Source organism: Nuphar pumila, chromosome 6 (assembly GCF_984573655.1).
Source record: "Nuphar pumila chromosome 6, dmNupPumi1.hap1.1, whole genome shotgun sequence".
Lineage (NCBI taxonomy): Eukaryota > Viridiplantae > Streptophyta > Magnoliopsida > Nymphaeales > Nymphaeaceae > Nuphar > Nuphar pumila.
The window spans coordinates 97223488-97367666 of NC_143254.1; the positions used below are offsets into that span (position 1 = coordinate 97223488).

The 144179-nt window shown below is 37.7% G+C and overlaps 4 protein-coding genes across 7 annotated transcripts; 2 read left to right on the plus strand and 2 right to left on the minus strand.

Moving 5' to 3' along the window:
* The first annotated feature begins 785 nt into the window (after positions 1 to 785).
* On the plus strand, positions 786 to 75461 carry LOC149835318 (uncharacterized). 3 transcript variants are annotated; one of them, XM_090008381.1, is made up of 6 exons: positions 901 to 1106; positions 1759 to 1819; positions 2261 to 3687; positions 38882 to 39002; positions 73375 to 73434; positions 73516 to 75461. In XM_090008381.1, the coding sequence occupies exons 3-6, from the start codon at positions 2276 to 2278 to the stop codon at positions 75184 to 75186; spliced, it is 3264 nt and encodes a 1087-aa protein (XP_089864507.1). In that variant the 5' UTR covers positions 901 to 1106; positions 1759 to 1819; positions 2261 to 2275; the 3' UTR covers positions 75187 to 75461. The 3 variants fall into 3 exon arrangements, with proteins under 3 accessions (XP_089864508.1, XP_089864507.1, XP_089864509.1); XM_090008382.1 differs by lacking the exon at positions 1759 to 1819 and having other exon boundaries at positions 786 to 1106; XM_090008383.1 differs by lacking the exon at positions 1759 to 1819 and having other exon boundaries at positions 2318 to 3687.
* Positions 75462 to 87139: 11678 nt separating this feature from the next.
* On the plus strand, positions 87140 to 104885 carry LOC149835319 (uncharacterized). The gene is made up of 10 exons (XM_090008384.1): positions 87140 to 88590; positions 88928 to 89401; positions 89569 to 89870; positions 90046 to 90777; positions 90866 to 91144; positions 91278 to 91439; positions 91624 to 92547; positions 92645 to 92860; positions 100960 to 101220; positions 104280 to 104885. Exons 1-10 carry the CDS (start codon positions 87285 to 87287, stop codon positions 104601 to 104603), a joined length of 4980 nt encoding a protein of 1659 aa, XP_089864510.1. The 5' UTR covers positions 87140 to 87284; the 3' UTR covers positions 104604 to 104885.
* Positions 104886 to 107131: 2246 nt separating this feature from the next.
* LOC149835320 (uncharacterized) lies at positions 107132 to 109907 on the minus strand. Its single transcript, XM_090009563.1, has 3 exons — positions 109463 to 109907; positions 108209 to 108396; positions 107132 to 107835 (listed from the first exon to the last, which is right to left on the minus strand). The coding sequence occupies exons 1-3, from the start codon at positions 109905 to 109907 to the stop codon at positions 107332 to 107334; spliced, it is 1137 nt and encodes a 378-aa protein (XP_089865689.1). The 3' UTR covers positions 107132 to 107331.
* A 3517-nt stretch (positions 109908 to 113424) lies between these two features.
* LOC149835321 (putative clathrin assembly protein At5g35200) lies at positions 113425 to 132489 on the minus strand. Of its 2 annotated transcripts, XM_090008386.1 has the most exons (15): positions 132222 to 132477; positions 132004 to 132073; positions 131794 to 131891; positions 130362 to 130503; positions 130181 to 130281; positions 128936 to 129019; positions 128749 to 128799; positions 128455 to 128520; positions 128316 to 128381; positions 128135 to 128215; positions 127920 to 128000; positions 126346 to 126510; positions 126173 to 126248; positions 125986 to 126092; positions 113425 to 114049 (listed from the first exon to the last, which is right to left on the minus strand). In XM_090008386.1, exons 1-15 carry the CDS (start codon positions 132318 to 132320, stop codon positions 113696 to 113698), a joined length of 1641 nt encoding a protein of 546 aa, XP_089864512.1. In that variant the 5' UTR covers positions 132321 to 132477; the 3' UTR covers positions 113425 to 113695. The 2 variants fall into 2 exon arrangements, with proteins under 2 accessions (XP_089864512.1, XP_089864511.1); XM_090008385.1 differs by lacking the exon at positions 128455 to 128520 and having other exon boundaries at positions 132222 to 132489.
* Between the last annotated feature and the right edge of the window lie 11690 nt (positions 132490 to 144179).

The following is a 144179-nucleotide window of genomic DNA, read 5'->3' on the forward strand; positions in this document are numbered from 1 at the left end:
AAAAGGTGGATAAGTACAAATCAATTTATTTCAGTATGAAAATAGGTGTTATTTAGCATGAATAGTATAACCAGTTGTAAGATTTAGCATTCAAATTTACATAACGAAAATTAATTTGTTTACATAACAAAACCTTATACAAAACTCATCGAAAGGACACAAGTTTTGCTAATCCGACAATGGAGGAGAAACACCTAGCAGGTAGATGCAGCCGATGGTGGCAACAATGCTCCGATGGCAGTAAACGACGAAAATGGGTGATCCGACGGCAGTAGACGATGAAAAAGGGTACTTCGGCGGCAACAGACGATGATAATGGGTGATCTCGCAGCAACATACGATGTCAAAGGCTGCGTCGTCAAAGGGAGCTTCGGTTACAACAGATAGTGCATCGTCAAAGGGTGAGCCAGAATGTTTAGGGCGACATATTGTGAGGGCTTCCTGTTAAAGCAAGGGAGTTTACTCCTTAAGGCAAAAACGATGATGAGATTAACCTTTTTTGGTGGGAGGACATTTTTGTCCTTTACTCGAAACATCGTTTTGCTAATGACGGAAAATAGTACTTAAGTCTTTGCAAACAAACAGGACTCGGATTCTAAGTGATGCCAACAAACATGGGAAACGAGCCCCGCCTTCCACTGGAAGAAGCGGAAAGGGGGTTCAGAGTTGACTTCGGGTAAAGGGAACCCGGCTTGGGCTCCTGGAAAACGCATCGACGGGCGTGCGTTTCCGCAGAAAGCCTTAAAAGCCGCAGCTTTAAGGCTTTCCGCGGTATACAAACGCGCGTAGTTGTTTTCCCATGCATCGTGTATGGTCTCTTCACTCTTGACAGCCTATCAACCAATATTTCCTGAAAGCGCACCTGACACGTAATATCTCTTTCTTAACGTTCTTCAGTTCAGGATAAGAGCACAGAGACAAGAACCGAGCGATCAGAGAGAGAGAGAGAGAGAGAGAGAGAGAGAGACCCTAACCTTTATCTTTCCTTCCTCCTTTACGAAAGCGATCGATGGGTCGAGAAGGCAGATCTGGAGCGAGGAAGAAGATGGAACGTCGGCAGCCCTCCTAACGTCTCTCTCCTCTTCTCGTCACTTTGACACCATCGGGTAAGAAAGTTTCGCTTCTCTCGATCTTGGGGTTTCTTCAGATCTAATCCGTTTCTCTGCTTCCGGCGACTATTTTCTCTCACTTTTGGGTGTTTAGGGTTTTGTTTTCTTGCTCTGGTTCATCCGGAGAGTCGCCCCCTGCTCTTGTGCTTTCCTTTGTGCTATTTTCTCCTTCCGCACGGGATTTACTCTCTTTATCATCCCCCCTCTCTCTCTCCCTCTCTTTTTTGCTTTTCTACTGGAGCGATTTGGTTATATCTCGGCGTCTCTCCGCTCTCTTGTGTCTTACAAGCACGAGTGAATCGGGTGTTCCTTAATGGAAACTTTAGTGCAGGGTGGACTCGTCGTCTAAGTCTCCCGATCGATCGTAGTCTGTTTTTTTTTTTCATATTTTGATGGCAGTTTGAGTTTGGGCTTTTTTTGACCCCCTTCCTCCTCCATCTTATTCTCTTTCACACGGAAGAAGCACGCTGAAAGCTTTAACGGCTGAGTGCATGTTCAAGGGGAATCGAGTTGTTATTTATGAAATTTAGGCTTATTGTCGGCTTAAAAGGCGTTCGTGTGAGAGCTCTCTTGGTCTCGTTTATGTATCACTTGTCGGGGGAAGTAAGGGTCTGATGTTGTGCCTCTGTTTTTTTTTTTTCCTGGTAAGGTGTTCAATACACAGCTTTGATGAAGGATTCCGAAGAAGATTGCTGTAATTGAGTCGTCACGTATGTTGAAATTTGTGGTTGACACTGCGTATATGTAGAGAATAATTTTCTACCTGATATATTTGATTAAATGTTTGCGGTGCGGTTTTACTTTCTCCGTGATTGCTCTCTGTATCTAGGAAACTGCATTGAATGTTTTGTAGCTACTTTATACTTGCCTCTATCTATTATCGAATGTGGGCAACGAGCTTTTCCAGTTCTTTGAGCGTGGGGATTCATCTGGCCATTTGGTTTTATTTACTTTAGATATGAAATAAGGATGGCAGACAATGTGCATCTCTACTGCTAGAACTGAATTCGTTTGATGCTCTTGCTGCAACTCTTGAAATGGGACTCTTGTGGTTACATGGCCCCACTGTTAGGAATTACTGCGTGGTAGCATATGATAGGATATAAATAACATAGTTTAAGATGATTTATGTTGAATATATAACGTGACAGATACAAAATTTTGTCATGGACGCTATCCCACCGCCTGCTTATGGTATTCCTCAACAGAGTTTTGATGGAGAGTCATCAAATAAAAGGAAAGCGGCATACATGGGGCAACCAAGTGGATTTTATGATGGATTGCCTGGATCATCTAGGAACAAAAGAGGGGATCAGGCACTTGCCGTGCAACGAGATACTGATGAACAATTAATGGGCAGAATCCCTTTTGGGGAAAATATGCTGCTAAGTGCTGCTAGGAGGATGTCAAGTCAGAATGTGCCATTGGCCCAAAATGGAAATATGCATCCTGGATTTGGCAACAGTCAATTTTCTAATCTCAATACTCATACGACTGGCCCTTATTTGAGTATGAAACCTAGCTCCTATGATCCTGTGGAACCATTTTCTTTCTTCAGCTTACCTGTTGAGATTCCTCGTTTCCAGAATAGGCAACAGGCATCATATGATTTATCTCACGAAACTGGAAATAACTTATGCCCATCATATTCTGGTACAAAAGATATTCACATGGAAAGTGCTAGATCTTTTCTTAATTCAAGTGATGGAATAGGTTCTGGTCAGAAGGATTATGTTCCTTCAAGCAATTTCTCTCTCAAGGAATCAGGCGGCATGATTTCTTCTCACTATTTCACATCTATGAAGCCTTCAGAGAAAATGTCACCCGCAGGGTTGCTTTCACCTTTACCAGCCTCACTTGGTAAGGAATTGAACAGTGAGGGTCTTCAGAACTTTAAAAATATAGCATCTTCTGTCAACTTCAACCAGTGCATTCAAGGTGTTGATGGAGAATTAGAGAGTAAGGATCTTATGAACTTTGGAAATGTGTCTTCTGTCAACTTCAACCAGAGAATTGAAGGTCTACATGCTACTGTGACCAACCTTGTTTCGAATGTTCACACTGGATTTTCTCAATCATCCATATTCACTGGTGGAAGTGATGCTGGTATCTTTCAGCCACATTTCATAGCTGCCACTTCTGCTGCTCCTGTGGATAACTGTATAGGTTCAAATTCCATCCATGGCATAGCGGGAACCCAGCATGTCTCAAGACCACTGCATGGTGCAGTTTCTGGTGTCACTTCTGGCAGTTTGGCGGATATAAATGCTGATAACAGTGCTAACATGTCTGGGGACTCTAAGTGCAAAATTTTGGACCAGCAGACTGTCACCGACATTGAAAATGTGAAGCATGCCTTTCCAGGGAAAGTGCAAGGTCAAAATTCTGATAACACAATTATTCAGACGCCTGAAGAGAAGAAAGATGGAGAAGGTTTGCTGCACACTTCACATGATTTGGATGGAATACATAATTTTCATGAAAGAAAAGCAGTTCCATCAGCCCAGGAAACACTTTGGGATGGTTTCTTACAACTGAATGCATCTGTAACCGTTGCAGCAGTGGCTTACTTCAAGAGGTCTTATTTGTCAACTTCTCCTTTTCTGATATATGGATTAATTATTTACATTCAATCTTCCATCAGCATATTGAAATGTTTTATGATTTTGTGCTTTGCAAATGTTTATGAGTTTATTAGGCATACCTGAAGCAATAAGATGTTGGTTTTATGGCAAAAAAGTTTGTCCCATTTCTGGGAGAGATACATCTTAATCAGTATTTTTTTTATCTTAAGTAAAGTGCATATTCTGAGATGTTACTTGCACTTTAACACGATAATGTCAAGACTTTTGGACTTGGAAATTGGGAAGGCCCTGAACAGATAAAAGGGTGTTGCATTTACCCCCTCAATTCATGATCTTCCTCGGTCAAAATTAAAAACCATCCCCTCCAGATCATGAGTTTTATCTTGGGTGTAAAAAAACTTTCTGATTTATGTAATGCAAACCTTATTTATGTGCATGTTAAGTATATCAACACCTTCTGCAGTCACACGCTCATTGTGGCATGACATTACAAAGCTATAATTGAAAGTGTGCTATGGAGTTGTAATGTGTGCACTCTGGTAAAAGTGTGCTTATTGGGTAAATTAAGAGGCACCTAAATATGGTTTTTGTAATGAATTGGGGGTAAATCAAGATTTAAATGTTTAAGCATCGATATTTTGGTATTATTCATAGTTTAAAATTAGAAGATGGACTGGATTTAAGGCTAGTTTTCATCCCCCCCCCCCCCCCCCCCCCGGCATTGCACCCACTTTACCTTTTTTTTTCTGATCGAAAACAAAAGGGGTCCATCACAAATAGACTTGGGCCCATATTTGAAACAAATGGACAGTGTCATCCACACATCCAGAATTAAGTGAAAGAAGGCTTCACTTTCTATCCATAAGTTGCTGTGACCATGTGTTAACTTTAGCCTATATTTACTCGGCATTAAAATGGGTCAGTGTACGAGAGCCAAGACTGAATATACTATCTATGGTTCACCTGGCAGAGCAACCTATTGTTGTTTGGTAAACAAAATGAGAAAGGCTAAAATCATAAACCGGCAATAATGTAATTGAAACAACTTCGTGATACCAGGTATGCAATTGTCATAAAAAACAAAGCTTGGACTTCTGTCCTGAACTTATGTTAGTCTAATTCCATCATCGCTAAGTCACTTGTCTCAACCAAGAAGATTGGTACATAGAAACCTGTTTGCTTCTTTGGATGTATGTCTGGACCCACAGTAATTGATGATGGGCTGTGTACATGTATTTGTCACATGCCAGGGTCTGTCGTATCATCAAAGCTCCTGGTTTTCTACTAGCATGACCAATTCTAAAGCCCTGTAGCTACTAGCTTGCACTGTTTGTTAACTTTTGGCAATAGCTGGATGTTGATACTTAAATAGTAAGCAAATCTAGTTTATCAGTTTATTCCAGAACTGTGTAAGAACTTTCCAACATGTCCAAGTTACTTGAAGGAAAACTACTTCCATCAGGAAAAAATGAATAGAGAAATGTTTTTAGAGGTGGATAATTAGCTAAAAAAAGAATAGAGAAATGTTTTTAGTGGTCAAGTAAGTTGACTAAAAATATTGTATAGTGTTTATCATTCAGGGAGACCAGGGCCAGGACTATTCAAGAAACTCTAAGTAAAATTGCTAATAACAATCACTATCTTACAAATCTTAATTTCATTTGAAAAAAATGATATCATTTCTAACCAAATCTTCGATTCCCTTTTATGTAAGCATTAAATCATTTGACATGCAAAGCCCTTTTTCCTCTATCAATTTCAGATATACCTCTCAAGAAGGCAATGTATCTCTTAAATAATAAATGTGAGTCAGCTTGCTTTTGTATTAAAGATTGTATACCTAAATTTACAAAAATTCAGGTTCCTCTTTACAGCTATACTCACATTAAGTACTAAACCATGTTTTTTTTTTGGTAATTTGCACAATCCTTCAATTTTGTGCTTCAGAAACACTGAGAATCATATATAGATGGGGTAACTGGAACAGTATGGATGTATTTAAGCTTGTGAATCACACAATAACCGTAGCATGGTTTGACCTACGTGGATCTAACATGATCCTATACGGTGTTGTGATGAGCTAGAGCCCCATGTGAGATCCCACCAGATGTTATGTGCATAGTTGGCAAACCCGACGAGTCGACTCGGGAATCACCTGAGTTGACCTGGATCGACCCCAAGGTGGGTTGCCCATTCAGGATCACTGATCCGGATGGCCTTTATGTGTTTTTTGACATGCATCTTATGATTTTAATGCACAATGCTCATGTAAAGTTACTTTTTATAAAGAATTAAATATTGTTAAATCATAAATGTTAACAATTATGTAGAGTTGTATGCTAGTATAGCTTAATCATTGATATCATGTGCTAAATTTAGTGATTATGCAACCTCACGTTTGAATATTTTCATGTCTTATTGTGTAATAACCAAGGTTGTAAGTATTATATTGTTACCCGTATTGGTCGGGCCCAAAATGTGACACGTATCGTAAAAAACATAAATTTTAATACAAAATTTTTAAAAATTCCAAAAAAATCATGAAAAATCAGCAAAAAATCTAAAAAATCATAACACATGAAACAATGATGAATTGCATAAAATACAACTATAAAATTACATATGAAGAATTTATGTTTCTATGAGCTGTATAAGACATCATAAAACGTCAACTATCTCACAAGAACAATGCAAAATATTAAATATCTTGTAATGAAGAACTTGCCACAAGACTCATACTTTCATATTACATAAACAAAAATATTATGGCAATAGTTGCGCTCAAGTTTCACTAATTATTTGAGTGACCCATTTCCATGCCAAATCATCTGATTCCATCTGTGTTGGAGGAGTGTGGAGTTTGATTTCTACCTTGATGTAAATCCTTAAATTTCACGGATCCAACTTCTTTGAGTGAATTTTTTGTAGTTTTATAAATTTACTCATAATAAAGATTTTTTTTACCTTAACCCACTTCCTTTAGTGAAAAAATGATGGAAATGCACTATTACTTGAGCAAACCACAAAAGTTCTCTTCCTCATGAATCGGCTCCCAAATCGCTCTCATGATTCTTAGGGTTCATGGATACTCCTTTAATGACCTTTACACAAATGAGAAAGTCGGCATTCAAGAGGTCTTTAAAACTCAAAAAATAAAAAACAAGTTTTGACACTTTTTTAATGTGCACTAAAGGTGTATCAATACAATACAGATGCAATACACACTCGTATCACGATACGAGTGTGTATTGTATTGCTTTCTCCCATAGTAACGATACGTATTGTATGATACAATATGATACTTACAACATTGGTAATAACACTGAAAATTATAGTCCTAACTCGTTCGAGTCACTAAGTCAACCTGCTGACTCGCGAGTCAAGGGTCGAGCGATTCGAGTCCGAGTCACGAATTTGCCAACTATGGTTATGTGTGGCCTATGGCTGGGACCACTATACCAGTCATGTGCCTTGCACTTCATGCCTTAGCTTCTATCTTGACAACGAACCATTGGATCCCATGCTTTGAGGCTTGAGCCTTTTGGGGGCAGTTGAGGGTCATGATGGTAACCCTAGGCCTGCAAGACCTGATGTGATATATATATATATATATAAGTATATTTCACATGTTTTTTGGTGAATTTTAACTTGTAGATGCGTCCATCATTGCTTATTCACTAAAGCCATTCTTTGGATCAAATTGATTTGGTGAGAATCCTTGTCTTCTATTTCACCAAGTTTTGGTGCAATATGAGTCATTGATTTTTTATTGCTTTAAATACGTATCTAAACATGGAAAATGCCTAATCTAATGCACGTTTTCTACTAAGCAAGCTATAGAGAATACATCTATCAGTTCAGATTATGCGAACACCTGAAACTTTGTCCTTTGAAGCCGTTTATGACAGTTTAGGGGCTACTCATTACTGTCCTTCTCTCTATCTCTCTCTCTATATATGTATGTATGGGAAAACATTTGGTAATATCACCTCTGGAAGTCATAGGTGCAAGTTATTTTGATCCAATAGGACCTCATAGATGTGTTCAACATGTTCCAGCTTCCAAATAGTAGGAACTGGATTTTGAATTGTGTTTTTTCAATGAAGAAACATGAATTTATGACCCGAGAAAGTATCACACATTGTAGGCTGTTGTTTTTAAGTTGTGGTTAGGGGTGAAATGCCACTCGAACCCAGAGCTAGATGGTTCTCCCCGAAATGCGTTGAGGCGCAGCGGTTGACTGGACATCTAGGGGTTTTTGAAGCCTTATAAAAACACACGTACTTGTCCTAATCAGGGGATTCAAAAGTTGACTCCCTTTAAGAAAATCATCATCTAGGGGTTTTTGAAGCCTTATAAAAACACACGTACTTGTCCTAATCAGGGGATTCAAAAGTTGATTCCCTTTAAGAAAATCATGTACATCACATCTGTAAGGTTAGTTTCATAAAAACAACCAAAAAAATGAAAAAAATGGCATTTGCACCTCTCCACGATCAAATGTTTCCCATATATATAAGTATGTATGTACGCATATGTATATGAATGGTCCATGCCTCATTATTTATTAGTCTTGATCAGCTGAACATGATCCATTATTTCATGTGTTTTTCAGCTATCGGTCAGTCTTTCATGCCTGATGCATTGGTGCATATGGCTCAATTGAATTGCCCCTGTTGCGAAAGTTTTTTTACCAGCATTTGTACCTCTCCATGATCAAATGTTTCCCATATATATATGTATGGTCTACGCCTCATTATTTATTAGTCTTGATCAGCTGAACATGATCCATTATTTCATGTGTTTTTCAGCTATCGGTCAGTCTTTCATGCCTGATGCATTGGTGCATATGGCTCAATTGAATTGCCCCTGTTGCCAAAGTTTTTTTACCAGTTGGATTTGATAAAAGTTCCTAAGTCTATAAAATCAAGATTGTTTGAATTAATAGACATAGTAATAGAACTCCCTAAGTGCAGGTATATTCTCTATTCGGTACTTATGATCACCACCTCAAATTTATTATGATTTCATCTTATCTTTCAACATTCTGCTCCTTATTGAATTATGCATTTCTGAACTCAAGCCTGATCCTGTTTAACATGCATGATTCTCCACTTGGTTAACAACTTGAGTGGGTCATGACAATATCAGTTGGGTGCTTCAGTTGCACGTTACAACTGGTCAAATGCGTGCCTTACTGTCTTGGATACCGAAGAATGATGGCCTCTTTCAACTTCCAGGCATTCCAATATGTGTCGTGGCTGGCTCTATTCTGCCATTTATATGAGATCACAAATTTACAAGCCTAACTTATCAAAATAATCAGCATACCCATGTTGTATGAGGCATCCAAATGGGAAAAACACTTTAGGTGGGTTTTCCGCTACATATGAATGAATAAACTGTTTCCTTAATTGCAATTGGATATGAGATAAAAGTTAAAACCATTGCCTCATCATATTTAATCCAATCATATTCAGTGATCTCATAGTAGCGTATTAATGCATATTCATGGTCTACCGGACTATGAAATGAGTAGGTATAGATAATGAATCATTATTAGTTAAATAGTTCATGTTGATGAATTGAATGAAAAGGAATATGCAGGGTGACATTGATCTGTAGATCCTAACTCTTGGTGCAGCTGTCTTTCAACAAGCGATTGGTCTGGTTGCTGATCTACAAAATTCCTAAATGAACATATCTAAATCCAAGTGCATTAATAGGTTTATTGCAGTGTCAAGTGCACTGGTAGATTTGTGCTTTTTGGCTAGTGATGGGTCCTTGTTAGCATCTAAAGCGAATGATGACTCCTTGCAGTTTTGCCCTAAGAAGCTCATTTCTTTTATTAAGAAGTCCAGTGACCACCGACAAGTTGAAGGTCTAGAATTTGACATGTACATGTAGAGTCTGTTCCAGTTGCACTTGCAAGTATGACAAATTATGAAATTTCTGTGATTTTAGTTGGGAAAGTAACCTGGTGGACAAAATGGGGAGAGAGAAGGGCAATTTATCTAATTCACTAACACAAAGAAGGTATAAAAGGATAGGTTCATCCCATAGTCACCCGTATCGTTAAAGGGGGTATTTCTCGGAGAGATTTTCAAAAGTTGATAAATCTCGGGAGTTTAAAAACTTGAAAAAAATATAAATAACAACAAAGAAGCTAAGAAAATAATAAGTTTTGCAGTATTTTTCTTCCAAAAATATAAAGAAACATGTTTGAATGGTTTTAAAATATAAAAAAAACAAAAAAATACAAAATGTAAACTTAAAATAAAAGAGTTTTTCCCAAAAAATATCCCGATATTTTGTCTTCTGGCGATATTCGATATTACCTTTAATATCGGCTACTTTAAAATATCAGTATTTCTTACGATATTTTCAAAATATTGCCGATATCGGTGACAATGGTTCATCCATATTACCCTTTCTTTCTGTTGTTCCTTGTCTGCTGCTGGTTGGGTATCATTCAGCAGTCTTTCATCTGATATCACTGGACTGTTTTACTTTCCTTTTTTTCCATCTTTGTCCATACTATCTTGTTGGTTATTTCTCTTTGAGCATATTAATCATCAATCTAGTGTACATTGAGTTTCCTACATGGACCTTTGCACCATACCATATTGCTGCTTTTGTTCTTGTGGATCCTAGTGAATGATGGTACAATTGTAAAAGTATGGAGTCTTAGGAAATATTGAAATTGGCAATGATAGGAAGTTGGACATGGATTCACATATTAATTATTCCACCATTCTGATTCTCTGTTCTGAATTCTGGCAAGTGTTATTAGTAGATGGGATAGACCCGGCAGATCTACTGCCTTTGCCTCTATTCTTGATCAGATTACTATTCTGGTTTCTGTTTTCAGATTTTGGGATTGGGGTGTCTTCTTTGTCTGTACATTCCTTCTGCTGGTCTGTTTTTGGTCAATGTGGATTCTTAGTTAGCATACATAGAAAGCAAGGGTAAAGATAAATAAAATTGGGGAACATATGAGCAAATATTGTCTTATGGTTGTGATTTGAATTTTAGTCTGCCTGATATTTGTTGAGGAATACTGTTGGCTACCCTTCAGGCTTCAACTAGTTGGGATATCCTTGCTGCAGGCTACTGTCCCATTTGTTGGTCTCATTTTTTCTTGAGGGAGCTTTTTACTTGTCTTACTGTATCATCTGCGGTTCCTACAAATATGTCCAACTGTGACTCTTTAAAACAACTTGGTCAATGTCCTTTTACTGTTTGATCGAAGGTTACACCTATTCTTACTACCATATGGAGAGATTATGTTCACTTATACCATTTGGAATTGGAAGTAAAGCAGCATCATTAGACACATAATGAGTTAATCTTCTTGAGTTGGAAGAGGCTTTTTTTCCCCTGGTAGGCAATCTGGGTCAGTAACCCCTGTGGGATTCAAACACAAGACCCCTCAATTATGAATTTATGATAGTGTGACCTTATCATCCAGCTAACTCATTTGAACCCATCTTTATTGCCGACTTAAAATGTCCATATAGTCTGAAATATTGATTTGCAATATCTTCACAGGTTTTATTGGGATAAAAATATTTAGTTTTTCTCAAAATTTCTTGGAAACTATTTAAAAGTAAAAAAAAAGGAGTTAATTTTTTTTGACAAAAGTGAAAGTCGAGGGTCATATTGCAACAATATCATGATATTGTCATGATGATTTTGTGTCCCTTTATTTAACATGATAGTTAAAGTTTTTTTTTTGCCGTCATATGTGCCGATGGTGCATTTTCAACAGGTTTCTCTTTTTTTTTTTTGAGATCTAACCATGAAATTGTGATCTACATGCTTGGTTTTTTGTACGAACCGGCTCTTGGATCATCCAATTATGACTAATGAACAGGTTTTTAAGAACTTGAAAAAATTCAGTGGCCCATAATTTTTGTTATTTTTCAAGGTTAAAAAAACTTCTTTTGTCTAGAAAGCATGATCTAGGTGCTGGTTCTTAGCAAATGGACCATGCCAAACACATCTACAGGGTCAGATTTACATTTTATTTTATTTTTTCTGCTTTTAGCCTTTTATTTTTTCAAAAAGAAGTATTACTAAATTCTATTTTTTATTGTTGTATATTTTTATAGTTTTCTTTTTTTAATGAGACGATGTTGTTTAGGATTTGCCAAATATAAAAAAAAGATCTCTTGAGATTTTCCTTGATGGGATATAGATGGGACCGATGCATGTAAGTATGATACGTAGACAGTTACACACACATACAAGTACATACATACACCCGTACACACTCACAATTTCCCCATTAGTTTTTTTACTTGTGGCTAGACGATTGAGTTGCTCCATGTACTTTTGTTTGTCATACTTTCTCCAAGTCTTTTTTTGTTCTTCGCCTTCTCATGGTTAATGTGTCTCAAGTGAACTACCCATTCACATAAATGATTGCTTAAATTCCCTAAAGCATGTCCATGCCAATTGTTTGAGACAAACAATTTCAAGTTTTTTTTTCCTGGTAAAGTCTGGCTTGTATTATACACTGTCACATGGGTGCGGGTGCGACACGGGTGCGGCGCAATTTCAAAAATTTTGGACACGGGGACTCGGCTATATATATATATAATTTTTTTAAAATATATATAATTATATATATAACAATAAATTAATAAGATAACACTGGGAACGATCAAAGTAATAAGATAGCACAGTCTGTGACTGACTGTGCACACAGTATGGCTATATATATATATTTTAAAAAAATATAAAAAATTATTTTTTTAGGTTTTTGCCCTAAAAAATGGATGAATATAGACTCTGTCAAAGTTGACCGAGTCTATAAAGTGGACGGACTCGGCCCAGGTGCGTTGACCGAGTTCGACACTTGTTGACCGAGTCCGCCCCGTGTTTGAAGCTGCACCTGTGTCCGGGTGTGTCGACGCGGGTGCGTCGACCCCCTAGCCGAGTCTGTGTGACATAGATTATACATGAGAAAAAAACATAAGTTTCTTGATCTAATATTCCAAGAATTGAGTATATGATTTCCAATTTCATATTTTTCTTTTCATTACTCTAGATGTTCACCGTAGTGTTCATGTCTCAGCTACATAAGCTTTACCTTTTTTCACTCTTTGCGACCTAAGACCTCACATATTTGCATTTCGTAATTATTAGTTACCTTGTCCCTATACGAATTAAATGTCAAATTCATATGCTTTGTTTTGTTCTATTTGAGATTTCTCTTGATTTTTATGGTTCCAAGTTTCAGATTATTATTTTTCTCAACCACCTTGTCATTTGGTCAATTTCTTGAATTCTGATAAGTACGGAGGTCATTTGGTCAATGAATGATCCATAAATACCTTAATCTTCCAGGACACTTCCTGGAGGGGCATTTGTTACATCCAAATGATGGAAAATCCAGTCCCATCTAAAGGGTGACTGCATATAAGTCTTCAAGTTATAGTAGCATTAGAAGCATATATCTCATCATGTATATAGTTATAGTATACTCTATACACTTTATTTTACCCCTTTGCAAACAAGCTGCCTTTACACCTCTTTACAGTTCCGTTTGCTGTTTTTTTCTTAACCCTTGCTTCAGGGCTAATTAACATTCTTTGTGTGCATGTGTGTGAAAGCAAACCAATTCTCCACAGTAGTTTTCTGCAAATTAAGATAGTCGTAAGCTTTTATGTAACTTTAGGATCATGATGAGAATGGATAGGCATATGATATGTGCTTGTAGGTGCAGTAGGATTTTGGCTGGAACATCAAATTACAGGATGCTATTCATAAAAGGAAAAAGAAAATGAATGCAACTCCATATTAGAAAATACAACATACCAATGGTGACGTGGAAGTTGCAACAAGAAATTGCACATCCTCGAATACCAAAGCATTGTCAGTTTGTAGGCCATAATGATTGGAGAGCACTAGGGGAAAGCTTGCCATCTTTGATTTGGCATATTCAGTTAGTGGATCTTAATAATTGAACAACTCCAGGCGAAAGCTTGTCATGACTGAGTCTTGGATATGAGAAAGAACACAACCTAAAATCTGGATACTCTAACAAGAGGACTGATGAGGCATTTTGTTCATTGAATAAGCGGTTTTATATATGGTTTTTGTCTGAAAACATTTGTGCATGTAAAGCAGTCTATAACGATAAGTTCCATTATCAGAAAGAATTCATCTTAGTAGCTTCGCTTTGTTGAATTTTTCAGACAAAAATGCTGATTCAGAAGTTCCATTATTAGAAAGGATTACATGAAGCTGAAAGAGAGAAACTTCATAATGAATCATTTGTATGTTTTAAGAAATTAATTTTAAATTGGGCTTGGAGATGCATCCCCTTTCTGAAATGGGCTTTCCAGGAAGCAATTTCACAATTCTCATTCTTGGAAAAATCATAGTGAGAGAAATCTCTTGATAAGTCAAAACTTGAGAAAATATTGACACAAAAAATAAAAATAGTATGTATATATAATTGCAAAAAAAGAAATTGAAAATATAAAAACAGTTTTGATCGCACTAATATAATCATGATAAAACGCATGCCTATTTTTATATAGGTGATGTTTTGAAAATCTGTTTTTTTCTATGTACCAAAATTTGAGAATATCGCGATAAAATTGTGGTTTTCTGAAAATATTGCTGATATTTTTTACATGACAATCCAACAAGCTTCCTTCTATGCTCGGGCACTTTCTACAACTATGGTAAGAACTGTAACAATCATTAAACGTTAATAAACTGCATTAAATGGGATATTTTCCTTAGGTCTTCATAATCCCCAATTTTGAACCATGTTAGAATAAAACTACCATATAGGAATATCAATCTTTCCATAAGCCACTTGAAAGTTTTGCTTGCGAGCAATGACTAGGGCAAAAATATGCAACCCATATCCATCTATTGATGGAAATGCTGACCTTGATGTGAATTCTTAACTATGCTTAATTTTTTTTTCATTATTTCCATCATCTTAATTTAAACGGTGCTTTAAAGTAATTCACATGAATAAACTTCCCTTCTCAATAGCCTTCCCAATAATAATACTTCTGTGAAGTTGAGTAGATGCCCTTGGAAGATGTGCCTCGATAAAGTGAATAGAAGAGAAAGATAGGAGAGGAGTGAGTCCAACAAATCATCCCTTGGGAATTCCTAGAAGAGGCAACTATCATATATAAAGAATATATGTTTTGGGTTACAAAAATTCCCTTGCTTTATAATGTATTAACTTACACAATGTAACTTGAAAGGCAATATTTCCCCTAATATGCTCAAATACAACACAAACGACATGTTCTCATCGACTCATAGCTTGTGCATGGTTTAGAACTTTGGACAGTTTGCTTTTCAAGAACTAATGTCTAACAACTAACAGAGGTTTATTGAAAAGATTTGCAACTTGATCTTCTCATTGAATAAGGGATGTATTTACATATCTTCAATCTTCTCACAGGAGAAATGCTGGTTTAAGTCAACATGCTTCATCTTTCCATGTTAAACAAGATTAACATATATGGTTATTGCACTCTAATTGTCATGATACCATGGCGACTTTTTAACTTGTTGATACAATTATAAAAGATATCAAATCCATAAGACTTCGATTTGTCACTATTGTCATAGCACAACTTTTGCCTCCACACTAGACTTTGCCACTGTTTGTTATCTTTTACTTGACTAAGAGATTAAATGAGGTCCCAGATACACAACATAACAAGTTATAATTCTTCTTGTATTGGGGTCTCTTCCCCAATCGGCATTTAATGTGCAATAACTGTTGGAGACATATTTGCAGAACCCTTGAGTTCAATAGCTTTATACTTTAATCCATCATTGTTATTGTAGTTAACATATTGCATCCATATGGCTGGTTTTGAGTGAATGCATAAATTGTGATATTTGGTTCATAATATACATGGTATCAAGGAGTGTGAAAGTCATTTATTGGAGTGCACCAACTATACTTTGAAACCTCTCATGCTCAGGAAAGGGCTTATCACCTTTTTTTCTCTTGTTCAAGCGTCTTCATTAGTTTGCAATTAAGCATTCTATTTTGATTGAAGAGATCCAACACATACTTTTGTTGGGTAAAAGTAAAAGAGTCTTTATGTCTATCAACCTGCACTCGTAGGAAGTATTTCAAGGGGCCCAAATCTTTCATATTGATCTTATTGAGGATCTCCTTTAGCTCATTGATTCTGCCCAAGTTGCTTATAATCTGTATGTTATGAACATGAATTAACACCATAGTGATGCTAAAATTAATAAATGAACAAAGAATAGTCACACTAACTTCTTATAAATCCAAGTGATCGCACCTCTATATTAAAGGTCTCGAACCGAACTCCTAGACTTGTTTTGGCCATATACAACTTTCTTTAGTCGGACAATGGTCTTCACATTCCCCTCAGGTATTCAAGAGAATGCTCTATTTAACCTCTTCATGCAAGTCACCATGCAAAAATGTGTCTTGACATCAAGCTAAAATACATCTTGACCAAAAGTAGCAGCCAAAGGATAAAACAACATAAATTGTTGTAATGCGAAGAACATGACTAAATGTATCATCAAAATCCAAGCCATGCTTTTGTGTGTATCTCTTTGCAGTCTGTCCCACTTTGTGGTGGTGTACATTTTCAAATTTATATTTAACTTTGTGTATCCCGACATTCTGCTACACTCATGTGGGACATTGATCTCTTCATTCATTTCATTTGCCCGACTAGGATTTTGCGTGCTTCTCTATAATGCTTAGGTTATGGAATCTACAATAGAAATCTGAAACTCGAAAGAAAAGCCTTCATAACTCACCCATCTATTTGTTGGACAACACATTCTAGTGGAATGGCAAGCTACTAGCTACTCAGTAGGAATCATATCTTCATGCAATGTTTCAGAAATCAAATCTATCTGTGAAGTCACTTTGGGCTGATTTTTAAGGGATGTGGCACATGTCTTGGGACTGAAGTTGTGTATCCTACAGCTCCAACACAACCTACGATGCATTTGAAATGTTTTGCAAATGATCCAATGGGATGTATAAGGGCCACGACTGATCTAAAATGACTCATGGCTGAACTAACACAACTTGTGCCTGATTTGACATAGCATGAGGAATTGAAGAGGACAGTGAAAAGGTCTCTTTGGCGAAGCTTTCATCTATATCATCTTTGTCTCTAGCATGCTGCTTACATACATCTTCAAAAAACACATGCCTAGAAAGGAGTACACACCTTGCCTCTAAATTGTAGCACCTATGGCCCTTGTATTCATTATTATAGCCAACAAACTGAAATTCTTGCCTTGGGACTAAATTCATGTCTATAAAGTGTCAACATGTACAAAGCACTTGCATCCAAAAGCATGAGTAATGATAATTAGGTTGCATACCATAATGCAAGAAGTATCTCCATGCATGGTATTGAATGGCATGTGATTGATTAGGTGTGCTGTAGTGTAAAAAGCCTTTGTCCAAATGCCAAGCTTAAGTTGGCATCTCTCACCATTATGTCTCCATAGTATGCTGATGCTTTCGCTCTGAGACACCATTATGTTCATATGTCTTCAAACACGACATTCCATGCAAATTGTCATCAACATGTAGAAATTTAACGAAGTCATTGAATATGTATTCACTAACTACCTCCATCAATCTGTAGAAACAAGATCTTACGAGAAAATAGAGTTTCCATATAAGATTTGTACCGTCAGAAGGTGGATTACATTTGATTATTCTGACTTCGAAAAATAAATCCAAGTAAATCAAATATGATAATCAATAAAAATAGCATAGTAACATGATTTAAACAAAGGCATTGTTGGCACATGCAAATGGAAATGATGCTCTTTTATTAAACCGATTAAAAATTGGTCTATGGCTTGTACAAGGCCTACAACTTGAGTAAGAAAAAGCAAAATCACTAGTCTCGTTTCTAATTGTAAGAGGAACTTTATTACATAATGACTCTAGAAGACTTGAATTGCGATTACCTAGATGTTTATGACATAATTGGATCTCTTTATTGGATTGCTAGAGATTGGGCACAATCAATGAGCAAACAAATGCAAGAGGATAAAATAAGAAGGGGCTTCATTCACAACATAGACATGTCCCCACCTTTTGCTTTAAATGAGCATCAGCTTCGTGTGGCATTAGAATCAGTTTGATCGATAAGTTGTGAACAGAAATTAAGTTTCTTTGAATATCAGGAACTGAGAGAGTATTAGGCAATTTAAGACACAATGCTTGTAGGAGCAATGTTTATACCTACATGTGTAAAAAAATGTTGCTTTCCATCTTTATTGGCAACTTTATCAAAACCGTGATATGGCAATGCATGAGAAATCCTATTGGATCTCCGGCAATGCGATGCACTGTCCCATAATCTAAGTACCATGAGCCTATTGATGAACTTGAATGAGATGGTCACATGCACATTTGCTCTTGCAGCCCAAGGATTACCAATTGGATTATGGCCAATGTTTAGTTGATGGATGTGCTAAGAGCATCGTAATCCTGAAAGCTTGTCATAGGAGTATAAGAGGAAGCAAAAGGAACCAAAGATTGCACATGATTAATTGGTCAATTCTCTTTGAATGGTGCTGCTATGACACAAAATTGTGTTGGGATAATTACTGCAGAGGTTTGTATGTGTTTACGTAATGCTAATAACAATCATAATTGGTGGACCACATTTCTCATACATCTGGCATGTGACTTCACATCTTTGTCTAGGTGTTGAGGTATGAGCAAGAAACAAGGTCCACATCCAACATTGGTACCATGATATCTCTCCCAACCACATGCATCACCCCTAGTCATGGATGATGTAAGCAAGACATCATGGTATGTCTTTTTTGCATTGAGGAAATCTTGAACATGGCTTCATGCTCGAACAACATAGCATTCAATTGATCCAACGTGGGATGTGGGACTCTACTTGCATACATAGTAGTATACATATTTTATTTTGGTTTGAGTCCATGCACAATCTTGATTCCTCTGCCATCATCAAATGGAGTTGCTCCAATTGCTACAAGTTGATCCATAATAACCCTCGCCTGATTCAACCCCCCCACCCAACCATAGCAAAGTTTCAATATAGGTTGCAACTTACTAAGCTTCCAAGTGACACAATTAGCATTTTCAGTCATTTGTTAGTTGGTCTTTTGGTCTCCCTATGTCACATAGTCCTAACACATAGATACTGATCCATTGAGGTGTCCCATCAAGCCATAGCTGCTAACAAAGACAATGTTTTGTTTCTTTCTAGGTTATGAAATTAGATGAATCAAGTTTCATCACAAGCTAACTAAAAAAGAGGAGCTTATAAGTGAGGGTATAGATTCCGAGGTCATGAGGAATAAGAGTATGAAAAGGAAATATCAAGGAAGGCTCAAAGAATAAAAACAAGGACAAGAACGATCAAACAACCTAAATCTTATCAGGTTTTTTGGTTGGCGACAAAAATGATTTGCTGTTGATATAGAGGTTGGCACATAACTAAAAAGAAAATAACTTGCATTTTTTTAAATAAAATAAGAGGTGATATCTTTTGAGGAAAGGGAAATGAAAGAAAGTGGGCTGATTGATAGAAGGATATTTATAAAAGGGTTTGGTCACGTTATAAAAAGATTTAGAAGAAGAAAAACAAAGAAAAGAGGGAGGAAAACATTGATATTTTGAAACCCAAACAAGGATTCAAGAAACACAAAGAAAGAAAGAAGAAATTAGAGACTGCAGGAAGGAAAATAAGTCAACAATTATTAAAAGACGTTGGACTTACTGTTTGCCTCATTCTGATACCATGTGAAATTTTGTATATGTCCTTGGAGGACATGTCCTGAGAAGGAGAATAGAAGAGAGGAAGGAGGGGAGAAGCGAGGCAGACCAACAAATCCTTTAGGGTTTCCCATAGGGAACAACTCTATTATCTATAAATAACATTTGTGGTGGACTAAAAAATTACCCCTGCTAGGTAAGGATACATCATGGTGGAACGAAGATGTCAAATTAGCTATTAAGGTTAAAAAAGAGTGTTATAAAAATCTAAGTAAGAGTCGTGATAATGAGAATTTGGAGAAGCATATGGTAGCAAAGAAGGAAGCTAAAAAAGTAGTTCGAAACGCGAGGGATAAGGTATATAAGGAGGTCTATGACAAATTGGATACCAAGGAGGGCAAAAAGGATATTTATAGGCTTGCAAAGATGAGAGATATGAAATCGAGGGATCTGGGTATGGTTAGATGTATCAAAGATGAAACACAAAGGGTTTTAGTTAAAGATGAGGAGATTAAGGAGAGATGGAAAGATTATTTTGATAAGCTATTTAATGGAAGACATGCCCAAGATCTTGGAGACTTCTCCATTCCTTTTCATGAGATGAATCGTGACTTCACACGCAAGATTCAAAAGAAAGAAATTGCAGAGGCTTTGAAGAAAATGCAATCCATAAAGGCAGTTGACTCGGATAGTATACCTATCGAGGCTTGAAAATGCTTGGGTGAGAAAGGTTTAATATGGTTGGCAAATCTTTTTAACAAGATTTGACGGTCAAATAAGATGCCTAATGAGTGGAGGAAGAGTACTTTGGTGCCTCTATAAGAATAAGGGTGATATACAAGATTGCACAAACTATCGTGGTATACAACTCATGAGTCATACTATGAAACTTTGGGAGAGGGTGATTGAGTATAGGTTGAGGAAAATTGCTATGATATCGGAGAATCAATTTGGTTTTATGCCTGAAAGATCAACTATGAAAGCTATACATCTTCTTAGACAACTTATTGAGAGATATAGAGAGGGGAACAAAGATTTGCATATTTTTTTTATTGATTTGGAGAAGGCATACGATAGAGTACCTAGGGATGTTCTCTGGTGGACAATGATGAAGAAAGGTATCTCTCTCAAGTACATTAGTATAATTAAAGATATGTACGAAGGAGTAATAACCAATGTCCGCACTTGTGGAGGGGTGACAAACAATTTTCCTATAATGGTTGGGTTACATCAAGGATCTGCATTAAGCCCTTTCCTTTTTGCTATAGTGTTAGATGAACTTACGAGATCAATTCAAGAAAATGTGCCGTGGTGTATGTTGTTTGTTGATGATATTGTTTTGATTGATGAGTCTAGAGCTGGGGTTAATGCTAAGTTAGAATTATGGAGACAAACTTTGGAAGCAAGAGGTTTTACGTTGAGTAAGACTAAGATAGAATATATGGAATGTCGGTTTAGTAAGCAACAAAGTAGTGATGAGAGTGTAGTGAAGCTTGGTGAGCAAGAAATAGCGGTGGATGACTGTTTCAATTATTTGGGATCTATCATTCAAAAGAATGGAGAAATTGATGGAGATGTAAATCATAGGATTAAGGTTGGGTGGATGAAATGGAAAAGTGCAACTGGAGTGTTGTGCGATCGTAGAATGCCATTGCAGTTGAAGGGGAAGTTTTATAGGACGACAATTGGACCTGCTTTACTATATGGTACAGAATGTTGGGCTGCCAAGAGACATCATTTTCAAAAAATGAGTGTAACTGAGATGCGTATGCTTCGATGGATGTGTGGAAAGACACTAAAAGATAAGATTCAGAACGAGGAAATACGTAAGAAGGTAGGCGTTGCACCCATTGAAAATAAGATGAGTGAGAATCGTTTACGATGGTTTGGGCATATTCGACGAAGGCCTAATGATGCTCCAGTTAGAAGGATGGAGAAATGGGAAAATATATTAGTTAAAAGAGGTCGGGGTAGGCCAAAGAAGACTTGGATGAAGATGATAAGAAGGGATATGAAGGCTTTGAACCTCACCGAGGACATGACATTGGATAAAAATGATTGGAGGAGAAGGATTCATGTGGAGGACCCAAAATGATTTTCTTTTTGGTTCATATCGCCGACCCCAATTGTTTGGGATGGAGGCGTTGTTGTTGTTGTTACAATTACAGTGTATTAATGTATCCTAATCTAATTTGAAAGTCAGTATTGCCCTTGATAGAGCATACAAATACAAATACAAATGCAATACAAACAACCTATTCTTAACAACTACATAATGATTGATTATTATGCTCATTTGGACATTCTTCATCAAAGAAGGCCATTTTTGAGGCTTTGCATGGATCATCCCATATCAGACCTAGTTATTATGATGCACCAGATCCTGTCATTTGGCCTGGCCAATGGATAATGATTTGGTTCTAGATATGAGTTCCATGACTTATTAGTTATTTTTACATATAAATATTATTAGACTTTTACAAATATTTGTGCCGCACCAGATCATCAGATTGGGCCATATTTGGGTCCAAATCCAACATGTAAGATCAAAGTTATATCCTGGACCAATCCATTTAAGCCTGTCAATTTGGATCAATTCTGATCTCACTTGAAATCAACTTGATTGGTGCCTAGCAAAATTGTTTGCTATACTGAACATGAACTTTAGCTTCTCAAAGTTGCTCTTTTGGATAGAATGAAGAGAAAGATAAATGAAGCAACAAATAGAAGTTACCAATATAATACTGAATTTAGTATATTTTACAGATTAGCTATAATAACATAAAGTTTAAAAACTGAAAGAAAAAAATGAGGAAATGAGTCAAAAGTGTTCAAGAAGGGGCGGGGCTGTACATGTGAATAGTCAAAATAGACACAACAGGGGGTTCTCTGCTCAAAATAAATAGTTTGAGTGAATCAAAATAAAAATCATGTGTTTATGATAGCCTGCACAAAACAGCATGACATGACACTGATGAATGGATTTTAAGAAAAAAAAAAGCATAAGAATGAGCTGATATGTGCATAAAGTTGCTTTCTGATGGAGTGGAAAATGACAATTGGTTGAAGTGAAGGGGAATGAGAAAAATTAATTGGACAAGAAGAGAAAATATATGCATGACTGATACAAATAATTTTTTTTTTGAAGAGATTTTCTTTAACCTCATTTCATTCTTTAATCATTTTGGCATGGTTGTCTTTATTGCAATTATCTCACCAGTGTGTTGACTGGTTAGATCAAATAAAACAAAACATTGTTGGCTTAGACCCTCTTCACTGCACTTGTAAGAGCTTGAATGGTGGGTAGTGATGGGGGTAAACCTATTCCAAGGAGTTTGGTTATTCAACAGTGTTGCAGCATGGTATTCTTTATTTCACCAATGGGTTGACTGGTTAGATCAAATAAAGCAAAACATTGTTGGCTTAGACCCTCTTCACTGCACTTCTAAGAGCTTGAATGGTGGGTAGTGATGAGGGTAAACCTATTCCGAGGAGTTTGGTTATTCAACTGTGTTGCAGCATGGTATTCTTTAGTCTAGGTTCTCCATTAGCAGAAAAAAGTAAGAGTTAGTGGAAAAAAATGTAGAAATTATGGTGTGCAAGAGAGACTAGTTTAGCAAAAGAATTCAAATGTCACTTATGGAGATACACAATGACCAGTTATGGGTCAATTACATAAACACAAGAACTACACAAATCATCCACTTAAGGGCACACAACACAAAAATGTAGAATTGTATTGAGAAATGCTCTAAGCAAGAAGCCTTACAAGACGTGGGGTTTGAACCCCTTTATATACACAAGGGAACCAAGAGGTAGCTTTTGGGGAGATCCCAACGACTCTATGGTCAAATGACCAATGAGTCCATTTCTATTCTAGGATTTACACAATGACCAGTTATGGGTCAATTACATAAACACAAGAACTACACAAATCACCCACTTAAGGGCACACAACACAAAAATGTAGAATTGTATTGAGAAATGCTCTAAGCAAGAAGCCTTACAAGACGTGGGGTTTGAACCCCTTTATATACACAAGGGAACCAAGAGGTAGCTTTTGGGGAGATCCCAACGACTCTATGGTCAAATGACCAATGAGTCCATTTCTATTCTAGGATTTACAAAAATAAAAATAAAAAGAAAATAAATTTGAAAAAGTGTATAATGACCACAATACCCTTATATGTACAAAATGACTAAAATACCCCTATGTATATATATTGACACTTTCCCTCAAACTTACGGTGTGATCACCAAAAGTTTGCCTAACAAGAAATGAAACCTAGGAGAAGGAAGGGCTTTAGTGAAGTCTGCAAGCTTATATTCGGATATGACGGGGCAACAAAATTGTCTTCTAAAATTCTTCTCTGAAATAATGGTAGTCTATCTCGATATGCTTAGTGTGCTCATAAAAGGTATGATTCCCAATAATGTATATGACACTTTTGTTATCACAATATAACCTGGATGGTGTTGTTGATGGTATTCTCATGTCTGCCAGTAAGTTCCTCAACCAAACAATTTTTGATGTTGTGGTAGCCATAGCCCGATACTTGGCTTCTGTAGATGACAAAGACACTTTTTATTGTTTTTTGCATTTTCAGGACACTAGTGAGTCTCCTACAAAAACATAGAAACCAATGGTTGAGCGTCCATCATTGGGATCTCCTCTCCGGTCAATCAAAATATGCAACTAAAGTTATGTAATCAGTTTCTTAGTATATTTTATTTTTTTTTTGTTAATCTCATATATTTTCCAGTTATGTAATCAATTTTTAGTTACTTTTATATGTTAATCTCATATTTTTTAGTACTTATTTGAGATTTTCTATTTCTTATTGGTTGTTATTTCATCAATAACACATTTCTTTCTTTATTTATATTTTTAGATATTTTTTTATAATTTTTTTAAAGTTTTCAAAAAAAAATATTTGAGGCTTACGCTTTACGCCTTGAGGCTTACGCCTCGCCTCGGTTTTTGGTGGAGCGCCTCGCTACGCCTCAACGCTTTTCACAACACTGAGAGGAAGCAATGATTCTCTGTTTTCTGCCAGACCATGAAATAAGATGATCTCCCATGTAACTACATAGCCAGTAATTGACTTTCTCATAACCGAATCACTTGCCTAGTCTGCATCAGAATATGCTGCTACTACTAATGACATATCGTTGTGATGGTGATTAGATGACCTTTTTGTAAATCAATCCATCACTAACGGTTCCTTTAATGTATCTCAATATTCTTTTGGCAGCGTCCATATGACTTCTCTTGGGTGAGTGCATAAATTGAGAAACTTGATTCACAACATAAATTAAATCTGGTCTAGTAAATGTCAAATATGGAAGGGCTCCCACCCGACTTTTGAACTTTTCAGGTTCTTCATATTTAACTTCTTTAGGCTGGTCTTCACATAATTTAGAATTCAATGCAATAGGAGTCTTGACAGATTTACAATCAAGCATCCCAAAGTGAGTAAGCAGATCAATTGCATATTTGCGCTGTGAGAAGACTAATGCCTTTGGATTTTGATTTACTTCTATACCCAAGAAATACCTTAGCACCCCAAAAACTATCATATGAAATTTACTGCTTAGCATGCTCTTCAACTTGGCAATCCTGCCTCGATCACTTCCTTTTGTAACTATATCATCAACATAAACAAGAGCTATGGTAAACAAGAGCTATATCATTACGATGCATGAAGAGAGTAATCACACTGGCGATGAACAAACCTTAAGGACTGAATATAAGTGTTAAAAGTTTCGAACCATGCACCGTTTCAGTCCATAAATAGCTTTCTTCAAACGCAAGACGGTAAACAATACATCACCTTCTTGATACCCTACAGGGTGTTCCATGTAAACCTCTTCATGCAAATCTCCATGCAAGAATGCATTTTTCACACCCATCTGACTTAGCTCCCAACCATAAATGGCTGCTAAAGACAAAACTATTTTGATTGTCCCCATTTTGATAACCAGACTAATCGTTTCATCAAAATCCAGCCCATATTCTTGCGTGTATCCCTTTGTGACTCAATGCTTCCGTTAGCCTTGAATTTGACTTTGTATACACAACAACATCCAACAATATTTTTACTCAGCACTACTTCCCGCATCGACACTCATGTAAGGATGAAATCTCATTCATGGCATCAACCCATTTGATATTTTGGCTGGCCTCCGCATAAGAGCTGGGTTTCAAGGGCTGCAGCAAATATCTGAAAATCTACTGAGAATGACTCATAACTCACCCAATGTTGCACAAGGTGTTTTATTCGTGAAGATTTTTGCACCTGAACTGCAGAACTTCTTCTGACGTCATGCTGTGCACTAACATCGGCATTCAGCTCAGGATCTGCACCTAAATATGATGGCGATTCTTGCTGCATACTGGGCTGTTCTGGCTGCACTCATGCCTGGGAATCTGGCTGCATGTTGAGCTGCACACTATTTGGTCTCCATCTTACATAAACTTTAGGATAGAAGCTGAATTGCGTGTTATGCTGTAAGTGGATTTTCATCAGCTAATTGACTATGCTGACCAGGCTCATGACATGTGATTCTTTCTCGCACCACTTGAACTGAACCATTCAAAACTGATTGCCTTTGCTTAGGTTGACACGATGTTAAAGGCCAAAAGGTGGGAACGGATCTGTCTGCATCTCTGCAGTGCTGATAAGAAACATGCTGTGAGATTATTATTTTGTTTGTGATTGGATTAAAATACCGATAACCCTTATATTCATCATCATATCCCACAAACTTGCAAACTTGGGCCTTAGGGTTGAATTTATTTCTCCCAAACTCATGCACATGAACAAATCACCGACTCCCAAAAGTTCGTAAAATAGAATAATCAGGATGTTCCCCATATAGTATGAAATGTGGTGAGTGTCTTCCTGAAGCATTAAGAGGCATGTGATTAATCAAGTAAACCGTTGTATGAAAGGCCTCGGTCCATAAATCCATCCTTATCTGAGAATCTATAATGATGGTAAGAGTTGTCTTAGTGACATGACAATGTTTTCTCTCAACAACTCCATTTTGCTGGGAGGTCTTGGGGAAAGATAACTCACACTTTATAACGTTATTGTTTAAGTAGTTGGAAAAGGTTGCAGACTTATTCGCTGCCACCATCACTATGAAAACGGAGAATTTTTCGAGAAATTTGAGTTTCAATGAACGATTTAAACCTTTGAAAAGTAGACAACACCAGATCTTTGGACTTTAAGAAAAAAATTTGGGTGTATCTACTAAAATCATCAACAAAGATCACATAATATTTTGTCTTGGACATGGAAAGAATAAGTGTTGAGCCCCAAACATCAAAATTAATCAACTCACGAGAAAATAAAGCTCTTTTATTAGAAATATCAAACTGGAACACATATAAGATGACTGGGCGACTTTACCCTGTAAAGGAAGAAGCCCTTTATTACAAAGAATTTCAATAAAAGAGGAATTACAATAACTTAAACCTTTGTTTCACAACTCGACATCTTTATTTTGAGAAATAACATCTGACATGAACACTGATGGAAAATTGTTGACACTAGATTGGACTTCATTAATGGCGGACAAACCTCCACATCTTTCCTCAGCGAGGCTCCATTTCGTGTGAACGTCCTTCACAAAAATAGACAACGAAGAAAAGGAAATGTGTGTTAGACTGATCAACAAACTGAAACACTAAAATTAAATTGCGCCGAATATTGGGAACTAAGAAAGTATTAGGAAGACAAAGAGAATCAAAACTATTAGGGATGATGGTCGTGCCAACGTGTATAATGGAATGAAATTTTCCATCACCGGTGACAATCCTACCACTACCACGTTAATGTACAAGGTCAATAATCTTACCTAAGTCTCCCGTAACATGATACACTGCACCCGAGTCAAGGTACCATGTATTCTGAGGTGAAGTTTGCAAGTTAGATAATGCTGTTCATGCCTTAATATTTTGATCAGCCATCCAGGAAACATTTAGGGAACCATGCTGCAATCCGATCTGATTGAAAGAGGCACTCAGGGTTTCCATGTCATGGGGCTGCCCTCCTACTGATGCAGATGGAGGAGGAGGATATGATGGCTGCCCAGGATTAAAACCAGCATTGTAAGCTGCTGGTCGTGGTCCTCTAATGCTGCCAGGAGAAATAAACTGGGGGAAAACTGACAGAAATGAGCTGGGTACGATACCATAGGTGGACGGTAAGTGGGAACATACCGCCAATAGCAATTGGAGCAGGTATGCCCCTTCTTCCCACACATCCGACATATTATATTGGGGCGACCACCACTACTCTGACCAGGAGTTGGCAGGAGACCAGCATTTCTGTTGTCATAGCTCCCAAGCCCTCTTCCGCATGGAGTGTTGGCAGCAACCATAAGTTCATGTGAATGCTGTTGCGGTTTTTCTCTCTTTGGGGCCATGTGAACATAACTTCGTACTCCAGAAGCGTGGAGTGAATTTGATCGAAGTTTGGCCTTGGGTTGTGTCCCTTGTACATGGCAATAAATATATTGTACTCATCCCCTGATCCTTTCAGAATTTTAGTACAAATGTCAACATGTGATACAGGACTCCCTATTGCTGCAAGTTGATCACAACAACCACAACCTTGTTCAAGAACTCAAGTGCACCCAAATCACTTCTCTTCAATGCCCTAAATTCTGATTTGAGATGATACATCTTGGGAGTGGAAATCTGCTTGAACCAGCTGTGCATCCCACAACTCCTTGGCTCCAACTCCAGAAGGAATATGAAATAAACCTGATGCGAAGGATTGGAAGAATTGATGGGATTGGAAGACGCCATATAGAGAAAATAGAGAAACTCGAAGGATAGGAACAAACTAAGGAAAATATATATATATATATATATGAATTCTGAAAGAAGCAGAATAAAAGAGAGGGAACACAGATCAGCCCAGCAGAAAGAAAAGTGCTGACCTTAGCAAGGTTCGACTCTTTTTCTTCTTTTGGTCGAACAGGAATAACAGCACCAAATGGAAGATTGTCTCACTTTCTCCCTTTTTTTTGGGGGGGGGGGACGATGAAGAAAAATAGATCTGAAGAAACCCTCTTTTTTTGTTAGGAACTCAGATTTAAAAGAGCACAAGCAAATCTAGAAGAAAAGAAAATATTTTCTTAGGGCAAGAAAGGGATCTGATATGAATTTGAAATCATATCCGAATAAACAGTTCCTCAGGACACAAACGAGGTTAGATCTGAATTAGGTCCCTTAGGGCATGATATCAATAGCCAAGGAAAAGAGAGAGGAGAAAGGACAAAATAAAGGAAATAAGAAAGAGAGGAGGAAGAAGAAAAGAGAGGAACAAGGACAAAATAAAGGAAATAAGAAAGAGAGGAGGAAGAAGAATAATAGAAATAGAGAAAGAAGAAAGAGAATATCAATAGCCAAGAATCGACAAGGCCTTAGCCTCGACCTGCTCTGATACCATGTGAGGATTCCCTTGGAAGTTGTGCCCCACAACACAATAAGAGAAAAGGGAAGAAAGAGGGAAAAGAGAGATGTGAGAAAGAGGGAATCATGACCTCTTGGGACATCCCTTTGTGTGTGTGTGTGTGTGTGTGTCTATATATATATAATGTGACAATTTACAAAATTTTCCATACAAACAATAATATGAGACAACATAATACACCTCAATGCCAGTGGACTGAAATGTTAAAATATATACATATTCATATATGTATAGATATTATGTTCCTATGATTGTAAATTAGTAATGCCTACCAGGGGCATTTTTGTCTTTTTCTTCCTATGTAATAGGAGCTGCTCCTTAGGGGCAGCATTGTAATCTTTCTTTTTATTTTATTTTTTTTCTGTTTATTGTCCCTTTCACTAATGTGAAAGGGCATTATTGTGAACAGCCAATAGAGTTGTTAGGGCTCCTCAACAGCTAAAGTTATAGCTGTTGGGAGCTGCCTTGTAGCCTATTTAAAGAGGGCTTCAACCCCTCTTTTCAATGCTTTTCTTAAGCATTTTTATGACTAATAAAGATCTTATTTTTTACTTTGATGTGTTTGCCCTTAGTGGCCATTGTAAGCACTTGTTTGTGCTCTTGTTATTTCAATTGTTTGGCTCTTTGTATTGTCCTTTTTGAGGACTTGTGATTGTTCTTTATGCTCTTTGTATTCCCTTAGAGGCTTTTATTATTTCTGCTCAGTTGATTACATGGTATCAGAGCTTTGGGCTCTTAAAGTGTATTGATTCAAGTTTTCTTGGAGTGTGTTGACTCAAGTTCGTGATTTGTCTTAAAGTGAGGAAGCGTGGGATTCAATTTTTTGCTTGGAGGAGGATCGTGTGTTTGTGGACTCTTTTGCGTTGGAAAGCTCACCATCAACTCTCTCTTCTCCAACTATCTTATTCTATCTTCTCTCCCTCATCTATTCTCTTTTCTCTCTCTTTGCTCTTTTCCCCACAAGATGGGTGAAAAAGAATGCATGACGATGGTCACATTCAAACTTAATGATTCCAACTACCTAATGTGGGCCACCGCCATGAAAAACCATCTTAAGAGAAAAAAATTATGGGGGTATTTAAGTGTATCTACATGTGAGTCCCAACTCATACTTACCAAAAAAGATTATGACCAAATTAGAGCTCTTGATAAAGAAGAAAGAGAAAAAGCTTTAAATGAATTTCATATTAAGGTGAAAGATTAGGAGGTCGAGAATGCGCAAATCCTATCTTGGTTCCTAAATAGCATGGAACTTAAGATATCCGCTAATATTGTTAAATTTAAGAAGGCTTGTAATGCATGGGTCTTTTTAAGAAACATGTTTGTTCAAAAAGACTTGGCTAGACAATATTTCCTCCAAGAGAAGCTTCAAACCACAAGACAAGGAGATAAGAGTGTGAAAAATTACTTTGGAACTCTCTCTCCTCTTTGGGATGAAATAGTCGTGCTTTAGCCTCAATGGGAAGGACTTAGTATTGTGATGTGGCACAAACAATTGAAAAAAAAAACTCTTTACGTTCCTATTTGGGTTGAGAGCCGAATTTGAATAAGTAAGGTCTTCTATTTTGCATAGGACCGAAACTACATCACTTAGGAAGTGGGGAAGTCCTTGTCGTGTCAATACTCGGCAATTATGTAAAGTCATATAGACCTCATTTTGAAAGAAATAATTGTGGGAGAAATAACTATGGAAGAGGGAGGAAGATTATATGTTATTTTCGTAATGAACCGAGACATATTAAACCAGATTGTCCCAAGCTCAATAAGAAAGTGGCTACCGTTGAAGAATCATCCAAAAAAGGTGAAGAAGCACATAAGAAATGAGAAGATCTTAAGGATACCATCACTCAATTGACGGAAGCGCTTCAAAAATTCCTTAAAACATCCTCCACTCATACTTTCGGTGCTGCCGTCTCCACATCCTCTCCTTCCGATACGTTTTCTTGGATACTTGATTCTGGGGCCTCTTTTCATATGACTCTTGAATCTCTCTTTTCCGAATGCACTAAGCCTTTTTATAGTTCTAATGTTTCTAAGGCCGATGAAACTAATTTAGAAATCAAAAGCATTGGTATGTTTAAAAGTATTTCAAAAGATTTTCAAGTTCCCAAAGTTGAGTTCCAAGACTCAATTTAAACTTGTTTTTCATATCTCAAATTTTGGATTGTGGGTATGAGGTTTCCTTATCATCTAAAAAGTGTTGGGTGCAGGATCACCGGTCATGAGGAAGAACATAGTTAGAGAGAGCTCCACTACATGAACTTTTTTCATATTCCCAAAGAATCTTTTTATAATTTTGTTAAGGAAAAAGATGTTGATTTATGGCACAAAAGATTAGGTCATACGAATGTATCTAAGTTGTCTCTTTTTCCTTTTTCGAAAAATTCTTGTATAAAAAAAGAAATCATATGTAAGGATTACATTCTTGGGAAAATGAAATCCATTCCATTTGGCTCTAGAACATTTTTTCTCAAAAATCTTTTGAACTTGTGCATTCGGATGTATGGGGACCCACTCTAGTGCTATCTAAAGGAGGACTCTCTTACTATGTTGTGTTTATTGATGACTATACTAGATATACTTGGATTTATTTTCTTAAGCTAAAATTTGAAGTTTTCTCATATTTTAAAGAATTTCACAAAATCGTTCAAAAACAATTTCAAACCAATATTGTTACTTTTCGATCTGACTCAGGGGGAGAATTCTTATTAATGAGTTTAATTTTTTTTAAAAGAAAATGATCTTACATCAAAGATCTTGTCCAAACACTGTGCAACAAAATGGTTTGGCCTAACAAAAATATCATCATATTATTAAAACAACACTAACCTTACTCATTTCAAAAAATGTTCTAAAAAAGTTTTGGGCCAAAGGAACACTTACCGTGATTTATCTTATGAATCGGATGCTCTCATCATCTTTGTAGAATATATCTCCAATTGAAAAGCTTTATCAAACTACAAATTTAATTAAGTTGAGAGTTTTGGATGTAAATGTTTTGTTCTCACTGAAAAGTGAGATAAATTATCTCCTAAAGCTTTTGAGTGTGTTTTTTTTGGGTATGGAGAAACCCAAAAAGGATGTAGATGTTATGATTTGAAAAATGATAAATTGTATATTTCAAAGAATGTAAACTTTCTTGAAAAAGAAAATGGATTTAATATGGATAAGATTCTACAAAAAAATGATCCTTGGTAGAGACCTGCTGACTTTGACGAGGGTTAGATTAATTTGTGCATTGGCTATCTAAGCAAGGTGGTGTAGTGGGAGGTTAGGATCTTGAAGATGAAAGTATCTGTGATTTTTTTATCTGGTACAATGACAAATATTTAGGTCCCATTTGGATGAATTTTTGTCTTTCTTTTTTTTATAAGTTCATTCTTGAAGACAACTTTATTGAAAAGGAATTTTGAAAACTATTTGTAATGAACAATGTTCGGAAGACAAAAAAGTTCTCTACACGTGCTGCACCATGGAATAGAAATCCGTGTGGTTGAAGCTGGACCCTTAGGGCATGGGGTTCAAAGCCGACTGCAGTGAGTAGATTTCAGCAGTGGGGATATTGGTGATCTCAGGTTTGCACAATGGCATAGAGACCGTGACCAGTGCAAGAAGATCGCAGACCTCAATATTCTAACAATCATATGCAACTTCCAACACTATCTGATCTATTCCTTCGTCTGCAAGGTTCGTGCAAGGGGAAAGATCCCCTACTCCAGGTTAAGAGGAGGTCTCCTGATGATGGTGCCAGGTGTGGGATTGGCTTGCTTACTTCAAAGAGAAAAGGTAAAGTGCCAGGCGATGCACAGGAGGTGATGTGGCACAACGGGGTACGCTATGGTGCTGAGGAGGGTATCTGGATATATCTGGTTATAGGCAGGTTGTGGTGCTTGACAGGAGGGGTCAGCAGTGGTGTTGGGAAGATACTGCTGACGGGAGGACGGAAGAATCAATGGGGGTGAGAGCCTATTGTGAGTAAACATTTAAAAAATGAGTTATGGAAACTTCAAAGCTGTTTTTAGGGACTCAAAATTTGAAACCTTTTTTGGGAACCATGTGCACCATGTTCCCAAAATTTGTTGTGTGCCATCCAAACGTGGCCCTGAACTTGCTTCAATAAACTTCTGGACTTCGTGCAAATTGTAAACAAATCACAGATCACAAAATTCAAAGTTCTGACCTCTGATATCCTGCTGATTTCAATGTTTTGGATCCTGGATTTTCAAGTGGATACTCGAGCATTCAGATGGTAGCTATGGTGTACTTGGACACTCCATTTTGCCCTCCGTACCCGTGTCGACACGCATCGGCACCTGGACACCATTTTACCCTCCGTACATACAAGTTTGTATTCAATTTATAATTTATAATTATATTTTCAGTTTATAACTTTATATTTTCAATATATAATATATATTTTAGATATAACATATATATTTAAATTATATTCAGTTTATTTTGAATTTATTTTGTATTTATGTGATATTTAATATATATATAGCTGTGTCCTTGGACTCACATTTTTTGGAATTGCCATGTCGTACCCTCCGTACCCATACCTAGGTGACATAGGATGGTAGCATATTGTTAAGATGTAATAGGTTATGCCCATTAGGGGCATTTTTGTCTTTTACTAATATGTAATAGGTAGTGTCCATTGGGGACACTTTTTCTTTTCTTTTATTTCTTTTGTCTTTTTCTGTTTTTTTTTTTTATGTTCTAGCCATTGGGGACTTGCCCAAGTGCTAGTTGGCTAGCCCTCTATGGTGGCTGTTTGTTCTATTCTATTTAAAGGGAGTCTCTTCCTTGTTAATGCTATGCTTCTCTTATGCATATTTGGTGAATAAAAACATTAATTTTTATATTGTTGTTGTGCCCTCTTGTGTATTTTTGAACCTTTGTATTTGCCATTAATTAGCTTGTGTATTGTCCCTTGTGGACTAGTGCTTGTGCACATTTATTTGTTTCTTGTATGCCCTTAGTGGCCTTATCATTATATTCATCCTTGTTTCTTTACATGGTATTGGGATCATCTGGTGCTTCTCCAAAGATTGTGGTTGCGATAATAGGGAACCTCTTCAAGAATTAGTCTTATCCTCCAAAGATGGCTGAAAAGGAACCCATGACGGTGATCACTTTCAAACTTAATGATTCAAATTATCTTACTTGGGCCGACGCTATGGAAAACCATCTCAAGGGCAAGAAGCTTTTGGGTGTATGTGAGTGACACTACTCATGATGATTCAAATTATCTTATGTGGGCCGCTGCTATGGAAAACCATCTCAAGGGCAAGATGCTTTGGGGGTATGTGAGTGACACTACTCATGAGCCACAACTCATACTCACAAAGAAAGATGGAGATCAAATTAGAGCTCTTGATGATGAAGAAAGAGAGAATGCTCTTAAAGAATATCACATCAAGGTAGAGGACTGGGAAGCCGAGAACACTCAAATTCTATCTTGATTCCTTAATAGCATGACACTAAAAATAGCCGCTAACATTATGAAATTCAAAAAGGCTTTGTGATGCTTCGATCTTTCTCAAAAATATGTTTGTGCAAAGAGACCTAGCATGACAATATTTTCTCCAAGAAAAGATCCGAACCACAAAACAATGAGATAAGAATGTGAGAGACTATTATAGGACTCTCTTCTATGGGATTAATTGGCCTTGCTTGAACCCAAATGGGAAGGTCTGACCATCAAAATGAGGCAAAAACAATTGTAAAAGGAACAACTTTTTACATTCTTCTTTGGGTTAAGACCCGAATTTCAGCAAGTTAGGTTCTCGATATTGCATAGGACCATTGCTACCTCTATTAATGAGGCACTTTCTAAACTATATCAATTGGAAACCCAACTTGACATCTCCAAAGGAGGTGAGAAAGTTCTTGTTGCATCAAGGCTTGACATCAAAACATACAAGCCTCGTCACTTTTTAGAAGAAACTATGGTGGAGGGAGAAATGTGATATATCATTTTTGTAATGAACAGGGACATATCGAACTAAAATGTCCCAAACTAAGAAGGTGTCGACCAATGAAGAATCATCTGAAAAGGGTGATGAGGTGAACAAGAAAGGAGATCTTAAGGATATCATCAATCAATTAACAAAGGCACTTCAACAATTCCTTAAGTCATCCTCAACATGCTTTCAGAGTTGTCATGTCCATGGCTTCTCCTCTCGGTACGTTTTGTTGGATACTTGATTCTAGTTTCTCCTTTCACATGTTACCCTTGGAATCCCCTCTATCCAAATGCACTAAACCTTTTTATAGTTAATCGATGAAACCAATTTGGAAATCAAAAGCATTGAAAGTTTAAAAATATTTTAAAAGATTTTCATGTTCCTAAAGTTGGTCGTTTTCAAACTTAATTTAAACTTATTTTCCGTATATCAAAATTTGGATTGTGGGTATGCGGTCTCTTCATCTAAAAAGTGTTGGGCGTAGGATTTTCAGTCAGGAAAGTTGATTGGGGAATGCCATTAAAGGGGGCGATCTCTACTATATGGATTTTCTTCATATTCTCAAAGAATTATTTTGTAATTTTGTTAAGGAAAAAGATATTGATTTATGACATACAAGATTGGGCCATCCAAATATATCTAAATTGTCTTTTTTTTTGAAATATTCTTGTATTGAAAAAGAATTTGTATGTAATGATTGTGTTATTGAGAAAATGAAAACCATTCTGTTTGGTTCTAGAACCCTTGTCTCTCAAAACACTTTTGAACTTGTTCTTTCAGATGTATGGGGACGGACTCCCGTCATATCAAAAGGAGGACTTTCTTATTATGTTGTGTTTATTGATGATAATACTAGATATACTTGGATTTATTTTCTTAGGCTAAAATCTGAAGTGTTTTCATGTTTTAAAGAATTTCAAAAGTTTGTGAAAAATCAATTTCAAACCAATATTGTCACTTTTCGATCCGACACAAGAGGAGACTATTTATCCAATGACTTCAAAAATTATTATCTCAAAGAATATTCCAAAAAAGTTTAGGCCAAAGGTGCGCTAACTGCAATGTATCTTATAAATTGACTGCCTTCATCTTCTTTGCAAAAATCTCTCTCAAATTGAAAAACTCTACCAAACCACTCTCAATGTAAGTAGATTAAGAGTTTTTTGATGTAAATGTTTTGTACTTGTTGAAAAAAGAAGAATAAACTCTCTTTTAAAGTCATCGAATGGGTGTTCCTTGGTTATGCAGAATACCAAAAAGGATACACATGTTACTATTTGAAAATTGACAAATTATTTATTTCAAGAAATGTAAATTTCCTTTAAAAAGAAAATGGTTTTAATATTGACAAGCCTAAGGATGACTCCAAGTACTTTTTCTTATTTGATTTGTTACCGAAGAAAGATAAATCTAATGATGAATTGAAAAATGAGCATGATGGAATTATGCATATTGATGATTCTAGTCTCTTTAAATGGTGATGTGCCGAATCATGATATTTAAACTTATTCTATAAGAACTGTTAGGAATCCTCCATGTGTATTTGATAGGTATTCACAAAACCAATCATTCGAAGAACCTAGTGTTAGAAAATCCAATCGAACCTCCATGCTTCCCAACAGGTTTGTGTCCTATGAGTCTTTCACCAAGGTATAGAGCATGTTTTATGTCCATTCATTCTTTTCATGAACCTTCAACCTACAATGAGGCCAAAGTTATTCCGGAATGAGGAGATGTCATGAACCTAGACTTGAGAGCCCTAAAAAAAACAAAAACTTGGAAAATTCAATCTTTACCTATAAGAAAAAAAACCATAGGATATAGGTGGGTTTATAAGGTTAAAACTAAGGGGGATGGATCTTTAGAAAGATATAAGGCTAAGTTAGTGACTAAAGGTTACTCTCAAGAGTATGGAATTGACTATGAGAAAACCTTTGCACCTGTAGCTCACATGACTACTGTAAGGACTCTTATCGCCTTAGCATCCATTAGGAAGTGGCCTGCCTGCCAACTAGATGTTAAGAATACGTTCTTGAATGAGGAAGTGTACATGGACCCTCCTGATCTTGTGATCTAGATATAGAAAGTTCTTCGTTTAAAGAAAACTTTATATGGGCTTAAGCAAGCTCCTAAAGCTTGTTATGATAGATTCAACAAAGTTATGTTAAATTTGGGTTATAGATCTTGTTATACTACATTATTTTTTTGTCAAAGATACAAGTTCTAACATTGTTATTCTTCTATTACGTATACGATATGATTATCACTCATGAAATTAAAATAATTCTTAAAAACATTTTGATATGTCGAGTCTTATTTTTTTAAGATAGTTTTTAGGCATAAAAGTGGCTTGCTCTCCCAAAAGATATATTTTATCTCAAGTGAAGCTGACTGTAGATATCATTGCCAAGTCAGAGATTTCAGATGATAAGAAAGTAGATACACCGGAGGTTGTCAATGCGAAACTACTTCTTGAAGATCCAATACCATACTGATAATTGATCATATCTCTGACTTATTTGTTTATTATGAGACCGAACATTGCTTATACTATTCATTCAACAAGTCAGTTTCAGCATGCACCAACCACAGTGTATATGAGTGCCATTTTGAGGATAGTAAGATATATCAGAAATATTATATCCAATGAGATTTTCTTATCCTCTTCTTCTTTATAATTAATTGCTTATACGGATGCAAATTGGGAGGAAGTCCTAATGATAGAGTCTCAACTACTGGATTTTGTGTGTTTTTAGGTGACTCTGATATCTTGGAGGTGCAAGAAGCAGCAAAAGGTCTCTTTATCATCAACGAAAGTTGAATATCGTGCTATGACAACTATAGAGATTATTTGGCTTATGAGTTTTCTCAGATATATGAGAGTTGTTATCTCTAGTCCTTCGAAGATGTGCTACGACAACAAAAGTGTTATTTATATTGTGAACAATCACACTTTCCACGAACGAACCAAGCATATAGAGATGGGCTGCCACTATGTCAAAGAAGAATATTTGACAGGACTGGTGTATTTTTTTACGAAGGCCTTACCTTCACCTCATTTTATTTTTCTTCTTGTTAAACTTGCGGTTATCAAACCGTAAGTTTGAGTGTTAAGATGTTTAGGTATATACGTATGTGTATATATATGTATATAATATATAAATGTGGTTGTTTTGTAAATGTAATAGGTTATTCCTATTAGGGGTATTTTAGTCTTTTACTAATATGTAATAGGTAGTGCCCATTAGGGTCACTTTTTCTTTCTTTTGTCTTTTTCTGTTTTTAATTTTTTTTTTATGTTTTAGCCATTGGGGACTAGCCCAATTGCTAGTTGGGTAGTCCTCTATGGTGGCTGTTTGCTCTATTTAAAGGGAGTCTCTCCATTGTTAATGGGATGCTTCTCTTAAGCATATTTGGTGAATAAAAACATTAGTTTTTATATTGTTGTTGTGTGCTCTTGTGCTTGCCCATTAGTGGCTATTGTGTGTATTTTGGAACCTTTGTATTTGCCATTAATTGGCTTGTGTGTTGTCCCTTGGTGGACTAATGCTTGTGCACATTTCTTTGTTTCTTGTATGCCCTTAGTGGCCTTATCATTGTATTCATCCCTGTTTCATTACACATACCAAGATATTGAAATACCTCTAGGTCTGTAATTCTATTTAGATTGTTAATTGTTGAGAGAATTGTGTCTCTGAATATTCAACTACTGACTGCTTTTTTCATCTTCAAGATTTTCTCATCTACTGTGCTTATTTGTTTGGCTTTTGGTAGTTGTACGGCATCTCTATTTCACTAAATATTCTCAATCTTTATCACTATTATCATTGACTTCTGGACATACGATTTTCTTGAAAGAATGCTGTTTGTACCTTTTTTCTGTGACTTCATAAATTCATAATTAGAGCAATTTTTGGAATTATGTCTTGATACCAACCAAATTGGCATGCAGTGGTGAGCATAACTCAAAAATTAATTGGCCTGAACTTGTAGAAGTCAAGGGAAGAGTGAGGTTGGAGGCTTTTGAAAAGTTCATTCAAGATCTTCCCCGCTCGCGTAATCGTGCACTCATGGTATGCCTTCTGCATGCTTACAATTGCTTTACTTTATTATCAGTTAACAATACTGTCATGCTGAATCAAGTAACTGCATGATGTTGAATCATATTTATAATGGAAGAATGATGTACGAAATTGATATCAAGCCTTCAAATTTGAATGCTTGCTAGTTGTTAAAACATTGATTAAAAATGAAATGAAAATTTTAAACATTTTAAAAAGCTAAGTTGCTGAGTTATTTCTGTAATGAAATAATGTGCATACAATTTCAAATGTGCACAAATACAAGGCCACTAAGGCCAGTACACAATAAGCCACAAAGGCTAAGAACAAGAACTTAAGAGCACAAGTACACAAGCCACTAATGGGCTGAGCAGAAGATAAAAAAAAATATTATTTTATTCACCAAAGAATGCTCATAAAAAGCATGAAATATATGGGTGAGGTTCCCATATATTTATACAAGAAGAAGCGGAAGAAGGGAGGCCTTACCAGTTGGGACAAAAATACCCCTCATGGGCATGCCTATTACAAAAATAATAAAATAATAAGAGAAAATAAAAATTCAAAAGAAATCCTAAAATACAAACTATAGAAAATACATATGTATACTAATATATACTTATATGATGTATATACATATTAATATAAATATATATGTATGAAAAACAAATACTTTTAACACCTCTCAAACTAACGGGGAAATAACTGACTGTTTGTCAAAAGAAAAGAAAAATGCGGCGAAGACAATTCTTTGGTGAAGAAGACAACAACTTGGAACTCTGATGTCACGTATGGAAGCTCTATGATTCCTTTAAGTAATTCTTGAACGTAGCGACAATCCATCACTATGCTTTGTGTGCTAGTGGAAGATGTGGTTGCTCACAATGTAAACGACACTTTTGTTGTTGCAATACATCTTTGATGGAGTAGAGATGTGACACTTATCTTTCAGTAAACTTACTAGCCAAATAATCTCTATAGTGTGGTGGTTGTCATTGCTTGATAATATGCTTCATTTGAAGAAATCAACCCCTTTTGTTGCTTCTTACACCTCTAAGAGATAAGTGAATCGCCAAAAAAGATACAATAACTTGCAGTAGAAATACAATCATTAGGATTACCTCCCAAATATGAATCAATATAGGCAATTAAATTTAAAGATGAATAAGAGGATACAAAAAACTCTTTAGTTATGATGCCCTTAAAATATATGATAATGCTCTTAACAACAACCATGTGAACCATGGTGGGCGTATGTTGAAATTGACTCACACTGTGGACTGCATGTGCTATGGTAGGTCAAGTAATGGATAAGTACATAGGGATACAATCTATTGACGATAAGGAGTAGTGTTTTCTAAAGGAGTGCCATCATTGGCCATCATTTTTTGCATTGATAACCTTAGGAGTATCTATTACCTTTTCATCTGTCAAACCTGATTTAACAATTATTTCGGATGTCAATTTCATTTGGGATAGTACATATCCTCTGAGGGAGTATGCAACCTCAATGATTAAGAAAAATCTCAAGAAACCAAGGTCAGACAAAATTTTTCTTTAGGAACATTTTTAATATCATATATACCCTTCCTATCACTACTTGTCAGTGTTGTTAAAAACGTGCCTCAAGGCACAAAAAACAGGTCTCGCCCCAAGGAGGACACTTGTACCTTGAGGCGAATGTAAATAGCATACACCTCAGGGCAAGGTGTGCCTCTGCTTAAGGCACACACTATTTCAATATAGGTTCAAATGGGGGTCAAAGCTCCCACTTGACCCAAAATAAGGGGAAAAGAGAGGGAGGCCCAACCCTAATTAGGGTCAGAACCTCTCTCTCTCTCCATGCTCTCCCTCTCACTGTCTCTCGTTGTCTTTCTCATCTCTCGTCTCTCGCTCTCCCTCTTTCTCTCTCTCTGTTGAAAGGAAGAAGAAGAAGACGACGAAGACACAAGTACTCTCTCTCTCGTCTCTATGTTTGTTTGTCTCTCATGTCTCTCTCTCTCTCTCTTTGTGTGTCAGTCTCTCGTCTACCTCTCTCTGTCTCTCATCTCTCTCTCGATGTTGATCGGTCTATTACATGTGTGCATGCAAAAATGTGTGTGCTGATCCTTTTGATGAAATATTTGAAGATAAATGTATTTTAGTGCTTTAAATTAGGGACTTTTGTGTGTTTGTTAATATTCTTGTATTCTTTTGCGTGGTTGTTAATTTTTTGGTATTCTATTGCGTATATACTGAAATGAAATGGGGATCTTCGAAACACGAGCTTAGATTAACAAGAGCAAGTGTCAAGAATGACACTAAAGCATAACCCTTAAAAAGGGTATAACTGAAAACAAACAACAACAACAACAACTACGCCTTCATCCCAAAACAATTGGGGTCAGCGATATGAACCAAAAAAGAAATTCATTTTGGGTCTTCCACATGAATCCTTTTCCTCCAATCATTTCTATCCAACGCCATGTCCTCGGTGAGGTTCAAAGCATTCATATCCTTTCCTATCATCTCCATCCAAGTCTTCCTAGGCCTACCCCGACCTCTTTTAACTAATATATTTTCCCATTTCTCCAACCTTCTAACTGGAGCATCATTAGGCCTTCGCCGAATATGTCCAAACCACCGTAAACGATTCTCTCGCATCTTATTTTCAATGGGTGCAACACCTACCTTCTTACGTATCTCTTCGTTCCGAATCTTATCTTTTATTGTATTTCCACACATCCATCTAAGCATCCGCATCTCAGCTACACTCATTTTTTGAATATGATGTCTCTTGGCAGCCCAACATTCCGTACCATATAGTAAAGCGGGTCTAATAGTCGTCCTATAAAACTTTCCCTTCAACCGCAATGGCATTCTACGATCGCACAGCACTCCAGTAGCACTTTTCCATTTCATCCACCCAACCTTTATCCTATGATTTACATCTCCATCAATTTCTCCATACTTTTGAATGATGGATCCCAAATATTTGAAATAATCATTCACCGGTATATCTTGCTCACCAAGCTTCACTACACTCCATCACTACTTCGTTGCTTACTAAACCGACATTCCATATATTCAGTCTTACTCTTACTCAACTTAAAACCTCTAGCTTCCAATGTCTGTCTCCATAATTCTAACTTAGCATTAACCCCAGCTCTAGACTCATCAATCAAAACAATATCATCAGCAAACAACATACACCACGGTACATTTTCTTGAATTGATCTCGTAAGCTCATCCATCACTATTGCAAATAGGAAAGGGCTTAAAGCAGATCCTTGATGTAACCCAACCGTTATCGGGAAATTGGTTGTCACCCCTCCACAAGTGCGGACATTGGTTACTACTCCTTCATACATATCTTTAATTATACTAATGTACTTGAGAGAAACACCTTTCTTCATCATTGTCCACCAGAGAACGTCCCTAGCTACTCTATCGTATGCCTTCTCTAAATCAATAAAAACCATATGCAAATCTTTGTTCCTCTCTCTATATCTTTCAATAAGTTGTCTAAGAAGATGTATAGCTTCCATAGTTGATCTTCCAGGCATAAAACCAAATTGATTCTCCGATATCATGACAACCTTCCTCAACCTAGACTCAATCACCCTCTCCCAAAGTTTCATAGTATGACTCATGAGTTTTATACCACGATAGTTTGTGCAATCTTGTATATCACCCTTATTCTTATATAAAGGCACCAAAGTACTCTTCCTCCACTCATTAGGCATCTTATTTGTTCGCCAAATCAAGTTAAAAAGATTTGTCAACCATTCTAAACCTTTCTCTCCCAAGCATTTCCAAGCCTCGATAGGTATACCATCTGGGCCAACTGCCCTTCTTGATTTCATTTTCTTCAAAGCCTCTGCAATTTCTTTCTTTTGAATCTTGCGCATGAAGTCACGATTTATCTCATGAAAAGGAATGGAGAAGTCTCCAAGATCTTGAGCATGACTATCATTAAATAGCTTATCAAAATAATCTTTCCATCTCTCCTTAATCTCCTCATCTTTGACTAAAACCCTTTGCGTTTCATCTTTGATACATCTAACCATACCCAAATCCTTCGATTTCCTATCTCTCATCTTTGCAAGCCTATAAATATCCTTCTCGCCTTCTTTGGTATCCAACTTGTCATAAACCTCCTTATATACCTTAGCCCTCGCGTTTCGAACAACTTTTTTAGCTTCCTTCTTTGCTATCATATACTTCTCCAAATTCTCATTATCACGACTCTTACTTAGATTTCTATAACACTCTCTTTTAACCTTAATAGCTAATTTGACATCCTCGTTCCACCATGATGTATCCTTACCTAGTGGTGCACCGCCTTTAGACTCACCCAATACCTCCTTAGCTACTTTTCTCATACCACCCGCTATCTTATTCCACATTGATTCTGAATCCTCCTCGAGACACCAATCAACTTCCTTAACTACCTGCTCTACAAACATTCCTTGTTTAGCTCCTTTCAGTGCCCACCACTTAATTCTAGGATCTATCCTATGTCTATCCCTTTTGCGGCATTGTCTAATTCTAAGATCTAAAATTAAGACTCTATGTTGTGTAGCTACACTTTCTCCTGGTATAACCTTACAATCGATGCAACAACCCCTATCTCTCTTTCTAAGTAGGAAAAAATCTATCTGACTCGTATTAACCCCACTTTTAAATGTTACTAGGTGAGACTCCCTCTTCCTAAACCAAGTGTTTGCTAAGATCATATCATAGGACAAACAAAAATCTAAAATCCTTTCTCCACTTTCATTTCTTTCTCCTATACCATAGCCTCCATGGATATTCTCAAATCCATCCCTACTAATGCCTACATGTCCATTAAGGTCACCGCCGATGAAAAGCTTTTCTCCATAAGATGTCTCTTGTACTACTCCATCTAAATCTTCCCAAAATTGATGCTTAATGGAATCATCTAAACCTACTTGAGGTGCATAAACACTAATAATATTAATAATATCCGTACCTAATACTAATTTAATAAGTAAAATTCTATCACCCTTCCTACGGACCTCAACTACATTATCTATAAACTGACGACTCATAACAATCCCTACTCCATTCCTATTCCTATTTATTCCTGTATACCAAATCTTATATCCCCAAGGTTCTATCACTTTAGCTTTCTCACCTACCCATTTGGTCTCTTGAAGACATAAAATATCAATCTTTCTCCTACACATAACATCTACTAACTCTACCAACTTACCATTTAAAGACCCTATGTTCCAAGTGGCTAACCTAATTTTATGGTCTTGGACTAACTTCTTTACCCCCACCCGTCCAACAAAGTGAGGGAACCCTTGCCTATTTGACACCACACCCGGGCGCCGGTGTGACGCGTCGCTTCTGGGCGACGACCTAGCAACCCTTGCACATTTATCACTGCCTCCGGGCCTAGAGAGTACAACGCGTCGCTCAGTAGGGAACGCCCCAACGAAATTCTCATATTGGTTCATTTTCATAGGATATGACAAAGTTTTTATGCTGGCTGTCACAGGCCTACCGCAACCCTCCTCCTTTATCCGGGCTTGGGACCGGCAGTGTATAACTACATAGGCGGAGTTAATAGAAAATAACTGGAAACAAAATAAAAAATAACTGGAAACAAAATAAAAAATAAAAATGTATTCTTTATTGATATGAAAAACCAATTGCTTAAGAAGCATTGGAGTTAAATACAAGAGGGGCTGCACCCCTTTATATACACAGCTGAAAGAGGACTCAATAGAGCTGTTGGGCACAATCCAACAGCTCTATTGCTAGTCAAGTCTGGACAGGACTTGACTAGCAACAGTCATTCTAGTTCAAACTGAACTAGATGACATAAAGACAAAAAATAAAAATAAAGGAAAAAAATTACAGAAAAGAAAGAAATGAAAAATGTATTTATATATATATAATAATATAATATTATTATATATACATATATATACAGTTTTACATTTTAACACCCCCCCTCAAACTTACGGTACAATGAGCGAAAGTTTGTCTAAGAAAAAGTGAAATCGGGGAGCAGCGAGAGGCTTTGTAAAGAAGTCTGCTAATTGATATTCTGAAGTGACATATGGCAGATCAATTATCCCGTGTAGATATTCCTCTCTGACGTAGTGACAATCCATTTCGATGTGTTTGGTGCGTTCGTGTAATGTTCTGTTACTGGCAATGTAGATCGCACTTTTGTTGTCACAACACATTTGTGAAGCCTTTGTTGCTTCAACTCCCATGTCAGCAAGCAGTCGTCGGAGCCAAACTACTTCCATGGTCGTGGTTGCCATGGCTCTGTATTCAGCTTCGGTGGATGAGAGAGATACCTTCTGCTGCTTTTTACACCTCCACGAGATTAATGATTCCCCTAAAAAGACACAAAAGCCAGTGGTTGAGTGTCTGTTATTGGGATCACCTCCCCAATCAGCATCAGTATATGCAATTAAATCAAGAGAAGAGGAGGAAGATAAGAAAAGTCCTCGTGAAAGAGAGGACTTGATGTATCTGATAATACGCATGACTGCTCCCATATGAACAGAAGTAGGAGCATGTTGAAATTGACTTGCTGTATGAATAACATGTGCTATATCTGTTCTGGTAATGGATAGATAGGATAGTGCCCCGACAAGCTGTCTGTAAGGAGTAGGGTCTACAAGAAGTTCTCCATCATCAATCTTCATTTTAACATTAACAATTTCTGGAGTGTCGACTTTCTTATCATCAGTAATACCAGACCTGAAAACAATATCAAAAGCAAATTTAGTCTGAGATAATAATTATCCTCTAGGAGAATAAGCAACTTCAATGCCTAAAAAATATCTCAACAAGCCCAAACCAGTCATTTCAAAATGAGATTTAAGAAGTGTTTTGATTGTTTCAACTCCCTGTTTATCGCTTCCGGTGATGATCATATCATCCACATAGAGAAGAAGCACAATGATCCATGCATCAGAATTCTTAATAAACAAAGCAGTGTCAGTTAAACAGAATTGAAAACCAATATCAATCATAACACGACTAAACCTATCATACCAAGCTTTTGGTGCTTGTTTAAGTCTATAAAGAGCTTTTTCTAAGCGAAGGACTTTACCCTTAGGAATACTTAGACCAGGAGGGGGTTCCATATATACTTCTTCAACTAGCTTTCCATTTAAAAAAGCATTTTTGACATCCATTTGAAAAATAGACCATTTTTTGATAGAAGCTAAGGCAATTAAGGTTCGGACAGTAGTCATACGAGCCACCGGAGCAAAGGTTTCTTCATAATCAATCCCATATTCTTGGGCATAACCTTTGGCTACTAAACGGGCTTTATATCTTTCAAGAGTACCATCACTCTTGGTTTTAATTTTATAAACCCATCGACATCCTATAGTTTTCTTCCCTGGAGGAAGATCTTGAATATTCCATGTAGAAGCCTTTTCAAGTGCATCTAATTCAGCTTTCATGGCTTCTATCCATTTGATATCATTTTTTGCTAGAAAATATGTGGATGGTTCTTCATATGAGTGAATTAATGCAATAACTGTCCTATATGTGGGTGAGAAAGACTCGTATGATACAAACTTTCCTGGAGGCCTCGAGATTCGGGTTGATTGTCTAGTTGGAATGTTAGAATATTTCTCAAGTGCACATGGAGGATTAGACTCTTGTCGCCTGGAATATTGAATACTAGTATCTCTATGAACTTCTTCATTTTCAACATTAAGATCAATAATTCTTTGATCATCATCAAAGTTACAGTCAAGGTCATATTCATCAGATGTTGATGTTAGATCTAGCAAAAAGGAGTACTCAGTGACGTCTTTTAATTTTCTAAAATCAAAGAAGCTCTCCTTTTCAAGAAAGGAAACATTTCTAGATACATATAGTTTATTATTTTTGAAGTCAAAACATCTATAACCTTTCTGGTTTTCAGCATATCCTAAAAAGGCACAGGGAATCGCACGAGGGGAAAGTTTATCATTTTTGTCATTAAATATGAAACATTTGCACCCAAATATTCTTAGTCTAGAGTAGTCTGGAGAAATGTACATAAGTTTTTCAATGGGAGTGATATTTTGTAACGAAGAAGATGGCATCCTATTAATGAGATAGGTGGCAGTTAAGGCAGCTTCTGCCCAAAAGTCTTTCGGGACTTGATTTGCTATTAATAAAGTCCTATTGGTTTCTATAATATGACGATGTTTTCGTTCTGCCAATCCATTTTGTTGAGGTGTATAAGGACAAGATCTTTGATGTGTGATGCCATGCAATTTAAGATAATTTTGAAAATCTGTGGATAAAAACTCTCCCCCTGAATCTGTGCGAAAAATAGTAATATCATTTTGAAACTTGTTTTTAACCATATTATGAAAAGTTTGAAAGTATGAAAATACTTCAGACTTATGTTTGAGAAAGTACATCCACGTATGTCGGGAGAAATCATCGACAAAAATAACATAGTAAACAAATCCTCCTTTAGAAATTACTGGTGCAGGACCCCAAACATCCGAGTGTATTAATTCAAGTGGTATTGAAGAGAAAAAGGTTCTGTTCTGAAATGGTAATCTTTTCATTTTGCCGAGAATACAATCTTTACAATCAAATGATTCAGAGTTACAAAATTTCCCTAGATTTGGAAAATGTTGGATTTTGGCTATATGTGGGTGACCAAGTCTCTTATGCCACAGTTCCAACTCTATTTTTTGAATATTATAACAAAAAGCTTTCTTCGGCATTTCCAAAAAATCCATGTAATAGAGTCCTCCTTCTCTATGGCCTTCCCCAATCAGCTTGCCTGACTGGCGATCCTGTACCCAACAACCATGAGAAGAAAAAGAAATATTACTCCCATAATCAGAAATTTGAGATACAGATAAAAGATTTAAATTTAATTTGGGAACATGTCTAATTTCTGGAATAAAAATTTTTTTTGTTTTATAAATTTTTTCAAAATTTCCTATTCCTTCTATTTCAAGAGAAGTCCCATCAACAGTAAAGACCTTTGACACACTTGTTTTATTTTTAACACATTTGGATAGACTTTGATTATTTGGGGTCATATGAAAAGATGCACCAGAGTCAAGAAGCCAAGAAATTTTACCTAGATCAGAAAAAGATGAGGCTGCTGCGCCGGTTGAAGCTTCAGATGAGGAAGAGACACCTTTGATGAGAGGCTGAAGAATCTCCATTAGTTGGGCTAGGGAAACTGGTGCATCCTGATCTTTAGGCTCCGATCCAGCAATTGCAGCTTTTTTTTCTCTCAGCTCCTTAAGTTTGGGACATTGTGGCCTGTAGTGTCCCGGTTCATGACAGTGATGACAAATAACTTTCTTCTTATCATAGTCACCATTTTGTCGGTTAAATTGAGGAGGCCTATATGATCGAACATGATTCCCTGGTCTAGACACGGCTAAAACGGAATCATCTTCAATTTTTAAAGAACCTTTCCGGAGACGATTTTCTTCCATTGTTAACTCTTCAATAGTTTCAACAATAGAAGGAATTTTTCCCCGGTGAAGTAGGGCCGATTTAGTGGTTTCAAATTCCGGCCTTAATCCAGTGATAAACTGGTAAAAATGTTCAGCATCGAGTTGTTTCTGACGAAGCTCGATGTCGTCGGCACAATGCCACTTTGGTTCTAAAAGGAAAAGTTCTTCCCAAAGTTCGGACAACCCATTGTAATATTCACAAATAGTTTTGTCTCCTTGTGTCATCATTCGAACTTTTTCTTGGAGGTTGCACACGTGTGTAATATCTTTAAGGGAATACATATTCTTAAGGTATTCCCATGCCTTATCGACATGATCAAATTTGGCAAGACTTGAGCATTTTTTAATGTCAACGCTATTGATAAGCCATGACATTATCTTCGCATGAGATATTCTCCATTCTTTCCATTTCTTCTCGTATGAGGCAATAGCCTTGATTTTCTCTTCTTCCGATAGAGGGGCCTCTTTATCTCCCTCCTTTTTAGTAAGAGATAGCTTAGGTTCCGAATCGGAACCATCCACAATCCCCTATAAGCCTTTTCCCCATATATGGTGCTTCATGATTGAAGCCCATGTTACATAGTTCGTATCGCTTAGTTTCATAGGCATGATGGTGACTTTATCATTGTCATCCATCGATTACAAGGAGAGAAAGAATAGGGATAAAAGAGAAACAAGAAGGAAAATGAAAAAGAAAGAAAAAAAAAACAATACAACAAGATGTGAAATCTTCTCCAATGAAGTGATAAAACACTTCTCTTCAAGTGGCGAACACTTTTGCAAACGGGCATGGAAACCCAGGCAACTTTTCCTCAAGATTTAGTACTTCCGCGGCTCTGATACCATGAAATGAAATGGGGATCTTCGAAACACGAGCTTAGATTAACAAGAGCAAGTGTCAAGAATGACACTAAAGCATAACCCTTAAAAAGGGTATAACTGGAAACAAAATAAAAAATAAAAATGTATTCTTTATTGATATGAAAAACCAATTGCTTAAGAAGCATTGGAGTTAAATACAAGAGGGGCTGCACCCCTTTATATACACAGCTGAAAAAGGACTCAATAGAGCTGTTGGGCACAGTCCAACAGCTCTATTTAGAGCTGTTGGAATGTGTCAGTCCAACAACTCTATTGCTAGTCAAGTCTGGACAGGACTTGACTAGCACCAGTCATTCTAGTTCAAACTGAACTAGATGACATAAAGACAAAAAATAAAAATAAAGGAAAAAAATTACAGAAAAGAAAGAAATGAAAAATGTATTTATATATATATAATAATATAATATTATTATATATACATATATGTACAGTTTTACATTTTAACATATACATGCAAAAATGTGTTGGCTGACCCTTTTGATATAGTGTTTTGTGAAGATAAATGGATTTTAGGGATTTAAATTAGGGGCTTTTGCATGTTTGTTAATATTCTTGCATTCTTTTGTGTGTTTGTTAATTTGTGGCATTCTATTGCATATATACATGCAAAAATGTGTTGGCTGACCTTTTTAATATAGTGTTAGGTGAAGATAAATGGATTTTAGGGCTTTATATTAAGGTCTTTTGGGTGTTTATTAATATTCTTGCATTCTTTTGTGTTAATTTTTTGGCATTCTATTGTGTATGTACATGCAAAAATGTGTTGGCTGACCCTTTTGATATAGTATTTGGTGAAGATAAATGGATTGTTGGCATTTCTTTTATTTACTTATATTTTTAGATATTTTTTAAAGTTTTTTTAAAGTTTTCAATTTTTTTAGGCTTATGCTTTACACCTCGAGGCTTATGCATCACCTCAGTTTTTGGAGTGCTATGCTACGCCTCAACGCTTTTCACAACATTGCTACTCGTGATAATCATGTCATCGACATACAATAATAAAATAATTATGCATGTTCTTGTATTTTTAACAAAGTGAGCAATGTCAGTATAACATGAAACAAAACCAATATCTGTCATTACCTTACTAAAATGATCATGCTAGGCCTTAGGGCTTTGTTTGAAACACCATACAAAGCTTTCATAAGTTTAGGCACCTTACCTTTCTCAATATCATACCTTGGAGGAGGATTCATATAAACTTTTTCATTAAGTTCTCAATTAAGAAAATCATTTTTGACATTTAATTGATAAATAAGCCATTTTTTGATAGAAGCTATAACTATTAAGGTTCTAACACTAGTCATCCTAGCCTCCAGTGCGAAAGTTTTCTCATAATCAATCCCATATTCTTGTATCTTTTAGCAAGTAACCTAGCCTTGTATCTTTCAAGAGAACTATCACTCTTAGTTTTCATTTTAGGTACATGCCTACAACCTATGACCTTCTTTATTAAAGTTAGATTTATTATTTTCCATGTGTTGGCTTTACAAAGGGCATCTAGTTCAAGTTTATTGCTTATACCCATTGAGAGTGGTTGTTGGTTTCACTATAGTTAGAAGGTTCATAATAAGAACGAATAGACATTAGGCAAGCCTTAAAATTGGGTGAAAATGATTCATATGACACAAATTGTTAAGATTGTGTATCTAATATATGTATGTAAACTAAAATACCCATCATGGGTATTTTGGTCATTTTACTTTGTAATAGTGGTCAGGGCATTAGGGACTGACTGTTTTTTGTTTTTATCTTTTTTGTTGTACATGATAGGGACAACTCCAACTAGTTGTTGGAGTTGCTCCCAACTGTCACAATTAGGGGTTCTCCCCTTGTATCTCTTTATGCTTTCTCAAGCATTTTGTAATACAAAAGCATCTATGTCACAGGGATTCGGCCAGACAGCGCGGGTGCGGCACCCAGTGCGGTCAACCCGACCCTGGGTGCGGTCAATGCACCTAGGGTCATTTTGGTCCATTTTTCGATTTTTTTTAAAAATTTTGCCCTAAGAAATGGGCTGCAGAATTTAAAATAAAAAATTCTTGGGAGGGGCGCTGCCGCCCTATAACCCCCCGCTAGGGGCGGCTCCCCCTGGATCCCCCGCGTCGGGGGGAACCCTCAGACCCCCCTTATATATATATATTTGCCGCACCCCCGCACCCAAGGTTTTTTAAAGTGCCGCACCCCCGCACCCATGTGACATTGAAAAGCATTTATTTTTTATTCTCTTGGCCCTTGTTTGGGTGATGTGCATTGACCCATAAATGGTTCTTTGTGGGTTGGTTGTGTTCTTGTAAGACCATAAGAGACACTCATTTGCTTTTGCTCTTATTTCATTACATGGTACCAGAGCCTTGGTGCTCTTGGATTATGATTCATTTGGAAAGGCCAAGAGGAGGATCACGAGATTGGTAGAGCATCAGTTCGTGGGATCATTGCATTGAGAAGCGCACCATCAAAGTTCGCTTTCACAAAATTCTTGCTACCTTCTCTTTTCTCTCTATCTCCCTCTCTTTCTCTCATTATTGTAAAAAATAGAGGATTAAAGAAATGTGGTCATCTCCATTCTCGTGAGACTTAATGATACTGTGACGTGGGTATTCATAGAAAAACATAAAATATGAGAAAAGGGTTTATGGGGTTTGGTTGATGATACCGAAAGAGAGCTTAAACTTATACTCACCAAGATGAAAAATGAAAAAAAGTAGCTCTTCAAGGAGAAAAGATATCTAAGGCCATCATCGAATACGCGAAAAAATGGAAATAATAGAGGATGAGTCATTCCAGGATAATTGGATGACTCATCAATAGTGTTACATCAAAAAATGCTCTAGCTTAGCAAGATTTGATTTTGCTATTGATGCATGGAAGTATCTTGAAGATATGTATAGTCTCAATGATATAACTTACCTTAGTTGTCAAAGGCACTAGGCGGAGCCTAGGCGGTGAGCTCCTAAAAAGACTAGGCGAGGCCTAAGCAGACTAGGCGGTACCCCAAATAAAAAATAAAAATAAAAATAAAAAAAACATACAAAATATGTAAACAAGCTACTAAAATTAATAACAAACATGTATACAACATAAAATCAATCAACAATAAGCAATAAACAAATAATATGTTGTCGAACACTGTAAAGCAATTATATTACATAAAAACAGTCAAATAGATAACTCCTACGCTTATAGATTATATGTGAATTAGGTACACAGATATGTATATATATAATTATATATATAATATAAACATATAATATTATAAATTTATAATATATGTTTATGATATGTTAATATATATAATTATATACAATTACATAGAAAACATATATATGTGTGCAACTGCGCATCAGACCAAAAGACTACCTAGGCGGCGCCTTGGCTCTGCCTTTGACAACTAAGTGGATGGGTGAAAGGAGGAGGAAGAAGAAAAAAATAAGGTAAGAAAGAAAAACAAAAGAAGAAAATGAGAGAATAAAAAAAGAAAGCTTTTAGGGCGGGAGGAAGAAGAAAAGGAAAAAAAGAAAAGAAAGAAAAGAAAGAAAAGAAATTTAAAAAAACATGACAACAATGTCGCATTAGCGTAGGCACAACTTTTGACAACTAATTAACTCACATATATAATGTGCAAAATAAGGTGAAAATTATGACCTAATGAGATATGAGCATTAGGGAATATTACAATGCCCTCTCTCTTCTTTGGGATGAATTGACTCTTCTAGAGCCAAAGTGGCATTGCCTTCAAGATGTAGAACTCCGTGAAAAACAAATTAGAACGGTTACATTTCTACCAATTTGTTAATGGGCTTAGACCTGAATTTGAAGGGACCAAATTGACCCTTCATCATAGAGGTGTACCTACCATTGTTGAAATACTTAAAGAATTAACTGTGGAGGAAAATAGGTTGAAAAAACCATCATCTTCAAAAGGGAATAATTCATGCTTGCTATGTTAAGGCCTGAAAATTACACAAGGGCTTATAAGCCCCCTCACTTTAGAAGAAGTAACGAGAATGGTAGAAATTTCAATGATTATGGAAGGAGTCAAAACGATAAAAGAAGCAATCATGAATACAAGAAGAGTGGCAAACTAATATGTTATCATTGCTATGAGCCGGGTCATATCAAGCTCTTTTGTCCTAAAAGAAGGGAAGAAAATCAAAGCGATAATAAAAAGGTGGTTTCGTTTGGACTATCTCTTGAAAGAAATGGTGTAGATGACTCCAAATTCATCCGCTCATTATCTTTGGCAAAACTTATGGAGGCACTACAACCAATGTTCAAGAATGAAGCTTCTTCCCTCTAGGGTGCGGTCGTATCCACATGCATTGACCCCGGTAAGACTTCTTGGATTTTTTATTGTGTTGCTTCTTTTTATATGACCCCAAATGAGTCCACATTATTCGAATGCCATACTAACGCAAATGATTCTTATGTTTCAACCGCTGATGAAACTTCTTTAAAAATCAAAGGTTTTGGGTTTTTACAAAAACATCAAACCTTTTTTGTATAAAATATTAAAATAGTACCAAAATTAAATTTAAACCTCTTATCCGTTTCCTAAATTGCATATCATGGATGCAAAATCTTGTTTTCATCTTATTAAAAGTAATATTCATAAATCTGGGGATGGGGTCATACATAATTTAACATAATTACGTATGCCTACTTGTAATCATGTTCCACCTAATCACCTATTTAAATAAGTGATTAGGGTTAATTAATGGGAATCAAACTTTCTCTCTCCCCCTCTCTCTCTCTCGTCTCTCTAAAATAGAATCTAGGGCTGACAGATTCAACATGGTATTAGAGCAGGTCTCTCTTCTGGGATGACGCTGCTGCCGCTGATCATGAAAGACTGGATGTCATGGATCGGATGACGCTACTGCTGCAAATTGAAAAAAAAGTTGTGCTGCCGTGAGCAGTGTTGTTTGTGTGTTGCAACCGTGATCGTGTTTCTCCCTGTGGTATCACTTGCCGTGAAAAAAAATCTGATCGTGTCCGATCATAGTGACGTATAAACAAAAGATGCTGATCTGAAAACAACGATTGGACCTGAAGCTGTTGATCGTGGTGATGAGGCTGCTGCTGATCAGAAAGTGTGAAGAAGGTTTGGATGCTATGGATCGTGATCTGCTTGTGGGTCCGTGTCTGATCATCGTGTCGCATAAGAAAAATACGTTGATCTGAAGTCACAGCTCAGATCAGATTGGTGTCGTCCTAGGTGGAGGCTGTTAAACTATGTTGCAGTCAGTGATTTGACAAAAAAAATTATTATTAGATTGTTATCGAACGTCGGCGATCAGATCATTATCGTGAAGATTAACTGGTAGGTGTTCCAGTCTTGAAGTTGGTCGTCTTTGCTGAAAAAAAAAATCCAGTCTTGAAGTCGATAGTCATTGCTAAAGAAAATTTTCAGTTTGTGGTTGGGGTGATGATCTGATCGATCTGGAAGTAGATTACACAGGAGACTCTTGTTGCCCAGAAATAGTGGAGAAAAAAGAAATTGGTAGTGTCTTGTTGGTGTCCTGGGTGAGCAAATATTTTTTTATGGCTGATTCACGTTCTCTAAATAACAACCAAAAAACAGAGGCCATTGGTGAATATAAGGCCTTTGTGAACCCCTTTTCATATGGATCCTCAGTTAAGCTAGATGATACTAATTATGCAAGGTGGTCTCACACCTTCATGATGTTTGTTTCTGGTCATCAGAAAAAGCACATACTGTTGGAATTGGAGCCCACTGAAAGAACAGGAAAATATGTCTCCTGGGACGAAGACAATGACATTGTGATGTCATGGATAATGAACAGTGTACAACCTCATATAGCTGATGGACTGATTTATTACACCTCAGCTAAACAAATGTGCGACAATCTCCATGATACATATTCTCATGAACCAATGCGAGCCGTATTCTACAAGTTGAGCAGGAGATTTATCAGTTGCAGCAAGGAGATCAGACTTTGACCCAATACTATGCCTCTGTTAAATATGCTTTTGAGAGGCTAAATGCACACAGACCCTTATGCTGCACCAAACAAAAGACCCATCAGGAGCAGACTATGGTTGCTCGGTTTCTTACAGGATTATCATCTGATTTTTCAGTTGCCAAAGTTCAAATGCTAACTAGTTCTGATGTTCCTACTCTTGCAGAAGCCTATAATCGTCTGAGTAGGCTTGCCGTCACTCTTCCTCAAACTCAATCTGAATCACAGGCATCAACCTTAGCAATCACCTCAAGTCGTGGAAGAGGTACTTTCTTGAATTTTCGAGGAAGAGGTCGCGGTTGCAGTATTGGAGGAAGAGGAAGGCTTCAATGTACATATTGTGGTAAACTTGGACATCTTGAAGATAGGTGTTGGGATAAGACTGGTCGACCTCCTATCCCATCACCTAAACCGAATGTGTCCAAGGCTCAAGTTGCTAAACTCGAGGCAGAGAACCCCACTACCTCCTCCAGCGATTCAGTTATTCTCAGTCGTGCAGAGTACGATGAATTGGTGTCTCACCGACTTCCTAGTTTGAGTGCTCCTATGCCTGTTGCTGATGTGGCATACTCTACAAGTGATAACCTGAGTTATCAAGGTAGCAGATGAATTATTGATTCGGGTGCCTCTAGACACTTGTGTGGGACTTCCCATAAATTTTCTAAGCTACATCCTATTGCTGAACCTCGCAATATTATACTTGCTGATGGGAGATCCTCTCCTGTTGTAGGCCAGGGAAACATTCCTATATCCCCCACACTTCAATTGACTAATGTCCTTCATGCTCCTTTATTTTCTCAGAACTTACTATCTGTTAGTCGTATTGCTAAGGAGAATAACTGTAGGGTGATATTTGATCCTGTGTGTTGTATTTTTCAGGACTTGCTGACAGGGAAGAGGATTGGTGGAGGCCATGAGGAGGGTGGTGTCTATTATCTACATCATCCGGTTGGATCCATGAATTTTGTGTCTGAGCCATCTTCCAGTACCTATCAGTGGCATCTCCGTCTTCTTGGTCATGTTCCTTTGCCAAAGCTTCGTAGACTTATTCCTCAGATTTCTCCATCTGACTCATTTCAGTGTGACGCCTGTCAATTGGGCAAACATCACAAAAGCTCCTTTCCTCCTCGTCAGAGTTCATCGAGTCAAGCAATGTTTGAGATTTTGCATGTTGATGTATGGGGACCTAGTAGAGTACCTAGTCGATCTCAATGTCGTTATTACTTAGTTATTATTGATGATTTTTCCAGATTGTCATGGGTTTTCTTAATAAAAGAAAGGTCGGAGGTTGCCTCCATTCTTATGTATTTTGTCATTGAAATAAAGACTCAGTTTCATTCTCTTGTCAAGATTATCCACACTGATAATGCTCTCGAGTTCAAGTCCAATGAATTGTTACAATTTTATCGAAATCGTGGCATCCGTCCTCAAACTACTTGTGCCCATACATCTCAGCAAAATGGTGTTGCTGAGAGAAAAATAGGCATCTTCTAGATGTAGCTCACACTCTTATGTTGCAATCAAATATGCCACCCTCATACTGGGGGGATGCTATTCTCACTGCTTGTTATCTCATTAATTGTATGCCATCTTTATCCTTGGAAGAACAAATCCCTTTTCAAATTCTCTATCCTAATGCTCCACTGTTCCCGATTTCTCTCAAAGTATTTGGATGTGTTTCCTTTGTTCATAAACTTGGACCTAACCGTGATAAATTATCTACCCAAGCCATCAAGTGTGTCTTCCTTGGATATCCAAAAAATAAAAAAGGCTACCGGTGTTATGATCCCATCTCCTGTCGAGAATTTGTTAGTGCAGATGTATCTTTCTTAGAATTTGTTCCTTATTTTTCTACCACAACATCCAGACTACATGTTGAACATGGTGAGGCCCTGCCTCTTCCCATTCCTCCTTTTCCCTTGGAGTCGTTTTCTCAGACTATCTCTCATTCTCAGCCTTTCCCAACCGCTTGGTATCATGATCCTCCTCTGGTGTACACTCGCAGGTGGTGTTAGCACCTAAATCACCACCTTCTTCAGAAGTAAGTTCTCCTGAAAATATTGAGATGTCTAATGTTGATGATGATAGACCTATCGCTTTTAGGAAAAGTAAAAGACAATGCACATTACATCCTATTTCCAAGTTTGTTACTGAGGCACGACTTGGGGTTCACATGAATTTTATCTCTGCTTTATCTGCCACTTCTGTCCCACTTAATCATCATCAAGCGTTATTAGATCCTAAGTGGAAGCAAGCGATGCAGGTTGAGATGGATGCCTTGCTCTCATGCGACACATGGGATTTAGTTGTTCCTCCCACTGATGCAGATATCATTAGATGTAAGTGAGTCTACACCATTAAGTATAACTTTGATGGCTCAATCGAAAGGTACAAGGCCCGATTGGTCGCTAAAGGGTATACTCAAACATATGGAGTTGACTTCTTTGAGACTTTTTCTACATTAGCCCGTCTTGGGACTATTCGGTTGGTCATATCTTTAGCTGTTCATTATGGATGGAGTTTATGTCAGGTAGATGTGAAAAACACCTTCTTATATTGGGATCTGTCTGAGACTGTGCAACCTCCCGGGTTTGAGGTTCAAGGGGAGTGTAGCAAGGTGTGCAAACTAAAGAAGGCTATATATGGTCTTAAACAAAGTCCATGTGCATGGTTTTAGAAGTTATTTGAAATTATGTTTGCATTTGGCTTCAACAGGTCATCTTCAGATCACTCCTTGTTTATCAAGAAAACCTTCACTGATATTGTGGTTATGGTTGAATATGTAGATGATATTATTCTTACAGGGAGTAGTGCAAAGGACATCTCGACACAAAGATTCATCTTCAGAAGCACTTTGTCACAAAAGATCTCGGTTCTCTTAGATATTTCTTGGGCATAGAGGTGGCCAGAGATAGTGAGAGGTTAGTTCTATCACAGAGAAAGTATGTACTTGACCTACTGTAGGAAACCGGGATGTTAGGTGCCAAACCAGCCAATATACCAATGGATCCTAAACTGCATATGTATGATGAAAAAGCAGAACCTATTGATAATAGAAGTTTTAGATCCTTGGTTGATAAACTTTTATATGTCACTGTAACAAGGCCAGATATCTCCTTAACCGTGAGCAAGATAAGCCAATTCATGGACAAACCTACTCGAGTGCATTGGTAGGCAGCTATGACGATTCTTAGGTATTTGAAATCCTCTCCTGGAAAGGGATTGCTATATAAACAAAGCTCCAACCTTGATATAATTGCATACTCAGATGCAGACTATGCAGGGGCCATCGATGATAGAAAGTCCACCACAGGGTTCTGCGTGTTTGTCAGAGGAAACTTAATTACTTGGAGAAGTAAAAAACAAATTGTGGTAGCTCGTTCCAATGCTGAATTAGAATATAGAGCTATGGCTCAAACAACTGCTGAAATGATGTGGGTTAGGTCAATTCTCAAAGATCTACAAGTGATGATTCCATCCCCAATGTTGATGATGTGTGATAATCGAGCAGCCACCTATATAGCTAACAATCCAGTTTTTCATGAGAGAACGAAACACATTGAAGTTGATTGTCACTATATACGTGACTTAGTGCAGGCGGGGCATATTTCTACTAGTCATGTGATTTCTGAAGACCAAGTTGCAGACGTCTTCACCAAGCCTCTCGCAAGTGCAGGTTTCTCAAGATGTTGCAGCAAGCTGAGCATGATAGATATATATGCTCCAGCTTGAGGGGGAGTGTTAAAAGTAATATTCATAAATCTGGGGGTGGTCATACATAATTTAGCATAATTACGTATGCCTACTTGTAATCACGTTCCACCTAATCACCTATTTAAATAGGTGATTAAGGTTAATGAATGGGAATCGAACTCTCTCTCTCTCTCGTCTCTCTAAAATAGAATCTAGGGCTGACATATTCAGCACATCTAATGATTGTTTGATACAGGATCTCCAGTTCGGGAAGCCGATTGGGCGAGGCTATAGAAGAGATCTCTATGTTATGAACAATCTTGAATTATCAAAACATACTTTTTGTAACTTTGTGAAAAAGAAATATATAGAAAATTGGCACAAGAGACTAGGACACCCTAGTGTGTCAAAATTACATTTGTTTTCATTTCTCACAAATTATAAAGAAAGGGATTTTGTTCGTGAAGATTGCACACAAATCTGAAGTATTTGATTGCTTCTAAATATTTCATTGTTATGCAAAGACTCAATTTGAAACCAATATTAAAATCTTTAGAACCGATTCCAGAGGAGAATTTGTATCAAAGGATTTCAAAAACTATCTTGACTTACATGGGATTATTTATAAAAAAATCATGTCCTTATACTCAACAAAATGGACTAGCCAAAAGGTATCCTAGACATATTGTTGAGACTACTAGAACACTTCTTATATCAAGAAATGTTCAAAAAAAAAATTGGGCCAAAGCCTCTCTTAAAACTATCGAAAACATTTCTTCCATTGAAAAATTATTTAAAACATCTCCCGATTTCAAAAGGTTGAGAGTCTTTGGTTGTAAATGCTTTGTCCTTATCGAGAAAAATAACAATCTTTTTCTAAAAGCCATCCCTTGTGTTTTCTTAGGCTATGTCGAAAATAAAAAAGGGTATAAATGTTATTAAATTAAAATGAACAAGCTATATGTTTCAAGAAATGTCACTTTTCTTGAAAACGAAAATGGATTTGGCAAATATAAAATCCAAGAGCATTGTGACTATTCATTTCGTTTTTACCTTGCCAATGAGCATGCGAGTTGTGATGACATTTATGATGTGCATGAGTGTGACAATGAGGACACCCATGATGCACATGGGAATGGGAATGAAGATCTTGATAATATAGACCAATTTCATAGTGAAATTCAAATCTATACTCGACGTACCAAAGACCATCCTCCATGTGCTGTAGAAAGATATTCTCAAAATCAAGATATTAATTCCTCTCGTGTTAGAAGATCCATGAGAATTTCAAAAGATCCTAGTCGATTTTGTATCCTATGATCCTTTGAACCCAAATATAGAGCATGTCTAATGGCTATACACCCATATGTAGAACCATTGTCTTACCATGATGGTAAAAATCATCAAGAATGGATTAGGGCAATAAATGATGAATTAAAAGCTTTAGAAAAGGCAAAAACTTAGAAAAATCAAATATTACCTAAAGAGAAAAAAACTATACGACGTAGATGGGTCTATAAGATTAAAACCTGTCACGTGGGTGCGGGTATGGGTACGGGTGCGACACGGGTGCAGGACACGGGGACATGACTATATATATATGTATATATATATATATATATTTTTAAAATATATATATAACAATAATAAGACTCAATCAAAGTTGTGCCTATTAGGGGACACAACTATATATATATAACAATAATAAGACTCGGCTATATATATATATATTTTAAAAAAATATATAAAAAAATTTGTTTTTTTTAGTTTTTTGCCCTAAAAATGGATAAAAATAGACTCGGTCAAAGTTAATCGAGTCCAAAATGTGGACAGACTCGGTCCTGGTGCGTTGACCGAGTCTAACACTTGGTTGACCATGTCCAAAACCGCACCCGTGTCGGGGCGTGTCGACGCGGGTGCGTCGATCCCCTAGCCGAGTCCGTGCGACATAGATTAAAACTAAAAGTAACGAGACATTAAAAAGATATAAAGTCAGACTAGTAGCCAAAGGATATAATCAAGAATACGAAATAGACTATGATCAGTCATTTGCTCTAGTTGCTCGAATAACTATTGTTAAAACTCTTATTTCTATAACATCAATTAAAAAATGACTCATTTTTCAAATGGATGTAAAAAATGTCTTATTGAATGGTAATCTCAATGAAGAAGTTTACATGGATTCCCCACAAGGATTAAGTTTAGCACATGGAAAAAAATTTCAGTTACGAAAAACGTTGTCTGGGCTAAAACAAGCTTCCAAGGCTTGGTTTGATCGATTCAGTAGAGTGATGACACAAATTGTTTTTAAATCTTGTTGTTACTGACACTGCATTGTTTGTTAAGTCTTCTAATGCAGACATGATGATATTACTTCTTTACGTTGATGATATGATTATTAAAGGAGGTGATAAGCAGCGAGTTAGTTATATCAAAGTTGTGCTTAAAGTCAACTTTGATATGATAAACCTTGGTTTTTTGCGGTACTTTCTTGGAATAGAATTAGCTTACTCACCTCGTAGTTACTTGTTATCGCAGACTAATTATACTACAGAGATCATCGAACGGTCAAGACTCTCAAATGAAAAATGAGTTAATACTCCAGAGGTCATCAATGCAAAGATGAAGATGATGGAGAACCTCTGAAGGATCCTACTCCATGTAGACAAATAATTAGAGCTTTATCTTATCTCTCTATTACTCGTCTTGATATTTCCCATGTTGTTCATTTTATTAGTCAATTTCAGCATGCTCTCACTGCAGTACATATATGAGTGTTGTAATGAGAATTATTAGATATATTAGAAATTCTATTAATTATGGGTTATTTCTTTCATCCTCTTCCCCGTTAGAGGTTATTTCATTATATGATTCTGATTGGGGAAGGGATGCAAATGATAGACGCTCAACTACTGGTTCTTGTGTGTTTTTAGGTGATTCTCTAATATCATGGAGATGCAAGAAGCAACAAAAGGTATCCGCTTCTGCTGAAGCAGAGTACCGTACCATGATGACAACTGCGTCTGAATTGATATGGTTGAGACAATTGTTAGTAGACTTGAGATTTCACATTGCAGAACCCTTGAGATTATGATGTGACAACTGAAACGCAATTTACATTGCAAGCAATCATACATTGCAAGCAATCATACATTTCATGAAAGGACCAGACATATTGAAATGGATTGTCACTACGTTCGTGAAGAATTTCTGAAGAAGACCATCACGTTGCCATATGTACCATTTGAGTATCAACTGACGGAGTTCTTCACTAAGGCTTTCTCGTCACCTAGATTTCATGTCCTACTTGGCAAGCTCTTGGTTGTTACACCGTGAGTTTGAGGTAGGTGTTAAGATTGTGTATCTAATACATGTATTTGTATGTATATATAAGTATATATCTATATGTATATATTAATATATATTTGTATGTAAACTCAAATACCCATCAGGGGTATTTCGGTTGTTTTACTTTGTAATAGTGGTCAGTTCATTAGGGGCTGACTGTATTTTTTTATTTTTTGTTTTTTGTTTTTATCTTTTTTGCTGGACATGATAGGGACATCTCCAACTAGCCATTGGTGCTGATAGTTAGTTGGGTTGGCCCCCTTCTCCCTCTCTTGTTATAAATGGGGGTTCGTCCCTTTATCTCTTCATGCTTTCTCAAGCATTTTGTAATACAAAACATTTATTTTTTACTCTCTTGGCCCTTGTGTGGGTGATTGCATTAACCCATAAGTGATTGTTTGTAGGTTCGTTGTGTTCTTGTAAGCCCATAAGAGACACTCATTTGCTTTTGCTCTTATTTCATTACACAAATCAGTTTGGTGGTTTTGAAAGCCGTTGAAATCTCCTAAGACTAGGTTCTTCCAAAGGTAGGTTAGGTTCATCTACGAGTTCATTTTGAGAATATTTTTCTAAGGCACATGGTTGATCCTTACTTTTACGATGAGTGTAAACACACATTTTTATGCAATAATTGATTATTATGGTTTTCAAGTGGATCATTGCCATCCATATCATTAGACATATCATTATCCACACTTTCAACATCATCATCATTCAGATTAGATACTTCCTTGGGCAAGAGATCAAACAAGAAGAGTAATCTACTTCCTCTTTAGGTTTCTCTTTATCAAAGCCATTTTCTTTCAAAAAAATAACATTTCTAGAAACATAATTTATTATTTTTAAAGTCATAACACCTTTATCCTTTTTGGTTCTCTCCATATCCAAGAAAAACACATTCAATAGCCTTTCAGCATGGTTTATCACTTTCATGTGTAAGGACAAAGCACTTACATTAAAAAATTCACAATCTTTTGAAATCGGGAGTCACATTAAATAACTTTTCCATAGGAGAAACATTCTTTAAAGACGAAGATGGCATTCTATTAATCAAATGTATAGATGTAAGAACGACTTCAACCCAAAGGTTTTTAGGGACATTTTTTAAAATAAGGAGTCCAGAGCAGAGTTACCGGAAGTGTCTAGGTAAGTGGGGAAGCGCGCTTCGGAAGCGCAGAACGTCGCGCTTCCGAAACGCGCGGGGAAGCGCCCTTTTTAAATGGGAAGTGTGCTTCCCTTTTATGGAAAGCGCACTTCCCTTTAATGGGAAGCGTGCTTCCCTTTTATGGAAAGCGTGCTTCCCTTTAATGGGAAGCACACTTCCCAACATGCTTCCTCCATTTTTTTTGTATTTTTTTTACTTTTGATTTTTTTTCGCTTCCCCCTCACTTCCTAGGTCGCTTCCGTGACTATTCCTGATTCGCTCCTAAGTGGTTCCACGTTTCCCGCTTCCTAAAATTTTGAAAGTACCTTGCTTTCCGCTCCCGCTTCCCGTATCGCTTCCCGCTCCCGCTTCCTCAACTGACAACCATGGTCCAGAGTCCTAGAGGTTTCAATAACATGCCTATGTTTTCATTCTGCAAGACTATTTTGTTGTGGGTCTTAAGATCTTTGATGTGAAAACCCATTTTGTTTTAGGTAATCTTGAAATTCTTTGGACATGAATTCAGCCCTCGAATCAGATCTAAAAATGGAAAATTACTTTGAAATTGTTTTTTAAGAAGTGTAAATTTTTTTGAAATGTGAAAATACGTCCGATTTAAATTTAAGTAGATTCACACATATCTAGTGAAGTTATCAATAATAATAACATAATATGAGTAGCCTCCTTTGGACATGACAGGAGTAGGTCCTCATACATCCGAATGCACCAACTCGAATGGTGTTTTAGAAATAAAAGATTTATTTGTTAAAATTAGAGATTTCATTTTTCCAAGTATGCAATCCTTACATATAGTCTTTTTCATTACAATTTTTTTCCAAAAAAAGAAAAAGATATAACTTGGATAAACTAGGATGCCCAAGTCTCTTATGCCAAGTTACAATATTCTTTATCTTGGACATATTATAAAAAGATTTAGTTGGAATAGTAAAAAAATCCATGTCGAAGAGATCTCCTCGTATAGTCGCGCCAAATCAGCTTTCCTGCACAGAGCAACCCTTAGATGAGGAGATTTCACAACCGCAATTGAAAATTTGATAGACAGAGAAAAGATTTAAATTCAATTTTGGAATAATTCTAACATTTGGAATAATTTTTTTTGAATTTTTCAAAAACATTTTTCCAATTCCCAATTCCCAATTCCTTGAACTTCTAAAGAGGTTTCATCAACGATAAAAACACAAGATGGATAAGAATTGGTTCATGCATCAGATAAGAGAGAAGCATTGAAAGTCATGTGAAAGAAAGCTCCAGAGTCAAGTATGCAAGATGCCATACCCAAAGGAGAGGAGGATGAGAGCGACCCGAAGTAGAAGTATATGTCTTCAAAAAATATTGTAGATCCTCTTTCAATTGTGCAATAAATAGGTCTTTAAGTTTACCTTTTTTGTTGGCATCATGCTTGTTTTGTTTGAGGTGTCTCCAACCAAAGCCACCTTTCTCTTTAATTTTGGGCAAGTCGGCTTGATGTGCCTCGGCTCATCGCAAAAATGACATAATTTTCTTTGATACTCCATTGTTTTGTTTTACAAAGTGTGGAGATGTATAGGTCTTGGTGGTGGCACCGGGTTTGGAGGCGGCAAGAACGATGTCATTTGTTTTGTCTTCCTTGTCCTCCTTCAATCTTCTTCCATATTCAACTCGGTAAGAGTCTCATAGAGAAGAAATTTTAGGTTTATGAAGTGGCATCATCTTTACTCTTTAAACTTGGGCCTTAGGCCATTAAGAAACATGAAGAATTGTTCCCTTTTAAGTTGTTCTTGTCTAAGGCAAAGTTCTCTAGGAGTCTCCCACTTAGGCTCCAAGATGACAAGATCTCTCCATAGGAGGATCATCTCGTTGGAATAGTCCCAGATGGTTTTGTCACCTTTCTTCAATGACATCATTTTTTGTGTATATTTCACCAATGAGTAATGTCCTTCATAGTATACGTCTCTTAATAACTCTCATGCTTCCTTGGCAATTTTGAATTGGGCCACACTATCAAGGATGGAGGCGTCGGGCATCCACACTACTCACAATCCATGCTAAGATTTTTGCATTGTCTATTCACCATTCTATGTGTCTTTTCTCGAACTCAATGGTGGCGGAGATCTTTTCATCTTCATTGAGAAACTTAATGTTCCCATCCACAATTTTTGTGAATGAGAATTGAGGCTCCGAACAATCACCCTCAATGTATTTGATGAGGCCTTTGGACAATATATGATTCTTCATAATAGAAGCCCAAGTTCGGTAGTTGGAGTCATTCAACTTGATGAGCATGACAAACAAAGACTCCTTCATAATGACCAATTGAGAGTTGATGAAGATGGATGGTCACTTGAAGCTTTGCCATGTTTTCTAAGAAGAGGCATTACCCCCAGGATGGTCCACCACTAAGATCAAGAGCCTATTGGCTCTGATGCCATGTAATGAAATAATGAGCATAAATACCAAGGTTGTAAGTATCATATCGTTACCTATATCGGTCGGGCCCAAAGTAACACCGTATCGTATCGTATCGTAAATGTATCATAAATTTTTAATAAAAAGTTTTCAAAAATCCAAAAAAATCAAGAAAAATTAGAAAAAATTAGCAAAATTCTAAAAAAAATCACAAAACATGAAACAATGATGAATTACACAAAATACAACCATAAAATCACATGTATGTCTCTAGGAGTTGCATAAGACATCATCAAACATCAACTAATATAGAATCATGGATAATATTGCATGCATATCTCACAAGAACAATGCCACAAGACTCATACTTTCATATTACATAAACATAAACAAAATAACCAAGTTTATGAAATATACAACAAACAACAACAACAACAACTACGCCTTCATCCTAAAACAATTAGGGTCGGCGATATGAACCAAAAAAGAAAATCATTCTAGGTCTTCCACATGAATCCTTCTCCTCCAATCATTTCTATCCAATGCCATGTCCTCGGTGAGGTTCAAAGCATTCATATCCTTTCCTATCATCTCCATCCAAGTCTTCTTAGGCCTACCCCAACCTCTTTTACTAATATATTTTCCCATTTCTCCATCCTTCTAACTGGAGCATCATTAGGCCTTCGCCGAATATGTCCAAACCACCGTAAACGATTCTCTCTCATCTTATTTTCAATGGATGCAACGCCTACCTTCTTATGTATCTCCTCGTTTTGAATCTTATCTTTTATTGTATTTCCACACATCCATCTAAGCATACACATCTCAGCTACACTCATTTTTTTGAATATGATGTCTCTTGGCAGCCCAACATTCCGTACCATATAGTAAAGCGGGCCTAATTGTCGTCCTATAAAACTTTCTCTTCAACCGTAATAGCATTCTACGATCACACAACACTCCAGTTGCACTTTTCCATTTCATCCACCCAACCTTTATCCTATGATTTACATCTCCATCAATTTCTCCATACTTTTGAATTATAGATCCCAAATATTTGAAACAGTCATCCACCGGTATTTCTTGCTCACCAAGCTTCACTACACTCCCATCACTACTTCGTTGCTTACTAAACTGACATTCCATTTATTCTGTCTTACTCTTACTCAACTTAAAACCTCTTGCTTCCAATGCCTGTCTTCATAATTCTAACTTAGCATTAACCCCAGCTCTAGACTCATCAATCAAAACAATATCATCAGCAAACAACATACACCACGCTACATTTTCTTGAATTGATCTCGTAAGCTCATCCATCACTATAGCAAATAGGAAAGGGCTTAATGCAGATCCTTGATGTAACCCATGGTTGCCAGTTAAGGAAGCGGGAGCGGGAAGTGTCTCGGAAGTGACCTAGGAAGCGTCTCAGAAGCGAGGGGGAAACAAAAAAAAATAAAAAATACAAAAAAATTGGAAAAACAGGGGAAGCGATGGGGAAGCGTGGGGGAAGTGTGGGGGGAAGCGAGGAGGAAGCGTGATGGGAAGCGCGCTTCCCATTAAAGGGAAGCGCGTCCCCCCATTAAAGGGAAGCGCACTTCCCAAAAAAGGGGAACGCTTCGGAAGCGCGACGTTTCGCGCTTCCGAAGCGCGCTTCGGGGAAGCGCGCTTCCCCTTTTAGCTAGGCGCTTCCGGTAACCCTGATGTAACCCAGCCGTTATAGGAAAATTGGTTGTCACCCCTCCACAAGTGCGGACATTGGTTACTACTCTTTTGTACATATCTTTAATTATACTAATGTACTTGAGAGAAATACATTTCTTCATCATTGTCCACCAAAGAACATCCCTAGGTACTCTATCGTATGCCTTCTCCAAATCAATTAAAACCATGTGCAAATCTTTGTTCCTCTCTCTATATCTCTCAATAAGTTGTCTAAGAAGATGTATAGCTTCCATAGTTGATCTTCCAGGCATAAAACCAAATTGATTCTCCGATATCATGACAACCTTCCTCAACCTATACTCAATCACCCTCTCCCCAAGTTTCATAGTATGACTCATGAGTTTTATACCACGATAGTTTGTGCAATCTTGTATATCACCCTTATTCTTATATAGAGGCACCAAAGTACTCTTCCTCCACTTATTAGGCATCTTATTTGTCCGCCAAATCTTGTTAAAAAGATTTGTCAACCATTCTAAACCTTTCTCACCCAAGCATTTTCAAGCCTCGATAGGTATACCAGATGGGCCAACTGCTCTTCTTGATTTCATTTTCTTCAAAGCCTCTGCAATTTCTTTCTTTTGAATCTTGCGCATGAAGTCACAATTCATCTCATGAAAAGGAATGAAAAAGTCTCCAAGATCCTGAGCATGACTTTCATTAAATAGCTTATCAAAATAATCTTTCCATCTTGTGAGAAATCAGATGTGGGAGTCACCTTACTATCGTAGCAAGAGATAGAGAGAGAGGTAAGAAGGAAGAGAGAAAAAAATGTTGGGCGTAATGTCTTCTCCCCTTTCCATTGATATTTATATGTTGTACGAGTGGTACAATACAGTACAATAGTACAATACAGTACAGTATGCTGTACAATACAGTACAATACAGTACAATAGTACAATACAGTACAGTACAGTATGCTGTACAATACAGTACAATACAGTACAGTAGTACAATACAGTACAGTATGCTGTACAATACGGTACAATACAGTACAGTAGTACAATACAGTACAGTATGCTGTACAAGTGGTACAATACAGTACAGAAATATATTCATTTACATATACATATTTAACAGCCTCCCTCAAGTTGAGGATGATCTTCAATCATGCTCAACTTTCCCTTAAGTAACCAAAATTGATGACTAACCAATCCTTTGGTGAAGATGTCTGCTACTTGGTCTTCTGATCTGACATACGAAGCCTCAATTTCTTCTGTTTCAATCTTTTGTCTAACAAAATGCTGATCAATCTCAATGTGCTTCGTGCGACAATGATGAATAGGGTTAAAAGAAATATTAATGGCACTTTGATTATCACATAAAAGCAGAGAGGAAGAGATAGGTTCATTCAACTCTTGAAGAAGATGCCGTACCCAAGTGACATCAGCTGTCCCTGCTGCCATTGCCCTGTACTCTGCCTCAGTGCTGGATTTAGCAATGGCCTTTTGTTTCTTACTACTCCAAGTGACAATATTTGGGCCAATAAAAACACAATATCCTGAAACCGACCTACGCTCATCAGGGTCCCCACCCCAATCTGCATCACAATATGTAAGTAAACGGTGTCCTGTAGTGAAGCTTTCATCTTTGTGATAGAGCAATCCATCTCCAATAGTCCCTTTCAGATATCTGAGAATACGCTTAATACATTCCATATGACAATCAGTGGGAGCATGCATAAACTGAGATGCTTGATTTACAGCATAAGCAATGTCAGGTCTTGTAAATGTAAGATATTGCAACATACCAACAATGCGGCGATATAAAGTGGAATCATGATATAATTGGCCTTCTTTTGCACTAAACTTATGATTTAAGACAGATGGGGTGCTGAGAGGTTTACAATTAATCATACAATTAAAAGAAATATTAATGGCACTTTGATTATCACATAAAAGCAGAGAGGAAGAGATAAGTTCATTCAACTCTTGAAGAAGATGCCGTACCCAAGTGACATCAGCTGTCCCTGCTGCCATTGCCCTGTACTCTGCCTCAGTGCTGGATTTAGCAATGGCCTTTTGTTTCTTACTACTCCAAGTGACAATATTTGGGCCAATAAAAACACAATATCCTGAAACCGACCTACGCTCATCAGGGTCCCCACCCCAATCTGCATCACAATATGTAAGTAAACGGTGTCCTGTAGTGAAGCTTTCATCTTTGTGATAGAGCAATCCATCTCCAATAGTCCCTTTCAGATATCTGAGAATACGCTTAATACATTCCATATGACAATCAGTGGGAGCATGCATAAACTGAGATGCTTGATTTACAGCATAAGCAATGTCAGGTCTTGTAAATGTAAGATATTGCAACATACCAACAATGCGGCGATATAAAGTGGAATCATGATATAATTGGCCTTCTTTTGCACTAAACTTATGATTTAAGACAGATGGGGTGCTGAGAGGTTTACAATTAATCATACCAGTGGTGTGAAGAATGTCAAGAGTATACTTGTGTTGACTTAGAGTGAGTCGATCATCTTGTCTATCGACTTCAACTCCCAAGAAGTATCGCAATGGGCCTAAGTCCTTCATCTTGAATTTGGCCATGAGTAAAGACTTGACCAAGGCAATATGTGCATCATCACTCCCAGTGATAATGATGTCATCAACATATATAAGAACCCAAGTAGTAACATGATCATTCTTATACATAAATAAAGAATGATCAAGTATACTCTTAGAAAAGCCATGCTGCTGAATTTCCATGGAGAAACTCTCAAACCAAGACCGAGATGCCTGTTTTAAACCATAAAGAGACCTTCTCAATTTACAAACCCATGTAGCCGCATCATGTTCACTATATCCAGGAGGTTGCTCCATAATCAATATACCAAACTCATTACGCCCAACATTTTTTTCTCTCTTCCTTCTTACCTCTCTCTCTATCTCTTGCTACGATAGTAAGGTGACTCCCACATCTGATTTCTCACACATCTCCCTTTAATCTCCTCATCTTTGACTAAAACCCTTTGCGTTTCATCTTTGATACATCTAACCATACCCAGATCCCTCGATTTCCTATCTCTCATCTTTGCAAGCCTATAAATATCTTTTTCGCCCTCTTTGGTATCCAACTTGTCATAAACCTCCTTATATACCTTATCCCTCGCGTTTCGAACTACTTTTTTAGCTTCCTTCTTTGCTATCATATACTTCTCCAAATTCTCATTATCACGACTCTTACTTAGATTTCTATAAACTCTCTTTTAACCTTAATAGCTAATTTGACATCCTCGTTCCACCATGATGTGTCCTTACCTAGCGGTGCACCACCTTTAGACTCACTTAATATCTCCTTAGCCACCTTTCTCATGCCACCCACTATCTTATTCCACATTGATTCTGAATCCTCCTCGAGACACCAATCAACTTCCTTAACTAACATTCCTTGTTTAGCTCCTTTCAGTGCCCACCACTTAATTCTAGGATCTATCCTATGACTATCCCTTTTGCGGCATTTTCTAATTCTAAGATATAAAATTAAGACTCTTATGTTGTGTAGCTACACTTTCTCCCGGTATAACCTTGCAGTCGATGCAACAACCCCTATCTCTCTTTCTAAGTAGGAAAAATCTATCTGACTCGTATTAACCCCACTTTTAAATGTTACTAGGTGAGACTCCCTCTTCCTAAACCAAGTGTTTACTAAGATCATATCATTGGACAAACAAAAATCTAAAATCCTTTCTCCACTTTCGTTTCTTTCTTCTATGCCATAGCCTTCATGGATACTCTCAAATCCATCCCTACTAATGCCTACATGTCCATTAAGGTTACCGCCAATGAAAAGCTTTTCTCCATAAGATATCCCTTGTACTACATCTAAATCTTCTCAAAATTGACGCTTAATGGAATCATCTAAACCTACTTGAGGTGCATAAACACTAATAATATTAATAATATTCGTACCTAATACTAATTTAATAAGTAAAATCCTATCACCCTTCCTACGGACCTCAACTACATTATCTATAAACTCACGACTAATAACAATCCCTACTCCATTCCTATTTATTCCTGTATACCAAATCTTATATCCCCAAAGTTCTATCACTTTTGCTTTCTCACCTACCCATTTGGTCTCTTGTAGACATACAATATCCATCTTTCTCCTACACATAACATCTACTAACTCTACCAACTTACTAGTTAAAGACCCTATGTTCCAAGTGGCTCACCTAATTTTATGGTCTTGAACTATCTTCTTTACCCCCACCCATCCAACAAAGTGAGAAAACCCTTGCCTATTTGACACCATACCTGGGCGCCGGTGTGACGCATCGCTTCTGGGTGACGACCTAGCAACCCTTGCCCATTTATCACTGCCTCCGGGCATATAGAGTACAACGCGTCGCTCAGTAAGGAACGCCCCAACAAAATTCTCATATTGGTTCATATTCATAGGGTGTGACTAAGTTTTTATGCTGGCTGTCACTGGCCTACCGCAACCCTCCTTTATCCGGGCTTGGGACCGGCAGTGTATAACTAAACAATTATACAGAGGCGGAGTTAACCAAGTTTATGAAATATGATTAAAAAAAATGACAAGTATCTTACGATATGGTATGATAGAGGGGGTGTATCGTACGATACATCAGATACAGGTACAATACACACCTGTATCGATATAGAGTGTATATCATATCGTTTTCCCCCAAAGTAACAGTATGATACTTACAACACTGACAAATACAATTTCAAATGTGCACAAATACAAGACCACTAAGGGCAATACACAATAAGCCGCATGCTAAGAACAAGATCTTAAAATCACAAGTACACAAGCCACTAATGGGCTGAACACCAGATAAAAACATATTATTTTATTCACCAAAGAATGCTCATAAAAAACATGAAATATATGGGTGAGGTTCACATATATTTATACAAGAAGCGGAAGAAAGGAGGCCTTACTAGCTGTTGGGCTAGCCCAATGACTAGTCAAACTAGCCATTGGACTATCCCAACTAACAAGAAGAGGAAGAAAGGAGGCCTTACTAGCCGTTGGGCTAGTCCAATGACTAGTCAAACTAGCCATTGGACTAGCCCAACAGCTAGTTGGGCTAGTCCCAACAGCTATAATAGCTGGGACAAAAATGCCCCTAATGGGTATGCCTATTACAAAAATAATAAAATAATAAATGAAAAGAAAATTACAAAAGAAACCCTAAAATACAAACTATATATATATATATATATATATGCATGAAAAACAAATGCATTTAACAATTTTGCTGTGGGCTAATTGGATTTCATTAAAGGAATTGTTGTGTTGTGGGCAGAGTTCTGGAAAGAAGAACAAACCTCGAGAAACCTCATGACCTTCCCTATTTCTTACTAGTCATTTCTCTTTATATTTTTTATTATGTTCATGAGGCAAGGCATATAGAATTATGAAAAAGCAAGAGCATTCACAATACTTCATATGGATAGTCATTTAGATTGGTAATGTTATTCGGCATGACCTTGAGCTGGTCATAGTTCACAAACTAATGAGGAGCCCAATCAAACATTACCATCTAGTCATCCTTGTTAAATGTGTCAGGACTTCATACTTGTTGTGCAGGTCAAAGATTTTTGTACCCTGCCATGTTGAACACACATGATTGGTCAAACTAGGAGGAAAGCGATATAGAGTTTAAGATGCTAATTCTTGCAAATGTTATTTCATTATTGTTGCCATTGAAGCAATTGTCAAACATCAGATTTCCTTTTCTTCATCAGGTGACATCACTTTGTGGGAGTGTCAGGTCCTCGAAGGCTGGGTTGATAGGCATGGAGGAGGTGGGAAAATAAGGAATCTGTTGATATATCAAGTTAATATATGGTCTTCCCTTTCTTATCCTCCAGTCAATTATATTTCAGGTGGCTAAAAGCTATGAAGAAGGGAAGAGGATAGGGTTTGCAGAACTCTCTCAAGGTATTGATCTCTATGTCTGTCCTCGCTCTGAAACTATCATTACAATACTTGCAAAGTATGGTTTCTACAAAGGTATGGCAACAACAAGAGGCAACCACTTGCTAATTGGCTGCATTGTATGGAGAAGAAACCTTAATTCCATGCAAAAATCATCTGAAAAGAGGAAACTTGTGTCCCCAGAGAAGACATTGGATTCTCCTAGTGGCTTGCGAAACATGGATTCAAAATCATCTTTACCCTCACCAGATGTGCAAAGTGGTCATTCTAACCTGCTTGTATCATCTCCTGGGGCAGTACCTGCCCAGCATGTGAATGCGCCCATAAAGAAGAATGTTCAGGGACAGTTGGCCACTCCAGTGGGTGCAATGGTACCAGACCCCGTCATTGATAAAGAGAATAAATCCATATCCAACAGTGATCTTCCAGAAGTTAGCATTCCTCTGCCCAGTATAATTCCAAAGGGGGCTAAGTCGGTGCCAGATGTGCATTCCGTTGCAGCAGTAGGCTTATCCTCAGTTACAGGGCCAGACTTGAGCTATTTGCAAAGCACTAGCAGGAAATTCATTGAAGTTGAGAATTCAAACTTGCCGGCAGTGATGCAGAGACCTGTTACAGAATCTGAACAAGTGAAAGGTGTTGAGCCCAATTTATCTAAAAATCGTTCAAATCAACAGTTGTTGGATTCATCTGACGATGATGACCTTCCAGAGTTTGATTTCAGCACTACGTGCAGCCTTAAAAAATGCACGATGAGTGTGCCTCTGAAAATCCAAAGTGAGTACCAAACCTTTGATGTTCATCCATCTGACAATCTTGGGATCAGGAAATCTGATGACCCTGTATTTCCTGCATTGCTTAATATGAAGCAAAAGCCCCCATTGGTTCCGCAAGATTCAGAGCTTCCCAGGCTTCCCAAGCCTCTACTAAACAACATTCAAGGAAGTTCCCTCTCAAATGTGTTTGGAAAATCTGACTTTGAAGCGTCACGTCTGCTCCCCCCTCAGGCAAAGCCTCCAGCCGAGCAGTTGAGCAGAGCCAGTTTAGCAGATACATCCATGACTATGACTGCGGCAACCCCATCATCTGCCTCACATCTTAGAAGGTTGTGGGATGATGATGATGATAGTATGCCTGAATGGTGCCCACCATATCTGGAGCAGCAGAATCCGGAAGAGTTACCAGCACCACCTGCAACCAGACCGCCACCTCCAGTGCCAGTACCTCAACCAACAATTCAAAAGATACCATCTGCATCTCCTTTGCTTCCACTGCCACTAACACAACCAACAATTGAAAAGCTACCATCTGAACCTCCTTTACTTCCATTGCCAGTACCTCGACCAACAATTGAAAAGATACAATCTGGATCTGCAAGGGCGTTTCAGTCTACGCCGCATTCGCATATTCATCCCTATGGTCATCCTCCACCTGGTATAAGTCCTGCCAGAAACACACCATTTCCATCGCTGAAGAGAGGCGCACCTGAGTATGCTGGCCCAAGGAATCTGGGCCCGAATCATGCTTCAAATCCTGCTTCAAGCAAAATTTTCAGGCCAAGTTCCAAATCCAAATTAGGGTCCAAGCCTCCTGTTAACAGAAGAGGATGGAGGCAATGAAATTTGAAATATGCTACGCCTGCTTACATGTTAAACATGGATGAAGAAGGTAGGTCTGGCCACTCAATTCCCAATTATACTTGGAGTCCTAAAGGTATGCTCGGACAAAATGTAGACAGTGCTTCTCTTTGTACAGAGGTTCTACTTAGGAAGCTACTGTAGTTTGTTTCTTTATTATGCAAAAGTTTTTAGAAGCTCATGCCTCCTTTGAGGTGCCTGGTTCAAATTTTTGAATGTTGTCTGCTTGGACAAAGCTATTAGTTCATATTTCATGGGATGTTTGATTGCCTCTGATCACCAATCTCGGATCCCTGGATCTCTGGTCCAAAACCCAAACCCCTGCCAGGTTCTAATACCCCAACCCAGACCTGGATTAAGCTGGACTGCAACGGCTTGGCCCAGTGGGCTGCCTCCTGTTGCCCACTCCTATATAGGGCTGTAAATGTGGACCTAGATGGATACAGGTTCAGATTCATTAATTAAAGCTGGATTTTGATCAATAATTGATCCTTGAAGTTCGATCCAAATGTGGGCCCAGTGTTAGCATGATACATTTTGTAATCGTACAAAATTTGTCTTCTAAAATATGGGTCTAAATGTATTAAGATTTGAAGTTTCTACATTTGAATGTGGACGTAGGTCAGGGCTGGTCCACGTCCAGTTCAGATCCTATCCCACATCCAAACAAGCCTATGGGTGACCCCGATTCCATTCTTGCCAGGTCAAATCCTGGTTGGTTTTTGTAGGATTCTGCCTGTTGATTTCAGAATATCTACCAGCCATATAAACCTTTTTCCATTTTTGGATATATGGGGAAGCTCGCTTCTTTGAAAGCATGCCTTGGAAAAGGAAAACTTCTCGCTTCTTTGAATTTGGGGGAAGCTTTGGGAAACCTGCTTCTAAAATATGAGAAACATGCTTCTTCTTCACGAAAAACTTTCTTATCCTCTGGCTTACTGTTTCTCTTTTGTTTCTTGTCACTCCCACTCACTTTTTACGTCTTTCATATTAAAAAATTAACAATGTTTTTATAACAAGTTTATGTGTTGATTATATCGCTTTTTATTAATTTTCATGTCCTTATTAGCTTCTACCCTTGCTTCATATTGCTTCCTCGATATTTCCTTTTTGTTTCACATGCGCTTCCATAATCACTTCACAGGTATCTCCAGGTGTGTAACTGGGTTGGGTATACCCGACTTAACCTGATTTTAGTGGGCCCATGGGTTTGGGTCGGGTTCAAAGTATAGACCCGTAATGAGAATGGATCAGGTCTTGGGTATTGCAAATGAAGACTCAAACCCGCTTCGACCCAACCCATTTTTTACCTAAATGTTTCACTATATTGTGAAACCGAATCGACCTGATTATATACCCGAACTCATTTTATTCTTGAATCAACCCAAACCCAAACCCGCTTTATACCCGAATTGAACCAAACTCGAATCGATCGTGTACCCAAACCGGTTTATAAATATTCTTTTTACATTTAGGTTTTGGCATTAATTAGAATAGTTAATGAACTCTCATTTGTTAGCATATCATCTTTTTGATGAATAGTTGATTCTAGTAATTTACATTTTTGGCAGGTAATTAGATTTAGAATACCAATCATATCAAGACCCGAGCTGAAACCCAAACCCATTAAGACCCTAGCTGATCACACCCAAACTCGTTAACCCATATGGGACTACTTTTTTCAGCCATACCTAGACCTAGGGGTGGGCAACGGGCTGACTCAACCTGCTAATGGATCGGGCTGCCCCGGTCAAAGCCCAACTCGTCAATTAATAGGCTAGGGCAACATCACAATTTGGGACAGCCCATTGGTAAAACCCTGGCCCATAGTCCACCCATTAGGCCCATTTAAAGGAATGAATGTATTGGCAGGATTTTAGGAATGAATGTATTGACAAGATTATAATATATTTTTACAAAAACATGAGATATATAAATAACATATTTTTTATATTGTGTTTGAATATATGAATGTATTAACAGGGTTTGAATAAAATGGCAGTAACTTAACCTCTCAAATGATGATGTTTGCATATTAGTGTGTGTGAATATTAAGACATTTTTAAAGTAATTTAACCTCCCAAATGATGATATTCACACATCAAAGTGTGCAAACATCAAGACATTTGCATAGTAACTTAACCTCTCAAATGATAATATTCACATATTAGAGTGTGAACATCAAGGCATTCACGTAGTTACTTAATATCCCAATTCGATGATGTTCGCACATCATAAGAACATTTATATAGTAATTTAACCTCTCAATTCTATGATGTTCGTATATTAGAGTGTGTGAACATCAGGACATTCATGCAATAACTTAACGTCCTAAATGATGATACTCACATATCAGTGCGTGCAAACATCTAGACATTCACATAATAACTTAACCTCGAATGCTAGAATATTCATGCAATAACTTAATCTCACAAATGATAATGTTTACATATCAGTGTATGCAAACATTGTTTTGCACAATAACTTAACCGCCTAAATGATGATGTTTGCATATCCGTGTGTGTTAACATCAAGTCATTCATGCAGTTACTTAACCTTCTAAATTTAATGATGTTCTCATATTATAGTGTGTAAACATTAGGACATGCACGCAATTACTTAACCTTCTAATTCGATGATGTTCACATATTAGTGTATGCGAACATCAAAACATCCACGTAAATACTTAACCTCATTTGGAAAGTTAAGTTAATATGTGAATGTTCTAATGTTCACACACACTGATCCACAAACATCATCATTTAAGAGGTTTAGTTACTACACGAATGTCCTGATGTTCACATACTCTAATATACGAACATCAACATTTATGAGGTTAAGTTACATGTCATGATGTTTACATACATTAATATATGAATATCATCATTTGGGAGGTTAAGTTACTATCATTATGTCATTCATTCAGACTCTGCTAATATATTCATACATTTAAATACAATATAAAAAAACTTGTTATTTGTATATCTTATGTTTATGTAAAAATACATTAAAATCTTGTCAATACATTCATTCCTTCAAATCCTGCCAACATATTCATAAATTCAAACCATATCAATACATTCATTCATTTAAATTCTGACAATACATTTATTCATTCAAACATAATATAAAAATCCTATTATTTACATAACATATCATGTTTATCTAAAAATACATTAAAACCTTGTCAATACTTTCATTCTTTTAAATTATGCTAATACATTCATACATTCAATCAATACACTCATACATTTAAACACAATATAAAAAAAACCTATTATTTACATAACATCTCATATTTCTGTAAAAAAAATAAAAAATTATAACATTCTAAAATATATGTTATAAGTAACTACCAATACATTTATATATATCAATCATAATATAAAAATATATATTATATACAAAACATTTCATGTTTATTTAAAAATTAAAGCACATATGAATTCATTTCAATGATTTCCACATTTCTTCAAGAGCATCCATTATTAGCAATCATCGTCACTGTCTTGGCTGCCTTTGTATTTTTTTCCTCTTCTTGCTTCACCTTCTTCCTTTTCATATCCTCGCAGTATTTGACCATCAACAACTTTATGTATTTTACATCCTCCTAAAAATGTTATTACCAAACAACTAATTAGCTTACATTTCAAACACATAATAAAACTATTTATGACAGTGTACCTGCATGAAACTAAGTTGCATCCCCTTGCCCGAGTATTTCATATACATTAACACAAATATACCAAATCATATATATAACAATTGATTGTCAAAAATATGTGCATGTACATATTTGAGTTAATAATCATATATGAAAGTAATTACTGATTATTTTATTGAGGAATCCCATGCATTGGACACATTTACCATTTAGTATAAACGTCATAGTCAAACTGTTTTGCAAAATAATATACTTGAAACCTAACATTAATCCTACGTAATATGGGAGCAAGCTAAATACAATATTGAATAAGTTAACAATTTTTACTAGATCCTTGATGTCTTTACCTGCATTCGTTGTGGTCTCAATAAAATGGTACAACCTGAACTCCTTTGTATTCATGTCCATCTCCCAAAAGATCCAATGTTCATTGCTCTAGATGACAAAAATTAAGATCAACAACATAAATTGGGTTGAAAACATAAACACACATCGTATGTACTGTAAATGAATACGTAAGTGTGCACTATAATAAATACCTAATACACTATGACATATATATTGTCACTTTTTGTAAAAGGATACCAAGAAAGCATGAGTCCCAAATCGCCCATTAGGTTTGCTAATAATTTATTGTGAATAATAACATTAAAGAGTTAGTTTATGCAAGTCTGGAGAAAAATTGGACTATCACTTTCGGGACTCACTGAGAACCATAGGTTAAGGTAAATGGTTTTTGGTAACTTATTTTCTATTGATTGCTCTAACTCATGGATGCGTTCAATTCTGTTATGAACATTTCTAGATATTACAAAAACAATATTTGTAATACATTCATATTAGATTTAAATCAATGTATATATACAAACAAATAAACATGTAAACCTAACACTTACATCACTAGTCAACAATGTCTTGATGCCAAATGCATACTCGTGCTTTGATTCTTTTGGTTGTTGTGTTGGTTGATTCTCATTCACATGTTTTCATGGAAATTTGCAATTGAATATAAACACACATATATACTACAAATAAATATATAAACACATAATTTATTTTCTTATACATCTTACCAAAATTGGTTGCATATTTTCAGACGGTTGCTTGATTGCAACCTTTATTCTGCCATGTTTTTCTTTAGATGTTTTAACCATGTCTTGTCTCTTTACTGCAATTTATTAAAAAACTCTCAATAAATACATATAAATAGCTTATTTAATAATTATTAATAAATACACACACAAATACATACATGTTTCACTATAAAAAGTACTCAAACATATTGTTATGCATGCTTCTACCTATTATGACCAACCCCATCATATATCATGCGTTTGTATAACACATCACTTTCGATGGATAGACTCAAATAAGAGCCAATGGAAGATTGTGTAGGACATTATTCACCGTTGGAATAAATGAAAATGTATGATATACAACTATATACGAATCAACTTTGAAGTATTTGTTGCAGTAATTTTATAGTAGTTTGCCCTCATAAAAAATGCATGCAACATGTTTGCATAAAATCTCACTCGCATGCCACTCATTATAAGAGTGTTTGCCCTTCTCAAGATCAACGTTGCAACCGTGACATCGGTCACGGGCCTCATACTGACGTTTGTGGCAATATATGATAACCACATATAGTTGTGCTTTTTTAATGCATCTACCTTTTCTTTTACCTCAAGCACAATGCCTAATATTTTTTGCCTAATATTCGTTATTTTCTTAAATAGTGTCATCAACATGATACAAAGCCTCTCGAGAAGAGCCACTAGGGGCTTGTCACGTATGTTGAGAATCCTTGAATTGAAGTTTTATGCTATATTAGATGTTAAACACCTATATCTTTTTCTTAAAAAATGAGATGTAGTTCAAAACATTGGTTTCATGTCAGTGACAATATAATCATATGTGATGATCTTGTTTTCACAGTTTTTAAAAAAAATATGTATATTATTGTCGTGTGGCTACTCGAGTTGCACTCTATCAAAGTGCATTAAGTGGTGCACCAAATTTTCTAGCAAAATTTTTTGTCAAGTGCTTCATGCAATATCCAACATGACAATTACACCATGTGTAGGAAACCACATACAAGAGCTCTAGGTGCCTATCTGAGATAATTTTCAGTTATCTTTTTCACTAAACTCATTGTAACACATGAGTTCTTATTTTAGAAACTCCAAAAACCATGACCATGACCATGACTTTTTGAACTTTTTATTTATAACTGCAAATGATATATGAAACATCTTATTAGAATGGTCAATATTATGCACTGACAATAATATACCAATATATTTTTCTTTTAAAAATGTGTCATCTATCATGAGAATTGGAGGGCACCCTTTTAAAAAGCATTGATTCATGGATGAAAAGATAAGAAAATGTGCTTAAATCGATCTTTCTTATCTGTCTCAATAACTCTTAGAGTTCTTGGGCTTGACTTTATCAAATAATCCAAATAGGCATGAAGCATCTTGAAGGACTCTTCATATGTACCATATAACACTTCCTTCATGTGTTCCTGTCAACATCATGGTTGTTTGTAACTAATCTCTATATTTTTCTTGTGGTTGATGTCATTGATGATTTCTCTTACAATTATCTTTAGGTTATCATGCAGATGCTTGCGAATAACACTTGCAATCAATGTCGAAGAAATTTTTTTCACTCGAAGGTTGGCCAATAAACTACCATAATATGCTCTCATTTATACATTTTTACTTGGAAGAACATTATTTCGTGCACATTTATGCAATGGATCTTTTAGGAGCTATTGTTCATAGTCTCTGGGTTCTTTCTCGTGCATGCAATAATCACTCTATTACTGCAGCTCTTACAGAATTTTGTTTTATAGTTATGGTTAATTATTTGATCTTTCAAAAATTTATGATAATATTTGAGATCATTAAACCTTTGACCGACAATAATGTCTTCATCATTTGAGTATATTGTTAGCGATTAAAAAGTTTTTTTGTCTTTAAGTTTTTTGTTATTCAACTCGTTAATAATTTTATATGCCTTCGCTTCAATATTTTTTAATTGCTCTTTATTATATGAGAAAAAATCAATTCTATTGACCAATAAATGTTAACGTAGCTTACACAACATGCCAATGGTTCAACTTTTCAATTGTCATTTTTGTATCATTTGCATACATCATTAATTATCGCATATTATATGTGCATTGGTTCCCTTTTATCGTTTGAGTCGCCATCATCCGACACAGTATAATCATCATCATCATTTGATTCTCCATTGTCTACATGATTGTTGCTACCACTAATTGGTTATTCGAATTCAGAAACTAAATCACAAGACATTATATTTATCTCTTTATTTACTTGAATGGATGCATTGTTCCTGCATTTTCAAATTTTATGATTAACCATAAAACTAACAATACCTACATCATAACATATACATGTCAAGCATAAATTACACAATCTCATTATGTCATCCGCCTTAGAAGGTTGGATGTTATCTGTATGATTGTAGTGAACATCAATAACACTAGTTTGCTGATGTAGTTGTACACGTACTTTGATCATGTATAACATTAATTGTTTGTGAAAGTTGTTCATTGCATGCACATACGACATCTATATCCCTAATTAGTTGGGGCAACTGCATGCTCTCTGCATGCATGTTACGAATATCTATATTGCTAACTGTTTGGGAGAGTTAGATATTCACCTCATGATTGCTCTTAATAGAAATTGCCTCATTTATATGCACATTCTTTACATGTTTTCATCATTGTTTGAAGCATTGCTCTTTTGGTGGCTATTTCGTTCATCAATTGCTGCTTAAAGATCACTTTCAACTGCTTCTTGTTTAATTTTGTCATGTAGTACATAGAAACAATTAAGTAAGCATCATTACTGTATAACATAGTCTACATCATCATCATCTATAGCAAGTATAATTATTTTTTGACTTTCAATGTCTGTAAAATAACTATACTGAAAGCTCAGATATTTTTCAGTAAAATTGATTTTATGAGACATCAAAATCATAAATTTTTTAAGGCTATTATTTTTTGACACCATTATAAATATCCAATGAGAGTAGGATTTTTGTAACGTGTCTTGCGGTACTCTTCATGAGTTTCACAAGTGTTTTGAAATTTCACTATCTTTTTTAGAATGTTACAACCTCAAATGTGATTTTGTTGATGAGTTTCGTGGGTCCATCCGCTTTTAGCATTGTGACCCACGAAAATAAAAAAAAATCATAGTTATGAGGGGTAAAAGCATTAAAAAAAAGTAAGAACCTACACAATTGTCCATTTGGCGGATTTGGTAAATTGTGGAGCATTTTTTAAAACACATTTTTTTTACAGAACTATCGTTTTTCATAAAGAAAACCTTAATGTAGTAGAACAATATATAGAACTCACTTTTTATCCTAAGTTTTTGGTAGCCGGAAGACAAAAAAAGTTGACCAAAAAGTTGCTATAACCTCACTAGAATGTTGCATGATGAAATGTTTAGAAATCACCGTAAGGAGAGGGAAAAGGAGTTAGGGTTTTAACAAGAAACAAAAAAATGAAAAAAAAAAAATTACCAATGATTTTATATATGAATAAAAAAGCATGTGAAGGTAAGAATGTTCACAAAATGATATGTGCATGTTAAAATAGATTGGCATTGCATTAACAGGAGGTTTGCATGCTATATTTGCAAAATTCACGTCATTGCATTAACATGAGGTTCACAACACATATTTGCAAAATTGATGTCATACATTTGTATACATCCTAACTTTGTGCAATTTTAGTTAAAGGAGGTTCACATGGTATCTACGTGAAGGTCACCATATCCATAAATGTGTGACATGTATGTCTAGACTTTATGTGAGTTTTTAGTTAAAGGAGGTTCACATGGTATCTGCGCGAAGGTCGTGACATCAACAAATGTATGATAAACCTTCACAAATGTCTGTTGTGAATGACCCTACCTTCACATGTTTTCTAATTCGAGCTCGTGCTAAGGTCATGGTGTTCGCAAATATGTGACATGAACTTGTTGAGCTCGAATAAGAAAATATGTGAAGGTAGGGTCATCTACAACAAACATTTGTGAAGGTCGATCATACATTTTGCAAATATATGCCTTGAGTTTAGGCATGTTTTTAGTTAAAGGAGGTTCAAATGACACCTGCGTGAATGTCATGATTGCCGCAAATGTATAGAGCAAACCTTTCGAGTTGAAACTTTTAAATTTTAGAAGGTTTGCATTGGACTTGCAAATCTCAAAAGATCCACACATTTTAGATGTGAATCGCCTATGTTAGGATTCAAATTGGCCATCTTCGCAAATACTTTATGTGAACTTCATTAGGTCTGCAAAATGTTCACACAAATATCCTTTTTATTGAGATGTTGTGACCTTCAGGCTACATACACATCTTTCACTCAAACATCAGCAAGTTTGCTTTTGCAAAGGGTAAAAATGTAATAAAAAGTCAAGAATCAGAATTTTAGACAAGGAAATGATTTCGGTAAATTCTGAGGCATTTCTGAGATTGCATCATTTTACATGGACAATACAATCATTTTTTGTTAATATTTTTTTATCTTACAATTATGCATAATGCAACCTAATAAAAAATTGTTTAAGCTAAGATTTTAAATTGCTTACACTAAGCTCACTTGTTATACAACTTTGCAATTATTCTACTCATTGTTAGAAATACTATATTAAAGATCCACAATTCACTAATTAGAAAAGTTTCTAAATTGTGTGGCTTCATATTTTGTTGATAGTGCGAAAAGATATTAGTGAAGCACTTAAAACGTATTTTCTATTAGCATATGAAAGCATGAACAATTTGTTCTAGTGTTTTATGGGGATTTTTACTTTAAAAGGAAAAGTCCTTTTTAATTAACTTCATTTAGTATTTTGTATTATATATGTTATGAGTAACTAGAATATGAGAACTAGAAATGAGGGCATTTTCAACACTTGTTTTGCAAATCCAACCATGCGGATGTGCTTGGCATGGTGAATTTGCTAGGAATCAACCATTGGATCATGTATTTTCAATGAAAATATGTGATTTTTGAATGCTTGAATATTTATGAAGATTATAAGCCATTGATTTTAAAACCTTAAAAAAATCACGTTTATGCATCAAAATCAGATTATTCAAGACACAGTTTTTATAAATCCAAGCATGCAGATCACATCTGTACGGTTAGATTCAAGAGAAAAGAACAAAAAATCCATGAAAATAGCAGTTCACACATTAGTTCTCATGTTTCCAGTTCTCATATTGTAGTGATTTCTATATGTTATTACACAATATTCTTTCCACTATTAGAATATATAAATAAAAAATGAATGCTGGTTTCATTTTTCGTATTGGACTAAGGACTAAATACAATAATTGATTTCTTGCCTACACACATACAAAGCTTACAAACTTTGTGTTCAAATACACCTGAGGTTATGTTAAACTTAATCAGATGAATTAGAATTTATACAAATCTTAGTTGGATAAACATATTAATGTATAACAACAAAAATAAATTTGGCCGTTAATTAGAGTCTTCTTTTCTAGGTACGGGTTGGTGACTTAGTAGACCTATACTATGTTATTTATGCAATTGATAACATGAACAAAATCAACTTGAATCATTGATCCTCCAACCAAAAAAAAGTTTTGTTTTGTAATTTGGATCGATAAGAAAGATTAGTCTATAGCATGCAGTTGATACTAAGGGCTAACTAATATGTAGTTTATTATAGCACTTAATAAATGCATTTAACCGCTATCAACAAAGCTATAGCATGATACAAATTTAGTTAGATTGAAATTAATTTAAACTTAGATAGCGTACACCATTCGGGATAGGTATTTCCTCTAGTTGATTGAAAACGGTTTTAGCATGTTAGAGAAAACAATAATTGCCATTTGATTAACCGCAAAAAAGCCACAAAATGACACTTATTCTAGACTGGTTAAATGTTGGTCGAACCGTAATCTGTTATAGCATTTTTAGAGCCATTATTATGGGTTTACGGTATTATCATTATGGGTAGTTTTTTAATCATGGGAAGTGTGGACAGTTTATGATTCCCCATTGTGTAATACCTAACTACAAATCATTTCTATGACTCTGCTACATAATAACACAAAACAGATGAAAATTGAATGAACATTAGCAGAAGTTTCCCAGTGTAGTTCATAGCTTCTATGATGTCATAATTATTTTTAGCATATCAAGTTAAAATCTTATTGGAAAAACATTTCATCATATGACCAAGAGATAGTCCGGTTAGAAGTCCAAATATTTGATCAATTGGACTGCAGTGAAAGACAGTATGTAGTTAATATAAGAACAGTTGTTACGTAAGTTGCAACTTACTCGTGAAAATGACTGATAAGTTGCCACAGTGGGTCCTTGGGCATTCAAATTGATAGCATTCGTTGATGTTGCAAATCATATTGCAACAATTTGAGGAGCTTAAGACACATGAACGTTTGAATGTAACGGGCAACCTATAGTATGAGCTGTTAATGTCATGCAAAAGGATTGCATAGAAAATTTGTGAAGTTGATCTATTCGTGTTTAAAGCATGTTATGTTTACTATCTTAAAGAGAGATGCATCCATGAAATGATGGGAATACTCTATTAAATAGTTTGCATCTGTCATTCCCTGCAGCAAGTTGCATGCCCACCAAAGAATCCTATTGGAGGGCACTTCATGCAGCAAAATGCATGGCCACTCAAGAATCCCAATGAAGAGGATGGAACTGCACATGACACGTACAAAAAACAAGCGATAACCAATTGGGCTTCTGTTACCTCATCCCTTCGCTTGCCAAAATCCAGAAAACAATCATAAGTTCCCAAGATCCATCATTCCTTTGACATCATCATGTGTATTATCACATGCACCACAGAAAGTTCATAAAAAAAGATAGCACAAACTCACTAGGGTTTCTTTCTCTCTCTCTCTCTCTCTCTTAGAAGTCGTCATCTTTGGGGGAGGCTCATGTTTTAAGAAAAGAGAAGAGCCATCCATATTTTAATACCATAATTTTTTATTTTCCAGAAAAATGACAAAACCATTAATCTAACTTTGTCCCAATAGCACAATAGCACGACCTCTTACCGTCTCACCACCCAAACGCAAACCCAAAGCCCAATTTCTACCAAACCCAAACCCAAACTCTCTCTCTCTCCACACTGCGAGAACCCACCCATCGAGCCGGGTGCCTAATCGTCTCTTTCTCTCTCTATAATCAATCAATCCCCTTTCTGGAGACTAGAGATGTTTCCCTCCAATCCGAGTACCATCGTCACGTTTCAACGTCAGAACGATGAAGGAATAGCCGAAGAGGTGGAACTATGAAGTTTGGGCAAGTGGGTGTCGATCAGAAGAAGCGGGAAACGACATGGAGACGAAGATAAAGGAGGGGATGATCAAGTGCGGATTGAAAGAGGTCATGGAAGCGATGGCTTCCTCCTCGGGTGGGATTTCGGAGCAGTCGGTCTCCGGACGTACCGAGAAATCCGTGGCCAGTGGCGGGGAGAATGCGGAGGAGCCGAGGGAGGGCGGGCAAGAATCGGTGGTGGTGGAGAAACGCGGCGACTACGCCGCCGGGTGCCGCTGGACCATCGGCCAGTTTACGAAGACGAAGGCGAGGACGCTATGGAGCCGCTATTTCGAGGTGGGTGGCTACGATTGTCGATTGCTCGTCTACCCGAAAGGTGATTCTCAGGCTCTCCCTGGTTATTTCTCCATCTATCTGCAGATTACCGATCCCCGGGGTTCGTCTTCGTCGAAATGGGATTGTTTTGCTAGCTATAGATTGTGTATTGTAAATCAACACGACGATTCCAAGTCAATCCTGAGGGATTCTTGGCATAGATTCTCAAGCAAGAAAAAATCTCATGGTTGGTGTGATTTCACCCCCTCTTCCACAATCTTGGACCCTAAATCTGGTCTTCTATTGAATGACTCTGTCGTCATTACCGCCGATATCTTGGTGTTGCACGAGTCGGTATCGTTCTCGCGGGATATTGATTTCCAGGGAGTGGCTGGTCCTGTTCCTGATGTTCTTAGTGGCAAATTCACCTGGAAGGTGCACAACTTCTCTCTGTTTAAGGAGATGATCAAAGCCCAGAAAATTATGAGCCCAGTATTCCCGGCTGGAGAGTGCAATCTGCGGATTAGCGTCTATCAATCGTCGGTGAATGGAGTCGAGTATCTTTCGATGTGCTTGGAGAGTAAAGATACCGAGAAGTCGGTTATCCAAGAGAGGAGTTGTTGGTGCCTTTTTAGAATGTCTGTTTTGAACCAGAAAGCTGGTTTGAACCATATGCATCGGGATTCTTATGGTCGGTTTGCAGCAGATAACAAGAGTGGAGATAATACTAGCCTGGGATGGAATGATTATATGAAAATGTCTGATTTTATCTCTACAGACATGGGTTATCTTGTGGACGATAATGCAGTCTTTAGTGCATCATTTCATGTGATCAAAGAATCAAATAGCTTCTCGAAGAACACAGGGCAGCTTGGTGGTCGGGGTAATGCAAGAAAATCTGATGGGCACCTGGGGAAGTTCACGTGGAGGATAGAAAATTTTACAAGATTGAAGGATCTTCTGAAGAAGAGAAAAATTACAGGGCTGTGTGTGAAGAGCAGGAGGTTTCAGATTGGCAATCGAGACTGTCGTCTGATTGTTTATCCAAGAGGTAATGATTTTCACTTTTTCTCGGAATGCCTGGTAAAAGTGAGCTTGAGCTCTTCTTGGAGGCTGAGAATTTTGCAAATTGATCAGGTTGTTGTGTTCAATACTTGCATTGTGCATCTGTAAATTCTTTCTTTGAATTCTTAAGAAGTTTGACTGATCTATTCTACATTCTATCTGTTCATACATGGGAACTTTACATATCAGGACCAACCTGTTACATTGTTTGAGTTTTACGCTTATTCAAGCTTTTCTCATTAGTGGACATGATCTGGTTAGTCTGATTGTTCTTCTTTTGCTTAGAGGGAATCTGTAACTTGTCTCTTTTTGCTTGGCACCAGGGCAGTCTCAACCACCATGCCACCTTTCAGTGTTTTTAGAAGTTACAGATTCTCGTAATACATCCAATGATTGGAGTTGCTTTGTGAGCCACCGCTTATCAGTTGTTAATCAGAAAGCAGAAGAGAAATCTGTTACCAAAGAGTCTCAAAATCGTTATTCTAAGACTGCCAAAGACTGGGGATGGCGCGAATTCGTGACACTCACGAGTCTCTTTGATCAGGACTCAGGGTTTCTTGTGCAAGATACTGTTGTATTCTCTGCTGAGGTTCTTATCTTGAAAGAGACTTCCATGATGCGGGAGTTCCCTAAGCAGGAAACCAATATCAATAATGGAGGCTCCCAGACTGATGTGGTTAGAAGAAGAGGAACTTTCACATGGAAGGTGGAGAACTTCTTGTCTTTCAAGGAGATCATGGAAACCAGGAAGATCTTTAGCAAATTCTTTCAAGCTGGTGGATGTGAGCTGCGAATAGGTTTGTGGTGACACTTGGTTGGCTGTTATTTTATTGCTTTAAAGGATAAACCTGTGTATTTGTTTCCCTCTAATCATTTTTGCATAAGTTTGTTATGTCTGGGTAAATTGTCATGTGGCTGCAGTTTCTCTAGGTTCTTTGTGTTCCAATATTTGATGGCGTTGCAGGTGTTTATGAATCTTTTGATACAATATGCATATATCTAGAAAGTGATCAATCGGGGGCGAGCGATTTTGATAATAACTTTTGGGTCAGATACCGGATGGCCGTGGTTAATCAAAAGAAGTCATCAAAGACAGTATGCAAGGAGTCCTCAATCTGTACAAAGTCATGGAATAATTCCGTGCTCCAATTCATGAAGGTCTCTGATTTGTTGGAGGCTGATACTGGGTTTCTTGTACGTGACACTGTTGTCTTTGCCTGTGAAATTTTGGATTGCTGCCCATGGTTTGAGTTTGCAGATTTGGAGGTATGACCACAAGTTTTACCTATTTATTCTTCTTCCTGCCATTTATTATGATTGGTGGTTTACCACATTTTTATTGGATGGAATTTAATGTGGTTGACCACTATGAACATGCTTTGCTAAAGTATTATCAGGTAAACTGGTTTTATGCTCAAGTGCTTAGTGTTTCTCTTGTCAGGTTTTGGCTTCTGATGATGACCAAGATGCCTTATCTACTGACCCTGATGAACTTATTGACTCAGAAGACAGTGAGGGAATTAGTGGAGATGAAGAAGACATTTTTAGAAATCTGCTTGCAAGGGCTGGTGTCCACCTCACTTATGGAGATAATCCCTCACAGCCTCACGTCACATTGAGAGAGAAGCTTCTTATGGATGCTGGTGCCATAGCTGGTTTTTTGACTGGCCTTCGTGTTTACCTTTATGACCCAGTGAAAGTAAAGCGCTTACTTCTTCCTACCAAGCTACCAGGTAATGCTGGTGGCAAGAACGATGCTGTCAAAAGTGATGCAAGTTCACCCAGCCTCATGAACTTGTTGATGGGGGTTAAAGTGCTGCAGCAAGCCATTATTGACTTGCTCTTAGATATAATGGTTGAATGTTGTCAGCCTTTAGAAGGAATCAAAGGTGATGATGCTTCTGATGAGAGGTCAAAATCTGTTGGTGATAGCGTCTCAGCCGCATGTCTTGTAGAGCCTAATGTAATAAATGAGGTGATAGAGTCTATGCATTATCCTGTTCAGCAACGCTTGGATGCTGGACTAGATGAAATTAGCAATGTGCAAGCTGTGCAGAGCTCTGACATGAAAAGAACGGATTCACATGGAACCATTTCTGGGCATTCTATCTCTCCCCCAGATACGACTGCAGCTGATGCTTTGGCTGATGATGCATCAAATAAAAATTCAAAGGTAATGGCATAAAGTTCAAGTGCTTCTATAAATTGTTGTCTATACCTTTTGCATGAAGACATTAAACTGTTGTAGCACGTATATTCAGACGAAGTGGCCAGAGCAATCTGAGGAGCTTTTAGGGTTGATTGTGAATTCACTAAGAGCGCTAGATGGTGCTGTTCCTCAAGGTTGTCCAGAGCCTAGGCGAAGACCACAATCTGCTCAAAAAATTGCTCTTGTTCTTGATAAGGCACCAAAGCATCTTCAGCCGGATCTAGTTGCCCTGGTGCCTAAGTTGGTTGATTATTCAGAACATCCACTTGCTGCTTGTGCCCTGCTGGATCGCATTCAGAAACCAGATGCTGAGCCTGCACTGTGGCTGCCTGTAAGATATGTGCATATATCAAAGATATTCTCCTGCTACGAAACTGCTTATTTTCTTTTGATGAGAGCACTTGCTAAACACCCTGATGGAAAATCTGATCCTAACTCCTAAGACTGTATTCTTGGGTATTCAGGTTTTAGGTGCTCTTAGCCAGCTGGAGTTTGGTGGCGAGGTGTGGGAGAGAGTGTTATCCCAAGCACTTGAACTGTTACCAGATTCAAATGATGAGCCACTTGCAGCTGCTATTAGTTTTGTTTTTAAAGCTGCCTGCCAATGCCAACATCTGCCTCAAGCTGTACGCACAATCATGGAAATTTGATTATTCTACACACATTTCTGTTTGTGTGTGTGTGTGTGGATTATTCCTTTAGACTCTTTTCATTGCCTCCTCTTCTTCTTCTTCTTCTTCTTCTTCTTCTTCTTCTTCTTCTTCTTCTTCCTCTTGCTGCTGCTGATATATTTGATTGTCTCCGTTGTAGGTTAGAGCAATCCGTGCTAGATTGAAAAGTTTAGGTGCTGAGGTGTCACCCTGTGTCTTGGATGTTGTAAGAAAGACTATTGTTGCTTGGCCAGATGTTGCTGAAGCTATGCTGAGGGATATTGATTCTGACCCTTTTTTGGTTAGTAGTTGCATTACAGAGCCGCAGGGAATTTTTGCTTGTGGTCAACATGGGCTTACTGCTCAGCAGTTGCACATTGCAGAAGAGCAGGTTCTTGCTGCATGCCATCAAATGCCTGATGTTTTTATCTTGTTTGAAACACTATCTATGCCTAGCCTTGCTATAGAAGCATCACGGATATTTGAGAGGGCCGTTGCTCAAGGGGCAATTGGGGAGCAAGCAGTTGTTTTAGTCCTGGAAAGACGACACTCTCAGAGGTTAATAGCAAATTCCCATCCTGTGGTCAGTTGTCAGGATAAGGATATACTTGTGTCTGCCAAAGTGATCCAACCATTGCCTGAAGAGGATGATGATTTTGCCCCAGTTCTTAGCCTAGTTGAAGCTTTGGTGCCCTCTAGGAATTCTCGAGTGCAAGAATTTGTGAGGATGCTATATGCTATCATGTTCAAAATATATGATGACGAGGTTTGTCATGGAAGAATGCTAAAAGGGCTTGTTGAGCGTGCCACCAGTACTGCCGGTGAAGTTGATCTAGATCTGGAAATTCTGGTGTTCCTTGTGCATGAAGAAGGAATTGCAAGACCTGTTCTAAGCATGCTGCGTGAGGTTGCTGAACTTGCAAATGTTGATCGTGCAGCACTGTGGCATCAGTTATGTGCAAGTGAAGAGGAAAACATCCGCACACATGAAGAGAGGCAAGCTGAGATTTCTAATCTTGTTAGAGAGAAAAATATTTTATCTCAAAGGTTAAGTGAATCGGATACAGTAAACCATCGTTTCAAGGTATCATGTTTGAATTGTTGATATGGATGTTATACTACATGTTCTAAGATTGGTTAATTCTTTAATACAACATGTTAATTCTTCTTGATCATTGCAGACTGAAATGAGAGCTGAAATAGATCGCTTTGCTAAAGAAAGGAAGGACATGTCTGAGCAAATTCAGGAAGTAGAAAACCAACTAGAATGGATCAGATCAGAACGAGATGATGAAATTGCAAAGCTCTCTGCTGACAAGAAGGTCTTCCAAGACCGTCTACATGATGCAGAGACACAGCTTTCACAGTTGAAATCTCGTAAGCGGGACGAGTTAAAGGTACTTTTATGATTTTATCTATCTGAATTGTTTAAAACATGTGGATGTTGGCTTAAAAGTTTGGTTCGTCACTTCTATGCATATTTCTTTTTATATTATTAGTTCTATCTTTTCCAAATTAGATAATCCTTATTACTGTGTATGAGCAGGAATAGTAACATGTTGGTTCTCAAAATTATAGGCTTGAAATAGTTTTATTTATTTATTCGAGATTTCAATATTCATTTTTGAGATGAAGAGATGGCTTATATCTTGAAATTGAAGTGAAGGTAGAGAAAAGATTAACCCGAAATTTCAGCAAATTTCCTTGGAAATGTTCATCTGGTACACATGGTCATATCTTGTATTTTGGCCACGGTCGTGAGTGACTTTAGAGTTTAGGGGACTAGGCTTCATATATAGAAATTGATAAATGAGATTTTTCTCTTGAAGTGCTGGTGGCAGCTATACACTTGGTGGACTGCAATAATGAAGGCAAAGTATGGTTTAATGGTCTTCTGAGCAATTGGAACTTTGTGCCTGGAGAAATGGTTCTGGACTGTGGAAGAGTGGTTAGATGTTCTTCATAGGTTTAAAGAAAGCATTCATTGTGGTGGGTAAGGGTTTTATTGTCAAATTCTGGATGGACTCCTGGTTAGACCATACTCCTTTTTTCGGCAACTTTTCTTCATTGTTCAACATTTCTCCAATATAAGAATATGATGATCTCAGATTGCTACTTAGGTATTTAGTATCTGAGACATCAAGTTTAGAAGAAATTTGGCAGATTTTAAGTTTGCTAAATGGTAGGTTGCTGAGTACTCTTGAAAGATGCACTAGGGAAGAACGTGACAACATTAAATGGATTTATGCATGAAATGGTTTATTTTCAGTAAGGTCAGATTATTATTCATTGTGTGAGCCCAGTATTTTTATTTATCTCCAGATGTGATGCAGCAGAATTGATTAGTCCAGGATTGATCACATTGGCTTGGAAGTGGAGGATACTAAAAGCAACCTTTCCTATTTTGTCTTTCTTGACTGTTATTCATCTAATTTCGTTTATTTATGAGAATTTCTTTTTCTTTGCATGGCTGGGCATTTTCAATAACTTTGCTAGATCATCTGAAGGAACAAGGGTGCTCTTCCTTTTTGACACTTGCGAGAAACTTTTGATAAGTTTTAGAACCGGGCAACAAAGTGAAGATGATGAAAATTGAAGATGATTGGAATTCAATAACAACAACAAACAACAACAACTACGCCTTCATCCCAAAACAATTGGGGTCGGCGATATGAACCAAAAAAGAAAATCATTCTAGGTCTTCCACATGAATCCTTCTCCTCCAATCATTTATATCCAATGCCATGTGCTCGGTGAGGTTCAAAGCATTCATATCCTTTCCTATTATCTCCATCCAAGTCTTCTTAGGCCTACCCCGACCTCTTTTAACTAATATATTTTCCCATTTCTCCATCCTTCTAACTGGAGCATCATTAGGCCTTCGCCGAATATGTCCAAACCACCGTAAACGATTCTCTCTCATCTTATTTTCAATGGGTGCAACGCCTACCTTCTTACGTATCTCCTTGTTTTGAATCTTATCTTTTATTGTATTTTCACACATCCATCTAAGCATACACATCTCAGCTACACTCATTTTTTTAATATGATGTCTCTTGGCAGCCCAACATTCCGTACCATATAGTAAAGCGGGCCTAATTGTCGTCCTATAAAACTTTCCCTTCAACCGCAATGGCATTCTACAATCGCACAACACTCCAGTTGCACTTTTTCATTTCATCCACCCAATCTTTATCCTATGATTTACATCTCCATCAATTTCTCCATACTTTTGAATGATAGATCCCAAATATTTGAAACAATCATCCACCGATATTTCTTGTTCACCAAGCTTCACTACACTCCCATCACTACTTCATTACTTACTAAACCGACATTCCATATATTTTGTCTTACTCTTACTCAACTTAAAACCAGAGTTACCGGAAGCGCCTAGGTAAAAGGGGAAGCGCGCTTCCCCGAAGCACGCTTCGGAAGCGCGAAACGTCGTACTTCCGAAGCGTGAGGAGAAGCGTCCCCCTTTTTTGGGAAGCGCACTTCCCTTTTATGGGAAGCACATTTCCCTTTTATGGGAAACGTGTTTCCCATTTATGGGAAGCACGCTTCCCCCGTGCTTCCCCCGCGCTTCCCCCACGCTTCCCCCTCGCTTCTCCATTTTTTTCTTTTTTTTCGCTTTCGGTTCGCTTCCTAGGTCGCTTCCAAGACGGTTCAAAATTTTCTTCTAAGTAGTCCCACGCTTCCCCGCTTCCTAAAATTTTGAAAGTGCCTCGCTTCCCGTATCGTTTCCCGCTCCCGCTTCCTCGACTGGTAACTCTGCTTAAAACCTCTTGCTTCCAATGTCTGTCTCCATAATTATAATTTAGCATTAACCTCAACTCTAGACTCATCAATCAAAACAATATCATCAGCAAACAACATACACTACGGTACATTTTCTTGAATTGATATCGTAAGCTCATCCATCACTATAGCAAATAGGAAAGGGCTTAATGTAGATCCTTGATGTAACATAATCGTTATAGGAAAATTGGTTGTCACCCCTTCACAAGTGTGGACATTGGTTACTACTCCTTCGTACATATCTTTAATTATACTAATGTACTTTAGAGAAACACCTTTCTTCATCATTGTCCACTAGAGAACATCCCTAGGTACTCTATCGTATGCCTTCTCCAAATCAATAAAAACCATATGCAAATCTTTGAAATTCAATAAATTCCTGAAATTTTATATGTTAGGCAAATTATTGAGAAGTTGCAATTTCCCTAAGTTATATATGTTAAATTCAATTGCATCACCTTTACATAAAAATGTATAAATGGCAAATTACAATTTTATTATTGTTGGTATAGATTTGTCATTCTTTACAAATATGCACATGCACCATTTAGGGCTAATAACACTAACATGAAAAAACTTGCAAAAGTGTGTATTCTTTGGCAAATAACTGTTGACACACAATTATTTTTGTATAATATCAGTATTGAAACTTCAGTAAGGTGTTAAAAAGTAATCCCACACGTTGTGATCAAAGACTTGGTTACACTTCAAAAATTTCTTCTTTTTAATCTTTTCATAAATAAAATCTTTTTATATTTTTCATAAAATAATCAATTTCCATATTTTTCATAAATAATCAGTCCTTGTATTATAAAATTTTGGCATGTTATTTTCTTTTTGGACTTGTTATTCTGAAGTTTTAATTTTACAAAATTTCCATTTTATCACACTTTGAGTGCTTTTATTTGTTTTACAGTGTAACGCCCCAAAATTTCGAACTTGTAAAGCTTTCAAAATAATTGAAAGAGACTAGAAAATCTTTTATTCTTTTCAGAGTTTTTGTTTTAGTGAATAAGCGGAAAAGGTTTTTCGAAAATAAAAGACAAGTTGACAACCTTAGGCACGTTAGTGTAAAAACCTTCATTTCACAATAGATTGAATCTTCACAAAGCATTCAGAAAACCATATGCATTAAAAGAAAATAACAAGTTTATACAAAATGAAATTTTCTGAGGAAACCCTTATATAAAATGAAAAACTTCAAAATGTATCCCGAACGCGGAATGCCAATAGAAACAGTGGGATCTTGAAGCCATCTTGCAATCGCGTCATCGCCCGTCTCATAAACCTAATCATCACCTGTACCCATAAGATGGGTCAGTTTCATGAAAAACTGGTAGATGTGCATTTAATTCAATACATGGTACGCAATTCAACAAGTAATACAACAAATATGGTATAAGCAGTTATTTAACACATGATGTGCAATTCAACAATTAATACCACAAAGTTAGCATGAGCAGTTAATTAATACATGATACACAATTCAATAAATAATGTGAGCAAGATAACTTTGTTTCGATATTAACTGGCTTGCGGGTATGCACAGACGCGAAACGTAGAAACAACTGAGACTAATTCGGGGGTTTATTATGTCATGTATTTTCGATACACCCAATAGCTAACTGAGTTCGCTCCTAAGGGAACGACAAATAACCAAGAGAGAATTTCTCAAAGGTCATTCGTTCAAGGGATGCATCCAACTTCTACAGAAGTCCATGGGGTCTACCACCTAGGATAAATTTTGGTAGCCCTGTCCCCTAACTTCGATAACTGGGGACATCGAGTCATTTGTCAGAGGGGTGGTTGTTAACAACCTGTCCATCAGAGTTTTTGTACCATCCAATCTTCTTTCTTAACGGAAAAAAATGGGGCGAATGGGTGCGTCAGGTTTTATTTAACTGAAGACCCATTCTGCATGCTCTGGTCTTTCAAAGCAGCTCGAGCATCTTGCCTCTGAAGGCGATCCATTATGTGATTTCAACAATGTGCCATTTACACGTTTCGAGGTTGCCACAAACCTCTCATCCAATCATCGTAGTACTGACATGTCGTGTCTGTCTAAAAGAACGGCTACGATGAGAGGGGTATTGGTTTCTCAAAAGAAACCCAACATCATTTAGAAATTTCAATGTTTCGTTTATCACTATTTATGTAATTTCCTTTTTATTATTTTGTATTTGCATGCTACGAGTTTACCATAAACCTCTCATCCAAACATCGTAGTATTAATATGTCGTGCTTGTCTAAAAGTACCTCTACAATGAGAGGGGTATTGGTTTCTCAAAAGAAACCCCAACTGTATTGTTTCATAAAAGAAATGATGCAACAAATATTTAGTTTGACATGATCTAGTCTTTTTAAAACACTTGTACATTCTTGTGCAATTTGCATGATATGAGATCGGGGATCTCTCATCCATTTATTGCAGTATCAACATGTTGCACATGTCTTGCGATACTAATTGCGATAAACGGGGGTATGGGTTTCACAGCAGAACCCTACCCAAACACATGCTCATGCCCCGAACCGGGGTTATCTGAGTCATATTGGAAGCTCAAACCGAAGTTGTAAAACATTTCTCCCAAATGCGCCGACTTGGAAAAGTTTAGTTGCGATTTCGCAACTTAAAAGCGAACAAACTTTGCAATGCAAAAATACATATTTGGAAAGTTGGATTCTCGCAAGGAATCCCTTTTCTTTAAAACTCTAGCACCCATGCAAAAAATCCATATCTTTAAAAAAGAGCAAATGGGAAACAGGTAAAAAGAATATGCACTTGCATGTCGTAAGCAGTACATGTATTACATAATATGGCCTATGCTCATTGCAGCGCGATGACAAGAATATAAGCAAATAAGTGCGTAAGTAGTGCACATGGTACGAAACCATACCCCGACTAAATAAATGCGCAAGCAGTGCACAAAGTACGAAACCGTACTCCAGCTAAACAAATGCGAAAACAATAGCCTATGCACTAAAGCACGACGACAAAGTAAATGACAGAAAACAATAAATGCGAAAACAATAGTTTGTGCGCTAAAGCGCGGTGGCAAAGTAAATGACAAAAAACAGTAAATGCAAAAGCAGTAGCCTGTGCACTAAAGCGCGATGTCAAAGTAAATGACATAAAGAAAAGAACAAGAATCACAAAACTGTGTCCTTGAGTTAAAACACACACACACATACATATATATATATATATATATATATATATATATATTATTTTTGTTTAAATGTTAAATGCTTAATTTAGTTCGTCCATTGTCCTTTGCGCAACTTTCCCCTACCTCAAAGATGGCCGGCCTCGCAAACGATTCCGAGTGTAGGTCTTTAAAGGCTTATTCCTTGCTGCGCGTGCCACGTCCATTGCGCCGATGGGGGGCGCTAAAAGATATTTTATGGCTCTGTGAAAGAAATAATGCAACAATTTAAATTAAAAGAATAAGCAACATTTTATGTCGCACGAATCAAACCCAAACCCAGTTCAAGCCGAGCTCATGCCGAGAGTGAACCGAGCTGAGCTCGGTGATAGCCAAGCTCAGCTTGGCTGCGTCTAACCAGCATAAGACGTGGAGGGGCCGAGTTGGGCTCGATAAGGACCGAGCTCAACTCGGTCAAGTGGGCTGGTTAGGCCCCAACAGAGCCGGACTCAGTTGGACCCCTAACCGAGCCGGGCTCGGTTCCAACCAAAACAGGAAACAGGGGAAGGGGGTGGGCTCGACGTCGAGGCTGGCCTGGCCCTCAGGCTTGCGATAGGGTCGAGCTCTCTGCTCGGTTCTTCTGCAAAACAAAAAGGTGGGGGCTGACCCTGTCGAGGACCAGCTCGGCTGAGGGGGCTGTGGCAGGGAGTGGGCTTGGTAGTCAGGTCGAGCTACCTACTACCAGCTTGCCGAGAAAAAAAAATGCGCAGAGAAGAGATAGGGAGCAGCAATTGTTAGTCTGCTGCTGCCGAGAGGGCTCCCTAGTAGCCGAACCAAGACCGGGCCCCATCTTGGAAGGGACCGAGCCTAGGCTCGGTCCTTTAGCCAAGCGAACCGAGCTCAGCTCGGTAGGGTGGCTCAAGCATGACCCAAGATAGGTGGATCTGTCGAAGATCAGAGAGGAAGAAAACGAGGGGGACGAGAGATGAGGGGCTCCGGTGAGAGGAGACAACGGCGTCCGGCTACTGTGTTCACACAGAGGGAAAGGAGGGGAAACAAAGATGGTTGGGGGGTTGGCCCGTCTGGGTCACCTCCAGCTGAGGAGAGGGTGGTTGGGGAGGCAGAGTGACAGGAGAGAAGGGGTTTCAAGTTCTCAGGGAAGAAAACGTAGGGGGAGAGGGGACAAGGAGGTACTTGAGGGAGAAGGCTGCCAGCGGTGGGATTGGGTGAGGGAGGCGTCGCCGGCGCAGGGTGGGCTCCGACGAGGGTCCTGTCGTGCTTGTGAGTTGAGGTCGAGGGAGGGGGGGGGGGGGAATCGGGGAGAGTGAGAGGTCTCCGGCGAGTCGAGAGAGGCGGGAGACGCAGAGGGAGAGGTGGCATCGGGGAGGGGGAGACATGAGCTGAGGGCTATCGGGGAGAGCTCGGAGGTTGCCAGTGCAGGGAGTCCGACGGTCATGCAAAGGGGTTGAGGAGAGAGACTATCAGGGGGGGGTTGAAAAACTCGGATTTTACATATAGCTTTGTGCATTTCGACACATTGGGGCAAAAAATATCTTGTCTTTTATGTGAAACGGATATATCTTATTCTTGGAGATTCTATTGGACTTGAATTTTCCATTTCTGCTGGAAATTTTGTGTTTTGATTGTCCATTAAAGGGAATCCCATTGAAGAAGGGTCAGCCGAGGCTATTGTTGTCAGTTCCTTTGAGGACAAGTGCATTTCTTCTGGTCTTATCCATGTCAACAGGGTTATAGATCTAGTTTCCTTCATCATTAACTAAGCATTCTATGTATATTACTGCAGAAGAGCGGTATGGATGGTGCTTGGCCTTTGGAAGGAATCATGAAAACAATTCCTTCATGGTCGTGTGTTTGCTGAGGTCCTAATCTTTTAATGATGTAAACATATTCCTAAGATTATTGAAGTGAAGACTGCTCTGTCTTAGCAAGCATTGGAGCTGATTTGTTATTCAGTTCAAAATTAGTGAAATTTGATGGATGAAACTTGAGAGCTTGCCATTTGTAACCTTGTTCAAACTGAGATGGATTTTTTCTATGTTTTGTTGTAGCTCTTAGTAAGTTAAAGTTTATTATCTCATAAAAAAAGTTGTGCTTTTATTGTGCTTGTTCATTTAACCACAGTTTGGGGCTCCACATATTTAATCTTTGTTCTTAATCACATCTTCCGTCTTGCATGTTTTTTTCTATGTTGTTGGCTAGATTTGTAGCTCTTAGTAAGTTAAATTTGTAATCTCATAAAAAAATTATAACCCTTTTTCTTGAAATGTCTAAGTTGTGCTCTTATGGTGCTTGTTCGTTTAACCACTGTTTGGGGCTCCACATATTTAATCTTTGTCTTAAGTTAAATTTGTAATCTCATAAAAAAATTATAACCCTTTTTCTTGAAATGTCTAAGTTGTGCTCTTATGGTGCTTGTTCGTTTAACCACTGTTTGGGGCTCCACATATTTAATCTTTGTCTTAATCACATCTTCCATCTTGCATGATTAGTTTATGTTTTAGTTTTCACTAAAACTGAGTTTTATGCTTCAGAGAGTAGTGAAGGAAAAGAATGCACTGGCCGAACGACTGAAGAATGCAGAAGCGGCACGAAAAAGGTTTGATGAGGAGTTGAAGCGCTTTGCTACAGAGACAATCACAGGCGAGGAAGTAAGGCAGTCACTCGAAGATGAAGTCCGGAGGTTGACACAAACTGTTGGACAAACTAAGGGTGAAAAGAGGGAAAAGGAAGAGCAGGTTGCCAGATGTGAAGCCTACATTGATGGACTGGAATCAAAATTGAATGCCTGCCAGGTTTGCTCTCTCTCTCTCAGGTGGCAATATAATTGATTGACTATATTATCTAAGGTAATTATTATAATTTCATAGGCGGTCTTCATTTCTGAGTTAGGGTAAGGGGAATCCTCATTGGTGGAAGACTTTTGTTGATTAAAAATTAAAAATTTCTTGATTAATCCTTCTTGCAGTATGGTATCAGAACAGTTTCCAGATTTTTACCTAAAATAAGGATCAAGTTGGTTCTTTTTGTCTTTCTTCTATACAGCGCTTATCTCTTGCAAAGGCTAGAAGTAGTTAGTAGTATCACTTAGCTTGAGATTTTATATCCAGGTCCAACTGGTAATAACAGTTAGTTAATATCTGTGGAAGAAAAATATTGTTGTGGTTGTGGTGTGTCATCAATATTTGCGTTCTCATGCTAGAGAGGGAAACAGAAAGCCGTCTTTAGAGGATCCAAGTTGCTCCTTGCAAAAACAACTTAATGTTCTGTTATTATAAGCATTTAGTGTGTAATAAGCTTCATAATATCATACATCTTTTAAATCTTTGTCTATGACCGTGATTTAATAACTTGTGTGTTTTGCATACTGCCAGCATCAACATTTTTAAGATTAATGTAGTGCTCCAAACATTATTAATTTATGTAACTCCAAATGGATTTTTACTATTAGCATGCTCCAAGGGGCCACTTCTTACTATCTACGGTGTATTATTTGATGTGCACTCGAGTTCAGTCTTTTTGTACTTGATCCTCGAAATCCATTAGCTGGATTGCATAATGGCACAATATGGTTGATATGAAAACTATTGTGTTTTCAGTGCCTTCTTCAATGTGCCATATAAGAACAAGATTTGTGCCATAATCACAACTATCAATGATATTTTGAATATCATGATTTTCAAGGGACGATATTATTCCAAACAAAAAGGATATTTTCAAAATATTGCCTATTTTAAAATTATTGCATTTTTAAACATGTTGAAAGCACCTTTTGCCTAGTTCTTTTATTTATGTTTTCATTTTTAATTTTATATATTATATATTCTATTTATGCATATACTGATTTTGTCAAAGATTTTCCCAAGAAAAAAACTTGTCTCTTCACAATATCACGAGATTTTCTGTCACTGATTATTATCCATAGAATGAGATTTGTGGCTGTGATTTCTATCCTTGTTTATATAGGCTGGGCCAGTTCATGCTATACAAATTCAAGAAGATAGGGCATACACCATGAAAATAGAGAACTTAGAGAAGAGTAGGAGAGAACAAAGAAACTTCATTGTTTTGAGAACAAAGAGCTCTTCTACATAAAAGGGACGACCCCCTTTTTGGTTAACACTACAAGACAAAAACTGACTGTTGACCCTCTAACCTCCTACACAAATACAAAAGTACTCATTAAATAATACATGTACAACATTGAGAAGGTAGCACAAATAAGCACATACAAGTAGTAATACAAAAGATATATCAATGTATTACACTTCTCAACACATGAAAGCCCCTGTGTGTGTGTGTGTGTGTGTGTGTGGCTCTAATAGAGGATGACACTAAATCTTTCAATTGAGAGGAATGAAATGGGAAAAAGATAAGAGAAAGTTGCAATAGTTTTCAATCAAAGGGGACATTTACAACATCAGATAGATATTTGAGTTTACAGAGACCGATAAAAAGTAAGAACGGATGCCAATGAAGGTGTAGGAACACAGTTAAAGACAATAACACGTGAATGGCCACTTTTGGAACCTGTGATGATGACACGGGTAATGATAGTGAATTGGTGTCACAAGGATATTTCTGTGCTGATTTGTGAAAATTGTATTGGCTGAGTACTCTTTCTTGATAGCCCCTTACAGGTTGGCATCTCACTTCTGAGCCACCTATATTAATCTCATGAATGAGGCTGGTCAAAATATTGACAGCTCGACTTCAACAAACTTCTGTTTCTCGATCTTCATGTTGCCCTAAATGAGGCAATGATCTATTTGCATCATGCTTTCTCGTATTATAGAGGGATATAATCATTCAACTCTTGTAAGTTGCACATTTTTTGTCATGAAAGTATTCCTAATCCATGTAGCATTCAACTTTGCTGGCTGCATAGTTCTATGTTTGACCTCAAAATTGAAAGGTCCTGTCCTTCATATGCCATGAGCTAAGATTAGGTGGTGGATCATCTTGGTAGGATCTCCAATCCCAAGCCACATTTAAAAGGGAAAAAGAAAATGTTCCCCTTGATGTTGAAGAATCTTTTTGTGGCTTCAATATATTTTCTCCTTGTATCATGCAAAAAATTGACCCTCTTCATTAACTGAATGGGTGATTTCAGGTTTGTGAAGGTCATATATTGAATATTGGTAACTATGTATTTTAGAATGCTCACTACCTTTTTTATGGCATTATTATTTTTGAGGATTGAGAAGGAATGATCTAGACATTGGCTAGGATATAGGATTTGATCATAGCAGATATCCATGTTGGATACTATAGGAAATGGTTGTATGGTGACAGGCCAATCATGACAGCTTATGCCACAGGAGAAGATATGGTTGTTGTAGGGTACGGGATTTGATTATACAGACATTCATGTTGGAGACTCTAGGAAATGGTTGTATGTTAACAAGCCAAGCACGTCAGCATATGCTAGAGGTGAAGAGAGTTTTGGGATGTGGACCGAATGGAAAATTGTAACATTGCCTCGTTCATTTTTTTATTCTTTTAATACTCGTTAAACCAAAGTTATTTGAATGTTTCTCTGATATATGGTGTGGATAATTTTGTGATGCTACTTTTCACCTTACCCATTGCAACTTGCAAGGATGGTTCGATCAATAACTTAGTGGTAGTGTTATTTTTATTTGATATTGTCTTTGTCATCTGAATTGTTTGGTTGCCATGTCATGAATGTCATAAACTTCCATTAGGTTTTGATAGTATATGATTCTGGATATAGCTGTGGAGGGGAAGATCGGTTTATGAAATAGTTTAAGAGGCCTCTCTGGAAGTCTTCTATTTTCTTTATTGTTTTCTGTCGTGACTGCTGTGTTGACTGCCTGATTTGCCCCTGCAGCAATATATCCATACACTTGAAGCCTCATTGCACGACGAAATGTCTCGCCATGCCCCTCTTTATGGTGCAGGCTTGGAAGCTCTTTCAATGCAAGAGCTGGAGACATTATCACGCATCCATGAAGAAGGACTCCGGCAGATACATGCAATTCAACAGCGCAAGGGAGGCAGCAGTCCTCTCACAACCAGCCATTCGCTCCCTCCCCCCCTAGGTCTATATGGAACTGCCCCTCCCTTAACTGTTGAACTACCCAATGGAGCTGGAATCCACAGCAATGGGCATGTAAATGGTGGCGTAGTCAGCCCATGGTTTCCCCCCACGTAAACAGCACTGCTGTGCCTGTGCATCTCCATGTAAGTGGAAGCTTTTTCTCATTTGTCTGGCCTCTGTTTTACCAGAAGCTATGATTCATATAATTGATTTTGTGTTATGGGATTATTGTTATCTGGTAGAACTGTTGGTCCCAGCTTTGACTATCATACAGTTGAGGGCTGTCAAATAAATAAGGAAAGGAAATATATAAGTATAAATGATTGAAAAGAAACTCAGTGCTGCTTTTGCAATTGAGCTAGCAGATCATCCTTGTGTGCATTTTTCAAGTTAAAACAACAGTGCCATAATGTTTATCATTAAACAAGATGGTTGTCCTGTCTTCTTTCTGTATTTCGCTAGCTGAGATTGGGATTGATAAGGTGGTCAGAGATGTGTGGGGTTGAGATGCTTTTGGATTGACCAAGCTGGTAAGTTGAAAATGACTTGGTGTTCTAGGGTTAGGGTGTCTGCCCAAAGTACCTGGGACTCCAGGGAATTGGACCACTGTTCCACGTTCATCACCTTCATGGCTGACAGCCTCATCCGACTCCTCGCAGATTTAACAGCATTCATGTGATGCTTGCCGGTGCGTGGAACACTTTCACTGATTTCCCTCCATACTTTGATCCATCAGCTCAGACAGAGATTGTTTTCCCGGAACAGCTGGGTGGCTTCAAAGAGCAGGCCAAATTGGCTGTGGGCACATGGTGCGTGCCGACAATATGTCATACAGTCAAGATTCAGCAAGTTGGCAAATAATTCAAATCGATCACTCTGATGGCTCGTTCACCTTGCTACTCTGTGGTCTATGGGTTTCCTGTGAAAACCTGTTCATTACCCTTTTCTATATTTTTTTTCCTAAAGCAAGTGTGCAGGTTCGTGCCTTTTGTATGAAACCATTTCTTTTCCCATCTCTGAAACAAACGGGCACCTATGAAACTGGAATGTCAATGAATCGAATCTGGTTGGACATTGGATCCACCTGTTTCCATTTATCTGGAGGCAGTAAAAATCCCTTCGACAATCAATTCACCAGATGATCTACTGTTTTTACTGATCCAAAGAAAGGGGAAGAAGAAAAAATCCCTGCGTACTGCATACTGGCGATGCTGCAGACCTTGTCAAATGACTAGCATGGCCTATCCTTACTGACCTTTGAACACCCCTTCTCTTTGCGCCCATAAATTGCTTTGCTTATAATGTTCCAAACTGGGCTACCATTGCGCCAATCCCGGTTGGGTGTGGCCCACCTACTGTGGGCCCACTCAGAGTCCCAGTCCAACAGCATCAGCAAGTGCAGCAAACGATCTGCACATGCAATTGGATAATTGTGAAACATATTCAATCAGACCTGCCTGATACTGGTTCTCTCTTTCCTTGAGCACTGCAGAGAGGTGGCCCTGAACATCTGCCAGCTGACCCGAGTCCTCAGTCCAACCCAAGGTTGACGCATCAATCGTATTGACAATGCAGGCCAATGGGGTATTGTGGATCTACGCATACACGTCCACCATGTTGCACATGAGTTCGTTTGCACGGCCAAGATCTCAGTGGAATGTCCTGGTTGGTCGCTTCAAGCCATCTTGGTAGTGGACTGGTCCAAGGTAAATCCGCCATGCAGCGTGCACGTGCCTGCAAGATTGTCCCGTCAAAGGGGGGCTCCGTGTGGTTGGTAGGAGCTATCAGTGCACGTCTCCCTATGGTGGGACATTGCAGGTTCAAAACCCCAGTGGGATGTTGAAAAATAACTGGGTCTGCCTAACCCCAGCTTGCCTTTCAAAAAAGAAAAAGTTGCCTGCAAGAAGAATAGATGTATGAACTGCCATTCACCTCAGGGGTGTGTGGGATTGTGCAGCCAAAAATATGAACCTATCCTTTAAAGACAGGCCATTGTAGGCAACTATACGTGTAGCCTTGGTTGCTTAAGCACTCAGAATGTGTGGATGTGTTTGCCATGGCATCATCTGATGCTGGATATAGGTCCAATAATAACTCTTGGGAAATCCTGTGATCATCTCAATACACAATCAGGCATGAACTTGTAAAGTAGATCCAAGAAGCTAACGGATTGAGTCTGAATGGTTTGAATACTAGTTGGAGGTGCACCCCGTTTGGGCATTCATAAACCAGAAGTAGGTCCAATTAAGATCCAGGTAATTTGTGTGTGAGATGTACAAAATGTAGGGGGTTGAGCCAATTAGCCTGCATGTTCTTTTGGATCAAGCACTTAAAAATCCATTTCTTGAAATTACATCGTGCAATTTACACCATAAAAAACTTCCATGGGAAGCTGTTTTGACATTAAAATCATCCAATCAGAAACAAGTTTGCACAAATTGAACAATACCAAAAGAATCTACATGCCCAATCCTTTTGAGAAGCATGAATGTGGTGTTTTCATCATTGCGTTGAAGCTTATTTGAAGCTTGGGTGGAAACATGACCATTTTCAGCCTTATCGACGTCCAAAAAGGGAAAAGGAGATGGGCAAAAATAATTGCAAAGGTTTTTGTTAAGTCTTCAAGTTAAAATTAGCATCTCAATATTGTTGTTGTGACCAATAAGCTAGCATGAAGAAAAGCTTGGGAATCACATGACATAATATGAAAGATTAATATAAATTAGGTTCAGTCTACTTCACCATGCTTGTGGAAGTAGAAACTAACTAGACTAGAGAAAATTTACGAGGCAAGAAAGAAAAGATGGCAAGTGAATTTACATATCCTGAAATAAGTGGTAGCCTACGAGTGTGTAGTTCGCCAATCAAAGTCATCAATACAAACCCAGTCATCTAACCCTTCAATAACTGAATTTCTTTTACTATCTTCCCAGCTCAGGTTTGTACCTCTTTGAGCATCAACAGCAGTGAATCCAGCAAGGTGGACTAGTTCCTGCTGTGGATCGTGTGAATTAAATAGGTCAAGCCACGTCTCCTTTAACCTATCATGATCAAAGTCCTCAAGATCACTGAAGGAAACATCAGATCCCATTTCATTCTGCAAACTAAAACACTGAGAAGTTGGTTCATCTTCCTCAGACTTTTGGCTTGATTCATCTTCATTCTCCCAATTTGAGGTAACCACAACAGTGCCCTTCCAAACCTCCTTTTCATCAACTTCAGTTGGCTGCTCATCGGTGCTACTGCAGTTATTGATTCCTTCCACATTTAACAGCCGGCCGCCTGAAACTTGTGAGCCAGACTCGTTCTTTTGCAACTGTTGTAACAGGCCTCTAGCTTCCAGTATCTGCAAATGGAAATTTTAACCTTACTCTAAATATTGAACTAATGAAGGCACCGCATTGTGTTTCAGGCATAGAATAACAGTGCCAAAAATCACCCATTGAATCAGACAAGTTGACATTGTAGAGTACTATATGGTCTAAGGTGTAATAACCAACACAGTGTGTATATATATATATATATATATATATATATATATATATAGAGAGAGAGAGAGAGAGAGAGAGAGAGAGAGAGGTAACATCTTATCTCATGCAACTATTACTTGCAACTAAGTAGATTATGTAGTGCATCAAGTAGACCAATCCTTTACAGGATGACTATATAAGTGGTAAATCAAGACAAAAAACCAATTATAAAGACGTGAAGAAGCTCACCTGTGATGTCGATAGAAGTTCAGCTGCATGATTATCCAATCTAGAATGCAGCAGGACAAAATATATTTTCCAAAAGCATGCCTCATTCATATGCTGCGGACATAACTCCAGCCTCATAGCTGCTAGCTTTGGAACAAACCGTTCAATAGAGGCAACATGATTCTTCTGTGTAACTGTCATTATGAATTCTGCCAAGGTAGTTTATTAACATTAGCGAGAAAATATGTCAAATACCCAACAGTAAATAGCCACTGCAGAAACATATATTCAAAGTTGATGTTTCAATATTCTCCTCGGAGTTTATATTTCTTAAGGATAATGTACTCGCAAGTAGAAAGTCTCGGTTGCAGGTATTATTTAGTAATCAGACCTTGTAAATGTGCTTACCATGGTTTTTTTAGTAAGAAACATACTTTGGATTAATTGTTTTGATGCAGAAATTGTTTCTTTTTCTGTTGTAAAAATTTAGGGCATAGTAGGCTCTTTTTTAGATTCCTTTAACTTGTCTACACACCAAGATTTCTTAGGTCAAAGATAATGATGACATAGGTTGTTTTCTTAAAAGTTAGATGTTTATTTTAATTCCCACAAGAATATTGTTGATTCTGTAAAAGTCCCGAGATAACGAAATTAAAACTTCCGGGATTTATGAATTCTTCCTTTTAACAGTAATATATATGCCTCCTTGGAAGATTTTTAAACTTTTACTTGCTTGGTTGATAACTGATCTAGAAGACTATCCTTGATAGAATTCGAACATGAGACCCCTAAGTCAAGGCATAGTGCTAGTCCAACAATCCAGTTACAGCTGAAGATGCATAAATCATATAGTCACTATTTATGAACCCATGATCAATTTCTCCTCACATAGTCCCTGGCTCACAAAGAAACAGACACATGTGCCTATATAACGAGCTGTTCACTTAATACCAACATACCAACATGCCATATATAGGATGAATAAGAGAATCTGATAACTATTTGCACATACAAAATTTATGTCAAAAGGAATTGCAGAGTCCCATCAAACAATTACTAGCTACAACAGTCTTCGCATCTTAAGTAACCAACAAGCAAGATTTTCAGAAGGGTAAACGTGCAAAGAGTCCCATATTCTACCACGTTGGGCGCTCGAACATTAACATTATGTCCATATACAATTTACCAACAAAAGAACACCTCACAATTGGTGTATCTGAAATTCACTCTATGACTAAAAACACAGACAAAAGGGGGTGAAGAAAACCAACTTGCCTTCAGAATTCTCTTTGTTAGGCAGCAATGGGAACTCCAACCATGTCTCGGGGTGCACAGAAATAATGCGGGCAAACTCCAAAACCTCCTCTGAGATTAAATCCTCCCTCTCTGCTTCTCCCTCTTCCTCGCCGGCTTCCGGCGTCGTCGAAAGGCTCGACGCCAACCAGGAGATTCCGGAGAAGAGCTTCTCCCCAAGTTCCGAGAGATTTTCACGAATACCCACCATCAGATTTCCATCCTCCGCCGATTCTAAGAAGCGAGTGACGCCCCATAGTTTGTTGCCCATGGCGTCAGCGAAGTCTCTGAGGTCTTCTTTCACACCCTTGCCACCACCACTGCTTTCTGAAAGATTTTTCTCATACCCATCTTCCTTTTCTTCTTGTTCTTCCTCCTGAGGATCGAGTGTGAGAGAGTCGGCTAAGGATTTCAGAAGCCAGGCCATTGTGGCAAGAGGGTGGTTCAGGTGATCACTGTGGGAGAGTTGATGCAGCAGCAGAAGGGATAATCCTCTGCTGCTTTATTGATGGGATTTGATAAAATTACAAGTACGTTAGGTGAATCTCCCACCACCATGTGGTAGAGTTGTACAGTGATGCAACTTCTTTTTATTCTGTTGTGTTCTCTGCTTTTTGCTTCTTTCGAGTTTCGACTGGCTTTCCTGTTTTTTTCTGTTTTAGGCTTTTAGCTTGTTTGTTGTGGTTTAGACTTCTAATGGGATTTACTGCTTATCATGTTGTAGAGTTGTACAGTGATGCAACTTCTTTTCATTCTGTTGTGTTCTCTGCTTTTTGCTTCTTTCGAGTTTCGACTGGCTTTCCTGTTTTTTTTCTGTTTTAGCTTGTTTGTTGTGGTTTAGATTTCTAATGGGATTTACTGCTTATCATGTTGTTTAAGTACAAACTTTCAATTGAATGTCTATTTTAAAGATAAAATTACAAAACACCGTCCAAGTTTTTAATTATTGCAATTAGCTGCCTTCTTATAAACACATTTCAAATACTGACTTATATAGTAAGAGAATTTTTCAAATACCCACTAAACTTTCAATCTAGTTCATGTGCATACCAAACTTTTTAGGGCTTCAAGTCTGGCAAACTCGCCGATTAACTTGGTGAATTGGACGGGATCATACTCACACCACAAACGGTTCAAATTCCAAAAGGGCTATCCCTCATTTTTTTTTAAATTTATAGCTAGAAGAAACCACCCCCCTAAGATCTGGTCGTGTTGGCTCAGCCTGTCATACCTATGATCGCCGTGCTTGCAGCGGAAAACTCCGAGGCTAGGACCCTTGCCCCCGGGGACTATGCTATGCAGTAGCTTGCACATAACCCCCCCCCCCCCCCCCGCTTGAATAGTAAAAACAAAATTTATGTGGCAACACACTTTTTCTAAATTCTCCAACTCAGTGTGAGGTTACCGATACCCAAGCTCTTACCGGGCCTACCAAGAAAAGGCATCCACACATCCGGTGAGAGTCGAACTTGAGACAAAGGGGCCAACACCTTCGCCCCAGGCCCGCTACCACTCGGTCAACCCAGAGGGTGTTTATGTGGCAAAGTAGCCGGAGCAATCTGAGGGGCTTTTGAGGTTGATCATGTGGCAACACACAATTGTAACTACTTTTTTCAATACAGGTGGATATTAGGTCAAGAACCCTATGAGTTTCCAGTTAGCCGACTGGAATGAGCTTAAGTTTGAGCTGGGTGTGCACTAGAGAATCCAAGTTTGAGTCAGCCTAACTAATAGAACTAGGCTGGGTAGGTTTGGGTTAAATAGCCTTTTAAAATGACCTAGCCCTACTTTAACCTATTCATGCATTTTCCAGTAGATAGGGCTGTGTTAATCACAGTTTATCATAGTCCATTTATTACAAATCGTATACTACATCCAATAATTTGTATGCTAAAACCCTTATTTCTAAATTATATTAGGGTGCAATCCTCACTTTTTACTGTCATCTTTCCTTAAACTGCATTTCTAATACTGAATAAGCTCAAAGTGTGCTCTAGAGTAAATGAACCATGACAAAGCCATTTCTTTTCTTTTTTTTGGAAAGGCAAGTTGGAGTTAGGCAGACCCATGCCAGCTATACAACTATACCATTGGTTTTGAACCTGCAACGTCCCAATGCAAGGTGACGTGCAGTAGCTGCTCCTACCAGACAAGCAGAACCCCCATTGGTATGATAAGGGCCTGTTTGGAATCTGGGCGCTGGGATGGGTGTTTATGCATTTAGTGTTCCCGAGGAAAAATCTTGGTCAAACGCCCATAGTAGTCCCATGTAGAATCTCGGCGCTAGGATGGGCGTTTATGCATTTGGGATGGGAAGTGAGACCCTTTCTCCTTTGTATTTACACTAAAGGATTTATTTGGCAGCTACAAAGCTGGCAAAGCAGCTGCCACTTTCTCAAATGCATAAACTCCATAAACGCCCATCCCAGCTACCTATCCTAAACAGGCCCTAAAGTCATTTCTTTAGCGAGATTTACTCCAAAATGCACGAGTATTACTCAATAATACTAAATTCGTGGTGCCACTGCACAGATTCATATCACACACACGCACATTGGGTTGGACCTGCAGTCAGCTCAACCCAGTTCTTATGAGGCTTCAGACTGGGTCGTGACCCAATCCCATGGCCATGTGTATGGGTATTAGCAGAGCCGGACCTGTCAAGAGGCCAATGAGGCTTGGGCCAAAAAAATTTTAGGGGCCCATTTTTAAGGCCAGAGCTTCCCATTTGTTTAGAAAAGGTTCGAAGCTTATATTATATTTGTTTAATGTGAATGCAAATTTTATTGTTATTTTGATTCTTTAAAAAAAAATTAGAGGCGCTGCCCCGAACTCCTACTATTAATAGGGGGCCTATTTTTTCCCTCCGCCTCAGGCCCCATAAAACACAAGTACGGCTCTGGGTATTAGAGTAGAAGTGGGACCGGGGCGTGGTTTTTTTTTTTGGCCCCTCGGACTGGAGCTCCAACTTGATTAACTGTTTGGGTCTGGCTGAGCCTATTGTGGATTAGGTACCCGATGGCACATATTCATATATCATCGTCATAATTAATCCTTTTTCTAACTACATAGGGCCGGCTTTACAAGTCCTATTTCTTCATTCCTTCTTTCTTAAAGACTCATGATCATGGGATGTAGCTAGAGTTGCCACTAACGTCAACCCTCTTTTATACAATTAGCAATAGTAAGGAAGCTAAACCTAATTGGAATCTCATGATGCAAGTTATTTCGACTCAATCTAACCTCATACATGCATTCAGCATTGGTCAAATTAATTGGCATCGACCCTTTGATCATATTTTTTCTAAGAAAAATGTGTTTTTTTTTAGTTAGGAAAAATAGATGGATTTGTAGCCATCATTTTTTGTATCTGGAAAAAACTATATATAAGTCGGATTTCAGCAATCCAAAACCAGTCCTTATTAAAAAAACATGTAAATCATATCTATAATGTTAGATGTGACCCAAAAACAAATCAGTCAATCATAAATACAACCAACTATATATATATATAGGGCTACAAGAATACGGAATCGAAAATACGTGAACTGGAGTGTCAACTAAGTATTTCCAATACATTTTTTGCAAATCCGACCCTGCAGGTGTGTTTGGCATGGTCCATTTTTAGGAATTTACTTTTGAATCATGTATTTTCAAACACAAAATACCATTTTTGGATGATTTAATATTTTTACAAAAATTATAAGCTGTTGATTTTCAAGACTTAAAAAATATTGCTCATGAACCAATAGCCAGTTTCTATAAATCCAAGCATACAGATCACATCCATACAGTGAAATTTAAGTAACAAACAAAAAACAAACCATAAAAATCTCGCAGTCCAGTTCACATATTTTTAATTAACATAGTATAGTGGCCTTGGGGATACTGGAAATATGAGAACTAGGCATTTTCAATAATATATATATATATAGAATGTGAGAGAAATCAAATACAGATGGCATATAATTTACCCAACGGAAGGAATACATAGTACAAATATTACCATTGGGGATGAATCCAATTGGTAACCGGCATCCCCTTATTCGCGTTCAATTCAAAGAGTCCTCTCCACAACAAATCAATGCCCTCTCACCACAGGCATTCGTACAACTGAATGATATTATACACCCCTCTCTCTCTCATCCACAGCACCACATTATCCCCATCTTGTAAACTGCATCTCTCTCTCTCTCTCAACCTCCCCCGAGTGGCCTAAATCAGGGTACCATATGAATTATAAGCTGGAACAGGCATGGGTGAGCCATAGGGGTGAACTCCAATGCCACCATATGGATTACCAAATGGATTGAGAGGCTGCTGCTGTTGGCCAAGCATCATCTGCTGCTGAAACATGAGGGCCTGCTGCTGCTGCGCCAAAGCTGCCATCTGGACAGCTTGAGGTGGAGCAACCATATTCGATGCATAAAATGGATCATGAGCAGTACGCTGAATCTCAAAGGGATTTGAAGCCTCCTGCCATGGCTGGTAGCTTCCATTTTGGTTTGCTCTTCTGGAAGTGGCATCATCATATAAGCTATCCAACGTAAGCCTGTCCAATCCTCCAGCCTACTTGCAACTAAAGGGCATTATGATATGCCACAGGAATTGGTCTAGAAGTGGATGATGAATTTAAAGACCAAAAGCAGGAAAAAAAGTGGGGATGCTGAAGTAAAATATATCTGCAGTGTGGAACTTTTCAGGGAAGTTGGTAAAAGGACTGGAAGAAAAAGAGGCACGGAACAAGTGTGGACGTGTGTGTCAGTGTGTGGACATGCACAGGTTTTGTTGGAAACTTGTTCATCGTTTTATATTTCTCTATGCAACACCTTTTTCTTCATTACTCGGGGTAATTTAAGCTAACAGCAACCACTGAACTCAATCTTGATGTTTTACATGATATATGCAACCTATTGTTTGAGATGCTATCCAATTTATCTTTTGGTCCTGTCTGCCGATGGGCCTATAATTTAGTTTTCAAGGCCTTACTTGCAGCTATTGTCGGTAGCAATTAATTACAGCAAAAAACATAACTTGACAAAACCTTACAAAACTTTGATTGTTCACTATTTAAGGGATTTCAAGCTCAGTTTTAACCAAGGTTGCCAAACTAGGAAGCGGAAGCGAGGCATTTTAAAATTCATACAAAGGAAATTTCAATTTAAAAGCGAAATATGAATAAAAAATGAAGCAGTATGGAATCAAACAAGAAACAAATAAAAACTGCAATAAAATTGATCATTCTTATATTTCATGATTTTTCAGTAAAAGAGTTAAATTTTTGTTAAAATCTAACAATGATGGTTACCAATTTAAAGAAAGTACATGAAAAGTGAGTCAAAGCGTGAGAGAAAATACATGAAAAAGGTGAAAAGAAACGTGAGAAGTATATAGTATGCATAGACCATGTCTATGAGAAGCGTAGAAGAAGCGTGGGGAATCGAGCTTCCCATGAAGTTTTGAAAGCGAGGAGTATCGCGCTTCCGAAGCGAGCTTCCCACCTACCTAAGAAGCTTCCGGTAACTCTGGTTTTAACCAAAGTTGATCCATGTCACATGTATATATATATATAACACCTTACAATAATGGATAAAAATAAGCCTTTATGCACCTCAATATGGACGAAAACAAGTAAAAGATTCAGGTCTGGATTGGGGCGAACCCAAAACTTGTTTGACCCATACCCACTCAAGTACCAATACCAGTACCAGTACCAGTACCAGTACCAGTACCTGTGTGGCACCCTTTCAGAAGTAATCCGTGGTTACATAGAAATTGCTAGACATGGGAGTGGAAGTGAGAATGCAGAACTTTTATAGGTCAATGCAAAGTGGAAAGCTAAAAGGAAATAAGAAGCATTTGAGAGGTGAATTAGAAAGTTTTTGTACGTTCAAAAGTAAACAAGGCCAAATTTATCATGCCATATGGTATTGCCATTATCCAAGGTTAACTAAATTTTTATATTAAAAAATTCATGATATCTAAAATAATTTTCTTATTTTCAACTATATGATTATAAAATTAGCCTATTATACATCCATTGAATACAAACAAGGAAACTGGTATTAATGTCTTGAATCCAAAAAAATCAAGTGGTTAGTACCATAATAAGTAACAAAGAATATATGAACTTTAGCATAAAAGTCTATAAATAATATGCATAAGTACACAAGGGGGTACATGTTCTTATAATAAGCAAAAAAATTGAGCATTTTTGCCTGAGTTATTCTTTTCAGTAGAATATTGTTGAATTCTATTAAAACTACAGATTTCTTGCTATAGGAATCACAATTTTTCAGTAATACAAGTCTATTACCTTTTAATGAAACTATGTTTTTGATGTTTAAAAACATGATTCCCATTTCCTTGAAAGCATGCCACCCCATGACATGAGGAAGTGATTTTTCAAAGTACCTAACTTCTAGTTTTGAGAGTAGCTTTGAAGGAAATGGGTTTCCACGAATATGTACCAACTTCTAGTAATAATGGTTGTAACTTGTAACATATTTCACTAGATTTATTCAGTCCCTTACAAACCATGTTTTGCACCTTCATCTTCTACAAGAGGTCTCTAGAACACCAAAGGCAACAGTTCCATTGCTAGATGTTGCAACTCCGTTACTTAAGGTGTTTGGACATCCCAAAAACATCACCTTTGTTTTTCAAGATTTAAGGCTGAAATGATTGTCGTAAGTGCACATGCAACAAATCTAAGGTTGACACTTCTGCTAACAGGACACTCCATTTTAGCTTCCGTGCCCATGTCAAAACATGTAAATTTCACCACTAGCTAAACAAATCCTTTTCCATCCATCAAACATGTATGCCCATATAAATGTGTAAGGAAATCTGCACCAAAAATTTTACCAGCTTTGGCGCACTTGCATAGAGAAATATAAGCCCACATAGACTGGCAAACTTTAGGCACACTAATTTTCAATAACACACTGGCATCTTATCAAAAAAAAAAAACAGACTGGCAAGATCTATGGATCAAATTCATCTAGATTTAATAAATGCCATTCCAAATTCATGAACCGTCACCTATACCCATGTTACTCTATATTTCAATGCCTGTAATGTGAATTGACGTCATATGGGAAATTTTCATAAGGAACATTCACTCCTAAAAACTATAATAAAGCAGGGACTTGGAAGGATATAAAGTCATTTGTAACTTAAAAATTATGTTCTTTTCTATAACACATACTGGCAGGGTATCAGGAAGTTATAGCACTGAATATATGTTTCCTGGATTGAACAATCAATTTAAAAGATTTGAACAAATCTCTTTTTATAGAGCTTTTATCAAACAATATCTTTGCAAATACTTTTAGAGCCCCACAATATTACAAGTGATTGAACTCTTTTAGTGATATTAATGTTGTCTTCCATTTGGTGCAGCAATCTCCCAGCATTGCTTTGACATTTATACAATGTTGTAGAAAAGGATATCAGTGGCTTACATAATGTTTGGCTGTTTAAAATGAACATGAACAAGTGCTCAAAATAAATACATCCAACCACCAGCTAAATCACTCAAGATAGTCCACACAATTCAAAAGCAAACAAAGTGAGCTTCATTCTTCTGTGATATCACAGAAGTAACACCCTAGGTAATTGAAAACACTATAATTCCCTTATAGCTTTAAACAAGGTTGTCTATATCGTACCGTAGTGTATGATCCAGGACGATACACGTATTATTACTATGAAAAAAATCGATACGATATGCACTCAGTATCGCGATACAAGTGTGTATAATATGTATCGTATGATACATGCCCGTATCGTACGATATATACTCGACGCACTTTAAAAAGGGCTAAAACATAATTTTTTTATTTTTGGGTCATAAAGATGTCTTGAGGGCCAACTCCCTCATTTGTGTAGAGGCCATTAGAGCACCTTAGGACTCATGAGAGCGATTTGGGGGCCGATCAATGTACAAGAAAGAGGACTTTTGCGATTTTATCAAGAGTGCATTTCCACCATTTTTCTACTCAAAGGAAATGGGTTAAGGTAAAAAAAAACCTTCTTTTTGCTTCTTATTGAGCTTTTTGGGTGGAAGATGGCATCAAATGATCAGGCATGGCAATGGAGCACTAGAATAAAGAGTGAAAACCGGTTGAAAATCGAGTGCAACTATTGTCGTATTGTTATTTCAGGTGGTATCTTTCAGTTGAAGCATTATTTAGTTGGGATACATCTAAATGTTGTGGTCTGCATGTCAAGGACTTTGTCGAATACCATGAAAATGCTAGCAATTACTTACTGGTTTGAGAGAAAAAGGTATGAGTGAGGCATAACTGAGGTATGTGCAACTTTGGGATGACTAATATAAGCTCCCTATTTTTTATCCTACAACCCATAACGTAGCATCAGAAGTAGGAAGTTTTGTAGCAAAGAGAAAAGGTGTGACCGGTGCTAGTAGTAGTAGTGTTGCGGGCACAAAAAGAAGAGGAGGAGGAGGGAGTTCTTCAAGAAGAGGTAGATCTAGAGGCTCTATTAAGAGTTTTTTTCTTCCTAGGATTGTCCCTGGGGTGCAGCCCAACATTCGTACTGCTATAACTCCTCTACATTTAGATGAGCAGACGAATGTCGTGGTTGAAAAATGGTTTTATGATGCCTACGTTCCTTTTAATGTGGCAAATTCATTTCATTTTCAGGTCATGGCAGATGTCATAACCAATATTAGTCCTAGATATAAGATGCATTTATATCATGCTTTGAGAGGAAAGATTGTAGATGCTAATGTGAATGAAGTGAAGGCTTATTAACATCATGGCAAATGGGTAGACAGAGAGTAAATTTTCTTGTTTATTGCCGAAAAGGAACCATGTTTTTAAAATCAATTAATTTGTCTAATACGCCTATTGCTAAGAGTTTTTGAATAGGTTGTGGAAGAGGTTCAACCTCAAAACATTATACAGTTCATTACTGATAATGCAGCGAATTATAGAGCAATAGCTAAAGACTTGACAAAAAATTAAATGCCATTCTTTTGAACCCCGTGTGCTACCCATTGCATAGACCTCATGCTTGAAGACATTGGCAGCATGGATGAGATACGACATACAATTGAATGCTGCCAAGAAATTACAAAATTTATTTATAATCATGCATGGGTTTTGAGCTTAATGAGAAAGTATACTAATGGTACCGAGTTGATTCGTGGCGTAGATACTAGAATTACTACGAATTTTTTGTCAGGCAGAGTCTTGTAAAGAATAAAAGTGCACTTAAAAATATGCTTTCTTCAGATGAGCTATGTAGTCAAAAGTGCTAGGCGATGCCTAGTCGGTAGAACCCTAAAAAGACAAGTCGAGGCCTAGGCGGGAATAGTCGATACCCTAATTAAAATATAAAAAAGTATGCAAAATATACATAAAAATACGTTTAATTTTTTTACTAATAAGATGTTTTAATTACACAAGTACAAAATTACACATGCTTTCACAAAATATATTAATATACATAGCCAAAATATACATAAGTATAATTGTACACACACACACACATATATATATATATATATATATATATATATATATAAAATACCTGATAGGGGTATTTTTTATCATTTCACAATTGTTTCTAGAAACAACTATGTTATTAAATAAGGTATTTTCTATTTTTTACTTTTTTATTTCTCTCTTTTTAAATTCCCTTTTTTATATCATTAGGGGTCCCACATAGAGCCGTTGGGACCCCCAGCGGTCATAAATATGACTGTTGGGGTCTCCCAACGACACTATAGGGAGCCCTCAATGGCCCCCTCTTCACCTCATTTGTTTTGTATAAATAGGGGTCTCTCCCCCTTGTATTCCTTAAGCTTTAGAGCTCTTCTCTAATAAAAACTCTTCTTATTTTTATTGTGTTGCCTTTTAAAGGCTTGTTGTATTGTCCCATAGTGGACTTCTCTCTTATCTCTCTATCTTGTATTTGTCCATTGTAGGACATTGTGAATGCATTAAGCATTCTTTATATTTTCGCATACTTCCTTACATGGTATCATGAATGTAAAATATTTTTCTCATCTAATAGTTGCTTTGTGCAGGATCTCCAGTCCGGGAAGCGAATTGGACAAAGCCATAAGAAGGGAGACCTCTACTACATGGATCATGACTCTCCCTACAAATTCTTTTGTACTTGTATCCAAGATAAAAGTATTGAAACTTGGCATAAAAGACTTGTACATCCAAGTTACTCTAAAATGTTATCTTTTTCTTTTTGGAAACAAATTTTGTAAAGAAAAAGATATAAATTACAAAGATTGTATTTTTAAAAAAATGAAGTTTATTTCATTTTCAACTAGAACATTTACCTCAATAAGACCTTTTGAATTGGTGCACTCGGATGTTTGGGGTTCATCTCCGATTATATCTAAAGGTGATTATTCATATTACGTAACATTCATCGATGACTTTACTAGATATGTATGGATTTATTTTCTTAATCTTAAATTGAAAGTTTTTTATTTCTTCGAAGAATTTTGCATGAAAAATCAAAATCAATTTCAAAGTAGCATATCCATTCTTAGATCCGATTAGAGAGAGAATACCTATTCAATGATTTTCAATTTGAAGCTACCTATTCAATGATTTTCAAGATTATTTGAAGCAAAATGAAATTTGTCATCAAAGGTCATGTCCTAAAACTCTACAACAAAACGGGCTAGTGAAAATAAAACATAGGCATATTATAGAAACCGCTAGAACATTGCTTATTTCTAAAAATATTCCTAAGAATTTTTGGACCGAAGTCGTTTTAAATTTCACCTATTTAATAAATCGTATGCCTTCATCAAATTTAAAGAATATCTTTTCTTATGAAAAACTTTTTAACATTACACTCGATTTCAATCGCCTTCTTATTTTTTGTTGCAAATACTTTGTTCTTTTGCACAAAAGGGATACGTTGTCTCCAAAGGCGATTGAATGTGTTTTCCTTGGATATGGTGAAAATAAAAAAGGATATAGATGCTTTGATTACAAAAATAATAAACTTTATGCTTCAAAAGATGTGACATTCTTAGAAGATGAACATGTGAAAATTTTGATAAGGATGATGAAATTAACTATATGTTTTTATATGATCTTTCACCAACGGAAGATATGAATGATGATTCTTTGAATCATTTTGAAGTAATGGATGATACACACCATGGAGTATCTAATATTGAAAAATCACCAAGTAGTGATAACATCATTGATAAAAATCTCCAAGTTTATATCTAGCGTGAACAAGATAAACCTATTAGTGCTCTAGAAAAACTTTCTCAAAATACTGAATCTATAGAAAAAACCTCTCTTAGGCGATCCTCTAGAGAATCCATTCCACCCAATAAGTTTGTGTTATATGAATTACTTACACCTAATTATAGGGCTTGTCTAATAACTTTGCATTCATATCATAAGCCCACATATTATAATCAAGCAAAAAATACACTACATTGGATTGAAGTCATGAAAATTGAACTAGATGCTCTAAAAAAGGCTAACACTTGAAAAATAGTTAAACTCCCTCCTAACAAAAAAACCTATTGGGTGCCGGTGGGTTTTTAAAATTAAGACTAAAAGTGATGGTTATTTAGAACAATATAAAGCAAGATTAGTAGCTAAGGGATATTCACAAGAATATAGTATTGACTATGAGGAAACCTTTGCGCCTATAACTATAACGACTAGTGTTAGAACATTAATAGTTGTAGCATCAACTAAAAAATGGCCTATATATCAATTAGATGTTAAAAATGTTTTTCCTAATGAAAGACTAAATGAAGTTTATATTGATCCTCCGTCGGGATTTAACATTGGACAAGGTCAAACTCTTAAACTTTTAAAAGCATTATATGGTCTTAAGCAAGCTCCCAAGGCTTGGTATGATAGATTTAGTGATGTCATGATTAATATGGGCTTTCGTTCATGCTATACTGACACTGCTCTCTTTGTAAAAAAATGCAGGAACTAGTATTATTGTTCTTTTACTTTATATCGATGATATGATTATTACAGAAAATGATCAAGTTGGTATTTGTAATGTTAAAAATATGTTAAAAGATAGCTTTGTATGTCTGACCTAGGATTCTTAAGATATTTCTTAAGAATTGAAGTCGCATATTCTCCCAAAGGATATATATTTTCGCAAATGAAGCTTGCTGCAGATATATGTACTAAATCTGGAATTTCAGATGACAAGAAGGTGAAGACTCCTGAAGTGATCAATGCTAAACTAAGACCGGAGGATGGGGTTGTTCTAGAAGATCTCACACCCTACAGACAACTCATTGGTTCTCTCACTTATCTTTTCATTACCAGACCGGATATTGCGCATGTCGTCCACTCTGCTAGCCAGTTTCAGCATGCTCCTACAATTGTGCATATGAGTGTCATGCTACGGATCGTCAGATACATCAAAAATACCATCACTAAAGGGCTATTTATATATTCATCCTCTTCATTAAATTTACTTGCTTATACTGATGTTGATTGGAGAGGTAATCCTAATGATAGAATCTCAACTACTGATTTTTGTGTCTTTTTAAGAGATTCTTTAATTGCTTGGAGATGCAAGAAGCAACAAAAAGTCTCGTTGTCCTCTACCGAAGTTGTGCTGTGATAACAAAAATGCAATTTATATAGTCAACAATCACACATTCCATGAGCGCACCAAGCATATAAAGATGGACCGTCACTATGTTCGTGATGAATATCTGAGTATCAGTTGGCGGACTTCTTCACTAAAGCTTTTTTGGTTCCCCGATTTTATTTTTCTTTTTAGCAAACTTTCGATCATCTTCCCCTAAAGTTTGAGGGGGGTGTTAAAATACATGTGTATATATATACTCAATAGGGGCATTTTTATCATTTCACATAGTTGTTTCTAAAAACAACTATGTTATTAAATAAGGTCTTTTCTATTTTTTATTTTTCTCATATTAAATTCCCTTTTTTACATCATTAAGGGGTCCCACCTAGAGTCGTTGGGGGCTCCCAATGACACTATGGGGAGTCCCCAATGGCCCCCTCTTCACCTCATTTCTTTTGTATAAATAGGGGTCTCTCCCCCTTTATTCCTTAAGCTTTAAAGCTCTTCTCTAATAAAAACTCTTGCTATTTTTATTGTGCTGCCTTTTAAAGGCTTATTGTATTGTCCCATAGTAGACCTCTCTCTCTCTCTCTCTCTCTCTCTCTCTCTCTCTTGTATTTGTCCATTGTAGTACATTGTGAATGAATTAAGCATTCTTTATATTTCCGCATACTACCTTACAATATATATATATATATATATTCAATTATTCATAAATATTCAGTATAATCAACAAAATATGCTTTTAACCTTTCACATAAGCACAATAACACATACATATATAAATAACATATTACATAATTCATAATACTAACAGGCTTTTATAGAAAAATTCTTCATAAACAAAGTAACACACATATATAAAAAATATAATCAATTAAAATTAACTGGGCATGCTTTAAATGTTTCACAAAAAAAAATCTCAAAAGCAAAGTAGCACACACACACACACACACACACATAATAACTAAGCATGTTTTCATGATTTCACAAAACAAACCACACAAACACACACACACATATATATAATTATATATACAAAAAATAACAAAATATATATAAGAATAATAAATGACTAAACTGCCCTCGTGCCTAGGCGAAGGCAGCTTAGTCGTCGACTAGGCGCCTTAGTCAGTGCTTAGTCGGCAAAATTGGTACATTTTAAGGTACCCACCTAGGAATTGCAAAGCCCAGGCATTTTACTTATGCCTAGACCGACTAGTTGGTGCCTAGTCGAGGCTTTTGACTACATAGAAGATGAGTGAAATGCATATCCCCATTCTCAAAAAAGAAAGTTAAGAGAAATTATAGATATTGTATTTATAAGTGAATTTTGGGATTCGTGTGTTAAGTTGTTGCGAATAAGTATACCTTTGGTGAAGGTGCTTCAATTGATTAACAGTAAAGATAGACGAGCTATGGGTTATCTCTATGAGGCCATGAATAAGGCAAAAGATGTCATTAAAGATAATTTAAATGGAAAGAAAACAATGTATTTGTCTATATGGAACATCATTGACCATAGGTGAACCGAACAACTTCATCAACCTCTTAATGCTGCAACATATTATTTAAATCTTGCATTTAGATATGCTCCTACACTTAAGATGGACAGGGGAGTCAACAAGGGTCTATTGGATTGCATTGAAAGGTTGAATCCTGATTATGTCATTCAAAATTAGATTCATAAGGAAATGAAAATTTACGATAATGCATTGTATGATATGTGGAGACCCGTAACAGTGTAAAATTGTACAACAATGCGCCCAGGTAATTTATTTGTTTATTTCAATTTTAATTTCATATTGTTATTTAGTTATGATGTTTTGTATGATTTGTATCAATTATTGTCTCACTGACTTCTCATTTTCTTGTTTTTTCCAGACGTGTGGTGGACTAAGCTTGAAAGTGATGTTCCAAACTTGAGAGCTTTTGTTATTCGCATCATAAGTCAAACATGCAATGCAAGTGGATGCAAAAAAAATTGGAGTGTCTGAGTAGATTCATACAAAGCAAAGAAACAGATTAAGAGCACAAAAAGCTCAATGACCTCATGTATGTTCGCTACAACCTATGACTGAGGCAAAGGTAATTTTAAAATTATAAAGTTTATTTGTCATATTCATGTGTTATTTAATATTTTTTATGCATATAAAACTCAACTAATTTTAAATGTTTGTGTTATCTTTTTAGGCAAATACAAAAGTTGTTATAAAGGAGGCACAAAGAACAATTTGATCCCAGCAGTTTAGAGAACTTCGATGTATTTGATGAATGGGTTCAAGAAGCAATGATGAGGACATTCAATGGATAAACGTGGAGGGAGCTCAGGACGTAGATGACGACACGTATATTGGAGATGATTTGAATGTCGAAAGAGGAAAAGAACAAGAAGATAATGATGACAATGATGATTGATGGTATACTTCTTAAAACTTAGTTATGTATTGTAATTGTAACTGTTAAGTATTCATAAACTTGGTTTTTTGCCTTTTGATGAATCTTGTAGCATGTTCTTAATTTAAGATATTACTATTTTAATATTTTGCATTGCTCTTATGAAATTTGATGATTGATAATATGTTATGTAGCTCATAGAGACAAATGCTTCACATGTGATTTTATGGTTGCATTTTGTGTATTTCATCATTGTTTTGTGTGTTATGATTTTTTAGAATTTTTGCTAATTTTTTCTGAATTTTTATGGTTTTTTTTAATTTATGATTTTTTACATTACGATATGGATCTTATTTTAGGCCCGAACAATGCGGGTTACGATATACATACAACCTTGGTTTTCCATACTGCCAAAAATAACATTAAGAAGCCACTAAAAACACAACAAAGACTAAGCCATTTGGCATGAACCAGGTCCAAGTACACTGGAGAGGACTGAAGCTTATGAATTTTCCAAAATTGTAACGACATCTAGGATGCACAATGAACTGAGCCAGCTCGGTCTAGCTCAGCTAGGCTCGGTCGTGCTTTAAATGAATCGAGCTTGTACATGGCTATGAGGCTTGGACGAACAAACGAGCCGAGCTTGATCGGCCAAACGAGCTCGATAAGGCTCAGATACAAGTATATATATAATTTGTTTGTAGAAAAAATCAAAAAGTCATTGCTACCGTAATGGGTAGGGTGTTAGTTTTTCCTCAAAAGTTGTCGAATTTGAATCCCATTTTTACCTTTTCCGCTTTACGTTAATCTGTAGGATTTTTAATATGTATATATTTTTTTTGGTCTCAATGAACAAAATACAAGCTTTGGCTTAGTGGTGGGTCACATGTGAAACGTTGAAAGAGGTTGGGGTTTGAATCCCACCTTCTCCAAAAATTTTAAAAGATCATTTTTTTTTGGAATGCTATTGAAGCTCGGCTCGGCTTGAGCTCAAAACCAAGCTGAGTCTAGACAATACCATTCAAGCTCGAGCCGAGCTTGGACAGAGGTATTTTGAACCGAGCCGAATTTGAACAGCCCAGGCTTGGCTCAAACTCGGCTTGTGTGCATCCCTAGTTCTAACCTTAAATTAAATTGTTTGACATGCTTATTTTATGATATAGGAGTATTGATACTATAGATTTACTTGGAAATTATCAGTGTATTTGATTGAAGTTTTCAAAACGTCAAATCCATATGTTGAGAAAAAAATGGCATGTATTTGATAATATTTGTACTTCTGGAACTAATGAATGAACAACTGAAAATACACTCCAGCAATTGAATGATGTGTGGCCGTTTAGGATGAACTTAAAGCAAAGACCAACCTAACCCTAATCCAATTTCTTTTAAAATCAAAATTATTAAAAAAATCTGATTTAACTTCTTTTCTTTCTTCATTTTGGATGATTAACGACATATTCTGTTATGCCCTTTATAGAATGCCACAAATGCTAAAAAGTAGGGGTCATTACCAGCTTGCTTTCTACTAAAGCACCATCATTGGTACTTGGAGTAGTCACAAGTGCCAACTCCCAGCCAGTGGTTGTGGTTGCCAAATCAGGACCAGTTGGTTTCGTGTCTGTTCACAGAAAACAAAGCATATTAACCCTATTTGCATAAAGTGATCATAAATTTCTCTAGGTCCATTGAATAACTAACCAGCAGGAACAATTGCGAGTGCTAAAGCATTTTTCTCATCAAGAGCTGATGTGTCCGGTTTGGAGCCATTCAATCCCTAGAAACCATTTAATTAAACGAGACATTAGGATTCTTCCATCTAAAGTGAAAAGTGTATCAATCTTACAATGTTACATTGACAAAATGAATATTACCAACAAATCAACTTGTTCAGACTTAGGAATCTCTGTTTTCACTGGCTCTTCCACTGGTTGTGGAGATGGAACAGGTGCCTCTTGCACCTGTACTTCCTCAGACTCTGGCAACTTCTTATACTCCAGAGCCAGAACAGCTTTGGGAGCATCCTTTCCATCACTTGCCTGTGGTCCCAAAAAAAGGGAAAAAGACTTGCATTATGATTAAATGACTGTAGCATGAGGTACATGAATGGCTATGAGGAAACATTAAAAACAAATGTAACACTTCATGAAACTTTTAACACAAATCTGAAAACAGTTGAAGAATGCAGCTCAACAGGCATAATGTTTATATCCCGGTACTAGACTATGACGAGATATTGCAGTATATGACCATAACCAGGAAACCAGCTTTATGGCAATCAGAGAATTCTGAAATTTAGCAAATCTACAGTGCAGTTATTATAAACACAATGACAATCCATTTTTCAGTTATTGTTTTTGTGAGAATCCACAAATTTGACACGTAAACTTGATACTGTAGAGAAAGTTTATTTGCAGATTTTGGGAAAAGAATGCACATAATTCCTTAATAAGCCAGAAAGCTGGTTTCCAGGATGTCTTCTAACTTGTATTCTTGTTTTTTCAGTGTAATAATCTCATAAGATTATGGTTAGGCTGGGATCATACTTACGTAACTACTCATTTAGTGCTTTAAGTCTGTGCTATATCTTGCACAGCAGCACTAGGTATCAGTACCAGACCAATTAAGGGGACATTCCTTCAGAAAATGTACTAGACAAAGAAATCCTTATTTAAAAAATGAAAATCAGAAATTCACATTTTGTAAGTTTCCAAGGTTTTTCTCTAGCTATCAAGGGCTCTCTTTCCACTGTGGATTAAGCAAGAAGAAACTGCCTAAGCAACAAACCCATATTCAGCATTGTTGATTGTATGATATGCAACTGCTAATGAATAGAAAAACAAACGAAAATGACTTAAAGGGTCTATCCATAGAGGAAAAGCCTAAAAAGTAATGCCCTTGTCGAGATTTGGACAAGCTTTTTGAATGATTAGAAAAATATACATGCTAACAATGTTATCATTTTTTTAAGATTTCCTCAATGCGCCTCTTATTCATGCCCTTGTTTATTTTATTTCATTTTATTTAATCTTTCACTTGAAGAAGAAGTTTTATATGGGAATGTTTTGGGAGTATCAACCTTTGGGGAAAACCAGCCCAATGTTAGAACAGGAGTGGATCTTATTGGCTCAAGCCCATGGCTGGTGCTAATCAGTTACAAGTAGCATGCGAATCAGACTAGGCAAGATCAGGCCAGGCCATAATGAAAAAAGTTTGCACCCATATCCAAGCAAATTGTGCCAGGGCCTAGGCCAGGCTAGATACTTTACCATACAACTGGTTTTCCTACCAGCAAAAGGCAGTTCATTGGATACTTGCGTCTAACAACTTTAACTTGAAGCAAGCATCAAGATTCAAGATCCACTACTTGAAATCATCATGCAGCATCATGATCCTCACATCAGAAATGCAGATGCATATATAGATGCAAGAGAAATTAAGTCTGTACCAGATCCCTGCGGTGGACTGATGAAGCATGTGGAGCTTCCTTCACATACTCCTCCATTGCTGTGAGGAATGATGCAGGTGGCTGCATTAATAACCAGGAATTAAATGTCAACTATCGGTTGTGACTTGAACAAATGAAAACCCAATTGATGGATTTGTCTTAACAAAAAACAATTCAAGTATCAAAAGAAAGGGCTAGAGAAGAACACAAAGGACCTGTTCAATCTTGATAAACTTTTCTCCACGTCCAACATCAAGGCCCTTACATACTTCATAAAATTTTGACAAACTTTCAGCCTGAAATTAATAAAACAAGGGTTGAGAGAGAGAGAGAGAGATTTTAATCTCACACAAGTAACAATTTAGAAAAATAGTAAAATAATGCTGATAAAAGTACCTGCTGCCCTGCTCTTCGGTAAATATCAAGAGCTCTGACAGCATCATGGTGTTGCATCTCAAAGAACTGAAAGAGTATCAGATGTCAATGTATCCTTCAAGTAACCACAAGACAAGTAAATTACAGACACAAAATTTACCTTATCAACCAAATTGATAGTGCCATCACTAATGGCATTATAAATCTTTATGCTTTCTTGAGCAACCTAAGCCACATTATGTGAACAAGAACATGAGGAGACATGAGATGATTAAATAGTATCACCAAGGAAGAGATCCATCATCCATCACTATTTCCCTTGGCATAAATCCTTTTCTTTTTCACAAATTAATAAAAAAGCTTCAGAAATAAAATAGATGCATTGTTGCAGATGTAACATAATATACAACAAAAGGACAGCATTAAGATACCAAATAATTCAGCAGTTATTTACCATTGAAAGTGCTAACTGGATGACAAAATTATATACAGATGCCCCTTGTGGCTGCAGAAACATCAAATAAAAAAGATTCTTCAGTCAAAGCGACACCAAAGCCTACTGATCCTACTTGCTTTATCGAAACATGCTCTCAGAGTACGAAAGCCAAGTGAAGCAGTTATAAATTTAGTGAAACTCTTACCTGGCAAGCAAGAAGTCGGAAAAGGAGCTGTTGCATTGCAGGCAATTGATCAAATAAATCAACTGTGTCCAAGTCCCTTGTTCTCTGCCAATAAAATTCCAGTTCATATGTATTGTTGTCTATTAGGTTAATGTAACAAAGCTTCATTGAACAACATAAATCAAAACAACAAAAAGCATGCGGACACAAATAGGCTAGCAGCTCAAACCTCCAGGTTCCTATGTTTAACATAAACTATTTGAACAGTCCAAGAAGTAGCTTCAAGTTTATTGACTGAAATTGGAGGGGAAATGGAAAATTTTGACAAAAGAAAAATTCATAAATTAAACCCACTTTTCTGCCTAATCAATTATCCATTTCCCTTAAACAGAGAAATGTCATATCGACAGCCAAAGGATTTAGTTCAATTAAGAGATCAGAATGTCATTGAAATGAAATCTTAAATAGCATTAATAACATGAATGACTAGAAATAAAATTAATTCATAAAGCATTCACATAAGGTTGCTTTTCTTGAGAAAATAATAAACACTTGAGAAGATCAGCAATGCCAGCTGTTAATAGAGTGGAGATGGGACCAAAAGGTGTGCATCACGTACAGCTGGGAAGTGAATTCTGGGAGTCGAAGTGCCTAGAGAGCCAAGTACACCACTCAAGCAAAGTGTGTGTGCATGCACGTCTGTGTCTGCATGTGTGCATGTGTCCAGAGAGAGAGAGAGAGAGAGAGAGAGATGTTTACCAAGTTTTTCTACCCCTAACAATTCTTAAAATACCATGGTGGCAAGTTGCATTAGTTAGCCTAATAATGGCATTTTATCAAGAAGAAACTCAATTTATTCCAAGGTCCAAGAGCATCCACATCTCAAGATAAGTTTCCAAAGAAAGAGAATCGGATAGAGATTTGAACATGAAGCACTTTGCATCATTCAGAAAGAAAATATCAAGTATTATTGCTAACCATAATATATGGAGATGTTGCTTATTACCATATGCAATTAAAAGATAATGCAACATGAGTGACAAAACTTGAATGCTCACAACATATAAATCAACAGAACAGGTACAAAAAAATAGCCTAAGAATACCAAATATCAAATTGTCATTAATTGAAATTATGACAGAAAAATAAAGGCAGTTTGAAAAGACCATCTGACTTTTTATGCTGCAGCTATCTGTATTAGTTTTCATAGACATAAGAGAAGGCATGAAGATATTGGAAAGAAAATGGTTATATGAAAATGTGTACCGGTCGGTCTGTCTCAATGTCATATTTGAGAACACGGAAGCATTCCATTCTCTCTTCTAGAAACAAAGCATAAAGCCTCACCCATGCAGAGTGGTCCCATGCTAATCAAAAGATGACAAAAGGAAAAATCAAAAAAAGCCTTAAATATTGGAATAAGAGAACTGTTCAGAGTGTGGATTACCATTTGGACTTGAATCATCCTTAAAATGAGACAAGTTGAGCATATGACCCTTAATTCGGCTGTAATTTATAAGTTCTTCACGAAATGTGGGATCTACTTCCCTCAAAGCACGATGAATAACAACAAGGGTCTTTAGTGCAACCTGAGGCACAAACACACATTAATTCAATAACGGTGCTGGTTCCCAGATAATTTAAAATCATGACCAGAGTAAGGAGCAGATTCTCGTTCAATTTTGAGGCAAACATTAATAGTGGCCTTTTCAGATAAAAGCAACTCCGTTGATCAGTTATGTTTCACAAAAAACATATTGGACATTAAAGCAGTTGATCAATTAGTCTGGTACTTCAGAGTTCAGATGTCTACTTTGAGAAAAATAATAGCCACAATTAAATTAAGAAGCTCTAAACATGCATAACAAAAATGGTGTAAACTCGTAAAATACGGGCCAAACCATGCAGGCTAACGGGAATCCTTTCCTCTTAAGTTCCCTTATTTTCAGAAAAGGAACTCAATGGATGAAACATTTTTCCATAAGCACATTTGACAGTGGGGAGCACGTCAGCAGCATTGAAGAGCCCTCTGCTGCTTGTTACTAGAATCCTGAGTTCCATTTCATGTCAGCACTAAGCCATCAAAAAATAATTGGACATCTATCAATTTAGCTGTATTGTCCAAAACTGCAAGTGGTTGAACCAATAAAATGACAATGACAAGATTGGCAGGGTACGATAAGATCACAATCGCCAAAAAGTTTATGCATTCAAATGCATGCCATCTGAATCCTACAACTCAATAAAAAATAGGATGCCCACAAAAAAAAACATTTGGGGTGCCAGATCATCTTTCTATATGTAAAATGTAGAGGCCCATTTTTCACTACGCTTTCTAGTTTCAGGAGTTTTGTTAAAGGACATGTTCCACAATTTCTCTCCGAAATCTGAAGTATACATCTAAGTAGGCATCGACTGCATCATCACCATTATCCTCAACTTACACGGAATCAACAAATGGCATCTCATGTCTCATCCATATCTTGCTTACTTTTGCAAAATCTGGGCCTTGATAGACGTAGATCCAATCATATATATCTGAACAGCATTCATCACTATCGATGAGTGAAGCACCAAGTAGAATTCAGTTTTGCAAAAAGCAGGTAATTAGCAAAATGCAGTGACCAAAAATTGAATTGAATTAAGCTGTCGGAGGTCCGCCGATAGGACGCCCAACTGTTTGGTTCCATTGATCGATCTTAGGATCGGAGGTCTTAGGCCCAGTTCACCATTTTTATCCATCAGCAGCAACAATTGGCAGGTAGAGAAAGAAATAAACAGCCAGCCAACCGATTCTCCACACGAAAAACACTACGCAGAAAGAATTACTGCTCAATTCAACAGAACTAGCGCAGGATTGAGAGTGCATGACAGCATACCGCCCAATTATGCGTCTTAGCAAGCCGCCGTGCAAGAGCGTGAATGCAGTACGCGACGTCCGCCCTAGGCCTCGAAGCAGAAATTGCCGAGAAGATAGCTGCCGGAAACGGAAACAATTTCCACAATCAAACTCCATAAAACAAGAAACCCATAACCAAAACCTAACAATCGATTCTTAAAACTAAAAAAAGGAAGGGAAATTTCCTAACCCTGAATGTGCTTCTCTTTGGCCGGCCGCTCCACGTGATTCGTCGCCTTCACGATCGCAACGTCCAGATCCTTTTAACAAAACCACACAATCAAATCCCAAAAGCAAGAGGTAAAGAAAAGGAATCGGTGATAGAAATCAACTGTGTGTGTGTGTGTGCGTGTGTGTGTGTGTGTGTGTGTGTGTGTGAGAGAGAGAGAGAGAGAGAGAAACCCTAACCACGAAGTCGCTGTTGACCTTGGCGAGGCTGACGGTGGTGGAGTCCTTGAGGGCGCCGAGGGCCTTCCTCAGGCTCTGCTGCGTCCCGCCGCTCGACATCCCTTCCCTCCTCTGGTCGACTCCTTCAGCCGGAGACCCCTCGGAACGATCCCCCGACTCGCCGGGAAACTCCTCCTCCAGCAAACTTTCAGGCGTTCCACTGTTCGTCACAGTGTTGGTCGACGCCGGCCTCCTCCTCCTCCTCCCTTTTAGTGGCGTTGAATTGGGGTGTGGTGTGGTGTGGTTGGTTGGCTGGTCCAAATAAATTAAATGAACGTTCAAAATCCCGAGGAGACGACGATTGGGTAGTTCCCGTGTCTAAGGGATGCGACACGACATAATGAAGAAGTAGATCACCCATCACATTTTCAGTAGTTTTTGTATTTTTATTAGTTATTTTTTAGATAATATTTGATTCTGGTATATATATCTTGAACAAAACGACTGTGCAAGCATAATCTGTTTTTTTCTTCGTAAAAAAACTATAATTTTTTTTAATTATAAAATTTTAATACGTTGTGAGCTTCTGATTTTTTAAATTGTGATTTTGTGCCTCAAAACTCATGTTCTAGTTAACAAAAGATGTAAAGCACATTTATAGAGTCAGATCCCAAATAAAAAATATAAAAAATTTGTAAAATGTAGTGTTTCCTTCTAGATTGTATAAACAACCATATTTATTACACGTATAATTGAATATTGATAATTCAGAAATTATATCTCTAAGTGTTATTACTCAAAAAAATGCGTTTTCTCATATCTTGTTTTTTATTAAAAAAAAATCAAGTATTCATTCATGTTTCGTGTCTGAATCACATCCGTGTCGGTAGCTCTTTGTTTTTTACTTTTTGTTGGTGGCGCGCGTGGTGTACAGTCCAGTCCGCTTTCCACCTCTCCGAATGATGATTGGTTGACGTTTTCCTCCTCATCAAATGAGAATCCGACACGTCGACTCGGTGGACTTGGAAAATCGATGTTCTTTGATTGACAGAAATGTCCTTTCCGTGCGTACGAGAGTTGGGGAAGTCGCATTCTTCGCTAGAAGGTCAGCGTCTTTTGCCCTAAATGACCTACATGTCCTCCGCATCGGTCTAGGATCCATTTTATTCGGATCCGAAAGAGTTTCTAATCTTGCTCCGGCCCAAACCCAGCCTTGCCGATTAATTTGGAAACTGGATTGGGTAATATTCATTACCACCATCATCAGTGAACCCAATAATTCACTCTCATATAGATGAGTCAGATTTGGTTTGGATGTAAGTACCATTGAACCCAACGTGATTGATCGCGTATAACCAATGGAATTTAAAGCAGGATATGTAGTTGGATGGATAAAGCTGTAACCGAATAAGGATCCGATTCGCTTATAACAGCTAATCTGATAAACCTTTTTGCATGCAGATGGATCCAAATGTTAATTAAATTGGTTTGAATGTAAAACTTAAGATATGATTTAAGTGTACATTTAGCAAGAAAGTAAAAAAAGAACATAGAAATGCAACAATGACTCCCAATCAAATCTCATGAACCAAACATCAGAAAGTCTGGATCTATTATCCGGATCCAATGGGCTCCACTAAACACTCATCTGCGGAAGCAGATCAGGTCATGCTGAACATGAGCTTTTTGCTCATGCCAACATCGTGGCCGTCTGTTTGCATTTTGGATAAATGCCACGTAGCATATAACTGTTTTGTTGACTTTTTATCTTTTCAAAATACAAAATGGACGGCCACGATGTTGGCATGAGCAAAAAAGCTCATATTCAGCATGACCTGATCTGCTTCCCCAACTGGATACAAGTCCCGCCCAACTCGATACAAGTCCCGTACCACCTGATTCGGGAGCACTCATAACCGGGTCGGACATTTCATCAGCCGACCCGATGTTGGATCCACCGATATGAGGGTATTTTTGTCATTGCGTCAGTTTACCGGTGCTTGAGCGGAGAACAGCAGGAGGGCATTTCTGGCAAATTACCATCAGATTTCCCCAAATTCGTCCTTCGTGACCATTTTCTGTCCACGTGGCTCGATGGGCATTATTAGACGGTGGGCTCCACGGATGAGCTGGTGCGCCGACGCTCTTTGTCATGGTGTGTGACAGCTCAGCTTGGTGAGTTGGCAGAGCCGGTGGGCACAGTTGACGATGAGGATTCTTAGTGCAACCTGGACTCGCATCGGTTCTTAATTTCCACCCGATCCACCATCACAGACATTTTACATATGCCCGGAGAAGACCCAAAAAAAAAGTAAAGGGAAAAGTGATGGACGATCAGTCGTGTCATGTAGGGATGTAAACGGTTCAGATTCGGTGGTGCGGACCAATTAATCGGGTATTGGCTAAACGGTTCAGACAGTGACAAGCTAATACCAGATCCATTTTTTACATGTAAATGTCCATCAAATTCAGTAGCAAAAACTTAAAACCATATTCACATCCCATTATAATGGGACGTGGTTTTGGCTTACCAAATGTAACTAAATGGAATCAAATTGGGTAGGATGCAGCAGATTCATTGACATCCCTAACCTCAAGAGTTCAGTCATAGAAAAATAAGAAAAAAAAGTTCAAAGAGAGGGAAACAAATGGGTTGGATCCAAGTCCAAATTACAAATTACTGGATCCTACACATTCAGATGTGATCTAAATGCATTGAAGACCATCTTCACTCCCTGTAACGCCCCAAAATTTCAAACTTGTCAAACTTTCAGAAAAAACAGACAAGAGACTAAAAAGGAATCTCTTCATTTCAGAGATGGTTTACGAAATCAGCGGAAGACTATATTTTTATTAATTTCAGAAAGGCAAGCTGACAACTTTGGGTGCGTTAGCTAAAAAAACAAAAACGCACAACCCATGCTACTTGCAAATACTCGGAAAAGCCACTTTCATTTAAGAAGTTCTCCAAATAGTACAAAATTCGGATATTCCAAGGAAAATCCGTTACAAAACCCCAAACAACAGGACGCGAGCTAAGAGCAGGAAGAAGAATGTCTTGGAGCCATCTTGTCATCGTGCTATCGCCTGTGGTGTACCTAATCATCACCTGTAACCATAAAATGAGTTAGTTTCGCGAAAAACTAGTAGGTGCACAAGAGAGACTACAAGGAACTGAATTATGTAAATTTAATTCAGTAGGTTACGCAGTTTAAAGCAGATATGCAGTCAAACAGGTAAGCAATGCACGAGGTAAAATAGTGCAAGTGCGTAAGTAGTACAAGCGAATAAGTAGTGCAAGCGAGTCAATAGTGCTAGCGAGTCACACGAACTAACAACCAGTGTAAACAGACCTTATGTTTCGATAATTACTAATCTGCGAGTACGCGCAGGCAAAATATAGAAACAACTGTGACTAGTTCGGGCGTCTGTTATTCTATGTATTTTCAATAACCCGAATAGCTAGTTGAGTCCGCTCCAAAGGGTCGGCTTTAGCCGAGAGAGGATTCCCCAAAGGAGGCAATGTCACGGATGCATCCAACTTCTGCAGAAGTGTTGAGCTAACTATTGTAGCCCCTTTCCCCCAACTCCAATGACTGGGGAGGCCAGATCGTTGCCCGTAGGGTGGTTGTTAACAACTTGTTCATTGGAGTTTGTACCGCTTTGTCATCTCCCTTGACAGACACATAGAAGCGAATAGGTACGTTAGGGGTTGCTTAACTAATGACTCATTCTATGATGTGGTCTTTAAACCACTCGAGCATCTTTCCTGTGAAGGCGAATATGAGGTCATTTATGTGATTACAGCATTGTTCATTTAGCACTATTCAAGGTCACACGACCGTCTCATCCGATCATCGCAGTACTAGACGCGTCGTGCACGACTACAAGTACTCTAGGATGAAGGGGGTATAGCTCATCAATAGAAGCCTCAACAAGAGTGTTTCACCAAGATGTAAAGTTTATCAACTTTACTTTATTTTTTGAAACAGCAGTACCTTGTGCCAACATTACATATGCGATTTCCTAGAACCTCATCTGCTATCGGGGTATCTACATGCCTCGCATGACTCGATACCGGCCTCGATAGACGGGATACAGGTTTCTCAACAAAACCCCTGCTAAGTAGCTCGCTCGAACCCCAACTCGTCTGCAGGACTGCATACTCGAAGAGTCAGGATCCTTGCAAGGTATCCCTCTCCTTAGACGAGGATGTAACACTAGCTCCCAACTCAACTCTCATCGCAAGAGAGAGGGTAGTAAATGCCCCTTGCATCCTCCACGAGGATGCCTTTAAGGCATACGCAAAGAGCAAGAACTTGCACGTCATCTGCAATAGCAAGGCAATACCAACACATATGCAAAAGCAAGAGCCTAGGCGCAGAGCGCGACGTAAGGTAAAGGCGGTAAGCAGAAGTGCAACACTAAACCTCGACGCAATACGTGACGGCAAGTAGAAACTGATAGAAGGTGAAGGGCAAGGATTGCGAAACTGCATCCTTGAGTGAAGTGCATACTCGTATAAATATATATATTTGTATATATATATTCATTTAATAATCGTTTTTAGTTTAATTGAACTTAATTCAATTACCCAAGTCTTTCGTGCAATCTTCCCCTACCTTGGAGAGTTATGAGTTCGCTGGCGTCTGCGGATGTACACGATTGATGGCTCGGGTCGCGGAGCGCGAGTGGGATCCATCGTAGCAGCAAATATGCGATATTAACATGCAACCCAGACAAAAGCAAAAGCAAGGAGAAGGCTCGACTTCTCTTATCGATAGAGCTGGGGCCAACCGTCCCAATTGCCTTGAAAAAAAAGGATGGGGCAGGGCCAAAAGACCCTTGCTGCCAAAAGAGGGACGTAGTCAAAGCGAGATGATGACTTACGCTAACTGAGAATTCTTCGTTGAAGACCAACTCTTACAATGATCCATCCCCATCACGATGTAGTTTCCGAAGATTACCCGGCCTGTCGACCAAGGGTACAGACTCGCGCACAAAGCGCAAGGGGCCATTGGCCCCTGTTGGCAAACAAAAAGGCAAGGGCCGATGGCCTCTGCTCGCACAACAAAAAGGCAGGGGCCGATGGCCCCTGCTGGCACAACAAAAAGGGGCAGGGAGGAGGAGCTCGGCCCCTCCCCTACCATAGCAGAGAACAGAGAGAAGGGGCTTGACCCCTCCCCTACCGTAACGGAAGCAAGGAGGGGGCTCAACCCCTCCCCTGCCGTAACGAGAGAAGGGAGGAGGCTCAACCCCCTCCCCTATCGTAACGAAAGCAAGGAGGGGGTTCAACCCCTCCCCTGCCATAACGAGAGAAGGGAGAAGGCTCAGCCCTCTCCCCTACCGTAACGAAGAGCAGGGAGGGGTGTCGTGCCCCTCCTCTGCTAAAAGGGGGCACAGGGAGGGGGTTTGACCCCTCCTGTGGCCACACAGAGAGATGAGGGAAAGAAAGAGAGAAGAGACTGAGAGGGAAAAGAGGGGAAAAGAGGAAGCGGTGGCGTACCAGGGGGTTTTCGGAGGAAGCTCGCTGAAGAGGAGCTCGCCGGAAGAAAAGGGGGGTCGCTGATGTCGATGGCGGTGGTTGTCGGGGGTCGCCGACGTGGGTGACAGTGGACGAGCGAGAGAGAGAAACAGAGAGACAGAGGGAGACAAGAGGGTCTGTGAGGGAGAGAGAAAAGAGAGCGAGAGGCGGTGAGGGGGGTTTCGTAACCCTCCTCCTGCCTGCCTGCCTCGTTGTCTTTTAATGACAGCGAGGGGCGGTGGCCCGGGTCGGGTCCAGATCCGGCCCAAACCAAAAACCCTTTTTTTTTGTTATTACACTCCCAACTCCATTTCCTTCTTCGTCTCATCTCTCAAATTGAGTCTAATCAGATCAAGAAGGCCTTACCAAGCTCCATTGAATCAGTTTGGGTCTGTTGGATGTCTAACCCAAAGGAGTGTCATTCTTTTTTTTAGTATTTACATAGAGAAACCCTCCTTATAGGGATGGCAGTGAACCGAGGGAAAGCGGGCCTTGCCCCACCTTGCCCCGTTTAGACCGGGGATGAAGGCTATGAAACGGGGATGGAGGCGGGGACGAAGGTTAAAATCCATCCCTGTTCGGGGATGGACTTACACTTTTCCTCGCCCCACCCCCGCCACGATCCCCGCCTAGCCCCATCCCCAATCCTTCTAAAGCATGGCAATAGACTACGGGGAAACGGGCCCCACCCTGCCTCATCCCCATTTGAACAGGGGATGGAGGACATGAAACAACGATGAAGGCGGGGGTGGAGGTTAAAATCCATCCCTGTGCAGGGATGGAGGCGGGAATGGAGGTTCTAATCTTGAGACGAGGCAGAAATGGAGACCCTGTCCCCCGCCCCGGTCCATTGCAATCCCTACATCCCTAAGATAAAAAACTTAGTCATGTTGGCTTTGTTTGTGGTACTTACAGTCGTTGTCTTGGCAACATAAAACATTGTAGGCTTTCCCCTTGCCCCTAGGGAGTCGCCACACTTCTGCTTGCACAAGGAGCTACTCCCATGGGATTTGAACCTTGACCACCTGCCTAGAAGCTTAGGTCTCATCCTACTATACTAGAGGTGTCAGCGAGTCCAGTTTGGTTCAGACCCAGGTGAAACCAAACTTGGCCTTGATTTTCTAGTATGGTATTGGGTTAGGACCCTAGTTTAATCAGGTCCACTATAAGAAAAGCCATACCCGAACCAGATAAGAACTACATGAACCAGACCCAGTAAAACCATAGTTTTTTTATCAGTTTTACATTGAAAATTTGTGAGTCTTAATCGAAACTCGGGTCAGGTCTGGGTCTAGTATACATTTTCACAAACTATACTCTGGTCCATGTATTAATTGAATGTTTGGGGTCAGACCCAGATCTTAATCGGGTCTTCTTATTTATCACCATACCCAGACCCTATAGGGTTTGGTTCAAGTCAGTTCTAGGTAAACCTAACCTGTTGTCACCACCACACTATGCCAAACCCCTTTGGGACAAAGGGGTTCCTTTCACAATCTTAGTTTTTTACAAAAGAAAGATCAACATGCATGTTTAAAAATTTTAAGGTTCTAAATAATTGGTATAGAAATTAAATGCATGTTTGCTTGGCCCCTCCTCACATGCATTGGATTTTTTTTATGACCAACAACACTCACTGATGTGAGGGAAAACCCTGGGTGGGGGCCCACAACCACCCAAGCTTACATGGCTCACTTTTGAAAGCCATAGACACATGCATTGCCCTCATTTGTTTCATGCAACTTACATGGGAAAGTGTTGAGCTAGAAACTTATGTGTGGTTGGATCTAAGATTAAGTTTTATGGGCTTAGGTGAGCTCGGTTAGGTCAAGAGTTTGGTCAAAGTCAAATTCAGGCAGACAAGATTATGTTATTCTAATAGGTTTCAATAGAAAATTTACTATGCCCAAACAGCGCCATAGAAAATCACAAATGTTAAGGGATGGTTCTCAACACCGTAGACTAGGTATGGGTAAAATTTGAGAGCCAAGTGACACAAGGACAGGTGAATAAGACTTGGACAAGTGGTAGATTTTTTAGGGTTTTTTGCAGGTTGACTGGGTTTTGGTTCAAGGAAACCTGAATTAAAAAATTAATTTCCCAGAATTGATAAACGATAAAATCATGATTTTTGAAGGGTTGAAAATAGATATCCTAACATAGACTAAGTCAAAATTTCAAACCCAGAGGCTCTATGGTTTGGATTGGGCAATGTTACGAAGTTTGACAAAAAATTGGTTATGTCAAAAGTCTGGTTTTGGGTAGAATTGGATTTAGGTGCTTCTAAACTTGATTTGGGGTTAAGGAAAGGTCTGGGATGACTTTTTGAGATTTGGCTGAGTGGGTGAGGGTCTACTACAGTCTTAGTTCAGATAGAGAATGTTGGGGTTTCATGGGTTGGGCTTGAGAAGGTAGAGATTGTCGTTGTGTTGGAATTGACTGCACTAGTTCGAGTAGGCCTAGGTTGAAGCCTTGGTCCTTGGAAGAACAGACCCACTAAAGATAAACTCACTTAGTGAGAAAATGGACTATTCCTTAGATAGTGAAAAACTAGTCTACAGAGTAAGGACTAACAATAGAAAGAAAGAATCGAACCAAGAGAGAGAGAGACTCAAGCTAGAGATAGAGAGAGTGAAATGATTTTAAGAGAGGAATCAAATTCAAGTTCTTTCATGCCTTTACATCACAAAATGAGGCCATATATATAAGCCTAAGAAGGGGTTCTTAAAGCCTGCACAAAGTTACAAGCAATAGTAAATTAGAAAAACTTAATTCTAGTTGACACCTTAGAGCTTAGGCTAACTTTGGGTAAGCCGACATGGACTATACCTAAAAATAAAGTCCACCTCCAAAATTAGGTTTAGCCCTTGGACTCCCTTGTGACCATTTTTAGAGAGGGACTTCAAGAGGGCTACACGAGTTTTATGAGGCTTTAAAGGAGGTGGGGGCACTAAGGTGGTGGGTCTGATTGTACCACCACTCTCTAATTCTAGATGGAGTGACCCACAGGTGGGTCCCACATGGTCTTCAATGTTGGGTTGATGAGGTGGCACCCCTAGGGTGGGTCCCATAAGCTTCAATGCTTAGAGTTTGGATATGAATCTACAGGAAATGAGTCTGCATCAAGTACTTGGAACGCTGAATTCAAAGCTAGATCTTCCTCACCTAGGTCTATATCTTCCCCTCCCTCTTGAGAATTTTTTAGTCCACTAGGCAAGGGTCCTTCCTTATAACTAATCTCATTCGTTGGCACTCCCTTGGTTCTTACTTTATTCATTCACTGAGATAGAGCGTCGATGACACAATTCTCTTGGTTTTTATTGTACTGGAGCTCAAAATCGTACCCTATCATTTTGGTGACCCATTTATGCTGCAACAGAGTCAAGATGTGTTGCTCCATGAGGTGTTTAAGGCTTTTGTAGTCAGTGCAAAGCACAAAGTACCTTTCGAGCATGTAGGTCCTCTATTTCTCAAGGGTCAATATAATTGTGAGCATCTCCTTCTCATATGTCAAGAGAGCCTTGGCACGGTTGGCGAGACTCTTGCCGATAAAAGCCAATGAGTGGCATTCTTGCATTAGCACAACTCTAATATTGATAACACACGTATCAGTTTCTATAATGAAGACCTTAGAAAACTTAGGTAAAGGGAGTATTGGGGCTTCACACATGGCTCGTTTGAGCTTTACGAAAGCAAGCTTGACTCCTTCCAACCAAACGAAGGTGTTTTTCTTCAGCATTGCTATTAAGGGGGCAAAAATGACTGTAGTTTTGCATGAACCTTCTATAGTACTCGGTGAGTTTGAGAACCCTCTCAAGGCCTCGATAGAGGTAGGCTTAGGCTCAAAGAGCATCACATTTATTTTCTCAAGGTTTGTGCTAATGCCTTGCTCATCCACGATATGGCCAAGGTAGGATATGCAACGTTGTCTGAAGCTGCACTTGGATCTTTTGGTCACAAATTGATGCTTTTACGAGAACAAACTTTATAAGTATCAGTCGAAAGACACTGTTTGTAATCCTTTGAAAGTTGGCTCATTCGTTAACCTTAAAAGCATTACGAGGAACTCAAATTGGCCATCACGAGTCTTAAATATCATTTTCGGTATGGCATCCTTTGTCATCCTAATTTGGTGATACCCAGTTTTAAGATCAATCTTCATGAACACTCGGGTGCCATACAACTCATCCAATAACTTGTCAATGACAAGGAATGGATGTTTGTCTTTGGAGGTTACTGCATTGAGAGCATGATAGTCAATACAGAATCTCCATGTGTTGCCCTTCTTTCACACCAACAATATCATCGATGAGTAGGAGCTTAAACTTGATCATATTATCCCAATATTGAGCATTTTTCGAATGAGTCTTTCTATCTCACAATTTTAAGAATATGCATACCGATATGGTCTAACGCTAATGGGTCTCGCACTCAAAATGAGAGTGATATGGTGATCTTGGGACCATTGGGGAGGTAAGGATATTGGTTTTGTGAACACATCCTCAAACTCTACTAGCATTTCCTCCATCTTGAGATGGACTTCTTCTACTTCATCGTCCCCTAATTGTTCTGTGGCTTGGACCATGCAAAGCAAGGCTACCTGAGTTGCCCTACAGATTTTAAGTGTCTCGACCAAGCTTATCTTGTCACCACTCTCAAGCCTATGGACCTTGAGGCATATGATCTTCTTTCCTTTCTTGAAGCTCGTATTTATCTTGTCGAATTTCTACTGGACTCTTCGTAGGGATCAAAGCCAACTCATCTCTGATACTACATTGGTACCCTTCATTGACAACATGTAGAGGTCTACCTTGAACTTAGATCATTGGAGATCCAAATTCACTTTGGGGCAGACATTGGCACACTCAGGGTGATTGTCCTCTCTAACCATTACATTGAACATGGGTTGGTCTGTGACACGACATCCAAGGATCATCACAAGATCTTTCTGCACAAAATTGTGGGTCTATCTGGTGTCAACGAGTATCTCAACTTACTGTTGAAAGGGCGTGGAAAGAGATTCCAAGTCTTTAGTCCAATTCCTCATCCATTTCTCCTAAAGTTTGAATTGGTTCGCCCTCATTTTCTTTTTCTTCACTCTCACAAACAATGTACATATTAGGGGCTTTGCATTTATGCCATGGGCTCCACTTCTCATCACAATTATAACACAACCCTTTGTTGCATCAATCTGTCATTTGAGACTCGCTCACAAATTTGATTTTGATGAGGGGTTAAAATTTGGGCATAACTCCCTCTTCCTTGACTTGGGTACACGTTCTCAACCTATTGGGGGGTCGAATAGGCCTCTTTATATAGTCAAAATTTTTCAATCACTCCTCTACTATCTGTGCCTTCGCATAGCACTCTTCCAATGTTTGTCATAAGTTAAACCCTATCTCATTCTTAAGTTCGCCCATGAACACGTAGACCAAGGCGGGTTCAAACCAATCACTGCACATAATGCTTAGATCTTCAAACTTCGCTTGGTACTCTTAAATAGACTCTTTTTGTTTCAATTTTTTTATCTTCACATTATGATTAACATATGGAGAGGGTCCAAACATCATCAAGAGTTCTCTTTTGAAAACTATCCAAGTGGCATTTATGTAGCGTTAATCATGCCAATGGTACCACTTAAGTGCTTTACCTTCAAGGTGAGCAACAATGCAACCTATCCTATTTTTGTGGGGTAGTGTTTGGTTTATATAATATTGCTTCACTTTGTACATCCAGTCATGGGGATCTTTCTCCGAAACAATAGAATTTTTTTTTTTTAAAGAGCGAGAGAAATGCTGGCATGGTGTGCTCTTGAATTGGTTTTGCACTCGTTCAGGTGCGGTCCAAGGATTGACTCGTGCACATCCTCATCCTTCTCTCGATTGTCATGCTCCTCGTGAGAGTCTCTGCCTATGCCTTCGATGTTGGACTGCAGGTGTTCGGTGGAGACTTGAACGGTGGTTTGGAGTTGCTGCAACATTTAAATAATGTTGACTAGGTTGGCCTCGAATGTGGCCATTCAGTTTTTTACACCTCCTATTTTAATGTCGGTGTCTTCTACGAATTGGGTGAAGGTTTTGAGGTTCATTCCAAGATTTTGGTCTTAGTTTTTCTTGAGAGACATAGAAAGTTTGATTTGACAATAGTTGATGTGTGGCTAAGTCTAAGCTTAGGTTTTGTAACTTATGTCGGCTCAGTTAGGTGAAGGGTTGGATCAAAGTCAAATTCGGGTAGAAAGGGTTATGTTATTCTAACAGGTTTTGGTAGAAAATTCATTATGCCCAAACAACGTAACAAAAAAATCTTGAATTTTAAGAAATGGTTCTAGACACTTTGAACTAAGTTTGGGTAAAATTTGAGGGTCAGGTGACGCAAAGACTTTTAGATATCACCTGGACAATTGTTGGATTTTTTTAGGGTTTTTTGCAGTCAAACTGGGTTTTGTTTCAAAGAGA

Excerpts from the sequence above, each read along its gene's own strand:
- LOC149835320 (XM_090009563.1), bottom strand. The coding sequence starts at position 109,907 with ATGGCCTGGCTTCTGAAATCCTTAGCCGACTCTCTCACACTCGATCCT. Across the intron at positions 108,397-109,462 it reads TAACAAAGAGAATTCTGAAG|AATTCATAATGACAGTTACA; the intron begins GCAAGTTGGTTT and ends CTACCTTGGCAG. Across the intron at positions 107,836-108,208 it reads AACTTCTATCGACATCACAG|ATACTGGAAGCTAGAGGCCT; the intron begins GTGAGCTTCTTC and ends TTCCATTTGCAG.
- LOC149835319 (XM_090008384.1), top strand. The coding sequence starts at position 87,285 with ATGGAGACGAAGATAAAGGAGGGGATGATCAAGTGCGGATTGAAAGAG. Across the intron at positions 89,402-89,568 it reads TGGATGTGAGCTGCGAATAG|GTGTTTATGAATCTTTTGAT; the intron begins GTTTGTGGTGAC and ends ATGGCGTTGCAG. Across the intron at positions 101,221-104,279 it reads CAAAATTGAATGCCTGCCAG|CAATATATCCATACACTTGA; the intron begins GTTTGCTCTCTC and ends TTGCCCCTGCAG.
- LOC149835321 (XM_090008386.1), bottom strand. The coding sequence starts at position 132,320 with ATGTCGAGCGGCGGGACGCAGCAGAGCCTGAGGAAGGCCCTCGGCGCC. Across the intron at positions 128,521-128,748 it reads TCCAGTTAGCACTTTCAATG|GTTGCTCAAGAAAGCATAAA; the intron begins GTAAATAACTGC and ends AATGTGGCTTAG. Across the intron at positions 128,001-128,134 it reads AGTTTATCAAGATTGAACAG|CCACCTGCATCATTCCTCAC; the intron begins GTCCTTTGTGTT and ends TTATTAATGCAG.
- LOC149835318 (XM_090008382.1), top strand. The coding sequence starts at position 2,276 with ATGGACGCTATCCCACCGCCTGCTTATGGTATTCCTCAACAGAGTTTT. Across the intron at positions 3,688-38,881 it reads GCAGTGGCTTACTTCAAGAG|TGGTGAGCATAACTCAAAAA; the intron begins GTCTTATTTGTC and ends ATTGGCATGCAG. Across the intron at positions 73,435-73,515 it reads GGTTGATAGGCATGGAGGAG|GTGGCTAAAAGCTATGAAGA; the intron begins GTGGGAAAATAA and ends ATTATATTTCAG.